We start from the raw sequence: 129,263 nt of genomic DNA, 5'->3' as shown, positions 1-129,263 counted from the left end.
AGATGTAAACGCCCTATTTCTCCTGTTGCTTGACAGAATTAGCCAAATCCTAACACTTACTGTGAAAAACCGTCATTCTCAAAAGCCACTAATATAAACGTGCCAGATAAAGTACATTTTCTCTCTGTGCTACACTAAAAAAACCTGACATTTGCATTGGCTGGACTGCAGGGCACTGATGGCTGACTGTTGCATTGGCAGGCTGGCACTGATAAGCTGGCATTCACTCAAGCACACTGATCTAATGCAGAAGGGAAAGCTTACGATACTTCACGACCGAGAGCATCAGTAGTTTGTGGTGAATCAGAGTCTAAAAGCTTCATTGGTGTCTCAGCTCTCGGGTTTCTGATGCTACTTAAGTGAAGTCATTTTCTTATGCGTGAAATAGGAGAAGTGAAAAAGGCGAAAGCGAAACAGACAACAAGCTCGAGATTACCATCACAGGAAATTACACATTTTCTCAGCACTCCTGCGAGACGTGCCACTTTGTTGTCACCTGTGCAGTGTTTTCGGCATAGTCATTTCAACTTGCGTCTAAGGCAGCATCACAACTCAAATGGAAGCTCGTAAATGTTGAGCGACATGTTTTTTTTTATTTTTAATTCATAACAGGGGTGTCATGGTGGCTCAGTGTTTAGCACTGTGACATCACAGCAAGAAGGTTGCTGGTTCGAGTCCTGGCTTGACCAGTTGGCATTTCTGTGTGGAGTTTGCAAGTCCTCCCCGTGTTTACTCCGGGTGCTCCTGTTTTCCCCACAGTCCAAACACATGGGCTACAGGTAATTTGAATAAACTAAATTGTTTGTAGTGTATGAGTGTGTTTGAATGTGAGAGTGTATGGGTGTTTCCCAGTGCTGGGTTGCAGCGAAAAGGGCATCTGCTGTGTAAAACATATGCTGGGTAAGTTGGTGGTTCATTCTGCTGTGGTGTCCCCTGATGAAAAAAGGGACTAAGCCGAAGAATAATGATGACGTTTGTTTGTGTGTTATTGATACATTGACATCAGATCAGGCACTGGCTTATCTGAGATATTATTTCCAAATTTTAAGAACTGCCAAAAATGAGGTCATTTTTATGCCCTGATATGGGAAAACTGGAATTTCATAGGGTGTCCTAAGTTTTTCATGACTTTTTCTAAAAGAAACCAGGTAAATACATTTACAGTATTCTAAAACTATATTATTTTTGATACTTTTTTGAAAAAAAAGGAAATCTAAAAAAAAATATTATGTGTAAACCCATTTTAAACTAAATTACTTTAAGGACTCCAAAAAAAAAAAAAAAAAAAGCACAAAGTAATTGTACTTTTGGTACAGAATACATAAACCTTTTAAATGATATGACTTGCATGAAAACAAAACTAAATACCAGTAAGATGAATCTGAAGATTGCTGAATGATTCCAAGATTATAAAATATTTTGTTTATATTTAATTCCCTTTTTGAAGTACAAAATCATTCAAATTAAATACATTATGAAAACTAATTAATAATAAAAATGTCATAAACTGAAAGAATACTTGCAGAAATAGAATATATATATATATATATATATATATATATATATATATATATATATATATATATATATATATATATATATATATATATATATAGATTATAAAAAAAAAATTCCCTTAGAGAACACCAAGGAAAATATGGTCTATGTATCTAATATATATTTAATCTAAAATATCTATATATGAAATATATAAAAAGATTTATCATTTTAAAACCCAGTGATGAAAAATGTAATAAATTAAAAATCCTAAATTAAATCATTTAAAAAAGTAAAATAAAAACATTTAAACAAACATTTAATTGAGAACACTAAGGAATAGCAAACTAAAATAATATTGTCACGGCCCCACGGAAGACAAAGGAGGATTAACTTTAAGGGTATTTATTCATACGATGCAACAACAGCAGAGAGGTGAAGCAGGTGAGTGGTGTAGTAGAGGGAGAGCGATCTCACACACAGGCCATATGGTAAGTTCAGTTCTTCGTTAAACACCAATGTAACAATAGTCACTTCCCTTACTCAGGTGTATTAGCATCAACAGAAGAAAGAGGACATCCACGGAAGAGCACAGGAGAAATCGGGAGAGTTGTTGAGGAGAACCATCCGACTATGATTCCAGCTGGTGAGTGAATGAATGAGGTGAGTATATATAGAGATCTGGTGATTGCAGGTGCAGGTGTGGGTGATTAGTAGTCTGGTGAGGGTTCTCGGGTGTGGTGTGTGGTGGATGGTGATTGTGCGGTGATTGAAAATTTCCTTGCTCTGTTAAACCTCATTTAAGAAATATAAAAAAATAAAAATAAATAAATAATAATAATAATAATTCTGACTTCAACTGTATATCCAAAAATGAAACTACAACATCCCTGTACACAACACGCATCACATGCATACAAAACTGCAATAAAACCCTTAAAAACTTAGTAAAGTCCAACACCAGAGACTCCACCTAATCCTTTCAGGCTCTCTGTGACTTCTCAGTGAATCTCAAAACGTTTAATTACAGCCAAGGAGAAGACGGATCACCAGATAACTAGATGGAGAGAAAAAAAAGAGAAAAGAAAACGAGATGGATAGAGATTGAAAGGGCGGCCCATGCAGCGGGGACATCTGCCAGCCGACTGACCTCTGCCATTTGTAATGATCAACGGCGAAAAACACACACGCAAACGAGAGGACGGACGTGGCCAAAATCAGGACTAAAAAAAAGACTTGGCAGAAAGTGAAAGAGAATGTGTGCGTGTGTGCCCGGCCTGCCAAGGTTGGCAGGGTCTTTGATTCGCTCTGACAGCCTTTGATGCCCTCCCAGTGCCCGCTGCACCTCTACACACACACAGTCACACACACACGCGATCAGACATAGCAGAACAAGGCTGACGTAACGCAGAGGAAAAGATGAGAGCGGTCCGCGAATGAGCCATGAAATGCGAAGGGGGAACGTTGTTGTCATCCTCCGTTAGTGGTCGTACTGAGAATCTTTTTTTTCCCTCCCTGGCACGTTTCCCACAGCGAGCTGCAGAACATGGGTCTGCTGAATGCGAAAACAGCCGCTGATAGTGGAGAACAGCAGCAGCGGGCTGTTAACGGCGGACAGGTACAGACGTGTCCTGCTCCCTCACAGACTCCTCGTACAGCTGAGCGCTTTTATTTTCAGCCCTGATGGTGTTCTTAGTATTAAAAATGCAAACTTTGATGCTGAGAGTGTGTGAATATTTGGCTTCGAAAGTAAAATAAGGATTCTATGGAGACTTTGGTCGCCCAGTTGGCCCACATTACAATGAAAATAGGCAAAGCTATATAAAAAACACAACTCAAATCTAATATGCACACAGACTTTTATTTTCAGCCAGGCAGCCCAAGGGCTTCCGGTGACCTGTCTTTCTATTACAAAATTCTCATGTTTAAGATCTGATTTCTTTAAAAATCAGCTCTCTTCACTGCCTGTTAGATATACGATACAAAGTGGGTTTCAGATCAGTCAAGCAGCACTGCATTAAATTTCCCCTTGCTATGTCTTTAAAATACGACAGTTTATTTTACCCCAGTATTTTCAATGGAGTTTCTGCGCTAGCCTGTTGCTACTGACGCCGCCAGTGGTTACAACGGTCTTTCACCCATACCTGCCAACACTCCCAATTTTCCCGGGAGTCTCCCGAATTCCAGACCAATCTCCCGCCACCCTCCCGTTTTGTTATTTCTCCCGGAAAACTCCCATAATTTCAACCATGCAATGAGTCTGTTACAGCGCTGTGGAGCAATTTGGCCCCTTATGTGGCCCACCGAAAGGGTGGGACATAGTGTAGCCCCTCCCCCCCACCCAAAAAAGCAGCCAATAGCGTTTTGTTTTATCATCGCTCTGCCAGTAAATGTGGTTGAGCCTAAACCTATCAAATGTAAAGTATCTTGAAGGGGGCGGGACAAGTCAGATACTAGAGAGCACTTGATTGGTCATGATTTGATGAGAAACTGATGTGACTTGAATAAAAACATTGATCCATTTAGGCGGAAGTGACAAACTTCAAGCTTTACATGTTTATATAGTTTTTTTATCCCTTAAATGCAAATTTTGTCACTGTTTTGGAGCTTATAGATATCCTAAAAATGACCAATACTGATACTAACATAAATAAGAATAAGATAGAATAAGAAGAATAAGAAGTAGAATAAGAAGAGTACATTTTGATCTCATGGAGACTTTAAAAAGTAATTCTATATTTTAGGACTATCGATCAGTTACAAATATTTAACACGTTAATCGCAATCATGGTCTCTGATTATTTTAGATTAAAATATACGATTTATCTGTAAATATGCAGTGCTGAAACAAAGAAATGTATGTCAATCTAGTGTAAGGTAACACATCCTTTAGATTTTTCATCTTGTTATTCTTAGTATTTATTTTGATAACTTACCTAAAGTGAATGAGTGCAGATTGTGTCAGTCAGTTGTGATCGCTGAACATTTCGGGGTTTCTCACCAGTCATAGTTGGGTAAACTTAGAGAGCAGTGAATGGGAGAGAACCACAAATATATATATATATATATATATATATATATATATATATATATATATATATATATATATATATATATATATATATATATATATAGCTCAAATCTAAAAGAATAATTTTACGATAGTGTTTACACGGCTTTCAAAAAAAAGTTTTAAAAAATTAAGAAAATTACTTCAGCCAATTAAGCCAAATTTACTGTCCCGTCCATAGATGCTGCATTAGAAACCACCCACATTAGCTTTTTTGAATTGATGCAAAGATTATATAATACAAATAGGGATGTAATGATTCACCTGACTCACGTTTCCATACAATTCACGATACTAATCCCACGATTCAGTCACAATCTTTTAACTAAACTATTAGAAACCAATTTAGGGTGTAGAATTCTTTCATTTTTCTCTTAAATGCTGCACTTTTTTTGCAGAATATAATATATATTTTCTGCCATGATTAAATTGCTATTTTAAAACAATTTCCAAAATAAAAGTAAAATAGAAATTAAAGAAGACTCATTAATATAAACAAACTAAAACTGGGATTGTGCTAGGATTTTACATTTTTAAAAAGAAATCTGCATATTTATATTTTCTGGCAAAAGCTGAGGTCTTTGCACATTTACAATGTCCACTGCTGATGAAAAAACTCTTTCACTTGGGACTGAGGTGACTGGTGTGGAGAGGAAAGCCTTTCCTAAACCAGAAGGCAGTATGTACAGATGTGGTCAATAGGCCCTCTGACCCTGGCCACTGGCATAAAAAAAACTATAAAATGACTAATTTAGGCTGGTAGCCGGGGGGGTGGGTGGGCGTTTGGGTGGTTTGAAAGACCCACCACTCACTAACAAAAGTCCAGAATTTGTCCCATACATGAGCTAATTTGTCCTATTTTGACTGCTATGTCATAATAAATTGTGAAAATAAGGAGTTTAATATTATGATAAACACAGAGCCCCCTCTGTTCAAAACATGTATCGCGATTCATTCAACATTTCTACCGGTTTGAATCGATTTTCAACCGGCTCACAGTTAATCTTTACATCCCTAAATACAAAGTATAGCTTTATAAATGTACATACATTAAAAAAAGATTCAAAACTTTCCAGGATTTAAGAAGCTGGTGATCGTTAAATGTGTTGTCACCATCTTGTGAAAAGAGTCCATTAGCTGCGCTGTTACACAGAGGTAGTTTTGGTCACTTACTGATGTCCAGTGGTCTCCAGTAAGTGCAATGAAAAGTGCTTTCTGAAAACAGACTCACTTTTTTTTTAGTTTGAAGTGTTGTACAGTTCTCTTGTATCTATACTTCGGCTAAACAATATTGATGTGTCTGCAGTCTGTGGATATCCATTTAGTGAAGGAATGAGTTTGCTTTGCAGCCGTGATTTTATTTGACGAGCACGTCTGCTTGACTCTGTCTCGCCACTGACATCTTTGCTAACATCTGCAAAAAATATGCTTGGCCAGGAGATGGTAGTTCAAACTTTTTAAGATCATCCCACAACATCTTAATTGGATTCAGGTCAGGACTTTGACTAGGCCACTCCACTTGTGCTTCAGTGGAAGGACAGTTCATTACTACAGTAAGTTTACACAATGTTGATTAAATTGATCCCTCATATATTATCATATTATCCATTACACAATGATATGGATGCAATAACGGCAAGAAGCTAGGGTCAAACCTCATCAAAATATTAATTTGTGTTAAAGAAATATTAACGAGATACACTTTTCATATTAAATTGCATGCGTTAACAGCCCTTATACATATACTACGACATAACTGAATAATCACAATGCAATGAAATCAAGCCGAAAATATTCCTGGCCACTAGGGGGCAGTTGGTCTGCCCGATAAACTACACTTCATACATTCAATGGTCACAGCTTTGCTTTTCAATTTCTGAATCAGCAAGTGTGAATAAATCAGTGGTAATGAATCAATGAATCAAAAAGTGTGTTTGAATTAATCGGTTGAACAATTGATTCAATGACTCATTCTCATGTGTTTAAACAAATTGGTTGAATGAAAAGGGAAGGAATCACTCAAAGACTCACTCATTCAGTTTCGGAAAGAATCAGTACATTTGAACAAATTGAGTAAATAATTAAATTACTTTGTTCATTTCTTAATCAATCTGTTTTAATATTTATTGAGTGAACCGTTTAATAGAAATGACTCACTTGTTCAGTTGTGAATAAATTAGTAGTAATGAATTATTTAATGACTCACTCATTAAGATTCTTTTTTATCAATTCCTGAATCAATAAATGTGTTTGAATGAATTGATTGAATGATTGATTCATTTCTTAATTTGTTTGAATATTTATATAGTGGACAGTTTAATGACTCACTCGTGAAGAGCACATAGAGAACAATGAATTGATTGAACGACTATTTTAATGACTCATTATAAAAATGCACTCATGAAGATTAAATCATTCAGTTTCAGAAATTCAGTATCAGTAAATTTGAACAAATTGAGTGAATAATTCAATTGCTTCACTCGTTTCTTAATGAATCTGTTTCAATGAAATTACTGAGTGAATAGTTCAATGACTCGCATATAAAGATTTGCTTGTTCAGTTGTAAAATAATCAGTGGTAATGATTTATTTAATGACTCACTCGTTAAGATTCTTTTTTCCAATTCCTGAATCAATAAGCATGTTTGAATGAATCATTTGAATGATTGATTTAATGACTCAAACAAATCGGTTAAATAAAAAAATAATGACTCACTCAGAAAGACTTGTTCAGTTTCAGAAAGAATCAATACATTTGAACAAATTGAATGAATAATTCAATTACTTCATTCGTTTCTTAATGAATCAGTTTCAAAAAAATGATTAAGTGAATAGTCCAGTGATTCACACATAAAGACTCGTTCAGTTGTAATGAATCAGTGGTAATGAATTATTTAATGACTCACTCATTTAGATTCTTTTTTTTTAAATTCCTGAATCAATGTGTGTTTGAATGAATCAGTTGAACAATTGATTTAATGACTCATTCTCATGTGTTTAAACAAATTGATTGAATGAAAAAAGCAATGAATCGCTTATAAAGACTCACTCATTCAGTTTCAGAAAGAATCAGTACAATTGAACAAATTGAGTGAATAATTCAATTACTTTGTTAATTTTTTAATCAATCTTTTTTATTCTTTGAGTTAGGGTTAGGGTTAGTTTAATGATTCACTCATAAAGACACACTTGTTCAGTTGTGAATAAATCAGTAGTAATGAATCATTCAATGACTCCCTAATTAAGATTCTTTTTTATTATTATTATTTTTTTTTTATTAAGTGTGTTTGAATGAATCGGTTAAACGATTGATTTAATGGCTCATTCTCATATGTTTAAACAAACAGGTTGAATGAAAAAGGGAATGAATCACTCGAGAAGACTCACTTGTCAAATTGAGTAAATAATTCAATTACTTCATTTGTTTCTTAATTAATCTGTTTTAATTAATTTATTGAGTGAACAGTACAATGACTCACTCAAAAAGATCCAATTATTCAGAAAGAATCAGTACATTTGAACAAACTGAGTGAATAATTCAATTACTTCATTCGTTTCTTAATGAATCTTTTTTAATACTTTAAGTGAAAAGTTTAATGACTCGCTCATAAAGGCTCACTTGTTCAGTTCTGAATGAATCAGTGCTTCTGAATGGTTGAATGAACAAATCATTCAATCACTCACTGGTCACACACCAGCATGATATAACCTTCAGAAAGGCTCATAAGTGACTAATAAACAGACTTACCAATCAGCCAATCAAATTTGAGCAAGAGAACAGCTCAAGTCTTCAAATTTTCATTCTGCCGTTCTTTCTTCCGTCTCATTGCTTCCTCTCATCTCTCTCTCTCTCCTCTCTCATCTGCAGACAGCGCTTTGGGCCGTGCTGGAGATGACTGAACGCTCTTAAGAATGACTCACAGATGGAGAACGCACAGGACGAAGACGAGAGCCTGCAAAACCAAAACCAGTGCACAGCATGTGAGGGCAAGAAGACTTCAACACACTCCCAAACAGACACACACACATTAAGAGCATACCAGTGCTGTGTGTGCGTTAAGAGGGTTGGGTTTCTAAATGACAGATCATTATCATGCTAATTAAAGCATTTTGTAGCTGTGACTCGCGCTGTATTTGTGTGCGTGTGTGTGTCTAATTAAGGCCGGTTCATCAGCACCCAGCTCATTTACACCGTACTAGAACGACACCCTGATTCAAGCGCACGGACAGTAATGAAGCTACTAATTATTATAGCACTTTGACATATTTAGCCTTAACTGAGCCAAGCTGAACAGCTGAAGCAGCTCAACTGAAGCACACCAACCCAACACAGCTTCAGCCGTTCAACACACACTAGCACAGCAGAGGCAAACAGAGTAAATTCAGCAGAGCTAAACTGACCCCACACATCTGAACTACACTGATAACCTGTAGTTTTGCCCAAAACAAAAGTCTTTTGAACAAAAATATTCACCCAGTTAGTCCTAAAATTTCCTGCAAGAAATATTTGCACTGATACATGCAAAATCAAATCAACGTGTTATAGAAATTTAGTTTATTGCACATTTAATTAATATACACAAATCAGTTTATCATAAAAAACAAATTAAACATTCAGACATTAATCTACGATATTTAAAATAATCAAATATTAAAAATATATAAAAAAATTATTTGCTGTGATAAATGAAACCATGAATTCTGCTGTGCCAAAATATCTTAAAGGAGAATGTCCGGCCATTTGTTAGTGACCTTAAGTCGAAAGCAAACTTGGGTTCTGCAGCAGGACAATGATCCAAAACACACCAGCAAGTCCACTTCTGAATAGCTGAGGAAAAACAAAATGAAGACTTTGGAGTGGCCTAGTCAAAGTCCTAACCTGAATCCAATTGAGATGTTGTGGCATGATCTTACAAAAGTGGTTCATGCTCGAAAACCTGAAATATGTGGCTGAATTACAACAACTCTGCTAAGATGAGTGGGCCAAATTTCCCCACAGCGTTGTAACAGACTCATTGCAAGGTATCAAAAACGCTTGATTGCAGTTGTTGCTGCTAAGGGTGGCACAACCAGTTATTCTGTATAGGGACAAACACTTTTTCACACAGGGCTAATGTAGTTCAAGATTTTTTCCTCAATTTAAAGGAGAATGTCCGGCCATTTGTTAGTGACCTTGAGTCGAAAGCAAACTTGGGTTCTGCAGCAGGACAATGATCCAAAGCAACCAGCAAGTCCACTTTTGAATGGCTGAAGAAAAACAAAATCAAGACTTTGGAGTGGCCTAGTCAAAATCCTAACCTGAATCCAATTGAGATGTTGTGTCATGATCTTACAAAAGTGATTCATGCTCGAAAACCTGAAAATATGTGGCTGAATTACAACAACTCTGCTAAGATGAGATGAGTGGGCCAAATTGCTCCACAGCGTTGTAACAGACTCATTGCAAGTTATCAAAAAAACGCTTGATCGCAGTTGTTGCTGCTAAGGGTGGCACAACCAGTTATTATGTTTAGAGACAACCACTATTTCACACAGGGCTAATGTACTTCAAGATTTTTTTCCTCCTTAATATAAAGGAGAATGTCCGGCCATCTGTTAGTGACCTCAAGCTGAAGCAAACCTGGGTTCTGCAGCAGGATAATGATCCAAAGCACACAAGCAAGTCCACTACTAAATGGCTGAAGAAAAACAAAATGAAGACTTTAGAGTGGCCTAGTCAAAGTCCTGACCTGAATCCAACTGAGATGTTGTGGCATGATCTTCTGTTCATGCTCAAAAACCTGAAATATGTTGCTGAATTACAACAACTCTGCTAGGATGAGTGGGAAATATTGCTCCACAGCTCTGTAACAGACTCATTGCAATTTGTCAGGGCTATGTAGTTTAAGGTTTTTCCCCTAAATAATCAAATTAAAATCATTTCAAAAGTGCATGACGTGTTTAGTTGTTATCTTTGACTAATATTTACATTGGTTTGATGATGAAACATTAAATTGTAACAAACATGCAACAAAACAAGAAATCAATAAGGGGCAAACACTTTTTGTGTCACTGTATATATATACACACACAATAATAATATAAACCAATTTAACTTTTATATATTTTGTGTAATTTTACAGCTTCCTAATCAATATAACACAGATAAAACATATTTAAAAACTTGAAACTAAACATACCAATATAAAAAAAAAAATCTCATACATAATTTCATACATGCTTGTCAACCAAAACATTATTTTTGTCACTTGAAATTAAGATGCCATTTTAGTCCTAGTGTAATGACGAAAAACTGATTCTGAATCTACAGAAGCAGCTGTTGTTCTGCTGCTGAGTATGAAACTGATCTGAGAACAGCACCTTCACCTCTGAGGATTTGTGCTCATGACCCCCGTTGACTCAGTAATGTTGGAGACTCGCGCTCTTCGTTCGGTTCAATGAAGCGCTTCCTTAAGCTAATGCTAGAGGCTGGCGCGAGAGAGGTTTAATTAGCGACTCAGTATTGATCAGCGCTGAGGTTACCTTTGCTGACAGAGCACCGTTTGAGCGGCTGCATGTGTGCGAGCGCCACGACCCACAGTGTAATTAAGAAATTCACAAACCACTGGGGTGCTGCTGGAAATTGGGATCCTATGGTGCGCAGTGTGTGTGTGCGCGTGTGTGTGTGAGAAAGAGCAATTATGACACCCATAATGATCTGTTGTCCTTATCAACCAAGACAAACCTACTGAAAAAGGCAGAAGATCATAAGAAAGAAAAAAGGATAGATGGAAGAAAGGGGAAAAATTAAGAAGAAAGAATGAAAAATGGAAGAACAAAAAAGAAAAAAAATGTAAGAGAATAAAACAAAAAATGTATGACAGAAAAATACCAGAAAGAAAAAAGAAAGAAAGAAAGAAAAAAGACAGAGGAAAGAATGAAAAATGGTAGAACAAAAAAGAAAAATGTAAGAAAAAAGAGAAATGGAAAAACAAAAAAAAAACTTATGAAAAAAAACAAGAAAGAAAGAAAGAAAGAAAGAAAGAAAGAAAGAAAGAAAGAAAGAAAGAAAGAAAGAAAGAAGAAATAAATAAAGAAAGAAAGAAAGAAAGAAAGAAAGAAAGAAAGAAAGAAAGAAAGAAAGAAAGAAGAAGAAATAAAGAGAAATGGAAGAATGAAAAAGAAAATAATAAGAAAAAATTTTATACAAATAGAATAAACAGTTTGAAAAAAGATAGAAGAACAAAGAAAGAAACAATGAAAGAAAGAAGACAGAAGAATGAAAGATGGTAGCACAAAAAAGAAAAAAAATGGAAGAAAAGGGGCAAGAACAAAACAAAATGTAAGAAAGAGAAAAAACAAGTAAGAAAGAGAGAAAGAAAGATGGTAGAACAAAAAGAAAAAATATAAGACAGAAGAAAAAAGAAAAATTTAAGAAAAAAATAAGAAAAAAGAAAAAAAATAATTGAAAAGAAAAATGGAAGAACAAAGAAAGAATATAAGAAATAAAGAAAAAAATAAATATAAGAATGAAAAAGAAAAAACACAAGAAGGGAGAAAGGAATTGGAAAAGATGGCAGAACAAAAAGAAAAACAACAAAAGAAAGAAGAAAGACAAAAGAAAGAATGAAAGATGTAGAACAAAAAAGGAAGTAAATTAAAGAAGAAAAAAATGGAAGAACTAAAAAAAAAACATATGACAAAAACAAGAAAGAAAGAATGAAAGAAAGAAAAGAAAGATAAAGAAAGAAAGAAAAACAATTAAAGTAAGAAAAAGACAGGAGAAAAAAGAGAAATGGAACAAAAAGAAAAGAAAGAAATAAGAAAAGGATTGAAAAAGACAGAAGAACAAAGAAAAACAACAAAAGAAAAAAGACAGAAGAATCAAAGAAGGATGTAGAACAAAAAAAATGGAAAAAAAATGGAAGAAAAAAGGCAAGAACGAAAAACAAAATGTAAGAAATAAAGAAAAAACAAAAGAAAGGAAGAAGGAAAGAAAGATGGTAGAACAAAAAAGAAAAAGAACAAAGAAGAAACAATGAAAGAAAGAAGGAACAAAGATAGAAGAATGAAAGAAAGGTGGTAGAACAAAAAAGAAAAAAAATTGAAGATAAAAACTAAATGTAAGAAAGAGAAAAAACAAGAAAAAAAGAAAGAAAGAAAGAAAGAAAAAAGAAAGAAAAAAATGAAAGAAAGAAAGAAAGAAAAAGAAAGAAAGAAGACCAAAAAAAGAAAAGAAAAGAAAAAAGAAGAAAAAAACATAAGTAATAAGAAAGGAATTGGAAAAGAAAGATGGAAGAACAAAGAAAAACAACGAAAGAAAATATGAAGACAGAAGAAAGAATGAAAAATGGAAAAAAAATAAAATAAAAAAAATGCAACAACAATGGAATAAAATTCCAACAGAAGACAACAGTGTATATGCTTGGTCAGAGAGATTTTGCATATATAATTTGAGCTCTAAAAGTGAAGTAAGGAAATCTCTCTCTTTAAACTCAATAGTGGAGGGGCTGAGACAGGAAACCATGGAAACCAGAGGTTTTTGATAAATAGCTGAAGTGTGTTTGCGTCCTGCGCTCTGTCATGTCCGCTATCTGTGAGTCTCACTGTGAGTCTCTGCAGGTTTATTTGTGCTTTCACCTCAACTCGTCATCAGCTGATAACCTATAGACAGATGCGCTGCAGTAATGAACACCATACAGTCATTAGCATTAGCTATCAAATGGTGACTCACATTTACTCATACAGCCTGAACAGGAATAAAGATATATGATAAAGATTTCAAAAAATAAGTATATTTTACAATATTGTGAATAATGTCGTCAAAACTGGACAACAAACAACTGACAGTCAATTTAAACTCAGTTTTAAAGGGCATCTATGATGCAAAAATCAACTTTTGGTAGTAGGTAACTGTGTGGTTTAGCGTGTCCATTGTCATACTGGAGTGATAGAAACACAAGTCTTTTTTGTATTTCCTGACATTAAAATAGGATCCAAATCCCAGTGACTTTGAGTTACACCGCACCATGATATAGGAGTGTGGTTTTCCCCACCCACCGAACTGATTAACAGGTGCGGATTAACCATAGACTGTAAAAGATATGGACATAGTATCTGTGACGTCACCCATAGTTTCTGACGATCGCAAATGAGGCTACAAGTAGGCGTGGCCAACCTTCGCCATTTTGTTCGCGCGACATCGCACCGACAGAGGGTGACCAAATAAGGGCAAAGAGGTGGAGCATCGGTGCGACTTGTTTGTGTTCTGACCACATGTGCTGGGATGTACACTATATCAATAAAGTGTTTAGACTTTTAAAAACACTGTTGTAATACATTGAGCCACTAAACATTGTTCTTACGAAGTTTTTCTACAGGAGATAATGTTAATTACTTCCAAACACTTCAGATATAGTCTGTGTTAGTAAATGCAAGACTATTTATGAAATTCAGACATTACACTGTATGAAAACGTTTCAGATGACTGTTCTAGAGCCTACAGCTAATCAATCTGTCAGATTCTGGAGTGCATTACTGGTCTAAAGAAAATTATAAATAATAAATTATCTTAAATAAAACAAATACATTTATAGAGAGGATATACAAGTATATAATTTCACTCACATGGGAAATGAAGGCCACGTGAATGGTTTATGAGCACAGTTAAGTGCACACAGCATGCCATATCATCTGATAATTGTAGAAAACAATTCCAAAAAGCAACTGACTGTGTAAAGCCACATAAAAACAAAACAAAAATACGATGTATATGCCAAGCTCAGCGGCTAATCAGCCGGAATTAGCTGAGGTGACATGACGGTGACCAGTGAGACCTAGCTGTCACTTAGGTGGCCACGCCCTTAATTATGCAGACTTATTAAAACTTAATAAAAATTAAACGGATGAGTTATAAAAAAATTCATCCCCTCGCAGTAGTCATGAAGGGTATTATTAGCTTTATGAACCAAAATCATTCTATGTACCAGGTTGTAAACACTTTTATCAGCTGTAAAATTTGCCAATTTACCATTGCAATCAGAGAACATCAGGAGTTCCTGATTAATTGCAGTTTCAGTTACTTCCATATTGGCTTCACGAGGGAGAGCAGGAGGTTGCTGCTTGGTATTAACATTACTCCGTAGTAAAGCAGATAAACATGTCCACTGAACAGGATTTGCAAAGAAACTGGGATTAAAAGATCTGTTCCACTTCTCTGTGATCAGCTGCACCTCAAGAATTAGTTTTACAAGTTTAAAACGTTTTTAAAGGGGTGTGTGTGTGTGTGTGTGTGTGTGTGTGTATATATATATTGCAAACTTTGTTATGGCCACCACAAATACATCAAATAAACTTACTTGGTGTTTTTGACTAATGAGCTGTACTTCTACTTTATCCATGTCTCTCTCTGTCACTGACTGCTGTTTATCTGACGCAAGTCAGTAGAAGCAGACACTCGTGGGAACGGTGGGCTCAATCTAGATACACCAAAGACTTATATTACATCTTGCAAGGGGTCAAATAGGAGCCCTTTAACATATAAAGTTGCATTATAAAATATAAGCCCCTTTCACACATATAGACCTTTCTGGAAAATTACGGGCAATTTACGGGAAAGGTCTGTATGTGTGAACAGGCCCTTTTTGAAAATACCGGTAAATTTGGTCCGGCTATTTTCCAGAAAGAGTTGTAGTAATGTTACCGATAATTTGCTGGAATGCTGCACTGTGTGAATGCAGAAGGAAAATTGCCGGAAAGAGAGCATTCACGATAAAACATGCTGACATGAGACATCTACTCCAGCCAATTAGAACATTCAGACGCATACGCACTGTTTTAGGAAAATCAAAGCCTTCTAGACACATTTAGCTGCTAGTTGTTAACATTACTATGTTCCTTCTTAATGCCAACTGTGTAAAAAATGATAGATAAAATGCTTATGATAAACCGCCATTTGTTTACCTTTAAGCTCTGCTTGACGCGTTTGCATGTGAAGTGCAGAAGTGCTCCGTTAAGTGCCAGCACACACACACATATTATGTTCATCTCGACATGCTAAAGTGTTCCTCCACATGTTTTCGTTGAAATTGTTCACAGAATTTGTAATGTTGTCAAACGTGTAAACATTTAGTCGCGGTTTGCGCATCTGCCTTTGGATGTGTCTGGGATAAGCTGCATGAATACTAAAGCTTTAAAAAAAAAAACGTGAAACCAAACCGGATTCCTATTACGTTTACAAATACAAGCGCAGTGGTTTTAAGCTAATGTGAGGCACTCTCAAATTTGATATTTAAAATCACACTGTGAAATACAACTCAAGAAAAAACATTGCAATTGTGAGAAAGAAGTGAGAAAACTATTGTAGTAACTAAAAATAAATCTGCAACTGAGTTGCAATTTTAGGAAACAGTCAAATCTTGCAAGTGTAGCAAACAGTTGAAAAATATAAAGACTCAATGAAACATTAAGTTGCAGTTAGTAGACAAAGTTGCAACTATGAAATAAGTCGCATTGTGAAATATGGTCACAATTACGAGAAATATCCAACAAAGTTATCGATGCAAGACATAAAATCTACATCAGAATTTATTCAACAAATGCATTTCCATCTCCCATTATTCACATTAACCCTTTTTCACACAAGCCTAAAGCCACCCTAAGCTAGCGTACAAAAGGATTTAGCAAATAAAGCATTTTGATTTAAAATTTGCATTTACATGACTCATTTCTCATGCGATAGTTCAAAATGTCCATTAATGTGGAGTGATTAAAATCAAGTTATTGTGAAACATTAAGTCAAAGCTACTAAATTGGAATTTCAACATATAAAAGACAAATTTTTAAATAAAGTCGCGATTACCAGAAGTAACATCACAGTCACACAGTTACTTTATGAAAAAAATGCAACTATAAAAATTGCTTGTTGTAATTTGCGAAGAAAACACAGTATTTAGCAGGAATGAACGTCACAATCACAAAAAGGTCACATGGTGTGAAAGTTATGAAGCTACAAAATGTAGTCGCATTGTAAAATTTACTCAATATTAAATGAAATAACATCATAATTGTTACATAAAGTTGTAGTAGTGAGGCATTTTCAAAATTGCACACCTCCCTACTATACAGTATGTTAAAAGCAATATGTGAGAGGAGTAGTATTTCTGAATTCATAGTATCCTAAAAACAGTAGGCGATAAGTATCCGGATGACCTACTACTTCCTGCGACAATCTGAAGTGTGCATCTAATGGACAATTTACAATCCCATAAGGCCATGGGAGATAATTAATACATTAGACTGAATTGACGCAACTGACGCATGTAGGTCATGTGATGAAGACAAAATGGAAGATGGAGTCCTTCTGAATTACATACATAATACTCACATTTATTCTATATAGGATGTACTTTTCTAATGGATGCTAAGTAAATTTAAATGTAGTTGCAGCTAGTCACATTTTGAAATATAAGGTCGAAATGACAAAAATCAAGCTGCGATTGTGAGACATCAAGCCATATTTTGTGAGATGCAGAGACAAAATGACAATAAATTGGTTTACATATCCTCAATAAGGGCAAATATTTTGGGGTAATATATAGTTGTCTTAAAATGTCTACATTGTGGTAAATTGCGATTCACATGCTTTTTTTTGGGGGGTGGGAGGGGGGAGGGGGGCTGTGTGTGTGGATGTTGCTACTGTTTTAGCAGCCGCAGCGGGACGTCAGGCTCTCAGTCTGTCTGTCTCATATAATTGTTGATCTTTAATTCGGTTAAACTCAGGACAAAGAAACTGCCGATCTATTCTGCTCTCTCGCTCTGTCATTATTCTCGTCCCCCTTTTTTTACGTTCTTTTTGCCGTCTAATTGGTGGACGGCGGCGCAGCTTAATGGAGGCAGACTCTGCTGAAAGCTTTTCACCGCTCGCCCAATTAATCTCCCTCTCTCTTTCCCTCAAACACACATTCAAAAGTTTTCTTTCTGTTCCTCCTAGCACAAAAAAGTCAGCTTTGGTGGATCACATGAAGCATCTCGCATAATAGCTGCAGTGAACATTTCGAAGTTGTAGATCACCCCGAAATAAAGAGATTTGAAAATATACAAAAATTATATTAATATATTCCATGGAGTTTTATGAGTTTGTTTTGTTATTAGTTTAGATGCTAATCCTATAGCTCTAAGTGTACACAAATACAGTTACTACTGTTGCTAAAAGAGCTTAACGTGCTGCAAAACGGTTTTTGGAAAAAGAAAACACGCAATTACAAAAAAACGCCTGCAAATTGAGAAGATATTCATCCTTTGACAGCCCACATGCTGCAAATCCTCGCAATGCATGCACATTAAAATAACGCGCTGCATTTTCTCACAATGCAAACCATTTACGAAAACGCAATGCATTTTCACACAACGCTTTGCAAAAAGATAGAAACATGTTTCAAGGAGACCCTAAAACCTGATGGACGCTGCTGTGCTGTGACTATTGCTCAGTGAAGTTGTTATTTTATTGCTTATTTTAACATCCTGATTCACATGTCTTTTGTATTTTATTAGCCTAAATAACCGTAATTTAAATAAACAGGTCTGTCATGTTTTTGGGTCCCCTTAACACATTTCCATCGTGTTCCGTGGTATTTGAAAGTGTTGCGAGAAAATGCATTGTGTTTTCGTAAATTGTTTGCATTGTGAGAAAATGTTTGGGAAAATGCAGTGCATTTCACTAATTTGTTTGTGTTGTGAGAAAATACAGCGCGTTTTATTAATTTGTTTGTGTTGTGAGAAAATACAGCGCGTTTTATTAATTTGTGTTGTAAGAAAATACAGCGCGTTTTATTAATTTGCTTGTGTTGTGAGAAAATACAGTGCGTTTTATTAATTTGTTTGTGTTGTGAGAAAATGCAGTGCGTTTTATTAATTTGTTTGCGTTGTGAGAAAATGCAGTGCGTTTTATTAATTTGCTTGTGTTGTGAGAAAATACAGTGCGTTTTATTAATTTGCTTGTGTTGTGAGAAAATACAGTGCGTTTTATTAATTTGTTTGTGTTGTGAGAAAATGCAGTGCGTTTTATTAATTTGTTTGCGTTGTGAGAAAATGCAGTGCGTTTTATTAATTTGCTTGTGTTGTGAGAAAATACAGTGCGTTTTATTAATTTGTTTGTGTTGTGAGAAAATGCAGTGCGTTTTATTAATTTGTTTGTGTTGTGAGAAAATGCAGCGCGTTTTATTAATTTGTTTGTGTTGTGAGAAAATGCAGCGCGTTTTATTAATTTGTTTGCGTTGTGAGAAAATGCAGTGCGTTTTATTAATTTGCTTGTGTTGTGAGAAAATACAGTGCGTTTTATTAATTTGTTTGTGTTGTGAGAAAATGCAGTGCGTTTTATTAATTTGTTTGCGTTGTGAGAAAATGCAGTGCGTTTTATTAATTTGCTTGTGTTGTGAGAAAATACAGTGCGTTTTATTAATTTGCTTGTGTTGTGAGAAAATACAGTGCGTTTTATTAATTTGTTTGTGTTGTGAGAAAATGCAGTGCGTTTTATTAATTTGTTTGCGTTGTGAGAAAATGCAGTGCGTTTTATTAATTTGCTTGTGTTGTGAGAAAATACAGTGCGTTTTATTAATTTGTTTGTGTTGTGAGAAAATGCAGTGCGTTTTATTAATTTGTTTGTGTTGTGAGAAAATGCAGCGCGTTTTATTAATTTGTTTGTGTTGTGAGAAAATGCAGTGCGTTTTATTAATTTGTTTGTGTTGTGAGAAAATGCAGCGCGTTTTATTAATTTGTTTGTGTTGTGAGAAAATGCAGCGCGTTTTATTAATTTGTTTGCGTTGTGAGGAAATTCTACGCATTTTATTTGTTTGCCTTGTGAGAATGCAGCGCACTTTATTAATTTGTTTGCATTGTGAGAAAATGGAGTGCATTTTTTTTATTTGTTTGCGTTGTGAGAAAATACAGCAAGCTTTATTATATTGTGTGTTGTGAGAAAATGCAGTGTATTTTCGTAAATTGTTTGCGTTGTGAGAATGCAGCGTGTTTTATTGATTTGTTTGCGTTGCGAAAATATGCAGGACATTTTCGTAAACTTGTTTGCGTTGTGGCAAAATGCAGCGCGTTTTATTAAATTGTTTGTGCTTTACGAAAATGCAGATCATTTTTTAAAAATCTGTTTGTGTTGTGAGGATTTGCAGCACATGTGCTGTCAAACAGATGAAGATCTTTTCTCAATTTGCTGATGTTTTTTTGTAATTGCATGCGTTTTCTTAAATTGCAGCACGTTAAGCTCTCGTAAAACAAAAAACTCAATACTAAAAGGTAAAAAAGGAAACAGTGATTAATTACCATGATGCAAAAAAGATGAAATAATTAAATAGGGTTTTAAACATTGTGGTGATAATTTTTTTTTACCTAACTTACTGCATCAAATTCTCTGATAAAAATTTCTAAAACACTTCAACACACTTTACCATAACACAGATGAATGTGATGTACGCAAAGTTTTTATCCACAAAGCAAGCATATATTTTCGAAACTAACTTAATGTGGAAATTTTTCTGTTGGAAAAAAGTTGGAACAAATATTTTAATTCCGTAATGAAAAGAAAAACTGTTACCATAATGCCCCCATATAGGGCTGCACAATATATTGTTTCAGCATCGATATCGCAATGTGCGAATCTGCAATAGTCACATCGCAGCATCTGCAACGTCAAATTGGGATTATGATAACCAGAAAACACAGTTCAGAACATGCAATGTTTAACTCTTTTATTTTCATGTGTTTTTTAGGGACTGTGACTACAATTTCAAGTGAATTTAAACCATTTAGGCATTATAAAGTAAAAAAAAAAATCAAATTTGCCGCTTTAACGAAGATTTATTGTTTGTTTTATACAATAGAATAAAGACTAGGCAGTGTTACTTTACATTTTATTATAGCTTTTCTGTTTCAATACTGTTAAAGGCACACTGAAAATCATGAAGCATTACTTAATTTTTATCGTTGTTCTGTTGTTTTCTTTTGTGCTTTATTTTATTTTGCACTTTTTTGTATATTTTATAGACTTAACTACAAATAATTCCAGTCAATGTAAAATCTGAAATTCTTTCCAATTAGAGACATCTTGTAAAATGATTTTCATATCGCAATGTACAATTAAAGTCAGAATTATTAGCCCCCTAAATTATAAACCCCCCTGTTTATTTTTTCCCCAATTTCTGTTTAAAGGAGAGCAGGTTTTTTCAACACATTTCTAAACATAATAGTTTTAATAACTCATTTCTAATAACGGATTTATTTTATTTTTGCCATGATGATAGTAAATAATATTTTACTAGATATATTCAAGACGCTTCTATATAGCTTAAAGTGATATTAAAGGCTTAACTAGGTTAATTAGGTGAACTAAGCAGGATTTAATTTAGTAATTAGGCAAGTTATTGTATAATGATGGTTTGTTCTGTAGAAGATCTCAAAAATATGTAGCTTAAAGAGGCTAATAATTTTGTCCTTAAAATGGATTTTAAACAATTAAAAACTGCTTTTATTCTAGTGGAAATAAAACAAATAAGCCTTTCTCCAGAAGAAAAAATATTATCAGACATACTGTGAAAATTTCCTTGCACTGTTAAACATAATTTGGGAAATACTTAGAAATAAAAAGAAAAAAAAATTCAAAGGGGGGCTAATAATTCTGATTTCAACTGTATATCGCCGAAAAACAAAATATCACTGTCAGTTTTTTCCATTATCGTGCAGCCCTACCCCCATATTTTAAAATATACGCTTTTTACACATCATGGTCTAATTTATTATACTGAACTTAATGTCGATATCTGTGATGAGAAAAATGTATGCTGGCAGTACCATGGTGTCGGCGCAATAGCCTAGTGGTTAGCATGCCGACATATAGTGCAGTAGCACGTCAGGGTGTCCCGAGTTCGAATCCTGGCTCAAGGACATTTCCCTACCCTACCCCCCCCCCCCCCTCTCTCTCTCTCTCTCTCTCCCTCTCTCCAACTTTGCTTCCTGTCTCAATACTGTCCTATCTAATGAAGGCAAAAAAGGACAAAAAGAAATCTTTAAAAAAATAATAATAATAAATAAAATGCTATCATGGTGTATCCAAAAACACTGCCCCAAACTATCAAAGTTCTCTGCAACATATAAAAAAGTGATTACTTAATTGCACAATGTAAAAAAAAATGTGTATTTTATTTCTGTACTGATGTTTCTGCTGGGGGAAAAATGTTACTGAAATACTAAAAACCATGCAAAAAAATTATACTTTCTGTTCTTGAAGTTTTTATACAGTACACCAAGAAGGCCAAATGCAAACTAGACCAGACAAACCCAGAAAAATCTGATTAGGCTGGTTTATGCTTAAGATGCTTAAATTATAATGAATTTAATAGAATTACATTAAAACTTGGACACCCATGACATTGTTAAGATAATGAAAGCGTTCAGGTTTTGTGATTTTTCAGCAGTAACTTTCGATCCAAATATCTTTCTTTTAAAATCAGGGTGAGATGCAAGGTGAACATGCTGACGGGTTTGTGAGATTGAATCTCTCGGTGTTTGTCTGTTGTTTTTCTTCTCCGTACACCCTCACAAACACACATACGCTGTATAACAGATAGCTGTGCGTTTTATAAACGGAGGCCTCCTGCAGTCTCAGCTCTGCACAGACGCTGACAAATAGATGCCTTTCTTGAAAAGCTGCACAGAAGTGTGTGCGTGTGTGTGTGTGTGTGTTTGCTGCAGTGAGGTGTGGAGAGCGAGCGAGAGAGGTGCTGGAGAGCTAGAGTGGGCTGTAATGGGTGTAATTTGAGTTAGAGAGAGGGAGTCAGAAAGAGAGAGAGAGAGAAAATAAAGAGCGTAACGATTAGGAGAGGTAGACAGGGTTAGCATGAGAATGAGAAATAGGAAAATGGTAAAACGCGAAAGCTTTTGAGAGCTTCGAGCAAGAACAGAATGAAGGTGGCAAAGAGATAGAAAGAAAATAAGATGTGAAAACTTGATGCTGGGATTTACGTATAACAAAAATTCAAAATGGCAAAATTGTATACATTTCTTGATGACGTCATCAAGTACTACTCGGATATTTGTCCAATTGAATACTATCTAGAATGAGAATATCCCCCTAAATGACTTCATTAATCTGCCTCTTTCGTTCCCTTGCACAAACATCCAAGTGAATTTTGGTCAAATCTCACAAACCCCTTTAAATTTGCCATATTTTTGTTGACAATTACAGTTAAGCCCTACTCACACTGGAGGATTTCAGCCACGATTTGGTCGTCTGAGACAAATTTGCGAAATCCTAAAAAAAAAATTCCTGAAATCCTATAGGTTAAAACCTGTAATCTTTGATCGTTGGTTTGACATGTTCACTGTCAACCGCTTAATGTCTGTTATGATCATATTTTTCCTCCGATAAAGTTCTGTCAATGTCAATGTAATGCATTTTTTTCTTGGTAGAGAACTTGACATACATTTAATCAGGCGCAAAATATATTAACATTGTGTTTAAAAACTTAACGTAAAGGATCATAAAGAGATAAAGTGAAAATGTTGCATTTAAATAAGTCATTTAAATAGCAATACAGAACAAATATCTTGATGACATCATCCTGCACTACTTGAATATTTGTCCAATCGAATGTTTTCTAGTATGAGAACATTAGAAAGCTTTTGTGTTTAAGTCCAACAAAAATCTTGATGACATCATCTTTCACTACTTGGATATTTGTCCAATCGAATGTTTTCTAGAATGAGAATATTTGAAAGCTTTTGCGTTTTTGGTCCAAGTACTTGACAAACAAAGCAACAGTTGTGGGCTACAGAACTGTAAATGTGCAGATTAGGACTGTCTCTTTCCAAATCGCCATCTACTGGCCTAATAAGTTTATATATGGGTACAATACAGAATTTTCACGGTTCGGTTTGGACATAATTATTGGTTTTAACTGAATCTTACCGTTAAGAAGCAAGACTTAATTGCGTCACACACTTGATGAGCTTCGACATGGCACGAACATGACAGTTGAAAGTATCGCACAACAGACGCGCACATTCGGATGCTATTTAAAATGAAACCATTCAGATGGCACTGTGTCTGCCTGAAAGAGGAGGTCTGGAGTACGGTTTGTGCAACTCTGGTACAGTTCACTTCTGAAATGAATCCAATCGTACCAAATAACGGAAGTGAACTGCCTACTGTAAAACAAACTTTAGTTTTCATAACGTTCATTCGTGCTTGTCTGTGTATCACCTACCTAGTCGACAAGTGGGACTGAACCAGTGCAAACAGTGATAATGTCTGCTTGTCCCCACCAAAAACGACTTCTGCAGACATCGTATGATGTTCTGAACGTTTTTAATAATTTTTTTTGTGGCCGATAGACGCAAGTGGCTCTCTGTATTTTGGTTTCGATAACAAAACCAAAAGATTCACTAAAAGCAGAACGACCATAATATTGATAGGTCTATATTTTGGCACTTTGCTTTCATGGCTGTCATCTAGCAACAGCTGTACACAAAACAGCAGCTTGATGATGCAAGCGTACCGAGGTTCAAAAGAAAAAAAAAGACCATGTGAACACAAACCAGCCGAGGGGGGACTATCAAACTTGGTTTCAGACCAGGCATTCGGACCAAGTGTGAAAGGACCCTTAGTTTGTGCGCCATAACTTTCATTCTCTTGGACCGCCCATTGCGTGAGTTCAGGTTCTGCGCTTCTGGACCATGCGTGCTCATGCCCCCTGACATACGACTGAAGTTACTTTCATTTTTACATAAAATCCTCTCTTACTTTAGTGCTCAGTGATGGGACATTTACTCAGCAAATGTTTCAGCAAATGAACATGCCTTCTAACATGCATGGGTCCATTAATAAAGTCCAGAGTAATATTCCATTTATTCATTTTCCTTCAGCTGAGTCTCTTTATTCAACAGGGGGTCGCCACCACGGTGTGAAATTATCGACATTTGTTTTACATAGAGGAAGCCCTTTCAGCTGCAACCCAGTCCTGGGAAACATCCATACATTCACACAAACTACGGCCAGATTAGTTTATTCAATTAACTTATAGCATACGTCTTTGGACTGTGGGGGAAACCAGAGCACCCAGAGGGAACCCACGCCAACACAGGGAGAACATGCAAACTCCACACAGGAATGCCAACTGACCCAGCCAGGACTCAAACCAGCAACCTTCTTGCTGTGAGGTGACAGTGCTAACCACTGAGCCATTGTGTAGGGAATTATTTTAATTTCAAAATCGAAAACCCAAAATATCCATGTGCGTGATGAACAATGGAGGTCAGGATCATTGTTACAACGTTGTACTCTGCATGTAAAGTTTTCTGTTTTCAAGTGTATCATTGTCATGTAAACATAACTAAAGCCTCAAACATTTGGCTGCCTTGCTGGTAAAATGTCTGTAATTGTTTTGTTCAGAAGGACACTGACAAGGTTTTGGAAAATCTGTGCTACTGAAACCCATTTAAACAGTTGGCTTCTGCAACAGACAGACAATGACTGCTTTGAAGTAAAACATGTAAGAAATTCACAAGTCCAACACGTCCTTGAGGACACGAGGCCTTGCTCGGCTTTTCTACGAGCGTACACGTGGATGCGATGCTTGCGAGGTCGTACGGCGTTAACCTGATAACATGTCTGGTCCGTCCCCACGGCAACGGAGGCATCAGCCCCTCCACCGCATCCCTCCGGCAACAGACGCCACTGTCCCTTTCCATCACCGGCATGCTGACCTTTACAGTGACCTGCCCCGGGACCGACGGAGAGAGACGAACTACACACCTGCTGCCTTCAAAGCCGCGGTGATGCAGGAGTGTGTGCGCCAGCTGCGTATGTGTGTACATGAAAAGAAACCCGATCTGAGATTCACATCAAACAGGACTGCCTGAGAGCTGACCAAACACACACACACACACACACACACACACACACACACACACACACACACTCACAGAGTAAATCTCCCAGACACTTTTGATTTCTCTCTTCTGTGCTACACACTCCATTTCTCTTTGTCTGCTCGGGGTTAACGCTTTTATAGATGGTTGTGGGCCGTTTGTTTGTCTTTTTTTATGTGTGTGTGTGAAGTATCTCAAACGAAACACCTAGAAAACTTTTAACACTGATGGATAAAAAAGAGGTTTGCCGTCTACTGTTTCAACTGTGTTTCCATAGGAAATGAGGCTAATAGGGATTAGAGGTGAAGAGAAGTGGAGAAAATTAAGTTTTAAAGGAGGTATGAGATGCAATCGAGGATTTGGCAAGCAAGATGGGAGATTTCAAATGAGGTCTGGGGGAATAATTCATGAGATGTTCTTCGTTAAACTGGATGCCCAGAGTGCAAGACTGTAGTACAAAAAGAGTGAAAAACCAAACCACAACATCTAGTCTCGCCGGCTTGACTTTTTAAACTTTGAAATAATATAAAAATTCCATCTATATCTATCTACATACATTTCTAATCAGCCAATCACATGGTAGCAACTCAATGCATTTAGGCATGTAGACATGGTCTAGACGAGCTGCTGCAGTTCAAACCGATCATCAGAATGGAGAAGAAAGGTGATTTAAGTGACTATGAACGTGGCATGGTTGGTGGTGCCAGACAGGCTGGTCTGAGTATTTCAGAAACTGCAGATCTACTGGGATTTTCACGCACAACCATCTCTAAGGTTTAATGGTCCGAAAAAGAAAAAATATCCAGTGAGCGGCAGTTCTGTGGGCTCAAAAATGCCTTGTTGATGTCAGAGGAGAATGGCCAGACTGGTTCAAGCTGACTGAAAGGCAACAGTAACTCAAATAACCACTCATTATAACCAAGGTATGCAGAAGAACATCTCTGAATGCACAAAACGTCCAAACTTGAAGCAGATGGGCTACAGCAGCAGAAGACCACACCGGGTGCCACTCCTGTCAGCTAAGAACAGGAAATTGAGGCAACAATTTGCACAGGCTCACCAAAATTGAACAATAGAAGATTGGAAAAACGTTGCCTGGTCTGAGTTTTGATTCCTGCTGCGATATTTGGATGGTAGTATTTGGTGTCAAGAACATGAAAACATAGATCCATCCTGCCTTGTATCAACGGTTCAGGCTGATGGTGGTGGCATAATGGTATGGGGGATATTTTCTTGGCACACATAGCACCAATTGAGCATCGTTGAGTATTGTTGCTGACCATGTCATCTCTTTATGACCACAGTGTACCCATCTTCTGATGGCTATTCCAGAAGGATAACGCGCTATGTCATAAAGCACAAATCATCTCAGACTGGTTTCTTGAACATGACAATGAGTTCACCGTACTCAAATGGCCTCCATAGTCACCACATCCAAATCCAATCGAGCACCTTTGGGATGTGATGGAACGGGAGATTCGCATCAAGGATGTGCAGCTGACAAATCAGTTTAGTTTAACTAACTTTTCTAAAGATTTTTTTTTTGGCAAGATGTTTCTACCTCCTAAAGCAAACTCTAAACAATCTTAATATTGGCCTGATTTTGTTCAAAGTGACTTTTTAAAAAACATTTATTACAGGAATAATGTTTTAAATAGGCTTTTATTAACATTTCTGACAGAGTATTTATATTAATTTTAGTCTCGGTTTTGAAGTGCTTTCATTAGTTTTATTTTAAAGTTGAAGTGTATTTCAGCATTTTAAATGTAAATCATTTGAGCAAGTTGCTGTAACAGTTAATTTGGGTTTGCGGTCTTGTGTCGAGATTCCTTCCTCTGTTTAGTTCCTGTTTCTATATCCTTTAGCTAACTTATGATGTTCACCGGTGTTTTGTTTGGTTCCTCTTTAAACTGTGAATGTAAGCAATATGCTTTTATTTGTGAAGCTGTTAGGTTAAGTCTTGCCATCTGTTTCCTTCAGTTCTGTTTTAACCTCCTGGTATATTAATTTTGGTTGCCAGTTTATTTATATGGTTACTCACTGGTTAATTTATGTTCACCTGTGTCTTGTTTGGTTTCTCATTTAACCATGTATTAAGCCTTAAGTTTGGTTTTTCCCTTTGTCCTGTATTGCCTTTAAATTTGTGAAGCAGTTACATTGATTTTACCTTTCTACTTCTATTAATTCCTTTCTGGGTTTGTTTCTATTGATAGACATACTGATTGTGCTCACCTGTGTCATGTTTGATTTCCCATTTAGAAATTATTAGTTCATTAATTTGTCTTTTAGTAGTGTAACGCTGTTATCCGCTTGTTAAGTGTGACGTCACGCAAAGCGGCTTCCGGGTCCAAGCACTCTGTTAAACTGTATGGGGAGGCTCAACAAAAGGGTAATAATAATAGTTTACAAAGCCATGTAATATTTTCGAAAATCACGATTGCAATTTTTTATAAATTGTTAAAATATTGGTGTCTGTGATGCAGCAAGTCCAGAGACGTGTTGTGCACACCATGATTTTATATAAAATTCACTTTAATGCTTGATATGACTAAAAAGTGGCCATAAAGGAATATTTTCTCAATTCAAATGAGTAGCGGCTTACTGTTACCGAAAACATTATTCCAAACTTCACGACTTAACAAGCTGATACTGATTCTTGCCTTTTGTATTACCATATTTGTCTTTGTTCTGAACTAAATCTGCTGCAACTGAGATCTTCTTCTACTTATTTTATTTGAGCCTATCGTCAATTGCAGAGTTTTACCCTCCTGTTGACTTACGGATCAAAAATTACCCAGGCATAATTTTAAAAGCAGAAAAGAAGCCTAGACAATGGTTAACTTGAAATTTGGTGACTTTTTCTATAATGACCCCAACATTAGAAAAATGAATTATTTCTATTTTCATAAAAGCTGTATACAGGGTATAACTGGTGTCATTTGGGTCAATTTTGACCCCACAGCTATAAAACCATTTTTACACCACAAAAATTACTAGCACACACATACTCTAATAAGAATATGTTGCTTAAACATTTATGAATACGGTCTTGCTAAAAACACTTATCCAGGTACTTTTATTGTTAGAAAAAATACCTTTTACTTTAGTGAAAAATGAATGGTGCCCTTTGATTAAACATTGATGAAATACAACACACTGATGAGGGAAAACCTTTACATTCACACAGTTTGTGATGAAAATGAGCTTGCTTCCTCATGTAAAATATCTGAGGATTGAAATTAAATTTAGCTGCTTTGTTCAAGAGGTTTAGTGAAGGCGGGTCATTTTTGACCCAATGGACGCAATGGTGTATACAGAATTTGATTTTGGAAAGATTTAGATTCGCGTCATGGGCAGGGCTTCATTCTGCCTGGTGACAATAGCTTCGTTGCTAAATGGCTAACATGGATTTTATTGAGAGAGTAGCTGTGCTTTATGTGCTTTAGGAAGTCTGAAAAACAGCGTCGATTCAATTGGTGCCGTGTCTGAGTCCACTAGATCCTTTCAGAGGTGCACCCAGCTCTGTGAGTTCATCAACTCCTCAAGAAACTATACCTAAATGATGGAAGCTTTCAGCGGTGCTTTCGACTGAGCCAAGCCCAGATTGATGAACTGTTGTCCCATGTCAGCAAAAAGATTTCCCCTCAAGACACCAACAACAGGCGCTACGATATAATCACGTCCCTACAAGAGAAGGCTCCTGACTGGTTAATGCAGCGTGAATGTCCCCTAAAGTTCAGTTCAGATTTTCCAACTCGAGGGTTCGTGTGTTAAACGCGAAAAACGCTCAATTCGCACTGCGTCATTCGCGCTGCTTCATCCACGCGAATTGCATTGTTCGTGCTGCCTCATTTGCGCAAATTGCATTGTTCATGCAGCCTTATTCGCACAAATCGTGTCATTCGCGATGCCTCATTTAAGTTATTCACGTCGTTTGCACTACCTCACTCATGCAAATCACGCCGCATGATGTCTATTCACGTCTTTACATTGACTTAACCTGTAAATCACTCACGCTTGACGCTTCATTCGCGTGTGGTGTGAACGCAGCATCAGATCCAAAACAGTTTTAGCAAATAAACAACGCTGGCATTTTTTGACTAGAATAACCTGCAAACATTTGATTTCAAACGTGGAAAAAGGGGTCTCCAAACAATATTGCAACTTTCACATGAAAACCCTCCAGTAGGGCTTGTAGAAGAGGTGTGGTTTAATCCAATCTGGCAGATTCCCACCTGATTTCAACCTGACCGAGGTCTCAAAATGCATCTCATCTGTCTGTCAGAGCTTTCTCCAGTGCCTAACTCGGCTAATACACCACTGCGCAGGGAGAGAGAGAGAGCTATTATTCCTGGCTGCCTCATTTCCAAGTCCAATTTCTAAGAACGGAGCGATTGAGTGACGCCAACCGAAAGGCCCTTCACCTTCTCTCCCTCCCTCCTTCTCTTCCTCCCTGCCGCAGGAAGTCGGGTGTGTAGAGAGCATCCTGCAGTCGATAGGGGTATCGATCCCACTCGGGTTTGGTAAAGTGATAGATAAAGAAACGAGTGGAGTGACAGAGCGAGGAGAATCATTTAACCCCGCGGGGGGAGTGAAGGAGGGATGGTAATGACAGCGTTTTCCGGGGGGCTTATCTTCGCCGAAAGAGAGAGCGAACGCAAACACCGCCGTCAAGCACAGAAAAGAGGGAAGAAAAGAGATAAGGAGAGAAAGAGAGAGAGAAGGAGAGAGAGAGAGAGAGAGAGAGAGAGAGAGAGACGTGCCTCATTTTCTAAGAAGTGATTTGAATAATGAGGAAGTGTAATTTTCTCTCTTTCTCGTCTGTGGTCGTGGGTCTCTAATTGCTCGGGCTGAATGTAGAGTGGGCTCGTAGTCTGTGATGTGGCTCTCCTGTTCTCACATAATCGCACACGTTTTCCCCTGTCGTGTTTTTTTTTGCCTGCTTCTTTAATGCCTTTTTCTCTCGCATAGGCCTCTCTGTAGCTTTTCTTTTCCGACATTTTCAGTCTCACATCGCAAATTTCAAAGCAAGGTGGGCGATTCGAATTTTTCCCGCCTCTCTGTATTGTTCTATCTTACTATTTTCATCCTTTAGCAACGTGCTTTTATGATCAAATGTGTATATGTATGATCAAAACTGTCTTACTGCCTTACTTAAAACCTGCAATACAGTGGTCCCTCGCTATAACGCAGTTTTCTTTTCATGGATTTGCAGTTTCGTGGATTTTTTTTACGTGCAATTTGACATGCTTTTTTTCTACAGCACATTGTGATCTGCGTCCTGATTCGCTGATTGTGTTCTGCATTCTGATTTGTGCATTGTGTTCTGTGCCCTGATTGGCTGTAGACCATTGTCAATCAATCTCCTCCATGCTGCGTCTCCTGTACAGTACAGAATGCACCAAATTTACATAAATCTTCGATCACTAGCGGTGTGACTCTAAAGTAGAGGTCTGCATTCCCATGTAGTTGCCGTGGGACCAGACCAGATTTCTTGCGCCGCGAGAATAAATTTTCGAATAAACACGGTAGAGGTCGGTAGCTCTGGTGTAATTTGAACGGGAGGTCTAACTATATAGCGCTCCCGAGAGATAGAGAAAGTGCGCGAGCGAGCAAGAGAGAGAGCACGCACATTCGCCGTGGTACTGTGTGTTGCTTGCTATAGGCTGTCTGGATTCTGTAGCCTCCAGCTGGGTGTATTTTGGGAGGCATATTTAATCGATAGATTTTACATTCTTCCTTGGCCCAATATGTACCTGTTATATGTATAGAAATAAAAGCTGATATATGAAAAACAATCGGTAGTTGGCAAATATTTTGAGTGGATATGTTTGTATATCTTACTTAAAAATAGTCAGTGCCTCATCAGCCACAAACCTCACCGCACATCACACGGCACGCATGTCCCATAACAAAGGGGCAAACAAAACTGACATTTAGCATACAATCCTTGCACAATCTACACTTTTATCTGTTATCTGTCTCTTGTTAGTATCCAATTTTAACTTGAGATTTTAGAAACCAGATCTAAATTTGGAAGGAATGGTCTGGTTGGATACAAAACGGGGCGGGTCAGGCAGCGGGTGAACAAAGGCTGAATATACAGCGGGAGTGGTCGGGTGCAGAATAAAACCAGGCGGGAGCGGGACTAAAAATTCAGTCCTGCGCAGATTTCTACTCTGAAGTGCTGTACTGTATGTTTGCAAGTTTTCTCTCCACAATGTCGATAAAACGTTCTGCACCATCAAAGGCACCTTCGGTAGCACCCAAAAGGCAGAGGAAGATGCTAAACATCACACAATAAGTTGAACTTCTGGACATGCTAAAAGAAGGTAGAAGTTACATGGCTGTAGGTCGCTATTATGGAATAAATAAATGAAGATCAAAAGGTTTTGATCTTTGGTTTCATTCTATAACACTGGACTTTTTTTTTTACGAATTTTTTCTTATTTCATCTGGATTTTAGAACAAAACAATGTTTTTACTTGATCTAAGAATTTTGTTGAGATATTTTGACTAGAAATAAGACAAAGTAACAAAAGCATTTTTACATTGCTATCATTCAATTTCTGTACCCGAATACAGTTAAATTCCCCAGAAAACAGTCAAATAGAGCTATTCAAGCTATCTTGTGAAACTGTATTCATATCGCAATATTTATTTCACAAAAATAAAATATCGCAATATACGATTTTTCCAATATCATGCAGCCCTAGATCCCACCCCCCACACCAGTAAACGCCAATCAGAGAAAAGATGTTAACATTTTGTGAGTGCCTATTTGAATACCTCACATAAACAAAGACTTTTCTTTGTACCACAGATTTTATAAAAAAAGAAGACAAAGGAACTTCATAAAGGGACTCTATTCCTCTGGGAACTATTGAATTGTCTGTTAATGAACAATCTGAATGAACCAATGCAGTTGGATTTCCTAATGGTCAATATGAGTAAGACAGGGTGGTTTAGGAGATTTAGGAGTGCGGTTTTTTATTTCACACTTCTAAAAGTGCTAAAAGGAAAAGTAACTTGATAATGAACCATGAATTGCTATTTTCAGCTTAGCTACTGAAAAATACAGTTAGTTACTCTCAAACAATTCTTCAGGATTACTGGTGAATATAGATTAATTGATACTTCATCCTTGACTATTTTTATAGCTAAATACAATGCAACAAAGTTTATATAAATATACAAGTTTTTTAAAGTTTAAAAATGCATAAAAACATGTATTCCATGTTTACTTGTTTAAAATGTATTCAAACGTGTAATATTTTTAGTCATTTCATAGGAGAATTTTAATCAATATGATTTCATACATTTTTTAATATATAATAATAAGACTATGCATTTCAAATTAGTCTAATCACACAATAACTCCCCCAAAAATGCTAACTGTTATCATTTGACCTTGTTACAATTAAATTCAAGACTTTTTCCATTCATTAGTAACAACTAAAAATCTTTTATGTAAAGCTTAAATTTGTATTATTGCAACTTTTTGGTTGATAAATTCAGCATGCATAGCCGCATCTTAATAACTTTATAATCCAGAAAAATTACATTAAATCCAACATACCTGTAACTTGCATTTTTCGACAAAATATTTCTTACTTTTGAATTTCTATGATCTTTCACAAGCTTACTGTGGTCAGCATAAAAACACAAAATAAAGTGAATGATCAATATGATGAAGAGAAAACAAGCTACTGTAGTTACTATGTAAAACACTATGGTAACTATTAGAAATTGTTTGTCTAATCACAACAAGTTTGACTGGCTAATGTAACAAAACGTTTGTTTTAGTGTTTGTGTAGTTAAAGCTGTTTGCCTTGCACTGTAGTATAATAGCTAAATGTTTTGGGCAAAAAGTACAAGTACAGTATTTAATGATAGCTAAAAGTGTTGGACAAAAACTACAAGAACAGTATAGTTTAATAGATAAAATTGTTGGACTAAAACTACAAGAACAGTATAGTTTAATAGATAAAATTGTTGGACTAAAACTACAAGAACAGTATAGTTTATTAGATACATGTACAATACCGTTTAATAGATTAAAGTGTTGGACTAAAACTACAAGTATGAAATTGTTTAATAGCTTAAAGTGTTAGACAAAAACTACAAGTACACTATTGTTTTATAGCTAAAACCCTGCAGGCACAGGATGTCAACATGATGTCATATTGACGTTGTACCCCAATTTACCCCAACGTCATGTGTACTTTGTTTAGAAATGAAAATCGGACGTCAGAACCCAACGTCAGGCCGACATCAATGTCGAACGTCCAACCTTAAATCAACCAAATATCGAATCAACCAAGTGTCAAATCATGTTACACCTTGATGTTGTGTGGACGTTAACACTATGACATCTATCAGATGTTGGATTTTGGTCACTTTCCAACACAACCTAAAATCAACTAAATTTCAATGTAATTTGACATCGTTATTGTGCATCAAAATAACATTGTCCTTGACCTAAATCTAACCTAATATTAACGTCTTATGATGTTGTGTGCCTGCTGGGAAGTGTACTTTTAGGACACTTCCAATAGTACAATTTAGTAGCTAAACGTGTTGGACAAAAACTACAACAGAATTGTATAACTGCTAAAAGTGTTGGACTAAAACTACAAGCACAGTATTATCTAATAGCTAAAAGCGATAAACAAAACTACACATACAGTATTGTTTAATAAACGTGTTGGACAAAAACTACAAGTTCAGTATTATATGTGAGTAAATTTATATTATATAATGTCAAAAATTACAAGTCCAGTTTTGGATTAAAACTGAATGATTAAATAAATCATCAATCGCTATCTTTATTGTACATAAACAGTTATTTAACATACCAGAGCAAATAAAAAACATACTTTACTAGTCATTAGTAATGTCTCTGCACTGATATTGGTGGGTAGCAAACTCAAGGTGGCGGTCTGGCAGATGTTCTTTATGTAAAGCCAAGATTTCACAATGTACATATTTCACTTGGAAGGTTAAATATGTTTATGAATGTCGCTCAGCTCTTGAATAACATAAACACAGAGACAGGTAATGTTTGTACTCAGCTTCACTTTGCGGCGAGCAGTGAGAAGAAAGCCAAAACGGTGAGCTCAAATTACTTAATGTGTGTGTGTGTGTGTGTGGATATATACACCTCTTTGAATGGAGAGGTGTGTGTGTCCAGGCCATGGAGTGCTACTCCTGAGTGGCAAATACAATAATTGTACGTTACGCCGGAGCAAAGCAATCAGACATGAATGAAGAAATTAATTGGCCGATCTCTGGAGTCTAAAATAGAGTCCCTCCCTCCCTGACACGCACACACATACACACTCTAATCAGCCGTGGCTGACAGTCCCTCCCTGCGAGCGCCAGCGGGCAGAGGATCAGAGAGGGGCATTATGGGAGATGAAAGAGGTGCAGCGGCCGGTGCAGAGGTTGCCGGGGTGTGTTACACACCATGAACTTTCTGAGCAAAAGCCGACAGAACTACCACACGCTTATATGTACAATTCTCATAGACACTATGCACTAGGTATGAATAAATATGGGTCTGTTGAGGTAACATTGCGTTGTCACACATGACAAAAATGAATATAATTACTGTATTTTAAAGCATGACAATACAAAAAGCATGGACTTATTGTTATAAAAACAGCTGTGCTATTAATTTTTATACATTTTTGCATACAACATATGGGACAGGATATTTTTACAGTACAGTTCATTCATTCATGTTCGGCTTCGTCCCTTTATAAATCTAGGGTCACCACAGCGGAATGAACCGCCAACTTATCCAGCATATGTTTAACGAAGCAGATGCCCTTTCAGCCGCAACCAATCACTGGGAAGCACCCACACATTCCCATATACACACGTACAATACGGACAATTTAGCTTACCCAATTCACCTATTGTGTATGTCTTTGGACTTATGCGGGAAACCGGAGCACCCAGAGGAAACGCACGCAAACACGGGGAGAACATGCAAACTCCACACAGAAACACCCACTGACCCAGGCAGGACTCGAACCAGTGACCTTCTTGCTGTGAGGCAATTGTGCCACCCACTGCGCCACCATGACACCCAAGTACAGTTCAGTAAAATGTTTTTAAAAAGCAAAAGAATTTCTAAAGTTAGTTAACTCTTAGATTTTCTACATAAACTACATAAATACAACACATTTATTTCTTCAAACATGATGTTTTACAAAAAAAAAAAAAAAAAACAGATTTTCATGCCTATTTCCTGCAGGACTACACATGTGCATTTATTACTACTGTATGTTTATTCAACTCGGTAGTTAATAATACAAAAAAACTGTATGAAAACTTTGGATAAAAGGTAATGATTGTGTACAAACAGTAGAACTTTGTGCTAATCATACAGAAACATTTCAAAGAACAAAAGCAAACTGGAATGAATTAAAGCTAAAAGAATTCATAAAACACTACAAGTACGTGAAAGGGGAGGCACATTGGCTGAGTGGATAGCTGTGCCAAAACACAGCAAAAGGGTCACTGGTTCGAGTCCCGGCTGACCCAGTTGGCAGTTTCAACAAAATCTCACAGCAATTCGTAACTTTTTGATTTAGTGGTTATTTCGTATGAATTCATTCAATCTCATTTAATTTAGTACAATTTGCTGATCCCTCAATGACGGTTAGGTTTAGGGGTGGGGTTGGGTGCCACGCCTCCTTTTTAAAATCGTACATTTTCATCTGACTAAACTCATACAAATTTGTACGAATTAGCCACTAAACTGACAAAACGTAAAATACTTACGTTTCCTTGTGACATCAGGCTGGCATTTCTGTGTGAAGTTTGCATGTTCTCCCCGTGTTGGCGTGGGTTCCCACCGGGTGCTCCAGTTTCCCACACAGTCCAAAGACATGCACGATAGGTGAATTGGATGATTTAAACAGCCCCTCCTATTTTTCGCGATTCAGTGATCGCTGAATCCAATGCAAAATCAACAAAAAGTCACAAATTTTTGCAGTCCTGCAAAATTCTTAATTAAATGCAAAATAATGGCAAGAAATGTAAATAATCTCATAAAACATCAAATTCCAAACCATTTAATCAAAATGTATCAATTTCAGTTTGCACTGAATTGTTTTACATGACTTATAGCGCACAAGATGTATTTGTCTCTCGAAAAATTATGTCTCACCTGCGCCCTCACAATCATTACATTACATGGAGGGGGTGGGGGGTTCCAGCTTGTACAGTAAGCACACGCAGATGAAGCATGAGTGATTTACATGTGATGTCATAGCAAAGATGAGATATAGACATCTGGTGGCGCGAATTGGGCGCTTCAGATTGCAAAAGAAAGTCTGAGCAAACGGAGCAATGGAACAGACAGGAGATGAGATTTGTTCAAGGGTGACGGCCATTATTTGTGCTTTAGATGTATGGCTGGTAGTATAATGAGCGTTAAATCGATAAATGATTTAGTTAAACTCTTTCCTTGCAGTTTACGAGAGAAAACGCTTCTCTGCCGTTGACGAGTTTTATGGCAATCCGTGTTTTAGGTGTATTACGGTAGGGGAAGCTCTAACACATGTCCTATGTGTGACATGATGTCATATGCTCCAGGGAGTGAAATCTCAGAGAAAGCAAGATCATGGATAAAATTAAGAGTAATACAGCCTTCCTTTGGCTTAATCTCTACTGTTTTAGATCTTGTCTTGACAAGAGACTAAAGAAAAGAAGCTTTATTTTTATGATTTGTGTCATTGTTTCAGATTGATTGCACACCTAACATAGTAGGCTACCCAATATGGTAAATACTTCTAATTTTTTTACGTTCATAGATAAATAAATTAGATTAATTAAATTAATACATAAATAAATAAAATCGCTAAATTGTCCACAAATTTCTAGGAATTCACCTAATAAAATCACACAAAAGAAAGTATGTGTGTGTGTGTGTGTGTGTGTGTGTGTGTGTAAATGCAAGAGTGTATGGGTGTTTCGGAGTACTGGGTTGCAGCTGGAAGGACATGAACTAAATTAATGCTTCCATGGAAATGTGCAAATAATAAATAAGAAAAAATTTCAATTTTATGTTTATGATACTAAACTCAGTTTAAATAAACAACAACATAGAAGGTAGTTTAGATAAAACTACAAGTCTGCATTTATTTGATGTATATATTTTCTATAAGTATCGTAAATATAATATTGGGTTTTAAGTTTATCGCGCATAAATGAACAACACTCCTGCCCTCTCAGACAGGTCATTTCCTATATGATGGCTGAAGCGTTTAAGCTCCTGTGTGGCAGTGCAATGACTCAAATTCAATTTACCTTCTAATTGCCCCAACTACCAGCCCAACCCCCCTTCCCCCTTCCATCTACGCCGCATTACGCTTGGCGTAACCAGACTGTTTAATGAACGCACCTTCTCCCCTGGGGCATGCGTGCGTATGTTTGTGCGTGTGCTTCTCAGAGGCGGTATTCAGAGGTGAGGGGGTCATACAAATGGTTTGTGTTTCTTGTGACGTGGGGCTTGTCTTTGACAGGCCACTCACTCGTGCATGCCAAATGTATGCACATGCTGACTGATAATCTCAGCTGTGTGATGTGGAAACCACACCTTGCAACTTTAAACGCAGATCTGAGGCCAGGTGTTCAGTGTGCGGCGTAAACACATTGGTGTACCGAGCTTTCATCGTAGACGGACACAGACGGCGGGAGGGGGAAAGCGCAGGAAGGAGGATGGACAGGGAGAAAGACGAGGAAAACACGAGAGGAAGAGAGAACAGAATCCGCGTGTCGGAAACAGAAACGCCCGCGGATCGCATTGTCTGGCGTGCTGAAATTACCGGCTCTGCCTCTCTCAAAAACATCCCAGCGGGAAACCGCTCTCAGCCTGGAAGAGAGAGAAAGACGCAGTGAAAAAGTGGAAGAAAAAGCACTTCCTTTACCCCAAAGAACATCTTTAAAAGAGCATTTGCGTGACTTCATTAGTTTGTCGCGCAACGAAGGGGAACGTTCTGCATTTGTTTACGGGATAAACAAGAGAGAGAGACCTTTCCAAAAGTTTAGCGTGCACGGACACGGAATCTCAATTAGCAAGAGCGTCTCTCACGTTCAACGAGCCGCCAGGCCCTCTGCACGAGCCGAATCGATCAATTAATTAGCCGGCGGTGTGCGGATACGCCGGAGGTCTTCAATCAAATGCGCACACACACACACACACACACACACAAACTGGGAAAGCAGCAAACCAGCAATCTCTCTCTCTCTCTGCTGTCCGTACAGCACAAGGGCCCCCTGGACGGCATATTATTCATCCAACAGACAAGAGCGAGCGCGCGAGAGAGAGAGAGTGTGCGCAATAAAAGCACGTCCTCGCAGGCGCACGCTGACTCAGGAGCTGCATATATCAAAATAAGAGGGAAAAAGCGGAATTATCCGGTGTGCTGCGGAGAACGTGGAAGGAATACAAATACCACACACGCACACACACACACGCTCAATCTTCGTTCTCCGCACACGCTGCTTTTCCGTCGGAAGCCTGTCTCTCTCTGTGGTGGTTTGAGCACAGAACGGTCTCCTCTTTAGAAACAGACTGTGGGCAATTTCCTGCACTGATTAGTCAGATTACATGCATTAGACGAGTGAAGTATTTAAATCGCAATAAAATAACAGGAAAAAGAGGCTTGAGACTCAGGGAGATCACCACACACTGTCTCTCGCTCGCTCCGCCGAGGTCTCGCCGCTCTCTGTGATGCGATACACACACACACACACACACACACACACACACACACACACACACACACACACACACACACACACACACACACACACACGAGCGGTGGAAAATTAATTCAGGCACTGAAGGGAAGCGCTGTCTGTGAATACTAATGCCAGCATGCTGAAAGACCCCGGCAGCGCTGCGCTCGCACACATAAAACTTGAGAGACGCTCTATGCGTTGAATTGTGTGTGTGTGTGTGTGTGTGTGTGTTAGGCAGGTAAAGGGTGTGTAAAAGTTTGTTTGTTTTAGAGAGGTGAAGTGTCTATTTGTGCTAGATTTATAGATAAATGTGTGTGTGTGTGTGAGGGAGTGGGGGGGTTATATTACTCAAATGTGTGTGCGTACTGTAGAAAGGTGTGCATGTGTGCGTCTGCTTAACTGCTCTTTAATATCCTCCGTCTCGTGCTCCCTAACGAGCCTCTAACGATCCGCGCGTCATTATGGCTCCGCTCTTCCGTTCCCGTTAATGTTTACTGGCCGCACACACACATAAGTGCGTGCGCTGCACGGCTCATCTGCATGCTAAAGGTCACGCGGCTGCTGCAGTAATTGGCCTCTGTCGCTCGGAGCGACGGCGACGGAACAAACGAATGTCAGATATTCAAGCCGCGCGCCAGAGTCGGCCATCTTACTGCTGTTTGTTTTCACCGCTGTCGGGTCGTTAGTTTGGCGTACAAGTAAACACAGCGGAGGAAGCATGGAGAGAGAGGATGGTGACGCAACTTGAACTTATAATAAAAATAATTCATATCTTAACTTCACAAAACAACTTTTGGCATCTGCACGGTGGTGGGTTGTAATGCTTGACGTTATTCCATGATAATTACATCGCATGCAGAGTTGCCTGTATACACTTCTACCAGAAATCAAATTTGAGAAATATTCAGATAATATTAAGCTAGTATAAGGTTATACACAAAGTATTGGTAATCATACCATAAAGTCATAGTAAGCAATATTAGATCTTATTTAAAAAAAAGCCTTTTAAAGGCAATGTCAATGATCATTAATCAGAAATTTATTGTGGCCGAGAAAGCTTAACATGCACCCAAAAAAAAAAAGCCATCAAATTAAGAAAAGATCTTCATCAGTTTGACAGCACAGGTGCTGCAAATTCTCGCAACTCGAGCACAACAAAAAAAAACAAAAAACACATGCTGCATTTTCTCACAACGCAAACAATTTCCGAAAATGCTTTGAATTTTCTCACACCACTTTCAAATAGCACGGAACACAATGGAAATGTTTCAAGGAGACCCAAAAATGTGACGAACACCACTGTGCCATGACTACTCCTCAGTAAAGTTGTAGATGATTATTAAAAGGTGAGTTTTTTGTTTGTTTATTTTAACATACTGATTCACGTCTCTTTTGTATTTTATTTTTCTAAATAACCATAAACTAAATAGCCGAGCCCATCATGTTTTACGGTGCCCTTGAAACATATTCAGTGTGTTGAGTGGTATTTGAAAGCATTATAAGAATTTTCAGGCGATTTCATGAATCGTTTGTCATGAGAAAATGCAGTGCATTTTATTAATTTGTTTGCATTGTGAGAAAATAAAGGCGTTTTTGTAATTTTTTTTGCGTTGTGAGAAAATCCAGCGCATTTTCATAAATTGTTTGTGTTGTGAGAAAATCCAGCGCTTTTTATTCATTTGTTTGCATTGTGAGAATATGGAGTACTTTTCATAAATTGTTTGCGTTGAGAGAAAATGCACTGCGTTTTCGTAAATTGTTCGGGTTGTGAGAATACAGCGCGTTTTCCTAAATTGTTTGTGTTGTGAGAAAATTCAGCACGTTTTATTAATTTGTTTGCATTGTGAGAAAATGCAGTGCGTTTTCCTAAATTGTTTGAGTTGTGAGAAAATGCAGCGTGTTTTACTGATTTGTTTGCATTGCGGGAGAATGCAGCATCTTTTTTGTATGCGCATGCCTTGTGAGGATTTGCAGCATGTGTGCTGTCAAACAGATGAAGATCTTTTCTCAATTTGCTGCCGATTTTTGTAATTGCATGTGTTTTCTTAAACTGCTGCACATTAAGCTCTTTCGGCCACTGTATAAATTACATCCCATCGCATGTCCAATACAAGGTCGGTGTATGAGCACAAGTGAACAAGCGGAGTTGTATATTCAGTAAGTAACACACATACTCTTATCTACAGAGAGGCCACATTTTTCCCAGTATATCTTAATTATTGAGATTCGGTTACCAGGTCTCCTACACATCTTCCATGAAGCATTCTAAAATGTCAAAAAGGCCTGCAGCAAGCCGAGTGGAGAATCTTGAACTCCCATTAAGAATATGCAGACTGTACTCTGATTTTAAATGCAACTCGATCTGTTTTTTAATCTAAAGTGAATTTTGTTTTCAGTTTAGGTACCATGTATGAAATCACAACCAGAAAAAAATATCCACAGTAATTATCTTCAGACTTAACATGAAATGTGAATGACATTTTTTTTAAATAACTAAAACAATAAAATACTAATACAGCGCTCAACAACATCTATACACCAGCCCTTGAAATACCACACAAATCCAGCAAAATGAAAACCAGCTCATATTCTTCAAAATCCTCCACATTTTACCCCTTGGACTGGAGGAATTGAGAAGATGATCCCACGATGATTGAGATCAGGAGACATTACTCATCCTTACTCATGAGCCGCATGAGTTAAAGCTTTCCGACAAGCAGCATGACCTCATATAGAAGGTAAAATTATAAACTTTGACAGCGTTTAATCAGGTCCAGCGAGAAGCTGTCTTTACCTGAGTCTGTGGTCAAATCCAGGCAGTGAATGACCTCGCGGAGTTCCTTGGAGCTTGACTTTCTGTCTGCTTTGTCGATACAGAGAAGGATCTTGATGGTGTCAGGGGTTGAGTTGATGGAAACACGCTCTCAGGCATCCACGCTCACAGAATGACATTGCCAAGGCCTTCTTGTGACCGATAGCTGCTGGGTTGTACATCACTGGACCTGCCTATATGGCACAAACTCTTCCTGCAGGATGATAAAATATGGTTTTTACGTTATTCATATAGCACAAATTTGACTTAAAATGGGTATGCAAACCAATTAGTGCAAAATATAACAAAACAAACAGTGAGGTACATTTCATTATGTTGAAACTGAGGTAACATATTTGTAAAGGCTGAGGAAAAATCCCAAGCAGAGTCTGAGGTCAAATCTGAGGTGTATTTTAAATACATGTGGTGAACTCTGTGATAAACGCAGTCAGGAGTAAAATATGAAGTAACCTCTGAGATAAACTGATTTAACAAGTATAGTTTGAAATACTGTTTTGAGTGGAATGTGGTGTGTGTGTTTGTGATTTAAAGACATGCGTGTCTCAATTCAGTGACTGCTGTAAGTAAGACGTTGCCTGGCTATACATCAGTGTCAGTCTTCTAAAGTTATTTGCATTCCTTGTTATGGAATGAATGGGCTGCATGGTGGCTAGGTGGTTAGCACAGCATCACAGCAAGAAGGTTGCTTGTTCTAGTCATGGTCGAGGATTTTCTGAGGAGATTTTGTTCATTTTCTGCGCAGTAAATGGGACAGTACAAAATTTACAATCGTATTTGCTCAAATAATAAAAGAAAAACCCAATGAAGACTTTCAAAAAAAACTGTGAGACTGATAATTGTAACCAGAAGAGAGAACAACTTCAAATTTACTGTCCTGCCTGTGAATTCTTTAGTAAACTCAGTCAGAATAAAATATGAGGTAACCTCTTGAGGTAAACGCGATGAAATTACGAAGAAGTAAACTGAAGTCTCTGTTAAACATCCCTGTGATGAACTCTAGGGTAAAATATGAATAAGCCTTGGAAATCTCAGTCAATGATTATTTATTTGCATGTATTTATTTAACTTTGACTACATCGACTTACTGATGACTATTTTATGTTTTGTCAGTTTAGTGCAGGGGTGCCCAAACTTTTTTTTATGAAAGGCCAAAAACCAAACTTGATTGAGGCTAGTGGGCCAAAGGTAAATCTAGTTGCCATGGGTAAATTCCTAATTTATTTAATAATATTTAAAAATTGCTACTTTATATTAACTAATACAGTATTTATTTATATGTTATAAAAACAAAACATTTTAATGATTTGATTTGCTCGCCATAGTCCTCAATCCATCATGTGACAGTATTTACATTTTTAAAAAATCAGATTCATTTACAACATTTAATTGAAACGTTTCATTTCAGTTTGCTTTTTTGTAGCTCAGCAATAAAACTAACAAATTACGTCACATTAGAAATGACAACTTCTGTGTTAAAGTCGTTCACCCCAACCCCTCCGTCATTCTAACTCTCTTCTTAGATGGAAAGGTGGGCCAAATCAAAGGTTACAATGGGCCAACGTTGGCCCGCGGGCTCTAGTTTGGGCATCTCTGGTTTAGTGGCCAATTCATAGACCCATCTCCCGCCACCCTCCCATTTTGTTATTTCCCCTGGAAAACTCCTGTAATTCCACCCCCTACCCACTCTCAGCTTTTTGTCTGTCTGTAACACCCCAGTTCACCAACTTTGTCAGTGTTACCAGATTGGGCAGTTTTGAATTTGATTGTGCTGATAAAAATTACATTGGTGAGTCAACAAACTTGGGCGGTTTTGAAACGTAAATCTTATAAGCAACTTATTTAAAAAAAACATAACTGTGTGCTCCTACTCCATTCATTTGGAGAAGTTGTATTAAAATCAGACTCCCTGTACAAATCTAACTCCCCTTCGCTTGCACGCACATCACGTAGCATATATCATGACACTATATAGAACTCACAGTTTATCATGACACTTTTATCCATCATTTTTTTCTGCAATTGACAGCAAGAACAAGGATAGAAGCATTGTCTGGTTCACCAGCAGCACCTAACTATGTTCAAAAGTATTTAAAACGCCAAAAGGAATCAATTTTTTTACCCAATTTCGAAAGTAAAACATACTCTTAATCGATAGTTTAATCTACACAACATTAAATGCACTGGTTGGGTGACAGGGTGCAGCATTTCGATATGATCCAGTTATGTTGTGGTTCTGTGACTGCTGGTGTTCCTTACTGTATGGTTAAAATTATGACAGTTGAAGTAACTAGGTTAATTATATAAAATATTAATCTACTTTTGTCCGTTTTGGGGCATTAGGGCTGGAAAAAGTCAGCTATATCTGGCAACACTGAGTATAGTATCCGATCGCTGGGGCCCTCGAAACCTAGTCCATATAGTACAGTTAATACAACCAGGTTGTTTGTTATTGTTCTAAGATGTCGTAGATAGGACCAACGTTTTCTCAAGCTGATGAACGCTAAATACACGGGCAGCCAATCAGAACACATCCTGCTTAAAAGGGCGCGAACGACTCTAACGACAATCAGCGACCGATGGTGTGGACGTGAACAGGCCTTGAGCGTCCGCTCGTTTGTTTCTTACGCTAAATTGAAAACGGTAAGTGGAAAATAACTTGTAATATTCTGACAACAATCTATTTTAGTTTATGTGTGCTATTTAAAAAGACACGGAGGAAGCGGGCCGCTGTTGCTCCGTCACTCGAGGGAATATGCTCATTTCCATCTGCAGGTGAGCTGTTCATAAACTCTTTCTTCGTCTCCTCCTCCTCTGAAAACCGTCCCACCTGTCTACGAGTTTCCTCTCCTCCGTCCGTGTCTCTTGTTCTCCTGTGTGTCGGCTTCTACGGTCTTTTTTTCCCTCCGTTGCTCTCGCCTGACAGTCTCTCTCTCTCTCTCTCCCCCTCTCTCTCTTTCCTCTTCTTCCGCGCTCTACTTCCCTCTCCGGCTTGCGGCAGTCTTTCATTCCGCTAACTGCCTCTCTCTCCCTCTCTCTTGACTGATACCAGGCCGACAGGGTGAGTGTGACGTACATTGGCAGCGTTGAGCGTGACGTGCGCTGGCAGAATTTGCAGCCTGCCTCCCCGCTTATCAGAGCTGTCAATCACGGGCTGGTGACAGCGCCTGGCAGGCAGCGCCACAGGGAGCCCGACACGCAAATACACACACAAACGCTTGTTCCCAGCTGATCAACGCTCGCGCTTTCCCTACAGACAGAGAGAGAGAGAGAGACATGCGGAGATATACGCACTGCAATGTACATGAAAAACTCTCAGTATTTGCATAACGAGATGCGCTTTTTAATAAACACACACTGTAGGTTGATGTACGAGGATTGTCTTGGGTGAAAAAAAGAGCACTTGGGGAAAAAAGTGGTAAGAAAAAGTCACGTAGCCTAGATTATAACATATAGATGGAGGGATGGAGGGATACAATAAATTGATTTAAAGTATAATTTTATAAATGATATTTAAATAATTATATGGAATTAACATATGTCAATTTCATTCATTCATTCATTTTCCTTAGGCTTAGTCACTATTTCTTTTAACCGCCAACTTATTCAGCATATATTTTACACAGCTGATGCCTTTCCAGCTGCAACCTAGCACTGGGAAACATTTGTCAATTTTTTTAGGAATATTGCAATATATCCGGATAAAAATAACTTGGGTAAAATGAAATGCTTTCACGTGGTAAACCTGTTTGGAAATAGACATTATTTTAGCAGTTTCTTAAATGTTACAATACTATTGACAGTTTTAGGATAAATAATCTTCTTGAAACCTGTCTGTTTATACTATAATACAGCTTAAACTTATGAAGAAATTTAATGATTTTATGATTTTGAAGTGTTTCAGTCAGGTTTCAGAGCTCATCACAGTACAGAAACTGCATTAGTGAAAATAACCAACGATTTACTCTTAGCTGCTGACCAAGGGTGCATCTCGCTATTAGTTTTACTCGATCTTAGTGCGGCATTTGACACCATTGACCACGGCATCCTCATAAATCGCTTAAAGTCTACAGGTGTCCAGGCTCTACAATGGTTTAAGTCATACTTATCTGACCGTTACCAGTTTGTGAATATTAATGGACAGCCTTCACAAGTCAGCCCAGTAAAGTACGGGGTGCCTCAAGGATCAGTTTTAGGCCCTTTGCTATTTACAATATACATGCTACCCCTGAGAGACATTATTAGAAGACATGGGATCAGCTTTCACTGCTATGCAAATGATACTCAATTATATATTTCAACTAAACCTGACGAGACGTCTAAACTGTCCAAGCTAACTGAGTGTATTAAAGATGTTAAAGACTGGATGACCAACAATTATCTTCTTTTAAACTCAGACAAAACAGAATTATTACTTATTGGGCCTAAATCCTGTACACAAGTTTTTTTGCCCTCTCCGCTGTCGCCACTGGCTTGCATGGTTCGGGATCTACAGAGCTGCGCATCGTTGGATTTGCTCTTCAGTGTTTGGACTCTCAGTAGTGATTTTTAAACCACACTGAACTGAGCTAAACTCAACTGAACTTAAACACTAAAGACTAAACTACACTGTTCCAATTTACTATGACCTTTTATGTGAAGCTGCTTTGACACAATCTACATTGTAAAAGCGCTATACAAATAAAGGTGAATTGAATTGAATTGTATTAACAGAAAAGTGGCTGATTTGTTAGAATTTTGAGATTTTATTCATATTAAAACTTATAAATTTTTTAAAGTATTCATGCCTCCAAACCTCACCATCATTGGGGTATGAGCAGATCGTATTAAGGCCCGATCCCAATTCTACCCCTTAGCCCTTCCCCTTACCCCCATTTTGCAAGTTCATGTCCCAATTCTCCTTAGCTTGAAGGCGTAGGGCTAAGGGGAAGGACTAAATACCCCTTGAAATGGAGATTTTTCAGGACGATGCTCGAAACCATCGGGTAGGAAAATTTCCCAGAATACATCTACAACGGCAAAATGGCTGCACACGGAAGGAGATGCACAAATTAGTATTTTTTTTCATTATTACGAATTTTTACATCAAACAAGCATATGTTTTAATACATTCATAACCGCGCTTCTGTTTTACCATCATGCTTTACATTTTTTTTTACATTTTATTTCACTATATAAAATCCCTAATAATAACTCCTGTATAGTAGTCCCACAACATTCTGTCACTTGATGACACTCGAATACCCTGTCAGAAAAGTCTAGTGGCTGGGAATGACCTTTTTACAGTGTCTGCTATAATGTTAATGTTGTTTTTGTGTGTTTACATTTTGTGTGTTTACACAGTACAGTTGCGATCTTATTGCCACATTATATGATTATAACATGATCTCGTTGCCATCTGTGATTTCCTGAAGATAAATACCAAAAAATAACACAACTGGAATAACTACAGCAGCCGTGATCATCAATCTCATATGAAGCATGAGATCTCGATGACATATGATGACCTGTGCAGGTGTTGTAGTGGTGTCCCATTTCTAGAGGTAAATTTTGAAGCCCTTCCCCTTCACACTCGATTTCAAAGGCCAAGGGGAAGGGGTAGGGGTACAAAAATAGAATTGGGATTGGGCCTAAAATGTTTGTATGAATGCAAGTTCATAAAATTTCATATGAATTTCAGTAAAATCTCAGTATTTCAAGTTACTACATCAAAAAGTCATTTTTAGTAAGTAACTGCGATGAGATTGTGTTCTATAATATGTTATTTTATTATTATTATTAAATAGTAAAAATGTTATAAGCTTTACAAATAAATTCTTCTGGAAATTATCATTTATCAAAAAAGTTTGAAATTTAAAAATAAAAACGATACGTAATGAGCTGCCACTACTTTTTGTGTTATGGTAAATTTTCTATAATGTATATTAATTCTTATACAATATATTGTAAACTACTGACAAATATCAACAAGTCACTTTGTTATGTTTTTCAACTTCAAAATTTGTCAAAGCTAAGGTCAAAGTTCCATACTGGAATTCAAAATATTAAGTAAAATAGAAAACATGCATAAATCACAACATACAGTTAATTAAATGGTCTATTTTTTTTGGACAAATTATTTTCTCACTGAAAACCTGTTTGGAAACTATTATTTTAGCAGTATCATTTTTGTTCATTTAAAGCAAACTTATCAAAATTACTATGTGTGGTGGTTGACAACAGGAGCAGTCATTTAAAAAAAAACAACTAGGAATATTCATTCTGTTGGGATGAGAATGTGCTCACCAGCCAGACCAAAACTGCCTCACAAAACCACACGAGTAGGAAAACACACAGACATAAACACGTTTTTGTGCCGCTGCGTGCATGTTCTGCCAGAGAAAACCTGGAGTAAACAAAGGTACTTGAGCAAACAAATTTCGAAAGTCTCGGCCTCTCCGCTTAAGCTGGAACACACATTTATTTGAAAAGGTCTCAGGCGAGTCTTTCTGCTCTGCTTTAGCTAAATGGGTTTCAACAGACAACATACTTTGTTTTGACAGTTCTTCTGTCAAACTTTGGAATTGTTTAAGAAAACCAAAGAGTGAAAGCCCAGACCTGCCGTATCCTGAAAGAAAACCTTGTGTGTGTATATATATGGAGTTGAAACCATGTGCTTGCTTCAGTGACAGTGATCAAAAAGTTTCCTTTCCTGTATAAAGCAAATGTTTTTTCTATTAAATAAGCCACTTGAGTAATTTTACCATTCTTTAAGGGTACTGTAAATCACACTGACAGCTGACAGCAATAACTGTATGACAGATCAACAAAATGAATGATTATTAATTGAATTATTATTAATTGAATTATTTAATACAAAATTTAGGATACAAAGTTAAACTGTGGATTAAACATTTTCTAAATCATGTTCATCTTCTAAAATGTTCTTCTGAAGAAGGTCACCTACATTTTGGATAGCCAGAGGGTGAGTAAATTAAAAGCATATTTTCATATTTTGTGAACTTATTAAATAATCCTCGTTAAATCAGATTTCATAGCCATAACTCTGGTTTTGTAAATACAGAGTTTGATCTCAACAAGTCGTGTCTTTCCATTTGTCCAGGAGACAACGGGAAGGTCATTTCTGCTTCAGAGAGCTGCATGACCAGACCACAACACTCCTTGAAGTTGGTTTGTATTAATCGATTGTCTAAAATGTCAATGTCTGCCAGCCTAAGATGACTCAAACAGCTACATCTCAGCCTTGATTTCTCTCACTGTAGTGTAAAATTGGCTAGTAGGCAGATGTCTTTTCATATAGGAGGCACTAATGCATGCCGTCTGCTTCCAGGTGGATTCTGGGAAAGTGGACCACGCAAAGGAGCTTTTTTCATCTCTGTGTTAAAAGGGGGACTACGGTAAGAAACCAAGATAAAGTAATTCTCAACAGCCCATCAAAATGCAACATTTGCAGGCAGGTTACTGCCGGTTACGTCATTGTTCGGCTTTAAAGTAGCTGGAAATGCAGTCTGGTACTGAGGCAATTTTTTAGCAGATCTGCTGCAAACTCCAGCGTGTTTTAATGTTACTTCAGTTCCATCGAGACCTAAAACAGACAAAAGTCAAGGTCAGAAACTGCCACGTTGTGTTTCTGAACTCTACAAAGACTTGTAAAACACGCCATCTCAGTCTTGACTTCCACCGCAAGACACCAAGACACATTTTTTCTCAAGCAAAATATTCCTGAAATCCCACTGAAAGCATGTGGAAAGTTCATCTGGAAAAGTCACACACTTCACACTTCTGCTGATTTCTTTTTATTTTGTCCCTCTGCAATTTTGCGCTGTCATTTTTTTCATTCCTCTCACCTACTATCGTCTTTCAGACCTCATCAATCCTTCCTTTCCTTTCTCTCTGCTGGAAGCCTCCGTTGGTGAAACACGCGGATTCCATGAACAGCTTGATGAACAGCCTCAAAGGTTTTTCCCCCAGCCGACGCTAGTGTTTCCCAGCCTTTTCAGGAAACACACAGCACACACACATAGTGGCGTTTCCTCTCCATGGCCCACAGTCGCCTACGCTCTGCCAGCAGACCTGCCGTGACCATGATGTCATTATTTCCCCCATAGCACGGCCGTATGCTTGCGAGCGTGTGGCTGTTTATCGGAAAATTCCTGTCTAGGGGCTTTTACGGAACGTCTAAGTTTACCACGGCCTTGACATGAGTGCATGTGCGTGTAATCAGCATAGAAATCTCTGCTTTTCTTATTCTGCCTTTTGTAGGCAAACAAACTTAGATTTTTAGTACATTTCTGAGGCAGAGGGTTTCACAAATAAATAGATCGTCTTTCGTTGTATCACCACACTACTGTATTCAATAGGGCTGCATGAAATTGAAAAAAAAACAAAAAAAAAACGGACATTGCTATATTTCATTTTTCTGCGATATGAATACGATTTCACCAGATGGCTTAAATAGCTTTATGGAAAAAATCATTCATTTCGATTGATTGGGGTGATTTTGTAAGGGTGTAAATCATGTATAAAAATACTAAACAAGCAAAATTACAATAGAGTAATGAAAAAAGTCAAATAAACAGTGTTTTCCAGAGAGTCAAACAGTATTTAGGTACAGAAACTGTAAAGTATTCATCGTATCGTACAAATGGGCTTTTTTGTGCCCAAACTCTCTTTTAAACTCTCTTTAAATGCCTTTAAAACAAGGTATGCTCATAATAACCGATTAACTGTTAACCCAAAGGGTGCGTTTTTAACCAATTAATGTATCGGTTAAACGATTAAAAAATATTATTATTATTATTTATTAATTTTATTTTTTTAAATGTTTGGCTGCATAAATGTGCAACACATATTTATCAACTCACGGGATGGTGACACGCTCCAACCACACGTGCCTACAGACCTATTTTACTAAATAAGCCAAATGAAAGGGTATTACTGGTCACAGTTTGACACAGATGAGTTGATGCCAAACCAGCACTGATGGTGATGCCTCACTCTTGGATCCGTGTCTTAAACACTTTTGTTTTTTTTTGCACAATTGTAGAAAGAAGCAGCAAAACATATCTTTGTGAAATGTGCTTTCCTTTGGAAACAAGACGGGAACAAGTTGGAGTGTCTTGGCGTACTCCGGCACCGCTCATAACCATAACAAATAGGCTAAATTTTGATAACTTAAGTGTGCAACCAACAAACCAACTTATTTCCATTTGGAAAATGACAGTTATTAATTGTTCTCATAAAATATCATTTTTTCAAAATAGCCTACATAGCCTAATCTACGAATCAAACAAATCCAAAGATTTACTTGATTTTTGCATAAGTCCGTATGTTGTTTAAATAAATAAATAAATAAATCAGGATTTTAAAATGCAATTTTTAATGTGTCAGACACAAAATAGACACATTAATTAATTTCTTTAATTAAATAATAATTTTATATTAATCCGACCAGATAAACGTTAATATTTAACGAGCAGTGGTTGTCAGTTGGCAAAATAACCGAAATGAGCATGCTTATTTAAAACACATGCAAGTAACAAATTTTCAATACTTTGCAATGACTCCACAAATCTAATGTATTCTTAGCTGTGCTGATCAACTATAATCCCAACTCAATATTGCATTTTAATAAAAAAAATTACGTTTAACTAGCAGTACTTGTAAAACCTACATTTATTAGTGCACTTCTGGAGCAAACTATTTTAAATTTACAACTTTAATAAAGTGTTAAATTGGAATTTTTTAGGCATTTCTTATTTAGTCCTTTAAAAAAAAACTACCTTGTTTATCCTCTTCAACAATCAGTCAATGACTTTTTCACAAGAACTAGGCTACAGCTTTACAAAAAGGTGTTAGTTTTTCAGTTCTAAGTTAGGAAACAGCTGCAACTTTATATTCATTTTAGAGGCTAACAGCAGAATTGCACAGTTGTTTATCATCTTTGCAAACCAAAAGAAACTCTACTTGCACAAGATCAAAAATATTTAACCTCTTAGGTGTTGGTAGAAATCAATGTGTCTGAGGTTTCCGCGAGAGTTCAGATTGCTATTCTGCGTGCTGGTATCGCCGTACTGCTGTATTCGTGTCATGCCGCGGCTGTTGAGGCCGTTCCAAGCTGCTCTGCCATCTATGTGTGTGTGTGTGTGTGTGCTGTCAGCTGGTGAGTAATAGCAGTCTCGGGTCTCTAAATCTCGACGGACCACTGCACTGTGGAACGGCGTAGCAGGCGGCCACCAGGGACGGGGTCTGTACACACACACACACGCTGAATATTAATATGTGTGTGTGCGTGCTCTGGAGAGTGTCAGCCCCCCCGTGGATTTGACTGGCAGGCAGGAGTGTTGCAAACGTTTAGCCCCGCTGGATCCATGTGTGTCGGACGGTGACTATGAGGACAGGGTCAATTAGAGGGTCAACGCGTCCCAAAGGGCAGCCACACCCACATATGCGTGCGCACACACATGCTCCATGACACATTTACACTCCTCTTGAGAGGGAGAAATTGACAAAATGGGTACATCCACCCTCCATCTCTCTCCTCCTCTCATTCAATCTCTTTCTATTCTTCCACGTCTGTGTGATTCGTGTGCAGATTTATAATGAATAATGCATTTTCTAATCAGCAATGGAAGGCTGTGTGTGTGTGTGCGCGCGTGTACTCATATAAAAGACGTATCGCACCTCTCGAGCGTTTGCAGGATGCTAGTGAATTGCTTCTGGATACAGGTTTTAGTTTGGATTATCATGTCAATCCAAACTTTGTCCTTAAAAGGGACATTGTTTACTCGCCCCCGTGTCATTCCAAACCCATAAGAAATGGATTCGTCCTTTGATCACGAAGATATTTTAAATAAAATATGAGATGTTTCTGTCGCTCTAATGAAATTCAGAGAGCAAAATCTCTGAGATCAAAAAACAAATGCATATGAATAAAGCCGTTTAAGTCTTCTCAAGAGACAAGATCACTTTATATGATGAGTATTTTTAATTTATGCATTTATTCAGGCATAAACAATGTTTACAACTTCCATGTGCTTGCATGGCATGAAACAACCAATGAGGTTCATTCTAGCGTTTTACATGGAACCCTTTTGCTTTTGCACGAACCAGTGGGTTTTCTCAAATCAAGCAGTTTTTTTGGTGCAAATGTCAGATTTTTTTTTCCCAAAATGTGCTTTGCTAGTGTTTATTTTGTTCTTAATTTTTTTCAGAATATTTAAATAATTAAACACACTAGAGGTCGCACCGACTAGTCGACTCACTAATTGACTAGTTGACTTTATTGCTCCGCTGTGATGATTTTTGATTGACGTCAACTAGTCGCGCTGTGCAGATCACATGTTTTTTGACCTGAACAACATGACAGCTTGACACACTAAGGTGGTTCACTGAATAAAACTGCCCTCGAATTATTTAAAGTAATTTTTGAATTGTTATATTTCTTATGTCAGCGTTAAAGATTCAAGTGAAGTTCGAGTGAACTTTAAATAGTCAAAAAGATGCCAGTTAGATCGCTCCATGCAAATATCTTATAGCATATGCTAGACAATCACGTTTACGCAACCCTGCACTGTAAACCTGGATTTTGTGCTTTTAAAACATTTTAAGCTATCATTACTAATTATTTATTGTTCTTTAAGAAATTGTGTCATTACTAAATCAAATTAGCTATTTGCACTAATCAGAAGAAAAAATTAGTTTACTTATCATGTTAAGCAGGGACAACTCCCTTCCTTATGTTTTTGTTAGAGAGGGGTGGGGCCTTGATTGGCTGAGGTGACGTGAGCAAAACGCTCAGTGAGTGCCTGGAGCTTTTAGGATGCTGGGTTACCGCGGATTTTTGAAAATCAACATGACACGGTAAGTGTGCAAAGAAGCTTTTATCAGTTTATATGTTTTTCTGACAAAACTGATAACTGAAAATCCACACTGATGCTGAACTCAAAATATTGTCTCTGCTATGAATATGTCAGTTAGCGCTATTTTCCCTGTCAGTTCACAGTTAGGTTATAATATTATATACATTTGCCTTTTCTGTCTAGCCACCGTTTATAACGTTAACGTTATCTACTGTTTCTCTGTATGTTCACTGTTTAAAACATGTTCCCTGTAAAACGTGATAATTATTACACGTCGTGTTGGTTCGTAATAGTAGCACGAGTCCATGCATGAGCACACGCTAGCGGCTAACGCTAAATATTATAAATCTTTAATAACGCTAAAAGTTTCACATGAAACTGATTTTTTTTGTGAAGGGCGAGTTTACATTGGTCCGGCACGTCATTTTACCGATCCCCCTCCTCAACCGCCCTTCTCCCCCGTCCGCTGTTCACTTTCGTTTTCTTCCGTGACTCCCCAACCCTCTTCACTGCCGTCCGCGGCACCCCTCCGCCATCCACTGCACCATTACCCCTCGCTCCCCAATTTCATGCGCGACACCTCTCCATCCTCGGGTAGCATGCCAGATCAGTTACCCCTATCTGTTCTGAGACCTCTCAAATCACAAATCAAGCACTGCTTAAACTGTATAGAAGTTGAGGTCACTAGCAAAATTGATTTACTTTCACAGTACAGTTACAGTTACAGTTGCAGCTTTTTCTAAACTTTTTCCCTAAAATTTCTTATTTGCCGTTTAAAGATGGACCTTACGTTACAAAAAAGTGGAGGAGTCTTAACCTGCAATAAGGTGGGTCCTGCTACGCTGGCCTGCACTTTTTACAGTAGATCAGGTATGTTTAAGAATGTAATAACATTTTTCTATTATTATTTTATCTCACTGTTAAGTGTTGCTTACAGTATTTTGTGTCACTTTATTATTTACTTTATTATTACTTCAACTTATTATTTACTTTATTATTATTGACCTATTTTTAATTTATTTGAAGTATTTAGTGATTTAGTTTAGAAATATTAATATTCTGTTTTTTTCTCTTGTTTTGCAGGTGTTCTTGTAATTCAGCAGTGGGAAAGAACCTCAAGCGGGAATTTGGTAACACTTTATAATAACTACACACTATAAATCATTTATTAAGCATTAGCAAATAGTGAATTCTTTATTTGTCAAGCATTAACTCTACGTTGATAAACATTAGTAAGCAGTTTATAACTTCTTGTTCTTGACTTACAACCACATTTATAATGTGCTTATTAAATGTACTTTTCATACTTTGTTAATTATTCATTTTTCATTGATGAATTAAGTATCACATTATTTACAAACCAGTTATTTAAGAGTAGTTGGCTGTTTTTTAAGATCAGTCAAAATGAGTTAGTAAATTATTAATAAATTATTGAAATCAACATTTGTATATCTTATTATTCAGGCATTTACAATTAGTTAATTTTGTATGTTTATAAATGCTTTATTAACTCAACTTCATCCAGTTTTGTGACCTAAACAAAAGTAAGGACTATTCATGCTTTATAAATTGCTTATAAATGACAATTAAAGGCTCAGTTAAATTCTAAACAGGAAAAACAACATAAATGACACTATTCATTCCTATTCATTTGAAGATACACATATAAACTGCATCAAATGAAAAATAATTCTTTGCAACCTAATCTAAAATAAAATTACTGTACAGTTTAAACATTGCATCTTATTATATTGTTAAATTATTATATTGTTGTTGTTTTATCCAATTTTATGTATTTTGACACTCTTGTCATTCAGCAATGTTTAAACTTTAAAAGTAATTTTATTTTTTAGATAAGATTGCAAAGATTATTGTTCATTTGATATTAAGCCTTTAACTGTCATTTATAAGGGATTTATAAAGCATAAATAGTCCTCAGTTTAGATTGGTCAGAAAACTGCATGAAGTTGAGTTAATGAAGCATTTATTAACATATATAGTAACCATTACTACGTGCCTGAATGATAAGATATATAAACATTGATTTCAATAGTTTATTAATAATTACTAACTCATTCTGAATGATTCTAAAAACCCTCAACTACTCTTAAATACAAATGGTTTGTAAATAATGCGATACTTCATTTAGTAATGAAAAATAAATTATTAACAAAGTATGAAAGTACATATAATAAGCACATTATAAATGTGTTTATAAGTCAAGAATACGCTATTTGTAGCTGCAGTAATAAACTGCTTACTAACGCTTATTAATGTAGAGTTAATGCTTCAGATAATGAATTCACTAGATGCTAATGCTTAATAAATGATTCATAGTGTGTAGTTATTATGAAGTGTTACCGAAATGTTTGATCAACACAGTCTGTTTAATTGAGATCTTTCAGTTAAAGAGGAGGAATGTTGGAGAGCTGTTGTCAGAGCTTTTACAGCAAACCAAGGTTGGTTCATGTCCATTATATATTTGCATTATTTTTTAACAGTTAAATTATTGAAAATTTCCCAAGTGTTACTATATTGTTTGTCTAATACAATGTTTGTCCAACATTATTTATTTATTAACAGACTCAAGAGCCTACAGATTTTGATTCTCCTGGAGGACAAGCCTGCAGACTTCTTTAAACCATGCTTTGTAAGTAACATATTGTCTCAATGGATTTATTAAAGGACCTTGAAAACATTCTTTCCATTAATGCATGGTCCTTACATTTTATTAAACGTTCACACTTGGTTTAAAACATTGAAACTTAAGAATAGCAAAACATCTTGTTAAACTCTCTAACATGTCATAATATATTCAACCCACAAGATTGTTTCTTCAGAACACAGTTTAAGTTATTTTTAATGATACCTGTGATTTTTGTGTCCCCGTTTTAAAAGTCAAACTTCAATTTAAAGATAAATTGGCTTTGTGACTATAAATTGAGGGAAAGATGAAGATTCACAAGTCTTATAGTTAAATTGGGAATGAGGGTCAATAAGTAAATGCTAAATTTAACATTGTAGAATGCATTAAACCTTTTGCAGTGTAACTGAAGCAAAAGTAAATTGGTCAAAACCAATTCACATATTATCTTTTGTCTCTGTCATTAAAAGTTATTTATTAAACATTATTGATAATTATGTAATGAGAAACATAACTGTTTCTATCTGTTGGTAGGACTCTGATGATCCAGTCATTCCACCACCTTGAAATCCTATTCTTATTGCAGACAAAGCCTCAGTTAAGATGATCATTGAGGGACAACTTGTGATGGACTGCATCAAAGACTTGTCAAAAGCTGTGCATTCTCTTTGGACTACTATACCCCAAGTCGACGAAGAACACTTTTCTCTTCATCCAACAAATTTCTCCTCATGTTGGGCTACAGTGACTTAAAGCCCAAGCTACAGACATTAAATAATTAAATTGCTTTTCGATTCACTGCAAAATTTGCACAATTGTTCTATTAGCAATGATTGCTAATGCCAGAAAGAAATGTGAATGAAACTTTAACAAAAATAAAAAAATTGAAAGGTTGTTTAATTCTTTGTGCTTAAAATTGTAAAATTTGAGTGGCATTATTTTTAATTATAATAGATTACATAAATATAACAATTATCATTGCATAAACGCATTTTTTTTACATTATTATATATGTTACGTTCAATTTAATAATCATTTTACAAAACATATCCTCTATAAAATTAGTAATGTGAACTAATGATTTTTAGTAAAGACTACTAATCCAAATTTGATTTGTCTTCTACACCCACTAAAGATTTTCTTTTAATACAGCTTAACCTGTTTAGTTGAATAAATGTAAAAACTAATCTTATTTCGTGCAACGGGTTTCCACGCAACAATCTAGTAAAGTCAACTAATTCGGGTTTACAGTGTGGAACAGTATTGTTCACTGCAAAGAGTAGACGCGGACATATTTTGTGAATGAACCGTGAAGTGTACAGCCACGGAGGTGTGACAAACTTCACACCCGGTGAACATGGTGAAGATGTGCAGCGAGGAGACGTCTGATACCCACGATGAGCAGTGACCACAAAAAACACCCGACTTGAGCAGTTTGAGTAGCTTTCTAGTGCGCATGATCATAGCGATAAAATATGCGTCTGAGCTAGTCTCTGACAGTGTAATAAGACTTAACGTTATTGCCGTTGTCGTTCGTGCATTATTTTGTTATGAATAACTTCATACGAATCGGTGTGCTGATGATATATGCATTATTTCTGCACTAAAATATCTGGTATTGTTACATTCTTAACCTGCAGTGTTTAATGTGTTGACTGCATTTGTTTAGCAGTAAATTTAGCCCGGGTGCTAATGTTGCGTGAATAACGAAATCAAAGTGTTGACTGCATTTGTTTTGCAGTAAAATCAATAATTTTGCATTGTTTTTGCGACGTGTTATGAGCTGTCAAACAGCATGTCAATATATTTTTTCCTGCAAATTGTGTTGTGAGCAAAACATTTGCCTCTTGTGTTTTATTGGTCACCAGCGACTAGTCGACTAGACTCGACTTTGATAACATAGAAATCGACTTCCAAAAATCAGTGTTCAACCCCTAAAATACACACACACACACACACACAAAATTTGTTGCAATTTAAAACTGAACTACAATTTTAACACTTTTTTGCATCAAATTTTGGATGAGATGTCAAGATGTTTATTAATTAACGTTTCATACATGGAAAAAAAGCCTAAATTCACTCTACTGATAATATAGAACAATTGTTTCTCTTCCATAGACCTGTATTTAACCACTAGATTAAAATGGATTTATTATTTTCTCAATTAAACATTTTGAAGTATTTGAGGACTTTCAGTGGAGGGATAAAAATATTTCAGATTTGATTAAATATATCCTTATTTGTGTTTCAAAGATGAACAAATGTTGTATTGGTTTGGAATGATGTGAGGTCAAAAACACTGATAGAAGTTATATTTTGGGATGAATTATACCTACAATAAGTTACATTTATTAGAGCATAATTGTGTTAATTGCATATTGTGTTTTGGGAAAAAAAGGTTTAAAGATGTAATGCTTTCCGCGACTTAGCGTTCCTAATCTCTGCTTTTGCGCTTATTGAAAAATGTTGTTATATTCTTTTTTTTTTTTACTTGGTGATTTATGGTTGATGGGCAGAGATTGCTTTCCCTATTCTCTCATCTGTCTCTTTACCTCTCTCTCTTCTTTCTCTCTCTCTGCCACGGCCCGGAGCAGGAGAAACGCACGCAATTGAAATTTATTGCCTACATTTTGCCTCCTGCCCTGCTTTGTCTTATCCTCCGATTCAATTCATTGTTCTCGCTAAACAGGGGGCTCTTTCCCCGAAGACCCACTTGCACTCTCCGTGTCAATGCTCAACAGATCGTGGGGTTTGATTTTGGCCACTTGTTTCTGCACACGGCAAACGCACACACACACATACACACACCCATCCCCAAAGCTTCTCCATCTCCGAGACCGTTCAAACACACCCCGTGACAGCTGTTGGTTCCATTGTTTCCATATGTGCAGCATGGAGGTGAACGCTTACAGCTTTTACAGCCACATGCAAAAGACAATGTAGGGAACTGTGATAGAGAATGTGAAATACATATGCCTACATGACAACAGAAAGAGAGAACATGACCAGCGACAAGAATACAGGCAGTACACAATACAGACACAGCAGAGAGAAGTTCAATGAAGACGTGACAGAGAATTGAAACACAAACACTACACCGAGACATAAATCTGACATATCAGATGACAAGAACACAGATATGACAAAAGTGAAAAAGAAGACAAGGGCCGAAGAATAAACACTACTAACTGAAACTAAATGAGTTGTTTTAGCCTGATCTCACAAGAAAAGTATTTTGCGTTTTGTCAGTTCAGCTGTATGAAATTGTGCGATTTTTAAAAAGGAGGCGTGGCACCCAACTCCACCCCTAAACCAAACTATCATTGGGTGATGACTAAGTTGTTTGAATTAGATCATACGAATGCATACGAATTAGCCACTAAATCAAAAAGTTACGAATTGCCGTGAGATTGCATTGGTTGTTTCGAATGAACTGAAACAGACCCAAAAATAATTAGAATACAAAAAAAGTGATGGCGCATTCACACCATTGCCGACTAAAGCGTTAAAAGACACAGCAATTAAAGCGTCATTTATATTCAATGTGTGCCAGCAGCAAGCAGGTTTCCCGCCCAATTGGGCGGTTTTGAATTTATTTTTGCAGGTAAAAAAATGACATAGGAGGGTAGTGAAAATTTGGGCGGTTTTGCAACGGCGTGCCCGCAAGCCCCGGTCTGCGCTTATAAACCAGTTTTGATCTCCCAAATAGATGCCATAGCCCCCGTTCTTCGCTTACAAATGCTTAGAACAGTGTAGAAACGCGTGAGATCTCCCTCTACGACATCTCAATCAGGTTATTATAGTCTACTGATTGTTGGGTGGCGCTTTATGGTTTTCAGCGGTTTGTCGACACTCTTTGGGCTGGAATCAGTCAGCTACATCTGGCAACACTGGCAGCAAGCTCTGGCAAAAGTGGCAGAGTGCATCTTGGGCAGTTTGGGCATCAAATAGAGTTGAAATCAGGTCAACTATATAGTGATGATCTGTAACGCAATTTGGCAACCAATGTGAATGCAAAAGTCCTTGAGAGGATTCCAGATAACCTTTAGTCCCAACCACATTAAGGATTGGACACATCAAGCTGATGGTCGGCTGTTGGGCAGCATCGGTTGTTGGTGTGTGTCTGTCAGAATAGTTTATTTTGTTCCACATGTTGCCTCTCGTCAGGCTCATGTCAGAGTTTGCCTGATTTAGTATGTAGAATTGGTGTTTGCTGTCGGTTAAAGAGAGTGCTCTGATTGGCTGTTCAGCTACAAATCTGAGAATAAAAGCTGAAGTGAAGTCGAGGCCACACAAGATAGTCTGTCATTTTGTCACATTTTTTAAATATTTACAAACAATATGAATTATCAGACATTAGAGTGAATCACTCTGTGGTGAGCGAGAAAAATGGTACATAAATGCCAGTTTATTTATGGTTTGTATGTGTGCAGCACTTGTTCCAGTTTCCCTTTGTGGAGTGACAACAGAGATACTGGCACCTGCAGAGATGGAAAGATACATACGCTCTTGGCTAATGTCCATTTGGCTAATGGCCCGTTTTTACTGAGTAGTACGTTATGGTTCGGTTTGGTAAGCTTTTATGGCCATTTACACGGTCAAAAGGGTACCTAGCACAACAAAAGGGTACCAAAAAGACAGAGCCAGACGCACAGCTGAATCCTATTGGTTTACAGAGATACGTCACTAGCTTGTGCAACAAGCCAGGAGAATGAAAATAAAGGAACTGCCATTTTTAAATACACAACCGAGACATTATACTGTAATAATATATACATATAATAACAAGCCATGGACCTGAGCTTAAACAAACCTTGTCGTCGTCTTGATGAACAGCCACAAAGGTACCAAACAACCACCATTGGTCACTTTTGGCAGTGGAAACGCAAGCCTGATGAAGGTGACCCATACCGTACCATACTGTACCCCTCAGTGGAAACGGGCCATTTAGCACAGCTTTTTTTTTTTTTTGGTTCAGACAAGACAAGCGTCATTAAAGAACAAGGGTCGCTTTAGAATCAGTGTGAACACACTGTAAGTGAAAACAAGACAGACGTGACCCATAAACTACAATACAAATAGAACAAAATCACATAAAACATAATAAAAAGAATAATTAGAAAACAGAACTGAAACGCTGACGCGACAGAGGGAAGTACATTACAGACAAAATAAACAGGCTTAGGAGAACAGGAACAGATAAGAAAAAGAGAACAGACAGGAAAGCGTAACTTTGATTTTAGTGGCGAATTTGTATGAATTTGTACCATCTCATTTGTACATTTTAGTATGGTTTACATATCCCACACTGGGGTAGGGTTAGGGGGCATGAATTTTTTTGTTTAATCATAAAAATTAAATTGTATAGATTTGTAAGAATTAGCAACTTTTCCACTAATATGTAAAATAGTACAAATTTCTCATGAGAACAGGCTGAAAAAATTACAATACAGACACTAAACACTAGACAAAAACCAAACATTAACAAAATATACTAAAACAGACTTAAAAATAGGCCTACTGCAAAAATAATTACATGCAGAAATGAAAGCTACGATTGTTGCCTAGAGTAAATCACAACTAATATTCATCTTATAAGAAACAGCTTATTTTATTGAAGCACGAGGAGACACTCGTGGACTCAATACTTCAACAGAGATTCTGCCAGATCAGAAAAGAAGAGTCAGAAGTAGAGGGAGGAAAAGTTAAGCACAGAGAAAAACGTCTGGCGAATCTCTGTGCGGCACAATCTCAAAGCGGCATCAACGATCCAGATAAGAAGCCAGCGGGATCGCTGCGCCCTGCGCTGTGCTAAAACAGCCCTTCTTAATCTCCCACCAGGCTGGTTCCCTCCTCCTCCCTCTCCCTCCTTCCCACCCTCCTCCACGGCTTCCCTCCTGCGCTCGCTCGCTCTCTCCATCTCTCCGCACAAAGCTTGTCACTCCTCTGTTCTCCTACTGCGCGGACACACGCCCGTTCTCGCGCTCTCCCGCCCTCTCGCTCCCGCGCTCATACGCACACACGCGCTTTCTTATCTCCGCGCTCGCTGATGAAATCTCTCCCCCCGCACCTCCCCCTTCAGAGTTTTTCCCTCGCCTTTCTTGAGATCCAGTCATCCGCTTAATGAGGCTAATTCATTACTTTGAAACACAATCATTTATCAGAAATGTATTACAGGGACGTCAGGGGTTCAAAATGAGAAATCCTCGGCTCCGTCTCTCACCGTCCTAATCCAATATGCCGCGTGTGAGTGTGTGTGGTTTACGAAAACCACTGTACACTCTTGACCCGCCTCGGACCCCTTCTGTCGGAGCTGGACGTCATGTTTTTAGCGGCCTCTCTCTCTCTCTCTCTCTCTCTCTCTCTCTCTCGAGCACAGAATTAATTTTCTCTTCCTTTCGCCGCTGGAAACCGGAGGCAGAGTTAATGCTACTCGGCTCTCAGGAAGTACACACACGCACACACCGACATACACACAGACTCGTTGTGCTGCTCTCAAAAAGCTCACGGTTTTGAAAAAGGAGAGCGGACTCGAAGTGATGGTGATTATTCATTAGGCAAAGTAAACGACACGCATCTCTCCTCTTCTTCGCACACACATTAGAGCGAAATCTGTCTTGTTATCTTTGCATGCGTGTATGTGTGTTTTCACTCTCACTCACATTTTCTCGGTCTTGCTCATTGCCAGCTCCTTGCAGTCAAGATATGAGTCAGCTCGTCTCTGTGTAGGAGCAAACCCACACCTGTACTGAGGGGAAAACCCTTCTACAGGCGTGCGGTCGAAAAGCTAACCGTTTAACACATCATTTTCATAAATACGGCGCTTTTAACCTCAGAGAAGCAGCAGTCAAAAATGTGCTGATATCATGAAGTAACTAGATAAAGTAGCAGAACGTAAAGCATTTAGTGTGGCATTTTCTCTTCTAGCACCAAGCTATTTTCCTAACTTTTGGAAGTCGTTTGGAAAGAGCTGTGTGTAGGTTGGCCTATAATGTGTCCACAGTTATATTGGAGTAATATAAACACAACAAGTCTCTTTAAAAATGTCCTGCTGTTAAAAAAGGATCCAAATCCCAGCCAATTTTAATTCATAACTGCTGGAATCATCACAGCTGCAAAGTGTCAGTGCAACCAGTTTACTGGAGAACCAGCTCATTTGCATTTAAAGGCACAGGCTACAGAAACAGCTACAACTTCCTCTGACCCCAAAATGGACATTTTCAGCAGGGTACAATAAATGATCTGATAGGTATCTTGAGCTGAAACTTTACAGACACATTCTGGAGACACCAAAGAATTATTTTACATCTTATACAAGGGGTAAAATAGGAGCCCTTTAATATTTAGGCTTTTCATCTTTTGTGTAAAATACACTTTATTAGGGACACCTTACTAGTACCGGGTTGAACCCCCTTTTGCCTTCAGAACTGCCTTAATCCTTCATGGCATAGATTCAACAAAGTACTGGAAATATTGTGGTCTTCTGCTGCTATATACCTTAAGGTTGGACATGTTGCTCGTTCAGAGATGCTCTTCTGCATACCTCGATTGGAACGAGTTATTTGAGTTACTGTTACTATCAGCTGGGACCAGTCTGGCCATTCTCCTCTGACCTCTGGCGTCAACAAGGCATTTGCGTCTACAGAACTGCCGCTCACTGGATATTTTCTTATATTCGGACCATTCTCTGTAAATCCTAGCAATGGTTGTGAGTGAAAATCCCAGTAGATCAGCAGTTTCTGAAATACTCAGACCGGCCCGTCTGGCACCAACAACCACATTCAGAGTCACTTAAATCACCTTTCTTCTACATTCTGATTCTCATTTTAAACTTCAGCAGATCATCTTGACCATATCTACAAGCCTATATGCATTAAGTTGCTGCCATATGATTGGCTGACTAGAAGTTTGCGTTGACAAGCAGTTGGACAGGTGTACCTAATAAAGTGGCCGGTGAGTGTAAGTTTTTTTTTTTTTTTTTTTTTAAATTCACTGAAACTCTAACTCGTTTACAGGATACACTCCTTCACTCTCAGGTCAAAAAAAACTAACTGAAATGTGTTTGTAAAATGGTGTCCAGTGCAAAATGTGGAGAGCTTATAGTCACAGAGGAAGTAAAGCCTGTAAAGCCTTTGGTTTTTAAATGTGATTTACTGATCCAAGTGATCCCACCCAAGATACAAACAGTTTTCCAAGTGTTCAAAAGCAAAAATGCTGATATAAAAACTTCTGGAATCATTTACACAAGACTTCCAAGATGTTTGACTAAGGTGCAGGCAGAAATCAATCAAACTAATCACTGTCATCGGAAAAAAAACCTCACCAAAATCATTGCAGCTGCTAAAAATGCACTTGTTACTTTAAATACACATGCACATTAGATTGTACAGTATGCCCTTCTGGCCAACAGTTTACTCACTTTTTAATGTGAAAGCTACTAAAAATGCACTTGCCACTTTCTACGCACTTCTAACATTGTATTATTATTTTTATTATTATTATTGCCTTTTTACTTTTTTAATCTCCTCTTGTTATTGTTGTTGTTTTAGACCAGGGGTCTCAAACTGCTGGCCCACGAGCCATTTACGGCCTGCCCTCCTCCTCCCTCCGGCCTGCAACTGACGTCAAACTATAAAAAGATTCGGCTGTCCAAAATATATTTTAATTTGTGGTTTTGACCTGCCACCTAGTCAACATTTAAAGCACTGCATTCAGATTAGTTTTACTTTCATTTTCTCTCAGTGTACGCTCAAGAGTAACACACATGCGTTTTAACTTTGTGGCGATTTAAAACGTTAAAATATGTGCGTAAGTGCTCTATTCTGCTCTATTTTTGTAAATATTCAAGCCTCATTTGATTATTATCAGTTTTACACCCCTTCTATTTTGGTGTACAAATGCTTCATGGCTTACATGTTATGTTGGTGGTGTAACAAATATGATATTTTGCTAATATTCGATTCAAATATGGTCTCATTTAATAAATTTTCCTCATATGCTTATTAAGACTTGCATAAAAACTATGTACATTAGTAAAATTGTACTGCTGATTGAATTGAACTTGTTGAAGTAAATGTGAATATGTACATACTTTTCCACTCTTTGTTGTAGTTTTACAAAAAAAGAAAGATATTAAGAACGATTGCCAGTAAAGTCACTTAAGTTACCCAAACTGCTTTCTGCTGTTCTTACGCTATTGGAACAGTACAATTGTTTGGGACAGAATAGTAATTATTATGCCTGTTATTTGTAGTATTTTCATAGCAATTTAAACTCTTCTTCAATATGTACAACAAGAAACAATAAGCTAGAGTTTTGACTGTATACTCTGTGGAAGAATGACTGAGTGTGTGTCTAATGCTCAGCCATACACACAACAACCACAGATGTATTTCAGCAGCTGATGTGTGATTATCACTGGTGACAGGTAATGCTTAAATATATAAACATGTCTGTTGTCCTAAGATGCATCAATTATGTCAGACTTCCACTTTTTTCTTGTGTTTGAATGTTTAAACGGCCCTCCTATGAATTGTCAATCACTGGCCGCCCACCAATTTGAGTATGACACCCCCGTTTTAGACTATTAGGAATGCACTGAACGGAAGGAAAAATGTAAAAATTCTGAATCTGTAATCGCTTACTAATTTTACAAGATATTTCTCCTCATTGATAATCACTGTATTTCCTTTAATGTTAAATTCTACCCTAAAACAATTTTTTTGCAAATGAGATATTTTAACTAAATGAATATGACAATTTTAATACTAACAATTATTGCTGTGTTCAGACTGCATGATTTTAGCCCCGATTTTGTCTCGCCAACAGGTTTTGAGAAATTGCCAACAAATATCTGAAATCACAGACAAGTCTGTGCTCGTTCATGTGAGTAACAATCACACAAGGGCTGGGCAATTCATTGAAAACTAATCGAAATCAACATTGAGAACCTAAAATCAATCAGATTTTTGCAGGTCAATTTTTCAATTCGTTTCCCCAGCATGTGTGGAGTCACGTCAACCCATTTTGTTAAGGCTAATTTATACTTATTATGATTTTTATTTATTATACTGATATTATGCTTATGCCAAGTGCACGTGCACGGTCCGGCGCAGCCTCCGCATAACCGCACACCTCCCAAAAAAATTTAACTACGTCACAACTGCATGTAGCGCAAGCTTTGTGATTGGTCGGTTAGGTATCGGTGACGAGGGTGCGTGGCGAGGAGAGCCGTGTTTTAGACAATGTTTTAATTTCAGTTGTTCAGCATTGATGTTCAATAAATAATCATAGATAATAGTGTGTGTTTCTTGTTTCCTTCAATTATTTTAAAATCAAGTAATGCTTCCTTCATTGAAACACCTCTCACTTGTAATGTGTGAGCATATTTACTGCACAAAACTTGTCAGTGAACTATATGGGCAAAAACATTAGAAAGAAAAAATAATTGTCATTATTCGAGTTCAAATGGTCATCAAGATTTTGATTTTAGGCCAAATCGCCCAGCCCTAAATCACACAGTGTGAACTATCAAAGACGCGATCGGAGATAATCGCCGATGAGTCGCCGACACCCTTGAGATGTTTGGCATGATAAATATCAGGAGCTATCAGTCATTCAAATCATGCCGTGTGAAATTTATTTAATAGAATATAACATCGAAGACTGCCTACAGCCAATGAGAGAGGCATCCACTAGTGTGGGTATCTGCAGGCCAGCGGGAGGTTGGAGGAGAATTTAAAAGGGCTTATTTTCGGTCTATTTGGACCCAAGAAATGGAGGAAAAACTAGTGTTAATTTGGCAGGTGAGCAAAATAAGTAGATTTTCTACCCCACTAAAGGTTTCTTTCTAATTGTGTTGTTAATAACAAAATATATACTATGTGACCTTGCGTTGTTTCCATGTCACATCTCACGTGTGTTTGGTTGTGAGACGTAGTTTGTGGACCAAAGACAAAGTTGTCTGCGATTGTCCTATTGTAAAGTCATGCAGTGTAAACCCTGTCACCGATCCCTTCTACAGTGTAAACACAGCACAGATGGAATGCTACCCCAGATATTGATGCAGTGTGAAAACATCGGTGATGTGACTACTTTAAAAATCGCGCAGAACTCAGAATTGGGGGCCGCCGTCGTGTTTTTCTAACTCCGTGTGTAATTAAGAGTTCATTAACTTAATTTTTTCTTTTAAAATATAAAATTTTATAAGCATTTTCTGAGTAAAAACAGTTTTCACAACAACTTTTAAGTGTTGTTAAATCTAAAACACAGCATAATTAGCAACAAACGGTAACTGTTAAGGCCATTCTATCTGCATATATTAAGCAGTCCCTAAAAAGCATTAAAGTTTCTGTTGATCAATTGAAGTCTTTGTATATAACCGAAAAGTAACATCTGCACACATATTGTGACCCACACACTCTGCGATTAGCCTGTGCTTGTGTGTGTGTGCGTTGCGTATGCATTTGTGGTCCGGTTGCTCGGGTGATGGTTCTCTTTTCATCAGGGCTGGATGGAGAGATTAATAATGGATGTATAATGGATCTATAAATAGACGCAGGGCTTCAGTCCCTCAGACCAAACAGAAGACAGCGCTGGGTGACACACACACACACACACACACACACACACACATACACTGCTCTGCCATTCACCTCGTCCTGGCCCTGGCTCTGTGTACACAGCCAATCTATTCATCTCTCTCCCTCCGCCGGCATTAATAAATGATCCTAGCCCCACACACACACAGGCTTTAAATATTCATTGGCCGGGCGGCGCTGTTGGTCTTGGGCAGCTCTGGGCGGCAGTAAACGCAGACTCAGGCTCTCACTGGCACATTAGTCATGCAAAAAGCTGTCACAGACGCACACACACACAGACTCTGCTAAATACTGCAGAGGTGTCTACTCGTCCGTCGCTTCTTCGACACCTGATGGCTGCTGTCTTTCCATCATTTGTTTGGAACTCGTATTTCAGTCTCATTTCTGTATTTCATCAGTTTCTCTTTAAATAGCGTCTCAATCTCATCTGTTTTACTGTAATGTTATCAGTATCCTACATCTTTATCCATCTCATGGTTTCTTTGTGTCATGATTTCAGTCATATTTTGATCTTTGTTTCATGTCTTCCCATCTGTCTCTGGCTCATTCATTTCTCATCTCATCTCTCCTCGGTCTATACTTTCTTATTTGCTTTTCTCCCCTCATTCCAGAACCAGCTTTGTTTCCATTACAGGTTTGGGAAAGTGCTTTAGTGGTATTTTCTTGAGGTTGATTAAAAACTACTGCAAAACTAAAGGTTCCATTAAGGCATGTGATAAAGATACAGATGAGAAAGACAATTAATCAGATAATAATAATGAGAAATCAATGATATAAAGATGGAGAACGTCATGAGATGGAGTAAAGGGTAAGCATGAGAATGATTTGACAATACTGAGAACAAGATTAAATGGAAGGAAAATGATCAATGTGAAAGAAAAAAATATTTCATAAAGAGAAAAAAAACAAGGAAGAAGAGAAATAGAGACAATACAGATGAGACAGAGGAGAAAGACATAAAACTGAACACAAAAGTAAAAAAAAAAGAGATGAAGAAGTGGTGAAAATTAGACGAGAGTCAATTTAAGGTGATTTTTTTCTTGTGATTATGTTGGCATTCATACCTGAATGATTTTCACTGGCGATGAGCAGACATCATAGAATCTATTGATCTGCAATTACTCTCTATAATAACTCCCTCCTGCCGACAGTTTTGTAGCCGCTGTTGCATTTATCATACAGATTTTTGCGTTTAGACATCAATTAAACAGCAGCTGTACGTTCGTCTTGCTTCAGCTTCTTCATTAAGGACAGAGTACCTACGGCGCGTAGGCCCTATTGGAATTGCTCCATTTTTTATTCTTACTCTTCTCTAGAATTAATCGAGACTTTGAGGGTCTAAACATGCTCAAAAACTTACCAAACTTTGCATATGCACCAGAAATTTACGTTTGTTATAGGTTTCAGAAGTGGGTGTGGCAAGATAACTCAACAGCACCACCTATGCACTTTTGACGGACTGGTCTCTGAGCTATGATTCATGCACAAGTACAAAACTGGCGCACACATCAAATATGCCAATACCTACAAAAAAAGTCTCTTTGAGCAAAGTCTCAAACCCAACAGGAAATCGGATATTTTTTAACTTCCTTTGCCGAAAAAAGTGCAGTTTTTGCCATTTCCAGGTGTTGTATTCTTACTAACTCTTCTTAAGGATTTAATCAGATCAACACCAAAATTGGATATTGTCATCTAAAGGCCTGCGCGATGTTAAATTCCTAGAGATCTAGAGTTTTCGTTGAAGGGCGTGTCCAAGGCAGCTTCACAAACTTTGATGTTTCGCCATAAAACAGGAAGTTGTTATAACTCAGGCATACATTGTCTGATCTGCCTCAAAATCCACACATTTGATAAGAGTCCTGACCTGAACACATTTACCTGCTAATATCCAGATACAGTTATACCGCCACCTGCTGGCAACCGGAAGTGACATGTTTTACAGTGTAACAAACTCCTCCCACAAAATTATCAGATCGCATCCAAGTTTTGTCGGTATAATGCAAAGGCCTTTGTGATGTGAAATTGTGAAGATCTAGATATTTTTCCAAAGGGCGTGTGACAAATTTCAGTGCTGTGCCATTGAGGAGGAAATACTTAGCCACACAATGTCTGATCTGCCTAAAAATTCACAGGTTTGATGAGATTCCTCTCCTGAAGACATCTACATGCCAATATTGTGTCAGTCATAGCACCACCTGCTGACAAGGAGGTTTGGCATAAATCTGTGATTTTTTTCAGATTTTTTTTATATTTATCAGCTTAAATTATTATTGTCTACTGTTCTCCTTCATCCTAAGGCCATCGGGTCGTGGTGAATCCCGATGCGAGGTCCCTTTTAAAATCGCTGCTTGCAGCTTTAATAAGGAATGAAAGTGAAAGTCTTCTCACCTAGACCGCTTTGTGTTCGAGCGCCACCAAGTCATGTTTACTGTTGCTCCAGTCACATGAATAAAAGTGCATTTCTCATTGGTGGATCAGTTTTTGATGCGGCTCGACAAAACTAAAAAACAAACCTGAGGCATTTCAATTTTTTTAAATGACAGTTTTATGCCTGGCATTTTGTGCATTGGTGTGCACGATCACATTGCTACCCTCTGTTAAGTCATGTTTAGTGTGCACAGGCCTATAAACTGAGAATAAAGAAAGCATGAATTAAAAGATGAGACTGAAATGAGAAAAAGACAGCAACCATGATCGAGATGAGGTCATATGATGGTTAAGGCAAAGATGAGAAGAAATATGAGGCAAAGAGCAGAGATGTGAGAGAGCACTGAGAAAGGAAATTAAAGACATGAGATAGTGGAAGAAAGAAAAGACAACGAGGAAAGAGTGGGAAACCTAATGGGGGATAAAGGCACAATAAATGAGACAAGGAGGAGAAAGACATGCACTCTTAGTAAAGCTTTAAATCCTTTCACAAACACTGCCTGACAAAAGTCTTCTCACCTATCCAAGTTTTAGGAACAACAAATAGTAACTTGACTTCTAGTTGATCATTTGGTAACAGAAGTGGCTTATATGAAAAGCAAAGGCCTCTAGATTATGCTTATTTTACCTAAATAAAATATAATCATGCATTGATTTTTAATTATTTAATTAGGACAGTACGGTCCGATTTTGCTTAGACAAAAGTCTCGTCACTTAACAGAAATAATGTCCAGTATAGAAAATAAAGTCATGGTGCAGTGGAAAAAGAATTAATATTGTGTGTGACTCTCATGAGCGGAGGTCTGCATCCATATATCTCAGCAATGACTCAAACTAATAAAGTCATCTAGAATGGCAAAGAAAGTGTTCTTAAAGGACTCTTTGAATTCATCTTCAATGCCTCCTCCGTCATCTTACACCAGAGATGCTCAATCATGTTAATATCTGGTGACTGGGCTGGCCAATCCTGGAGCAGCTTGACCTTCTTTGCTTTCAGGAACTTTGATGTGGAGGCTGAAGTATGAGAAGGAGCGCTAACCTGCTGAAGAATTTGCCCTCTTCTGTTGTTTGTAATGTAATGGGCAGCACAAATGTCTCAATACCTCAGGCTGTTGATGTTGCCATCCACTCTGCAGATCTCTCGCACACCTTACTGAATGTAAACCCAAACCATGCTTTTTTCCTTCACCAATCTTCACTGATTTGTTTGAGAATCTTGGGTCCATGTGGGTTCCAATTGGTCTTCTGCAGTATTTGTAATGATTGGGATGCAGTTCAACAGATGATTCATTGAAGAAATCTACCTTTTGCCACTTTCCCCAATGATTACCTAGAAGTCAAGTTATTATTTGTTGCTCTTACAACTGGGATCGACAACAAAACTTTTGTCAGGTAGTGTACATGGAACCTTTTCATTGCACAAAAGGTTCTTCATACCGGAGAAGTTCCTTAGGTTTTAAATTGTTCTTTAAAGTACTGTTCTTTGTGGAACCTAAAATGGTTCTTCTAAGCTAGCATCAGTGAAGTCTTTATTTCTAAGTGTGTGAGAGGGGAGACAAATGTACGAAAGATGTGGAAACTGGTGGAAAGAGAGGCAGTTAAGGCAAACAAAGTTTAGACAGATAAGAAAAAGAGATGAAACAGAAATTAGAAAGAGGCAGATGGGAAGGCCATGAATCAAGACGTGTCAAGAAAGAGATTAAAAACAGACGATAAAGCACAAGGATAAAGTGGTGAGACAAAGTTGAGAAAATGAGAAAGAAATGAGGTGATGAGAAAGAGAGAGAGATGTGATAGACATAAAGAAACAATACTGGTGAGGCAGAAGACAGAACTTGCGTGAAACAGCAATGGAAACAAAAGTGAAGAGTTGAGGGAGAATTTAAAGATGAGAGGAATGAGAAACAGACAGATGGGGAAAAACATGAAACAAATGTCATACTGAAAGAGATTAGAAATGAGAGTGGGGACAAAGATGAACAAGGGACAGGAGGAACAAAAAGACAACCCAGCAAGCATTTTTTAAAGATGCCTAATTGTCTAATAGACATCCAAACATAGTCGCCTTGGCTAAAACAAGGGTAAATTTGGTCTGTCAGTGAAAATCTAATAGACGTCTAAGAATAGGCCAAAACTAGTCTAGTCATCAAATAAACATAAATGAACATATAAAGTCTGTCTATACTGTGTATTTGTAGACTAGTCTAGTTTTGGGATATTCTTAGACGTCTATTAGATTTTCACTGACAGCTTAAATTCAGCCTTGTTTTAGCCTTACTGTCTATGTTTAGACGTCTATTAGATGTCTATTAAACACAAAATTGTACAGATAAAACAAAACCAAAACGATGTCACGGCAATTCATAACTTTCTGATTTAGTGGCTACATTGTATGTATTTGTATGATCTCATTCGTACAATTTAGTACAATTTTCATATGAATTAGCCACTAAACGGACAAAACATAAAATAAAAAAAAATTCTTTATGAGATCAGGTTGAACAAAAAGTTTCTATTACCTGCGCAACTGAAAATATGCCTAAAGGCTGATTTATACTTCTGTGTCAAGTGCGACGAATATGGTCCGGCGCAGCCTTCAAGCAGTCACATAACCCTCGCCATGGCTATTGCCGACGCTGACGCGTACCTCTAAAAAAAAATGCAACCACACTTTGCAACGATGCATAGCGCAAACTCTGTGATTGGTCGGTTTGGTACCGGTAACAAGCGCGGGCTGAGAGCTGCGAGCCAGATGGAGCGAGTGTCGAGTACTGTGAAGGAGCTCCAGATGGAAACTTTTGTTTTGTGTTTAACTTAATAATTAAAGTTGATGCACATCTGCTTTTTCCCACCTCTAAATGATCGAGTTTTAGCTACTTGTAGCATTCAGAAAAAACTAAATTCTTGTAAGAAACACAACCCAGGCTCATTCTGAAAACACACCTATATAAATTTCTGGGAGACCATCAAATATGTCTCAGGAGCTACGTTTTTTTTTTTGCAGTTTTTGTTTTTGCGAATCCACTAGATGCTGATGTGTACGATTTTTGAGATCTCAAATTTCTCTTGTCTGCCTGCTGTTCTCTCGTAAATCCACCAGAGCCCGCTGTTGACTGAATGGTTGACTGACTGAATGACTGACCCACTCTCCTCTTCCCTAAAACCAACCAATAGTATTTTAAAAAGCACAGATTGACCCACCCACCAACTTCCCTAAACACAACCAACAAATTTAAAAAGCAATTCAGAAAAAGCTCTCGTCTGATTTTTACCACGTTTTACCACATTATCAGCCAGTTATTTACTTGTTTATTTAATTTTTTTGGCTTCTGTTTTTGTCTTACCTGCTTTCTGGAACCGTTTTTCACCGGACTCGAACCCCGTCCTCGTGGTCATCTCCTCTCTGCGTCTGAAGTTCACCAACGTACATGACAAGCTAACTTGACAAACAGGTAGCAGCCGGAAAACCATCCATACGGAGGTAATCGGTCAGCTGGTAAGTGCTTCGCCTCATATGGTTCATTTAAAAATTAAATGCAGCCATACATACTACTGGCCACAAAATTCACGATCTCCAGAAATATATATAAGGCTACCGTTTTTAGAGTGAGCCCATGTTGAAGAAACAGCTAACGTTTTAGAAGTGTTTTTGCAGAGCAACACAAACAGCATGCAGAACTATAAATGCACGGCTACGCTGAAGGCAGACGCCATGGGTCACGCTGATCACTCGACGCTGAGGTATAAATCAGCCTTAAAGGAAACTAAAAGAAATACATTTTGCTAAAACTTTTAACTTTAACAATATTTACAGACGATTACAAAGGGGAATATTTTAAAACACTACAATCAAGACGTTTTAGTCACTGAATCGCCAGTTAATGGCCTTTATACCATTTTTCTCATCATTTCACATTATTTTTTGTCTTCTGTCTCTGTATTGCTCCTTTCTGGCATATCTTTATCCTTCTTTGTCCATCTTTCTGCTCTTTTTCATCTTTCTGCAGTCTCATTGTTTGTTAACACATTACTTCTGTCTTCGTATAAATCTTTTTTTTGCTAGATCATTTTAATAATCATGGAAAACAAACAGGATTAGAAAGAAGAACAGAATAAAAAGAGGACATGACAAGCACAAAAAAAATCTGAACACAGAAGGGTTAACAGAGAGAATGCTTGAAGCTCACAATGGACTGAAGTGGTAAGTGTGTGTGTTTGTGTGTGTGTGTGCGCTCCAGGAAACAGGATGTCCGTTTGTGCAAGCTGCAGCGTTAAAGGGATGTGAAACTCTACGACAGGCCTCTCTCCTCTGCATAGGTGCGTACGTGTCTACAAGAGCGAGCAGATACCCGCGTCATTCACTATTTAGGCATCACTTTCTAACACAGACCATGCACAGTTTGCGGTCTGAAAGAGTCAGAGGACGCAAGAGAAAACACGTGGGGAGGGAGACGCAGACATGGCGCTGCTGCCGGGGAATAATTTATGCACGACTCCGATCACACACAGATGTTCAGAAAGAGAGAGAGAGAGAGAGAGAGCGAAAGACTGCGCTGTTGGGAAAATCTGCAGCGAGCTGAGGAAGTGAGCCTAGAATAAAATTCCTGGTGCATGTGTTTGCGTGCATGTGCTCGCTCTCGCAGCAACCACGACCCTGCCCTGACCTCCACTTCTTGCATCAAAGAGGATTATGGGACAGCGAACAGTCTGCCAAGAGTCCGGCTGAAGGGCCATGCTGAAAAACGAAAATATAAAAGACGACTGGAAGACATGTGTATGAATAAAATCCATATTAGTGGTCAAATTCTTCCACGCTGCGTCAGAGACTGCCTACAAAAGAATAGGCATATGAGACACTTAGCTAGTGACAATAGCTTTAAACTTAGCGCGGTTGCCTCACAGCAATGAGAAAGTGCATCCGCAGCATAAAACATATGCTGGAAAAGTTGGTGGTTCATTCCACTGTGGTGATGCCTGATAAATGAAGCAACTAAGGCAAAGGAAACTGAATGAATGATAAATCTCTTCATATGACTGTATTTACGGTTGAGATTAATATAGCTTCGCCCATTTTTCACACGTGTTCAAAGGGATGACGTTCTGTCTCCAAAAGCCATAACTGACATAAATGCGAGACATCTGCATCCTGGCTGACCCCTCCATGAACACTCTGGTAGAAATGTGAAGCTCTTAAAAGCGTCTTACGGTACGGAATTATGAAATATTGATCATACAGGAACGAAACGATCCTGCTCAAATTGTTAAAGCTGTTAAATTACAGGGTGGAGCGGAGCATGGAGACAGCCGTGATGCCACGACACTAGAGCAATGCCAATTAAATCGATAAAGCCGTCTACGCTGCAAGTGCGCAAAGCTGTGTGAATGAAATGAAACGGAGTGTTGCAAGAGCTGCGAGCGGGAAATATGGCAATTGTGTTAACCCTTCCACTTCCGCTTTTTTGGCCATTTTCTTTGCTTAAATTGTTTTCCTTGACAGCAAATTTGGGTAGGACTTTATTTTGATGGTCCTTATTGCTCTCTATGGTCCCTATATTCTCATTTGAGTATTAGTAGACTGTCTGCTTAATATCTGTTGATACTGCTCCTTCAACAGACCCTTAACTGACTATAAGAAAATTTACAAGTACATGTCAACTTACACTAACCCTAACCTAGCTACTTATAATCCAATGAGAATTAATTAGCACGTAGATGCAGTGTAACTTTTAAATTTAACAAAATGCGTTAAAAGGGACCATCAAAATAAAGTGATACACAAATTTGGAGTTTTTTGTTTTAAAGATAACCATGGACAAATGTCAACCAGGTAGTTACAATTCCAGCTAATAGAGGGTTAATAAATGCAAGAAATGGACGGAAACAGAACTAGAATGCTTTTGTTGTAATCATCTGTCGATGCTACATCAGAACTAAGTGAAGCAACAAAGAGGAAATGTATGCAAGCATACAATGTGGCAAAAGCAGAACTCTTGCGTTATAATCACCAAAGCTATTTAGATATGTAAAAAATGTAGAATACTTTCATCAGTCTGAGCTTAAACTTTTGCGATTTTTGTCTGATTTTGAGAAGAATTCTGAAGTTTTGGGCCGGATTTCATTTTTGTCATGCTTGTTATACCGATGGTAATTAATCAGCCTCTCCCAATCAGCAATCAGGTGTTCTGACGTTTTGTTCAGGGAATCACACAGTTAAATAAGAGTTACAGACCGATTGCTTTGAACTCGCTGTACATGAGCAAAAACAGAAACAGACACAACTATTCTGGCTTATGTTTTACACCACATCCAAACAATGTAAAGCGCCATACTATAACTTGTGCATTATAATCAACAAAGCAGTAAAAAAATTAAAATTTACAAAACACACTTTCTAAACTGCAAGCAAGCAGTTAACAATATATCAAGTTGCTTTCACTACAAACAATGCAATAAACAAATATTAATATTAATAATAAATATACATATAAAGATAAATATTAATATTAACTAACATGGTGTTATTTTTATTCTGCGATATATATTGCAATATTAGTTAAATAACTATTGGAAAAGAATTGATCATTTTAGATTGATTGGGATGATTCTATAGGGGAGTGTATAAAATATAATAAACCATCTACAAGCATGAATAAATACAATAAACAAAACGGTACAAATAAAAACAGCGTGTTATTGTTTTCCCGAGGAGACAAACTGTATTCAGATATGCAGTATTTCAATAAACAAATGTAAAATAATACTGCAGTCTTCGTTTTACAGACAATTCAATAAAATTAATAATTTTAAATTTGTTGTTAAGTTACAAACAGTACATCTTATTATGCCTGAACGCTTTTAAAACCCTCACACACAGGCTTCAAAAAACACTTACGAAATGATCAATTATAAACCAGACTCAACATTGTGTATACTCGTGATGTGACTATTGCCTATGATAACAACATTGCGATATCGATGCTGAAACGATATATTGGGCAGCTCTAGTTTTGATCCAAAATGAAGCTATAATGCCACCATGAAAGACAAAGCTAGAAAGCTCAAACTAAAGCCCTAACTGGATTTATTTATAGTCAAACAAAACTGCGGCAACTGGAACTCTCCAGTCATCAACAAAGCAGTCTACGTCGCTAGCAAAGAAACTAGCACGACATCACCAAAAGACTGGTAAAAATCACAGCAAATGCCCAAATAGGCAGAAAGCAGAGTGCTCATGTTATAGCGAACAAAAGCAAAATCAACGTTTTATAAGGAGCATTCTAGTTTCGTCACGTCGCATATTTGCAGTGTAGACGTGTTAGATGTCAGAGCCAAAGCTGAGATCTGTTGTGTTTGTGTGTGTGTGTGTGTGTGTGTGTGTGTGTAGCTCGGTGGAGTGCGGAGATAAGCAGCAGCGTAGAGCGCCTCGGAGCCTTGGGAAATGTGTGTGCGTGTGTGTGTCTCAAAAGGATTAGCAGGGCTGGGGGCCGGCGCAGGGAGGGGGAACAAAACGCCTCGAGGACTGAAGGGCCCACATGAGACAGTCACACACTCACGCAGAGCGGCGGAGCCTCGCTGGCTGAGCGGAGCGCTGTGTCCTGCCTGCTTTTTCTCTCTTCTGTTCCTTCCCCTCTCCCTCTCCCTCTATCTCTGTTTTCACAACTCGCTGCCTGTGTGAAAAATCAGTCGCTCCGCTGAGCAGTGTTGGCTGTGTGTGTGCGCGCACTCTTCTGAGGTACTGTAGGTAGTTCAAGGGAAGCTTTAGCAAGTAAATGACTAAGACTAACGCCACTACAACCTACATAACCTAGATTTATTTCACCATCCATAACTGAGCTCAGAATACCTTTTAATTTTATTCATTCCTGATTAAAGTTGGGTATCATTTGAGTTTTTACTATTTTTTTTGAGGTAATCTCTTTTGGCCTCAAAGTGCACTTGACCTCAGACTGGGATCTTCCAGCAGGACAATGACCCAAAGCACACCGCCAAAATAACAATGGCAACACCGCCAAAATATCAATGGAGTGGCTTCACAACAACTCTGTGGATGTCCTTGAGTGGCCCAGCCAGAGCCCAAACCTGAATCCTATTGAAGATCTCTGGAGAGATCTGAAAATGGCTGTACACCATCACTTGCCATCCAACCTGATGGGATTGAGAGGTACTGCAAAGAGGAATGGGCAAAAATTCCCAAAGACAGGTGTGCCAAGCATCATATTCAAGAAGGCTGTAATTGCTGCCAAAGGTGCATCAACAAAGTATTGAGCAAAGGTTGTGAATTCTTATGCACATGCGATTTTTCAGTTTTTTTCACATTGTCATTATGGGGTATTGTGTGTAGAATTTTGAGAAAATAAATTAATCCATTTTGGAATAAGGCTGTAACAATAAATTGTAATAAAAAATGTGGAAAAAGTGAAGCGCTATGAATACTTTCCAGATGCACTGTAGATATCCTAAAAATTAACAATACGGATACTAACATCTAAAAAAAAAACAAAAACTTTATTTTAAATTTCATGGGTCCTTTAACTCTAAAATCTTGTGGACAAACTATGTACTGCAAAATGATTCTAAACATATACATGCTGCTTATACCATGGTTGGAAAAACCAGGCGTTCAGTAAACAGGTTTAAAGAGCCCCTATTATGGGTTTTTGAAAATGACCTTCCATGTAGTGTGTAACACAGCTCTAAGTGAAGTGAAATATCCAGCTAAAGCTTGAATCTGTAAGTGTATAAAAGAGTCGACTCGTAGTGCTTCAAATGAATTGTCTTGATAACGAGTCTTTAGCCATTTCGGCGTGACGTTGATACGAAACTTAAGCCTTGCCCAACTGTTTCGCACACAAACCCGGGAAAATTGAAACCTGTGGCCCCGCCCACAAACAGTAGCAAAGAAAAAGAGGAAGACAAACACTGTAGCAGATTCCAGTTGAATCAAGTCAAGTCAGTTATTTTCTCTACTCAAAGATAAAACATTTAGCCCTCATTTTTCAGACAAGTGCTTTAGTAATCTACACACAACGTGGGATTCGTAGGCCGTTTGTTAAAAGAAGGATCAGAAAAGACTATTGATGTGTGGGACTTTGTCAGAGCTTGACAGGAACTTTACAGTACACAGTTCATGGACAGTTTCTTCCTCCATTTCACAAGTGTAAGTAAGTGCGATTAAAATGGCTGCCTCCTTGTTTTCTCTAGCTTGCAAATTATGTATTTAATTGTGTTTTGTTACTTGTAACCGCTTGACTGTATCTGGTTAACTCTTTATATTCTCATATCGCGTCTAAAGCCACATTGAAAACGCAATGCATGCTGTTTTGTTTACGATTTAAATGCGTTTGTGAGCTCGAGATCCACTGCTGTTTGTCGTTGCTATGGCCACCCTCAACTGTTCCTACACATGTGCGGCGGTCAAGGTTCAAAATAGTTTAGCTTTGCCGCTGTGTGGATTAAAACTGAATGTGTGTCATGGTTAAGATAAAGAATAGAGCAATATGCTGGTGTTTAACTGCATTGCTTTAATGCACTCCTGCATTGGGCTCAACGGGGTGGGGTGGGGGGTTTGGTGTCTGAATAACACTGTTGAGAACCTGGTACTGTGTACTGTGGTGTTAGTAACTTCTATGAACCGTGTTTCAGGCGGCCACTGCGATCGGATCCTATATCAATGTTGGTGACCTAGAGGTTTCATAGACCATAGGTTGAAATTACTGGAGTTTTCCGGGATAAATAACAAAACGGGAGGGTGGCAGGAGATGGGTCTAAAATACGGGAGACTCCCGAGAAAACAAGGCAGGTATGCTCACACATATACTCTGCACTCTGACTACTTCAATATTGTTGATAAGCTGTGCTGGGCATTTCTCTCTGTCTCACGCTGAACGCTGTCGACCAGGCTGTCATCGGTCCAATCAGTGCAGATTAGCTTCGCGCTAAAGAGGGGTTTGAGAGGGGTTTGGGAACAAATGGATCGCTGAACTAATAACACGAGAGTCGCTAGGATAATAAGGTAAAATCAAATGCATATTATAAGACCATGAAAGTGTTTTTGACCTTCCATGCATATCAACCTGTTGTTGGAGACCCTTAAAACCAAAATATGAGCCTTTTTAATGTATAATAGTGGCTCTTCAACAATAATTACAATTGCGAATTACAGTTACTTACAGGCCACAGATTTCAAATGTAGCCTATTGATTTTATAATATAAAGAAGCACATTTACTATCCTCCATTTGCCATGCCTCTAATTGCAATTGACAGCTCAGGCGTTTGAGTGGCAGTGAAAAGAGACACCCAAATCTGCATTCGGATTCGCTCCATTACATGCTGGTCTTTTCGGCATTCAACCTTATTCCTGACAGATATGGGTAAGACAGACAGATTGATCTAGTTAGTCCTTCCCCAATCCGTAAAACCACACACACACACATATTCACATCACAGTTACACACCCGTCTGGTCTAGTTAGCCAACAAAAGAACAATAAATACAGCTGTAGCTTACAGTACAAACTGTGAGAGAGTGAAATTCTCTCACGCTGAATGGATGCGGTCTTTAGGGAGCGAAAGATCGTGGGTGAGAGAAACTAGACACAGATTAGAACCGGATAGAGGGAGAGAGAAGCGGGGGAGATCAGATGTGGGTGGAGGGAGCAATGCTACTTAGGGAAACACGCAAACACACACACACTCACTCTCAAATCCCAGTGTGTTTCCGAATGTTGTGTCAGTCAAAGCCAAAGAGCTCAACGGGGGGTCCGTGATTGGAGCCCCTGGCATTTACTACAGAGGAGCGAAAGCGCGAGAGAAAGAGATTTGGCTTTCTTTTAGACTGTTGTGATCAAGTCCAGAGGACACACTACCCAGCCGTCAGGGAAACGGATGAATATTTATATGCCTGTTTGGTATAAATTGACAGAGCTACACTGCCTGTTATCTCCCGTAGGAGGTTTATTTTATTCTATATACTGCAAACAAATGACGTGATAAAGTGCTAAAAGTAGCACATCCCAGTTTATTACATTCCTACTGTCTTTACTTCAGTAATGTGACATATTTCCAGCTGAAAGAGAACACTGAATAGAGGGCAGAGTTTTATTTTAGCGCTCAGTCAGAGAGGAGTGGTTGAGGATATTCTGCCCCAAACCAGCATGCTGACATCAGAGAATGGCATCCTGAGCGGAAAACAAAAAAAAATCTGTAGATTAACTTGGGCAATTGGACATAGAACAATTGTTCAACTCAGAAAGAGCACTGTAAGTCAACAAATGAAATCAATTTTCATTCAAATCGGACACTTTAAGGCAGATTTATACATCTGCGTTGAGTGATCGGCGTGAGCCATGGCGCTAGCCTTGGGTCTTCTGCATGGCGTTTGTGTTGCTCTGCAAAAACACTTCCGAAACGCTAGCTGGCAGTAGGTTTTCGTGTTTCTTTGTGTCGAGTTTCTTCATGGGTCTTTTCTTTTTCTGAATGCTACCTTAACGTACAAGTAGCTACAAGTAGTAGCTTTTTACTGAACGCTACAAGTAGCTCAAACTTGCTTATTCAAAGGTGGGAGCCAACGGACATGCAACAACATTAATCAAGAGGTAAATACAAAACAACAGTTTCCATCTGGAGCTCTTTCACGGGACTCGAAACTTGTAAACACTCGCTCCAACAGGTTCACGCGACTCTCAGTCCCATCCACACTCGTCATCGCTACAAAGCCGACCAATCACAGAGCTTGCTCTATGCATTGTTGCGATGTGTGGTTACATTTGTTGAGAGGTGCGTGTCACTGTTGGCGTCAGCCGCGGTGAGGACTATGCGATCGCACGAAGGCTGCGACTGACCATATGTGTGCACTTGACGCAGAAGGGGCAGATCCCAACGAACGCGCTTTTACATTCCAAAAATGCAAGGCGCACCACACTGCCATTTTGTTGACAAGAAAAAAAATAAATCAGCTGCGTATTGAGCGAGAGTGTTGCTGTTGATATTAATATAATTTTAAAATTGAATAACCTTGTGAAAATCAAGATTTGTGAGTAAATTCCGGATACTTCAAAACAGCGACCACTAGTCTATCCTTCATCTTCAAAAGTCTCTGTGGTTGTCTTGACAACACAAACACTGCAGGCACCTCAGCAAAAACCCCGTCTCTGCTTTTATTTGATTGGAGAATGAAAAAGACACTACTGACGTAACACTTTTTCCGCTCAGAGTTGATTTTTTTTAAAACTGGGAGCGCATGGCGTGCAAAAGCAAAAACGCAAGACACAGCAGAAGGTTAAAACACACAGCGTGCAGGGCACATAAGCAGCGTGCACAACGCTAGCAAGTAGAGCTCTGGGGTCAGGACGTTCTCCGAAGATAACATTATCCTACATTAATTTTATTTATGTGCTATTTTTTAAAAAGGTTTATAAAGGTTATACAGTGTGTTGATAATTGCAGAACTCCTCCATTTAAAAAAAAGAATAATAAAACCCCCATCTGCAAGTTCTGAATGAGATCAAGCCTCAGCCAGGTCAGAAAAAGTAACGCAAAAGTAATTTAAAAGTATTGTAACCCATTACTTACCAAAAAAGTAACTAAGTACTGTAACACAACTAGTTCCTCTACTTTTCTACTCAATATTGTAATGCATTAGTTTCAAAAGTAACTTTCCTCAACACTGCACACAACGTGTTTCCTAATGCTAATGCTTCATTAGTGTAGATTTACTTCACATTACAGCAGAGATGCATTTTACGCACAAAGCAAACTGTACATTGTAAATTGAGCACCCAGCCGCCAATGTCACATCATCACTTCCCAACAAGTACTCTTTACTAACAATGTGACATTGTCTTGGCATACCTGATCAAGTCTGTATGCCCATTTTTATATGTGAAAACACACAGTACCGTCGCAAGTTTAACTGGCGCTCTAGGCAAACAACGATCATGCCGCCCTCAGTGTTTATGCTGCCCTTTCACAGACATGGGGGGGAATGTAGTGTCTCCCATATTCTCCCATATTGGCTAAAAAACACAGATCATTTCAAAAACATGTTCGTGTAGATGCAAAACTTTACAAAATGCAAAGGAAGAACATCACATGTCTTGTAAACATATCCTTACTTTGGTGAAGATTTTATTACACCTAGGCAATTAGTTCTTGGGTGACATGGTGGCTCACGGGGCACGGGGGCCAGTTGGCATATCTGTGTGGAGGTTGCATGTTCTCCCTGTGTTGGTGTGGGTTTTCTCCAGGTGCTCCGGTTTCCCCCACAGTCCAAAGACATGCTCTATTGGTCAAATGAAAGAATTAATTTGGCCGTAGTGTGTGAATGTGAGAGTGTGTGGGTGTTTCCCAGTACTGAGTTGTGGCTGGAAGGGCATCAGCTGTGTAAAACGTATGCTGGTATAGTTGTCGGTTCATTCTGCTGTGGCAACCCCTGATAAATAAGGGACTAAGCCGAAGAATAATGAATAAACTAGTTCCCGATTAGTAAAACTGGACCATTCAAGCCTTGATGTATTGTAGACATTGAACGACATTCAGAAATCCAGCAATTAGCAATGCAACTGCTTTTTCCAAACACAACCCAGCAACCACCAATAGGACTAAAAAACAGTCCTGTCAGAGAGTTGAGTAAGAGCACCTACTAACAAGACAGCGACTTGGCGACCTACAGTGATTTAATTGCTGTCAGTGTGAACACACCTTGACTAGAGCCTTTTGTTTGTGGCATCGCTAGCTTGCAGTGTAAGACACGCTGTCAGTGTGCGAGCGAAAAGCGTACCCAGCTGTGGGCGCTGCTGCTGTTGGTGGGGTGGCGTCGACGTGTCGACACCAGCACGTCAAAAATAGCAACGCTCAGCTATCAGTCTCCGCACGCAGACCCTCGAATACCAGAGCTGCAGTGGGGAATATCAGAACCACTGCCAACACTCCAGAGGAATGCCTTTGAGACGCTGAGACAGAATCGCTCCTTCTATCTATCTTTATCAGGCTCAATCTCTCCGCAGCTGCGCTGAGACAGGGGCCCTCTAACTCATGAAGTCCCTGTCAGTCATCCCTCTCCGTCTCCCATTTCTCCGACAGAGCTCTGTCTGTAGCAGGTGCTAGTTCGCGAGCCAGCGGGTGGATTTCCCCCCCGGTTGGCGGCAAAGGTCAGAGAAAGGTGACAAAGACGAATGGAAGAGAGCGAACGTGTGCATGCGAGAGAGATCGGATGGCAAAGCATGCACGGAAGTGTGTGTGTGTGTTAAAGAGGATTAAAGGGCAAATGTGTGGCAGATTCAAAAGCACAAGTGTGCAGGGCAGAGGTTTGATTTGAGCATGTTTGTTTGTGTGTCTGTGATTCATCTGTGACTCAGATTATCTCATTTTTAAACCGTAGGAGGTAAGAAAGATTTTGGGTATAAAAGGGGTTTAAGTCAAATGCGGATTCCCAAAAAGAAATGTATTTGAAAATGGTATGAAATACTTCTGCAAGTTGCATTATTACGCCAGTAGGTGGTCTTGATCAGCGATTTTATAAACATTTTATTCGAACAATAATTTGAGTCATTAACGTATCAAGTGAGTCACTGAATTATTCACTCAAATGACTTGTTTAACAAGTGAATCAGTTGCCCGTAGATTTTTTTTCTTCAGCAAGACATCTGAATTTGCATACTAGTAGTTGGCGGGAAATGTATTTTTATGAAAGAACCAATTAAACATTCATTAAATTAATTCATTCACACGTAATGATTTAATCAAGAACGAATCAAGTGAGTGTCTTTAAGCAAATCATTGAATTATTCACTCAAATGATTTCAACACGTCCCATTTTAGACTGTCTTTATGAATTTAATTATTTACTCAAACAATTAATTTTTTTTAGAGTTTTTTTCATTAAGCAACACAGGGGTGGTGTCCAAAATTACACACTCACGAAGTCGGCAATAAATAACTGCCTTTATCTGCGACAAAATGAATAATTTATCAAACTGATTCATTCAAACCTACTAATTTAATCAGGAATTCAGTTCACTCAAATGATTTGTTCAACAAGTTGCACTGCAGACTGCCTTCATGAAATTAAAGCCCTGAATCATTTGCTTAAACAATTCATTTTGGAGGACTTTTTTCTGTCATACAGGGCCAGTGATTGAAACTGCATTCCCTACTACAGTGGTCCCCAACCCCTGGGATCAATTGGTACTGGGCCGCACAAGATATCATTATTTATTTCAGTTTTATTTATTATCCGAGTCTAAACGATCTTTTATTTTGTTAAATGACGTTTAATTATTTTGAAAGCGAGTATTCTCTCACTTACATCTCGGTCTCTTCAGGGCCAAAACTTAACTCACAAGCAGCAAAATTAGTAAGAAACAGACGTCTCTGGAAAGTTTCTTTGCGAAGGAGAAAAGGGCCAGTAAAGGACGCACCAACTGCCAAGGAAATGGATCCGCAACCTTGTCTGTGCAAGAGGAACTGCTGTAGATCACATAAGATGGAGAGCGCTTACATACCGCGTCTTTTCCGCATGGAAGTTTGTCCAATTTCCAATGGAGGCACATGGCTTGCATGTACTGTGTGCACATATCTCCTGCCAGAATGCCGCGAACACACCGTGAGTCCTCTCAGACAAACACTGCATAAAATTTCTCCATAAATAAAACTTGTATCAGAGTTGCAGCAATGTTTTGTCAGCTTGTCAACCTCATTGCCATCTGCTTAGAAATCAACGTACACTGTCTCCTCCACCCCCTACCTCTGGGTTGCAGAAAAATTGTCAAGCACTGACCGGTCCACAGTGATATAAAGGTTGGGAACCACTGCCCTGCTATATAGTAGATGAAAAAACACGTGTCAATTTTCAAATTTATTTTATTCTTGAAACAATATTCAGAAAATAACTGGATGATCTGCTACTTCTGATAAGATTTTGAAGTATGCATCTCCTGAACACTACATGAGGCCACTGGAGAGGATTTACCAAAGGTAGTGAACTGTCTGTTAAGTCACATAACATTTAATTATTACAATACAAAACATACTTTTAAAACACAAAATAATTACTTGTTTTAGAAAAACACCTCGAGATTTTGGACGCAGCCTACAGTTGTGTGGATTTGGTGTTGCTTGGAAATATTTTTGTCAGAATTTTAGCGTGCTGGTGGGGAGGTTTTGTTTGGGATGAGTTAGGACGATTCTAAGGGCCCAGAGATACTATTAGGGGCCCACCAGAAACCACCCCCCTCTCTTCACTTTCATCCACAACACTCCCAAAATGTTGTCATTGGCCGTACCGGCCAGCGGCGCCCCTGTCAGGTGCGTTCAAGTCATTTTGTCAGGACTACATGGTGTGATACCTACTTTTTGATAACTTACAAAAGACATTCAGTAGGATTTATTAACTCTGCTTACAGAAAATGAAAAGCAACGAATTTGTAAAATTGTGTTTTGTTACGACAAGCCTAAAGTGTTGACTTTGCGTTCATTAATTCCACCCACTGATTTATATATAATAAAATATATGATGCTACAAGTATCTTGCAGTGGCAAAGTGACAAGCGACCGTCCATTTCTACGAAGAGCGAGCGACTTCTGGTGACCTCACGCGAGCGACAGTGACTGTTGGCAAACAGGTGTGCACGTTGAGCGACATGTAAAAATTGAGAATACAGTCGGCGCCAGAGGTGTAGTGGTTAGTGCGTCGACACATGCACTCCAGTGCTCCTGGCGACCAGAGTTCGATTCCGCCCCGTGGTCGGTCTTATGCCGATCCTTCCCCTCTCTCTGCTCCCCATGCTTTCCTGTCAATAGTCTCTACTGTCCTCTTAAATAAAAGGTGAAAACCCCGAAGAAAGTAATTATTAAAAAAAAAATTGAGAATCCTTTCTTGAGCGACAGCCAACAGGAGCACCAGTAGAGCTCACGTGATTCTCTCAGCTTGCTCAGAGGCCCGTTGTATTCTCAGTACCGTAGACCTACACAGACCTGCGTTTGCAGCAGGTCACCACCCAGAGCAACAGGCAGCTACAAAGTTGCTGCTAGTATGAATGAGTCATTACAGATTAGTGCCCAAACTTGGTCAGTTGTCCTGCATAGTTTAGCTCCAACTTGCCTCAGCTCACCTGCCTGGAAGTTTCTAGTACACCTAGATAGAGCTTGATTAGCTGGTTAATGTGTGTTTAATTGGGGTTAAAGCTAAAAATCTGCAGGACACCGGCCCTCCAGGACCGAGTTTGGGTATCCTTGGATTAGTGATTCTGGCATGTTTCTCACTGACATGTTCCAAACCTCAGAACCTCAAAGTTAAAGAAAATGTTGGGTTTCCCATTTATTATAATGGCTTTGTAGTAGCATTTGTGTGGATTCAACTCAAACACAATTTATCCAACATGACTTGAACAGACCAAGACTTCACTTTCAGGTTTAAGATACCGGCAGAATAATTGTTGGAAAACAAAAACCTTCCTGACCAAAGTGAATGATAGTAAAATCTGAACATTTACAGCTGAGAACATCTGCTTTTGAAGGTAACTCAATCCCCTTACTTCCACCAATGCAACAACACACCTGTGCACCTGCATGTATACGTATGTGGCCTTAACCTCTTGACAATGAGCAACACCAGCACCTCTTTCCAGCCCTTCTAAACACTTACAGCCCTGCCGAAGCAGTGCAAGCGCTAAACTACTGCTCCATCTTTCCGTATCTCTCTCTCCCCTTCTCTCCCGTGGGTTCATTCATTTTTCATTAGCTGCGCTAACGCAGGCAAAACACTGTCTGTCTCTGGCTGCTCCGGCACACACACACACACACTTTCCCCTCCCTCTCAATCTCACTCGCTTGCTTTGTCTCTCTGGCTTGCTTCCTTGCAATCTGTAGCCTGTGCGCACACACATACACACATACGCACTCAGACACGCTCCTTTTCCCTCTCGCAATCTCAGCCTCACACACGTCTCCCCGGTGCTCGTTTTCTCTGCCTCCCTCCTGCTCGCAATCTTTTTCACACACAAACTCACACACACACACACACTCTCCCTCCCTTTCCGTGCTCGTTGACACTCGGCTCTCTCTCCAATGCCATGCCGAGGGGAAACGCTTTCTTCTCCTCTAATTGAAGCTGTTCCGTTGCCATGACGCCGCCCAGAGAGAGAGACACGCGGAGGACTGCTGATTGTTCAGCGGCAGCACTGTTTTTCTCTCGCACACACATAGACATGCACGCAGCGCAGGGCTGCTTTTTCCGCACTATGATTGCGAGTGTGTTTGTGTGTATATGTCGGGGGAAAGAGTCATGGTGTTAAAATATTACCCCTGGCCATGACGGGCTTTAATGCCACAGGAAAAAAAAAAACAGCACTGGCTGGTTAGCCACATGACGTGAGCAGGCTGCTTGAGTTTCTAGAGGCTTGACATCGGGAATATGGTTGCGCCTGCTTATGGGACCAAATCAAGAAATATGCACTTATATTTTTAAATTATGAACTTTATATGGTTATTTTGTCATCCATCATTGAAGTCCCCTCCATAAGCATAAATAAACAGTCGAACAGTACAACAACTTTGATTTTGTTTTTCCCCCAGTTTAATGGGAATACCATCCGGGTATTTAAAGTGCACCATTTCTTTTTGGAATTTGGACACTACTTGCTATCATTTTTATAAATGGAATAGAATAGTAAGGGTTACACTTTAAGATATTTAGGCTTTTCACCTATTTGTCACATTCTAAATGTTTCTGAATGTTGAGTTCATGTTTTTGGAGTTCTGAATTCTTTCTATTTCTATAAATCACTGAATTTTGTTTGCCAATGTTCACAAATTTGGCAATGCAATAACACATTTCCAATCCTGGATCTTTTAGGGCCGGGGCACACCAAGCCGACGCCATACAACTCGCAACAACAACACACTGCCTCGTGTTGGATCACGTCTGGACCAAAGAGCTGCGTGCAAACATACCAAACTGACTAAAGGTGACTGATGCAAGAGCTATATTTTGTCCTTGCACAAGAGTACGTCTTTTCACTCCGCGGGAAACAGTAGTCGGTTTTCTCGTTCCACAAAGAGAAACCGAACGTCCCACATGCACAGACAAAGTGTAAACAAAGTAGGCATGGGCACCGGTATAAGATTCTGACCGTATGATAACCTTGGATAAAAATATCAGTGTTTTACAGTATTGTGATTACTGCTGTAAAATATATTCTTTTTAAATGTCTGGGTAAAATACTAAAACTCTTTTCCCTGTTGAACCCAATATATTTTATTTTGAGAAACATTTATAATATTTTGGAGCAGTAAACACGTCAGGCTAAATAAATGAAATTAATCATTGTCTTCTGCTGTCTTTATTACTTTCAAAAACACGGATTTCTTTACATTTTAAAATGACATCTTTGGATATCTTTTCTGCTGGAGATACTGTTGTGCAAAAAAATTAAAAAAATAAAAGAAATCTTATACACACTTCAGGAATGGTATAGCAGAAAATGTTGGCGGTTTTAAACCATGGTTTCCACAGTATACCTTGAAAACAGTTATCATCCCATGCCTAAAACAAAGCAGTTTCAACAACTGTCAATCTCCACTGAGGGAATCGCTCCTGCAAATATGTCTGATAATCTAATTATCCATATCATGCAAATATTTGAGAAATGTAATGAAATTACAGCCATCCTCTTTGTAATCCTTCTTGGCTTGAATTGTTTACTTGCTACGTCACACTCACACTCTGATTTGTTGCTGAATAACTAGCAGAGCGTTCTTTTCAGTTGCTGGCCAATGCCATTTTGACATGCTGAATTGGGCCACCGAGCTCCAACTCGAGAGCTGATGTATGGAACACACCAAATCAACTAACCAGAACGACAAACCAATAAAGTCCAAAGGCTGAAACCAATAAAGTCCAAAGGTTGACCATTGGCTTGGTGTGTCCTGGCCTCTAGACTTCTGAAATATATTCTTTCAGATTTCTTATAGTTTTCTACTTCAGCACATCTTAAATTAAAAAAAACTACATTTTGTTTAAAAAAAACTTGCTTTGTTCTACAGTTTTTAGAGTTGTCTAGTTCTTCAATTTGATATTAGATTATTATTGTTTTTCCAGATCCTTGGCCTTAATACATGTACTTATGAGAATTTTTCTTCCAATCTGAATCTAAAAATCTCAAAAGTCTTTTATACAATTTTTCAACTAAAATCTGTACTTTGGCTGTTCATTTTGCAGGCCAATGGAATTTTTGGGATATAAAACCTCTCTTCAAAGTAAAGGATTTTGCAAACATCTGAATTTTCATCCATGTAAATATAAAAACATGTTTTTGTGAAAACAGTGGTGTCATGGACATGTGTATTAAGTACACAATTACATGACCACAAAACACAGGCAACTGCAAGACCGTGTTTATGGTGGTCATCATTGGCCTAGCACTCATAATATACCGTTTTTTTAGTCCCTTTCATGGATCCATCTAAACGAGGTACATTCTGAACCTATCTGCCTTTTTTCAGTTCTCTTCTATCAGCAAAGTTACGATTTCAAAACATTTTAGTTTTTAAGATTTTTTGGCCTCCTCCACGTTCTACACCATTTTGCATGAACTCATCTCAATCACGACAAGATCCACAGAACAGATTTACTATGACTGGATAACCCGAATTTATGGAAAGTTCGGTATGCATTTATGATGAACTCTTAGCCCTAAATATCCTCTACCTTGTAAATAACTGACACACAGCGGATTTGCTACAAAATAACGACCAGTTCATTGTACATCACTCCTGCCTTCTCTCAACCCGTCTATCTGTCTGCCTTCTGTCTTGTCGTCTTGCTGCCGAGCGCTCGACTGCATTTCTAATCTGATCTGTTTGGCAGCGGCGGACGGTTTGGCTTTCACTCTGCTAACTCTTGAGGTCGAGTTCGGCCACACAGCACACACACACATACACACGGCAGTCTGTTTGTAATGAATGCTGCTCGCGGAGCGTAAATTTGTCTCTCCCTGCTCGCCGATCATTCTTTATTTCTGCCGTCTCCAGAGGGAGGCTGTAATCAGGACCGCGTGTGTTTAAAAACCAGCGCAAGGAACAACAAAACAGACATTCACATTTCAAATGGCATTGGAGTGGGCATACGGGCGCACCTTCATCGACGCTCTCTCTCTCATACACGCAGATATTCAGGCGAGAACCAGAGGAAGCACTATTGATCTGTTGTTTTCCACGAGTCATAGGGTTTTGTGATTGGGCCATTTAGTGGTTGAGCAGCCGCCAGTGTGTCTGACCAGACACTCATGGAGAAACATCACCTCCCCTGCAACGTGACGGACGCCTGTGCATCTACGCCGCTCGTCTGCTTAATGGAGGAGAGAGAGAGAGAGAGAGAGAGATCAGACTCAGGTCATCATTTGGATGCGTGTGCTCGACTTCCAGCGTAACACTGCCAGACCTGTCCAGGGTGAAACGAATTAGAAAATGACTGTTATTTTGGAAATGACACATCACATACGCTCCGAGGTTAAATGGGAAGTGCGTCATTTCTGCGCCAGTAGAAGCTCAGAAAACTGCTAAAATTGCTTTCAGTCAACCATTTTCTTAAACATTTCTACCATCCCATCTCAGTATTCAGAATAACACTAATGGGTCCAAGATCATGGGATCTACTCCCAGAGGGAAAAGTGGGAAATTATTTAAAATGTATACACTGATGCCAAATCTTAGTTAATAGACATGGACAATAAGTAAATAACGGTGAGGTACAAGTCAGTACGGATCACCTTTATTAGACTTGCGCTTCCACTGCCAAAAGGGTACCAATGGAAAGTTTCTATCTACGTCATTCTCGCTCGAGGAAATGTCAACAGTAAAGCTATACGGGTCGTTCACATATCATATGAGAAGCACTTCTCACAAAACAGAGACTTTATACACATAAATACTTGTGTATAAATGTTCATTACTAACCTTTCTATGAACATGATTTGATTATAACTGCAGATCAGTGATAATAGCCTACTGTAACGTCTGCAATTATATAAAATAACTAAATAAATGCAACATGTTTGGACACATACAGACCCTTACAATCTCCGATATGTTACCAATTACAGAAAAACTACACACAGCATAGATTTAGTCCTTATTTGGGCTCAAAAACAACACGAAATATAGCCCACAGTCAGAGCAAACCTCTCATCTGTGTCTTTAATCTTCACCAGCACATGTAACCTCTTGTTAGAAAGTAATTCTGTCATTACGAATTCACAATAGTCCAAAAGGTGATGATAATAGTTAAACATGGCAGTTTGTTCATGTATTAGGTTGCTGAAAGAATCATTTGCTCACTCTTGCGTTTCTGAAAGGATCAGATGTCAGAAGCACTTCAGTAATCATGCGCACGTTATTATCATCAGCTCAAATTCGTCATTTCACATATAGACGCGCACGCAAGCTCTTAAGATAGCGAAAGCGCTCGCACTTTAGACAGCCTTGTATACAAACCCAGGTCACAGGGTAGATTCTGCTCTTTTTCTTGGGTTTGTGGCTGTTCATCAAGACGACAACAGGGTCTGTTTGAGGTCGATTACGGCTCGTTATTATATGTATATATTATTACGGTGTAACGTCTCTGCATTTAAAAATGGCACTTCCTTTGTTTTCATTCTCCTGGCTTGTGCATGAGCTAGTAACCCATCTCTGTAAACCAATGGCGTTCAGCTGCCCGTCTTGCTCCGCTTTTTGTTTTTGTTGTGCTAGATACTCTTTTGAAGTGGGTACCCAAAAAGTGGTATGGTACAGTTTGCTTTTTGTTATCTTTTGATGGTGAAAACGACCATAAAATCGCACCGAACCATACCGTACCATACCACAGGGCCATAATAAACAAAACCATGATGCTAACAAGACCAAGGTCATAGGTTCGATTCTTAGAGATAAAGTGAGAAACAATCAAATGTACACCTCGAATGAAATTATGTGGAAATGTCGATGTGCTCAAAAAAATAAAAAACAGCAAACAACAGAGAAAAGATTGGAAATGTATACCACACATACATTATTTGGTTAATGTGGACATATTGTCCAAAATGGCAAACATACAATGAAATACAAGAAGCATGGTACAGAGTTAAGGCCATTGGTTCTATTCCCTGGAGCTTGAATAGCTTTAATGCAACAGTAGTTGCTTTGGCTTATATATAAGTATAGCCTATATGCTCAAAATTGCAAACAGCAGAGCATGGCTCTAATAACACCAAGGTCATCATGGGTCCGTTTCCACAGAGAAAATCGTGGAAATGATAAGATGAATACATTGAATGCAGCATTAGATGCTTTGAAAATACACAAATGTAGCCCGTGTCCTCAAACTTACTAACGCAAGTTAATAAGAACTGTAGCACTGAACGATAAAGCGTAGCACTAACAACCTCAAAGGTCATGGGTTTGATTCCCAAGCAAAAAGTGTGTAATTATAAAATCTAAACCTTGAATGTAAAATTTGTTTCTTTGAATAACGTGTAAAGACAGTCCATGTACTCAAACGAAAGACATAAGACAAAAAAAGATAAGTAAATGGTAGATCATAGGACTAACACCACCAAGGTCATGGGTTCGAATCCCTGAGAAAAGTGAGAAATAATAAAAACGTACACTTGAGAAAACCTTGGAAATTAAAAGATGAATACCGTGAACGCAGCATTTGTTGTATCAGAAACTACACAAGTGTAGTCCGTGTCTTTAAAATTACTGACATAAGTTAATAGAATAAAGTAGTGCTAAATTAAATAGAGCATAGCACTAATGCCACAAAGGTCATGGGTTTGAGTCACAGACAAAACGGTGTAATTATAAAACAGAAGCCATGAATGTTTGAATAAGGTAGTCCATGTATTCAAATGGTAAACTTAAGACTACTAAATATTCCCTAAGAAAAAGTAGGTAATGATAAAATGTATAGCATTAATGAAATGCTAACAAATGTGGATAAAGCAGCCTATGCAGCTCAAAATACAGCTTTTAAAAACAAAGACAGCAGAAGAAAAAATGTATGAGGAACTGAAAGAAATCTAAGAGCGGCAAGAGCCATAATGAGACGTGTAGGGGAGGGGAGAGCAGCTCACTCTGCTGTCCTTGTCAGGACCAGACGGGTTTTCTCGACGGAGTCAAGGCCAAGAGCGTGTCAGGGCAGCGCTGTAAGGGTCTTTCAAATGCCGCTGCGCTGAGAGAGGAAAAAAAAAAAACGAGATACAAAAAGACTTGAAATAGCAGATAAGGCAAGTCAGTGTGCCTCGAAAGACCAAGTAGCACATGCTTGTGTGGACACACCATTCCTTCAAAAAGATTTATGAAGTGTCGCAATTTGCCTACTATCCCTCCTAAATAGTATTGGGAAAAAGAATTAGTTTGTATTTATATTGGTCTTGTGCTTCACGCAGGAGGGCTTGACAAACCACCTATAGAAACACTATATTAAAAAACAAACTCTTGCTCTCTCTGAGCACAAACAAGTTACTTTGTATAACTAAACTTCATTTGTGTATTGCCTCTTCTTGTTGAATTGCTGAATGCTGCCTCAATTGAAAGTCGCTTTCGACAAAAGCATCAGCTAGATTACTTAATGAAATAGTAATGTAATTAACAAATAATAGTATGTTAAAATGAGTATTTCAAAAGCAGGTATGCAACAATTAACCATTTTTACTATTAATTCGTCACGGTTAATTAATCGTAAAGGCTTTTCAACACTGCGTTTCTGCACGGAACAGAACTGCTGCAACTAAACAAACTTATGCCAACTGTGCGCTAGTTTAAATTTCCAAGCTTGTACGTCAAGGCTATTACGCACATACACTGCATTAACTATATGGCTGAGGCTATTACCTAAGGGTTGTTATCGCATCTTTTGTGCATGAAAGTTTGTTATTTCTTTTCTTGCATGCACACTGAAAAAAGTGTTGCATGCAAAACTGTTGCAAACAATTTATTTGTGTCGAATTTAAACAAACAAATTAAATTTAACAACGTTCAACTTAATTTGTTTGTTTAAATTCAGCCCAAATAAATTGTTTACAACCACTTAACGTAAAAAAAATTGAGTAAATCCAAGGAATCATCTTTGAAACATTTTTTTCAGTGCAGTCTGGGAGTGACGTGCATGATGCACTCACGCTTTCCAGGCGCACCAAGTTGAAAGAATGGCACGAGCGCACCGCAAGTCACGTAACAAGAACTGACTGATCAGCTTTATACTTTCTATGGAATATACACATTACTCCAACGAAAAAAAAAAATACAAAATGGAAATACCAAACAATTTCATAATATAGTTGATCAAAAAAGTGTGTTTCAGACAGATGTTCAGCAGCCTGTAACTACATTTGTTCTCTTTAAATAGGGAAATACTTCGCTAATGTGTAGCTTAGATTTACATTAGACAAATACTATTTATTTGTTGGTCTGTGATTTACTTTGAGTGTAAAATTACTTCTATTTAAGTGCCAAAGACTTTTTTTTTTTTTTTTACATATTAAGTCTAAAGAGAACTGGACTATTGTTTGGTTACTGAGCAATAATAAATAACACTTTAAAATATAAGGCGTTTTCGTGTGATTTTCAAAACTAGTAGTGTTTTGAGTTAATGAATGCATAATAATGGTGATAACCTTGAAACCGTGATTATTCCTCGGACTATAATCAAACAACCAAAATCTATAATCGTTGCATCCCTATACCAAAGTCACCTAGATGGTCTACTATTTCTGGTAGAAACTCGATCCATGCATACCCCAACCGCTGACATTGCCCACATTACATTGTACTTTAGACGTGAATCCAATTAGAACTACAAATGCAGGTTAAAAAGTTTAAGGAAACTTCAAAAATGGCGGATGAACAAGACCGACAGTTAAGTGGAGAAGCTTAGGTAAGATTAATATCTAACCTTCTAGGAAATATCTAAATTACATGTTCAGTGTTATGGGTGGCGCGGTGGCGCAGTGGGTAGTGCTGTCACCTTACAGCAAGAAGGTCGCTGGTTCGAGCCTCGGCTGGGTCAGTTGGCATTTGTGTGTGGAGTTTGCATGTTCTCCCAGTGTTCGCGTGGGTTTCCTTTGGGTGCTCCGGTTTCCCCCACAAGTTCAAAAACATGCGCTAGGTGAATTGGATAAGCTTAATAGTCCGTAGTGTATGTGTGTGAATGAGAGTGCATGGGTGTTTCCCAGTACTGGGTTGCAGCTGGAAATGCATCCGCTGCATAAAACATATGCTGGATAAGTTGGCGGTTCATTCCGCTGTGGTGACCCCTGATTAATAAAGGGACTAAGCCGAAAAGAAAACGAATGAATGAATGAATGTTCAGTGTTATATTTCATCCTCAACGATGTGAACTCTTAGAGTGACGTGTTTGGTCATTAACTTCTGAATGCATAATTACGCAAACACCTGAGATTTCTCTGCACGAAAGACCCGCGAATGACAGATTAACCCGCTGCCACTTCTCCAACATAGAAGGAAATTATATAGAAATGAAATGTGTATGACGTGTCGAGATGACTGACGGGATGTAACCAAGCAACATAACAGTTCATGAGGAAGCAAACCTTGCATAATTTTTGGTTACACACTCAAAAATATGTATATAATCTTTACATAAATAGTACATATTTTTAGGACAAAGTATAAGTAGGTGAATTGGGATGCAGCATCAGTCCTGTAGCAACTTTAATATAAAATTCAATTAATATATTGGGTTCTCTTATTTTACATTTTAGCAACAACCAAATAGAGAAAACGTGATTCAGAAATGTTTGATTGTCGTCTCTTAGGGAAGTCTTCTTTTTGCTTTACGAGACTGTTGAGACACAAGAGCACATCTCCGTCTGAGTGTGTGTGTGTGTGTGTGTGTGTGTGTGTGTGTGTGTCTTGAACTGTGGCTGCCTCTGGCTGTCGTCCGATCTCTTCGTTCTCTTTTTGACCAAAGGCTGACTCACCACAGCCTCTCTCTCTCTCTCTCTCGTTTTTTTCCCTTTATGCTCTTGACTCACACTCGTGTCCCTCTTACCCAGTTAATGTTTGAACTTCTGTGCGTCAGATGCTGTTGTCGTTTCCCCTTGTGAACATTAACACTAAACGCTACCCAAAAGAGTAGTTTTGTCTTGGCAGATATGACTTTCATCATTCAGTCTCTTGATGTGCTCAGTTACGTTTTGTTCTGCATCAAAGATGGTGCAAAAAAAATCAGCTATAATTACTAAACGCAAATGACATAATTGTTGTGTGTATTGCTATGAATGGACAGCGTGACTCAAAGCAATCTCCCAAAACCAAATTTACTGAGAAATGTGTTCATATTGAAATCTCAGACTTCTGATTGTAGTTTGTCGATCATAAAGATATTTGGAAGAATGTTGTAAATACTGACATCCAAAGTAGAAAAAAAAATGGTTTTCAACATTCTTCAAAATATCTTCTTTTGTGTTCAACAGAACAAAACACTCAGACTGGTTTGGGAAATGATGCCTTTATTTTTGGGTGAACGACCCCTTTAATCTTGTTGATGTCAAGGAGAAACGGATATTAAAGAGATCGCATTTTCCTTCCTATGGGAGAACGTTTAAAACTGTTAGCGTGTGTTTGTGGGATTGCGTCTCAAGCAGGGAACAGAAATCCTCGCAAGGGCTTCCCTTGTGGGAAAATCACGTGTGTGTTTTGGGTTTATTTTACAGATTGCTGGAGACGGGATGTTTGTGCAAGCAACCAGAGTTGTTTAGACGTTCATTCTCCTTCGGGAAGTTGCATTTCTTGCGTTCTCCAATCATACTTAGTGTCTGGGCGGACAGGGGGATTCAATTGAGAGGAAAAAACTAAGGGTCGAAAGGAAAAACTAGCGTTTTTTTCATCTTATGTTTGCTTGAACTAATGTTTGCATTTCGCACTCTTACATTGACCGTGTTTATTCAACTGTGTTTGCACACCGTGATGCTGAAATGCATCCGTTAGGTGTTACTGGGGGAAGACAGCTACCCATCAATTACAGCAAAGCACATTTGTGAGCTACACAACGTCAGAAATGATCTACTGTATTGTCACTGCACATATATTATTTCTGACAATAATGATAAATATACATTTACAGTATATTCAATTATTACAATAAACTTGTTAATATTTAATCTTAGAATAAAATGTTCAAGAATATTATTACATTATACACTGCATTCAGAAATGCAATAAAATTAATCCACACTGTATAGTTTTCATTGTATTTTCAATTGTAATTTAACAATTAATCTTTGTTGAAGTGGCAAACTTTAGAATATCTTGTGCCCAAATGGTTTAAGTTCCCTTGAAATCTTCCAGTCGCATGGCCCTCAATATTCATTCAAATGAAAATATTATAACTAGCACTTCTTGTGTGTATTGCCTCTTCTTGTTGAATTGCTGAATGCCTCTTCAATTGTAAGGCGCTTTGGACAAAAGCGTTTGCTAAATGACTAAATCTAAATGAGTTGTAATGTAGAATCTTTCACACTAATATATATATATATATATATATATATATATATATATAGTGTTTAAATAAATAAATAAACAAACTTTAGAAGAGACAAAAACTTACAGCATCTTTAAAGCATAAAAATACTATGTTTGCAAATATTATTTATATTGCAAAAAAAAAAACAATGCTGAAGTCAGACATTCTGCTTTGACAATGTCCCTTACATGCTGAAATGCTGTCTTTGTTTTGGTTCTTTTAGTCCACCCAATGCTAATTTAGCCAATTATATTTCAGCACCCCGGTTTGCCTTGTTGGAAAAATCATGCATTTAATTCATTCAGTCAGAAAAGCTCTCAAAATATGCATCCGTGACCGACATGCGACCTCCAGTGGACAGCAGCAGACTCTTAAATGAGACGCAGATTCAGAGTTCCACATGAGGTTATTAATAAGCAAATAAAATAAATATTACAACGGTAAACATTAGGGGAGCAGGTTACATCGTGTCCTAACAACATGCTACGTGATGAGATTTGCAGTGATAACCAATTAGGCTGTTTTCACCAGATAAAACATGACAGAAATTTACATTCAGCTATTCAGAAGCACAGAATATGCACCCACGTAATGATAAGGTTTATAATATAATTAATACATATTTCATCTCTTTAATATATTTAAATGTAGATGATTAAATGTCAAATGATTTATTTTATTTTCAAGATCTGGAGTGAATTATCTGCTGCTGCTTTCAGTAGTATGGCAATAAATGTAATGTAAAATGCCATTCAAACTCACACTGTTAGCATTTAACACTGAATAAAGCACATGAGGTGTACCTGAGGTGATCAATGTCAGCTTTTTGTTAGAAACCGAAGCCATTTCCAATAAATCAACTCGAGGAGTTGCTTAGAACAAAAACTTTTAATTTGTAAAATATTCCTTCTATCGCGTGCCGTAGCTTTTATTTAGAACATGGTTTAAATCAGTCTTTAGGCTAAATCGTCACTCGCTCCTGTTGGTCCTCAACAGCCGCGTTTCCACTATCGTGCCTAAACTGTGTGAGAGACGGGGTGAAAGAGCGCTCACTTGACAGCTCTGTTGATGCTGCGAGCAGCTAGGTTTCATTCATTCATCTAATTTCTTTCGGCTTAGTCCCTTTATTAATCTGGGGTCACCACAGTGGAATGAACCGCCAACTTATCCAGCATCTGTATTACGCAGCGGATGCCCTTCCAGCTGCAACGGCTGGGTTTCTTTTTTTATTTCTTTAATTATTTTGGAAATAATACAAAATATGAATACAACAGAAAGACATAAAACTTTAACATAAGACAAAGCAAAATTACGTGTCCATTTTTGTAGGCTCAACACAATAGTGTCATATCTAGATACAATAGCCCAAGCTATATTGAAATCATTTAAAGAATTACAAATATCGGATATAATAAAATCGCAATAAATAAATTAACCAATATAAAAAACAAAAGCTATAACAAATTAGGTATATACAATACAAATAAATTAAACAGTTTTCAGCCATTTTAAACTTTCATTTTACAAAGGTCTATCTGAAATAAATATTTTGAGATATTTTCTTAAAACAATAAACAACAAAGGAGTTTTGAAATATTATTTATAAAGTATTTGGATCCCATGATATTAATCAAATCGGGCAAACAGAGCATTTTTTGGGTGAGTGAAACCATCAGAAACCACCTTCTTTTCTGTCATCAGTCCTGCGCAGCGCCGCTTTACGGATTGGGAAAAACTGCAAATAAAAATGTGTTCTATGATCTCGAAAAATGTTTATGTTTTATGGTGTGGTAAAATGACGCAACATGATTTCAGCCTTACTGCTCAAACTCTCCTGCTCGGAGCCTGGTCCGATAAAAGTCCAGGCTCGCACTGGCCCGACAGTTGAAATGCGGCTATTCTGGCAACCTGCGCTTGCGTTTGTTTTGATCAAGGAATGCAATACCTAGTTTAACCACTGGGTGTCAAACTTACATACGGCACCTTTAAACTGAAAGAAATTTTAAATATAACTAGCATTTGTGTGTATTGACGCTTTTTGTTCAATAGCTAAATGCCTCCAATTGTAACTTGCCTTGGAAAAAGCGTCTGCTAAATGACAATGTAAATAACTTAATGTAACAAATATATAAAAAGAACTTAACTGAAACATTACGAGAAAGAAAGAAAGAAAGAAAGAAAGAAAGAAAGGTTTCTCACATTCAGACCGTTGTGTTGGTGTGATTGCATGGGGTTACGCGCTGAGGCGTTTGGTGAAGCGGCAGTTAAAGGCGACCGCCGACAGAACAGGCAGCCAAACACACACACACACACACACACACACACACACACACACACACACACACACACACACACATCCTCTCCAGCGCGAACACACCCAAACGCCCACACTCTCTGCATGTTGCTGCCGTCTGCGGGATTAACACTTTAAACGCCGAAAAAGCTGCGCTGCAAAACAACACGCGGTCGCAGTTTGGGCAGATATGAAGCGATGCCTCCGGGGCCTTAAATCAAATGAGACGCGGCGAGAGTCGTTTCGCGAGCTGTACTCGACATTAAACCGTTCCAGCCCTGCAGTCTGGCACACAGAGAGCTGGGATAAAGAGCTGCTAGCCAGACATGCTGTCTCTCTCTCTCTCCACTGCAGTTTGAGGCCAGGCGTGCAGTGTCAACACACAAGAGGTGTGTGTGGGCTGCTCACCGCAGACGCACAAAACAAACACAACCAGAAAAACTGCCGCTCCAGAACACACAGATCGACGGACGAGTGTTTGAACGTGACGCTGCTCTGAGCGGATGACGAAAACGTGATTTTTAGACACGAGTAGAGAAACAGGTGACTCTTAGACCGTGTGGAAATATGCATGCAAGTTTGAGGTCAGGTCATTTTTATTAAAAGTGACAGAGACATTTGTTCTTTAACGCTTCTTGAATTTTCCATCAAGAACCGTTAAGGGCAAAAGTTTTGCAGTTTTCATTAAAATACTAATAATAAACAAGTGTTTATTCAGCAAAAAATAAATAAATAAATTATATATATATATATATATATATATATATATATATATATATATATATATATATATATATATTATATATATATATATATATATATATATATCAGAATGATTTCTGAACAATCTTGTGACTCTGAATACAGGAATATGCTGAAAATTTTGCTTTGCATCACAGAATTAAACTACATTATTTGAAAACAAAATGGCTACTGTAAATTGTAAACAAATAAAAATTGTTATTACTATAATTTTGATCAATAAATGCAAAAGACCTATTTAAAAACTTACCAAACCCAACTTCTCTGTATAAATACATACATATAATAACTATTAAATAATATATATAATAGCGAATGCGTTTTTGTGAATAAAAATGTAAATAGATCAACAGAGTTTACTACTAAAGATGTCAAGTGCAAAAATAAGCAGAAAATAGACGTTTTTATGTCGATCCATCCTGATTTCACAAAAAATTATAAATGTTTTACGCATTGAAAAAAAGGCAGTTTTGTATAATTTCACTTTTAATAAAATTTGATTTCTTTAAAAAAAAAAGTTAGATTTTTCCAACAAGTGCCTATTAAAACCCCACACCTAAACCTACCAAATCACAGAGAGCTAGGGATGCAACGATTATAGATTTTGGTTGGACGATTATAGTCTGAGGAATAATCAGTTTATCATGATTATTATGCATTCATTAACTCAAAACACTACTAGTTTTAAAAATCACATGAAAACGTCTTTTATTTTAGCGTTATTTATTGCTGCTCAGTAACCAAATAATACATCACACAATAATAATAAAAACAAGCAACAGTCGATTTTTCTTTAGACTTAAAAATGAGTGAAAAACGTTTGTGGCATTTAAACCAAGTAATAATTTTACACTGAAAATAAATGACAGCACAACGAATTAAATAAATAAATTAAAATAAAAATTAATTAATAAATACATATGTCAAATATAATTCTAAGCATCATATTAGCTAAGTATTTCTCTTTTCAAGAGAACAAATGTAGTCAAAGGCTGCTGAATCTCTCTCTGAAACGCACTTTTGATCAAATGGATTACAAAATTGTGTGGTAGTTTTCATTTTGTATTTTTTTCTGTTTGGAGTGGAAATGCGTACATTCCATACAAAGTATAGAAGCTGATCGGTCCAGTTCTTGGCACATTACTTGCGGCCTACTTTATCTAGGTGTGCATCGATCCTAATATGCGCACAAGCTTCGTGTCTCCATTAGAAATAACGAAATTGTGTGCGCAAAAGACGCAATAAGCAAACGGCTCTTAGTTCTAGCCTCAGCCATAGTTAAAATCAGCCTTTAATCCAGTGTGGGTGGGTATTAGCCTCAGTGTACAAGCTTAGAACCTCAAACTAGTGCATAGTTGACACTACTTTGTTTGGTTGGAGCAGTTTTGTTCGTGCAGAAACACAGTGTTGAGAAGCCTTTACGATTAATTAACTGTGACGAATTAAAGCGCAGTTAATTGTGAAATCAGTCAATCATTGTATCCCTACAGAGGGCATGACCAAATTGTATTAAAATTAGATCTTTTGATTTCATATAAATTAGCCACTAAATTAAATGCGTTATAAACTGCTATTAAATCCCTTCGGTTGATGCCATTAAATTCAATGTGCTTGACAATTTAGAGTTCGAAAACGCATTTGATCAGACCTCTATAATAGTGTAAACGGTCATGTGATCGAGAAGATTTCAACCATGTGAATGTGAATTTACAAAATAAAAATGCCAATATTCTGATGCTAACACAAACCCACAGTATTTAAAAGTAATTTTAGGTCTAAAAATCAGAAAGGAAAGCTGTTGTCTTCTTTTACGTTCATATGTAAATCATGGGAGCTGTTTTACAGTAGGGTTTTTTAGTGCCAGATAGCTGTAGAAACTCCCCGAGCTAAATTTTCCTCGTGTCATAAGGAACTCTGAGGCATTTAGCAAAAAGCACAGGTGGAGGATGGAGTACAAAGTAATGGAAGCTGTGTTTTTGTTGTGGTTTATGTGAAAATGGAGACTGGCATGTAACGAAGACATGAGATATTTAATTAAAGTGGCAAAAAGGGGGACTTGGGACCCAAATCATGGGTCTGAAATGAACACAATGGTGAAGAGAAAATAATTATGTAACCGCTGGTAATTTTTGGGTTATGCATGTCTTGTAACACTAAAATATTGTGCCAGTGTTTCCAAGCCGATCCACAACATTATTTAAATGCACAGTCATAGAAATGAGCCATCCAATTAAACGGTTACAGATTGCTATGAAATCACATTGATGTTTCATAAGGCTTTAATTCACCCAATCAATGTACACTTGCATTACTGGTATTATAAAGCTGTTCTTTCACTGCGTGGTACTGTACAGTTCAGTACCGCTCAGCATGCTTAGTTTCGGTTTTGCTTGGCTCAGTTTGCATTTTCCCTGCAGTTTAGCACCACTTAAAGTCCAACTGAAATCAAATGTTTACAATGTTTTATTTTTAAGTGCACATTGTTATTCTTTCATTGAACTATAATCCTTGCCACTGAAATAAAAAAAGTTTGTTTTGGTAATCTTCAATCAAAGTCTGGCCATTTGCTTCTGTGTTTGGGGTGGTGTTCCTTCTCTGTTGACATTAGTTCTCAAGTGACACATCCCTCTCACCATTAGTTTGCTATGAGGGAATGACGCACAAGAAAGCCCCTCCTTCTAATCAATATCCTGTTTCAGTTGGAAGTACATTGACATACTGAAATAAAAGTCTCAGCAACAAATCAGTTCATATCGACTTTAAAGTTGATTATCGCTATAGTTGCGCTACCTCTTCTACAATGATTTTCGGAAAATCTTTTTCATTCTCTCACTGGATTTGCTCTTTGGCTATCAATAAGAGAAATGTCTAGACATCTTCTACTGATCACGATGCTACCATTTCCAACATAGACTTATTCTGAAAATGTAGCCCTATATAGAGTTCTGGAGATTGCGAATTATATAGCCAGAAGTACGTATGGTTGCATTTCGTCTTTAAAGAGAACGCTACAGGACGCTATGACGCCGTTCTTTTTGACCGCTTAACTCCGTATGGATGGCTTTTCTGTTGTTACAAGTTTGTCTAGTAGCTTGACATGTATGTTGGCAATCTTGAGACACATAGAGGAGTTGACCACAACGATGGGGTTCGAGTCTGGTAAAGAATGGTTCCAGAAAATGGGTAAGACAAAAACAGAAGCAAAACAATATCTAATAAACAAGTAAATAAGAGGGTGAGAATGTGATAAAATCTGAAAACGTGATAAAAATCCTTTATTTTCCTGGATTGCATTACTGTTAGTTGGGTTTAGGGAAGTGGTTAAGCAAGTCAATCGGTGCTTTTGAAAACACTATTGGTTGGGCTTAAGGAAGGAGGAGCGTGGGTCAGTCGATCAGTAAGTCAGTCGAAAGCGGCCTCTGGTGGATTTACGCGAGAACAGCAGGCACTTCGAGGCACTTTGCAAATTCAAGATCTCAAAAAGCGTATACAGTGGCTTCTGGTGGATTCGCGAAAACAAAAACTGCAAAAACGAAGTAGCTGCTGGGATGTATTTGGCATGCTCCAGAAATGTATATAGCGGTACATTTTCAGAATGAGCAGGGTTGACCATTTCAAATGTCCTTTTCTGGTGGTGGTAAAAACGGTTTACTCATGCGAACCGACAGAGCAGTGTCTGCATTGGACTATTTAAAAATAGCAGGTTTTAATTCTAGCGTCATAAATCCAAAGATGCTTATAGTGGCGATTCTTTCCGACCAATCAGTGATCAGCAGTGTGCATGTCACATTTTGGTAATGCTCCAGCTTACTTGGAACCTCACCCGAGGTGGGATTTTAAAAAGTACCAAGTACTACATATAGAATGCAGTGGAAAAGCTCCCAAATTGAGCTGTACAAATAAGAACAGGGCTATACCATGCAGCAGAAAAGAGCAAAACACTAAATAGAAACTAGAAAGTTAGTTCACCTAAAAGGATAAGTTCCTAGTTCCTGCATTGAAAATACACTAGCAGGTGCTTCGGCCAATAGTTACAGTAAAAAATAACAAATAATTCTTATGTGAAGGCTCCTGCTATTAGATCCAAAGATCAGACAAAATCCTATACATTCACTCACCCACAGAAACTTCTAATAAAATGAGAGTGATAAATAAAAGCCAAATCAAACTCAGGTGTGTGGCAGCAGAGTGCACGCTAACTTGATATTTTTAAGGGCAATACAAGTCATTTAATTAGCATTTCCCCCCACGCCGTCTCATCTTTACTCACATCTCTTATAAACATATGCACCAGAGTTCTGCAAAAAATGTGGTGAAATGTGGTTAATAACAGCTGCCCCTAATACTCATTGTGACTCTCGCACTGATGATGTAATTGCACCACAGTTACACGCAAAAGCACAATGTGCAGAAACGGGAACAATCAAACCAACTGTGAAAACCACCTCTCGCAAATCCATCTACATGCAACGTGGTGCAACCGTTTAGTGCATTTGGGGGGTGTAAATTGTTTCGGAGGGATTACTGGCAGCGAGGATGTGGAATCAGATTATGTGGAATGAGCACGGAGAGCGAGAGACAGGTTCGGAGGGGGCAGCGGTATAATGCGCGTCTCTGTCTGTAATCCTCATCATTTGTTCCTCTGTTACTAGATTCCCCGTCGACTCTTCCCTCTGACGGCCCGAGTGTGTGAATGTGTGTGCGCGCTGGTTGATCTCACCATGAAACGCTGCTATTGTTTCGCTAACAGACTGACAAGAATCACGAGGCACGGAAGATCGCAGCCGAGAACGAGAAACAACGAGGCTCATTCACAAGTGGCCGCGGCAGCATGTGTCCTACAAACTGACCAGGATTGTCCGCCACAAAAATGCACCGAAGCAACAAAGTTATGATTTCTTTCTGCAGTTACGCATCCCAAATAGGGATACATTTCTGCCCTCAATAACCGTGAAAAGTGTCATGCTTGTGTGTCATGTGTTTGTGTTGCTTCGTTTAAATGTAAATACCACTTGACTGCTGTACCATTCAAGAGATCATGTGATCTCCACTGCATATTTGCTTAAATGGAAATACTGAAATTGAAACTTTGATGTATCGTCAATAGTTGACAGCTACCCTAACGACACAATTATTTGAAAACTAACGAAAAACACTTATAATTGCACTGTTCAGCAGTGGCATTATATTCATTAAAGATTAAAAATGAAAAATGAAGACGTTTAATGGAAGTAAAGGCGTACTTATACTAGGCACAGTTGCCAAGAACCGTGCCGAAGCGCGATTGTCCCCCTCCCCTCTCGGCCTACACTCACACTGCATTTTGCCTTCCAAGCTGGAGCAAGCCTACGTCATTGATGATGCGACTGTTCATTTTAACAGGAAGAGAATCGCTCAGCACACTGGACACTGCTTTAGTTATATTGTTTTGTATTATTTTTAGAATTTGGGATACGGTGACATGCTGTCAGAAACTTTTGTTGAACAGATCGGCAACTTTTGACGCTCATAAATTATGATGAAAGTTCTCGTGCTGCATGTATTAGGAGGTTTGCTGAAGGTGGCAGCTGTCGTGTAGCGAAGGGTTTGCGTCTTTAATAAACTACAAAAAAGATTAATAAATCCAAATGAAACAGTCCCTTAAAAGTGACGTTGCATCTTCAGTTTTGGGCTCAGGTGCACTCACACTACAAGCATACCACGAAAAAGCCCCACTGAACTGCACTCTGGCACACGTCTTCCATCTGGGCCAGGGCCGGCCAACTGAACCTCACCTGGGCCCGATCTGGAGCACTTACACACTTGTCAAACAAATCAGGAAACACGACTTGGCAAGGCTCGAATAGCATAGTGTGAGTGCACCCTAAGACTCTGAGAGGACTTGTCTTGAAATTGTTACATTTTGATGATAAAACAATTATAAGTAATTACAGACTACTGCACAACATGACATTACAGCAGGAGGGCCCAGACTCTGTCCTGAAGGGCCAGTATCCTGGTTCCAACCCCAATCAGACACACCTTGGCTATCTAAATCAAGCTTCACTAGGCTTTCTAGAAACATCCGTGCAGGTGTGTTGAGGCAAGCTGGAGTTAAAATCTCAAGGACACAGGCCCTCTAGGCACCCTTGCATTACAGTTAGCAGAAGAAGTACAACTAGCATTACAGAGACTAACAAAGCATCCAAGCATTACCGGTTATAGCTTTTTTAGGTTCTATTTTTTTCCTCAGTAACAGACCTGAAAGTGGATTGCCGAACTTGATGACGCAATTTAAGGTTCCCCAACTTGAGATAAGATACGATTTTGTAAAAAACTGATTTGTAAAAAAAAAAATTAGATAAATGTTTACTTACTCCCAGCGCCGTTTATATCAAAGTTGATATTTAGCTGCACCATGTTGGTGTTTTGTAACATCTAATTTTTTATGAGGTGGGTCGTTAGCACAACGCTAGGACATAGCTTACCCAATTCACCTATAGCGCATGTCTTTGGACTTGTGGGGGAAACTGGAGCACCCAGAGGAAATCTATGCAAACACAGGAGAACAAGCAAACTGCACAGAGAAATGTCAAACTGACCCAGCGACTTTCTTGCTGTTAAGTGTCAGTGCTAACCACTGTGTCACCCCTTAGTTAATAGTTTAGAAAACAATATTTACATTCCAACGTTTTTTTTTTTTGCCATTGCACATTGCTATTTGTTGTGTGCAAGTTAATTCACTGAAAAAAAGTTTGTTTTGGTAATCTTCAATCTAATCTGACCATTTTCATCAGCAATTGAAGTGGCTGCCTTACTATGTTGACATCAGTTTGACGCTTCAGCCACAATATTCTTAACCACGCCCCTTTTACTAATAATTTGCACTGAGGAAATGATGCTCTAAAGAAAGCCCCATCTCTACACAGTATTCGGTTTCAGGACAGTGGTATCTTATTTTTTTTTGTAAATTTGGCAGGCTGAATGCATTCTGTAATGTACAGGATACAGTACGGAGGAGATTGATTGACAATGGTCTACAGCCAATCAGGACACAGAACACAATGCGCTGTTAAAAAAAAAAAGGTTGTCAAAAAAATCTGTGAAAACTGCGAAAAGTGAAGTGCGTTATAGCGAAGTACCACTGTACATCAACACACTGAAATAAAAGTCTCAGCAATTTCTTTACGTTAAAAGAAACTTTCTCTAACTTGCTTGCTAGTCCAAGTAATTGCACAGTTAACACAAAACATATTCAAATTGTGGACAAAACCAGTACCTGTCGCTGGAAAATAGTTACGTTTCTGCAAGCGGTTACATGGCCCCATTTCTTCTCTGACTGCAGACGCACAGCGAATGCACTATTAATGGTGCGAGGCAGGAAATTATCAGGAGCCGCGGCCTGTCTGTGGTTCTCAAAGAGGGTGGGTAGAACGACAGCGAGGAGACCGAGAGAGAGAGCGACAGGAAAGTGTGACCTTTCTTCCAAATGTCAGCAGTGTGAGCAACGATTAATGGCTGTTTATGTGCTGGGGACACATGCCAAGATTGTGTGTGTGTGTGCAAGTCACAGCCGTGCTGAAAAGTGAGGTCTTATTCTGTGCCTTGATTTCTGAAAACAGCTCATCTGTGCGTGTGTGCAGAAAAGAACGAATGAGAATTACTCTGTGTGTGTGTGTGTGTGTGTGTGTGTGTGTGTGTGTGTGTGTGTGTGTGTGTGTGTGTGTGTGTGTGTGTGTGTATGTGTGTGTGATAAACAGGCTAGATTGTGCCTGCTGGCAATGTATCAGCCCCCCCCCCCCCCCCCCCCCCCCCACACACACACACAAACGTTAACAGACCTACAAAGATCTCCATCTCAATGTTTTTCTGTTTCTCTTTGACATGCATCACGGTTTCCTCTCTTTTCTGTTAGACGCACGTCTCTGCAGTTCTCTGTAAATGAGCATGTGTGACTCATTTCACATTTACACATCTAAAAGAACAGATGTGTGTGTGCGTGTGTGTGCATGTGTGTGCGTGTGTGTGCGTGTGTGTGTGTGTGTGTGTGTGTGTGCATGTGCATTCACGTGAAAAGAAAGAATGGGCAGAAATACTCATTACTTGAATATTGGGCCTTCATCGTCAATAGAGCTGACTGATCTAATTACCTATGGCATTACAGGCAGTTGGAGATGTATTAATGACCGCTACAAATACTTTGATTCAATTTTAAGTGTCTGATAGAGCAGAAGTGATTTAATTATTTATTTGATAAATTACTAAAGAAAATGATCTTAAATAATAAAAACTACTACTTAATCTACTCAAATTTACATATGTGCAAAACGATTAGCTCTCATATAAAAACTTTATTCTTTTTAAAATATTTTGTGATGTCTGATGGAACAAAGACATTTTCACAGTATTTCCAATATTTTTTGTTTTTCTAAAGAAAGATATTTGTTTTACTTTGGCTGGAATCAAAATAGTTTTAAACAATTTTAAAGTCAACATTATTAGGCCCTAATTAACCGATTTAAGCCTTGAAATTACAGTTTAAACTCACTAGTATCTTGCAAAATAACTAGAAAAATATTTTATTAGACTGTCATCATGGAAAAGACAAAAGAAGTGAGTTGTTGGAAATTTGTTATTGAAAAAATTATACTTTAAAAACTTGAAAAAAATGCTGTCCCTGTAAAAAACACTTTGAAAATGACAATTTTACAGGACATCTAATAATTTTTACAATTTTCATTGTAGTAATACAGATTTATTTAATGATTTAAATACAATAGAAGTGATTAACTATAATTGTACTCTCAGTGATCTCTTTTCAGTGAGCGGATGTTGAATGAATCTCAAGTGTATGTGTGTGTGGTTAGGTTGCTGGCTCAAGCATTTCTGAACTGAAGCTCTCAGTGTAATGACCGTGAGTGTAGAGCCGTCATGTGTAAATGTCATGTGTAAATTAAGAGTGCAATGCAGTGTGTGTGTGTGTGTGTGTGTGTGTGTGTGTGTGTGTGATGAGACCACATACTTAAATTCATGACTAACCTCACCTTGAAATCGAATGCGAGTATGTTTTGTGATGTGCAAATCCCCCCCCACCACCACTGAATGTACTGACATGCATGTATTAACATGTGTCCATAGTAATGTATATCCACTGGGATTAAAAGATCTGTTTCAACTCTCTGTGATTAGCTGCAGCTCAAAAATGAGTTTTATGTTTAAAACAGTGCATGTTTGTAATAAAGATAGTAAAAACATTGCAAAGTTAAACGTGTGTGTGTGTCTTTACTGCAAACTTTGTAACAGCATTTGGGTGTGACACATCGTGTCAGAAATGCTTGTTTAATCTCCACAACAAATAAACATACTTGGTATTTAGGGCTTTTGAGCTAGATTTCTGATTAATCCGTGTGTATCTCTGTCACTGACTGCTGTCACTGACATGCATATAGGAACGGGGGGCGGGGAGAACATGCTCATTTGCATTTAAAAGCACAGGCAACAGAAACAGCTACACTGTCCTCTGGAGCCAAAAATAGACACATTCTGCTTTGTATAATAAATAAATGACCTGATAATTATTTTGAGCTGAATTTCACAGCCACATTCTGGAGATCTTCTAAAAGGGGTGAAATAGGAGCCCTTTAATGCATGTCAGACTTTTTTTATTTTTATAATCACCAATAAGATTTTTAGCTAAATTAAATTAATACCCTACTACAGCAGATATTCACATACTTAAAATTAATCAAAATGTTTCCAACCAGCTGTCCAAAGAACAATATTCTCCTGCCACAATAGTGCAATAAGCACACAGCACTTGCATCAACAAACTCTGGTGAAGTATATCAGCTGTAACTGACACAAACTCCAGAAGAAGATTTCTGAACTTGTGCTTCTGAAGACACAGGCTAGTGTGCTACAGGTTTAAGAGCTTGTGGTCACATTCATAATGCAACATTCATGGACCACGGTTTCATAAATTACTATAAAAGTTAAAAATGCGGTCAGCAACATTAACGAAATTCCACAGAAAAATAGAAAATCAGGTGACAAAATTGTAAGTTAACTAAACCGGCACTGGTATTTTTTTTATTTATTTATTTATTTATTTTTTAATCGGGGGTTGGGGAGGGTTTTTCAGATTTCATAATGCAACGTATTCTTAGTGTTGCCACTAGGGGCAGTATAGTAGGCACTGGCATAGTTGGTGAAATTTAGTTATGATTTGCACCAATTATAGCACAGACAAGTGTGAAAAATATTCAAGCGATCGCGGTCAAAATAATATACGAATCTCTGTAAAATTAAACTGCAGTCACACTAGCAACAATTTATACAAAATGAAATTGAACAAAACCTTCACTGAGGGTTTTCTTCTGACTTGAAACTTAATTTGCTTCTTGTCAGTTTATAACACAATGCAAGTCGTGTTCTCAGTGTTGCCATTGGGACGCTATAGTAAATATTCCTTTGTAAAAGTTAGTCTAGATGTTTCTAACCAGCTTTTCAAATAACACGATTATTTATTGGCCCCATCACTACTGCCTCGTTAGCGTGATAAGCACTGAGTAGTCACGTCAGTTTACTTGGGAAATGTCAGCTGTAATGGACTTAATCAAAAGATTTCTAAAATACAACCATAATGCAACATACACTAGGGCAGTGGTCGTCAACCACCGAGCCGCAGACTTTTATTTGGAAAAATGACCATATTCTCTCGCTTGCATCTCGCTCACTTGAGCACCCAAATTTAACCCACAAGCAGCAAAATGAGTAAAAAACTGACTTGAAAAGATTCTTTGCTCAGGGGAAAAGGACCAGTGAACAACCTGCAAACTGCCAAGGAATAGATACGCAACCCATTTGTCACCAAATCAGGTGAATCCATCATGGTGTGTGCAAGAAGATCAACTGCTGGAGATTGCAAATGACAGCTGCCTTTTTAGGAGCCGTTCGCATATTGCTTTTCGAGAGTTCGTGCAAGTTTGTTATTTCCAATGAAGGTGTGCGGCTTGTCCGTGCCACCGGCATGACACGCTTGTGCCTTTCAGACACACCCAGTTGAATGAATGCCGCGAGAGCACCCCAAGTCACATGACAAGAACTGACCAATCAGCTTGATACTTTGTATACACATTTTGGTAGACTAATTACCTCAGACAAACACAGAACACCCAAACACTGCATTGCTTTGCTTTGTAATTTTCTACATAAATAAAACTTGTATCAGAGTGACAGCAATGTTTTGTCAGCTTGTCATTCTAGCCTAGCAACCTACATAACTAGCAACCAACCCACCCGGTAAAATTGTCAAGCGTTGACCAGTCTGCATTGACAAAAAGGTTGGGGACCACTGCAGAAATTTCTGTTATGGTGTCCTAGTGCAAAGTTAAAATGGGGGTAAATTCCACAGGTAATGCAACAAAATCATTTGAGCTGGCACAAAATGTCCAAAACCTGAATTGCGAAGTTTTTCTCTTTTATGTCTTTAAATGAAACTCTTAAACTGTATCCAAAGCTGCCCATAAACACTTAAATAGTAAAGTAGCAACAAATTCATGTAACCTACTTTAAAGAAAATGACCAAAAAAGGAATTGGTAAGGTTATCCTTTTCATCATTTACATAATATGAAACTTCTAATCTTCTAATCTTTGTGCCATGATTCACGATACAATGCATTCTCCGTGTAGCCACTAGGGGCACTATAGTAGACATTTGCATTAGGCAATTAGGCCATAAATATATGAAAGTATCGCCTCCTTGACTATTGCCATAGTAGCACAATAAGTACCAAGTTCTTGCATCAACGTACTCTGGTGAAGTATGTCAGCTGTAACTGACACAAAGTCGAACAGAAAAATTCTGAAATAATAATAATTCCTTACATTTATATTGTGCTTTTCTGGACACTCAAAGCGCTTTACATATTGGGGGGAATCTCCTCATTCACCACCAGTGTGCAGCATCCACCTGGATGACATGGCAGCAGTCATATTGCGCCAGACCGCACACCAGCTGATTGGTGGAGAGGAGATAGAGTGATGAAGCCAACTATGATATGGTAATAGTTAGAGGCTAGTGGGCAAATTTGGCTTGGATGCCGGGGTTAAACCCATACTTTCTTTCGAAGGATATCCACAGAGAGTCAGAACCTCGGTTCAATGTCTCATCCGAAAGACGGCACTCACTGAGCAACTGAGCAGTATAGTGTCCCCTTCACTTTAGTGGGGCGTTAGGACCTACACAGACCGCAGGTTGAGCACCCCCTGCTGGCTTCACTAACACCAACACCACTTCCGACAGCAACCTAGCTTTCCCATGTGGTCTCCCATCCAGGTACTCACTAGGCACAGCCCTGCTTAGCTTTAGTGGGTGACCATGTGGGAGTTGCAGAATGCTAGCTGCCGGCTAGCAGCTAAATAGCAGCTAAATAGCACACGTACTGGAACAAGCTAGTGTGCTACAGGTTTAGCATTCATAATGCAACATTGACTAGATCACTCTAGCTAATATCTTGCTAAGGTATTTTAACTTTCTGCTAAAGTACCTGGGTAATGCAACAAATTCATGTGACCTACCTGAAAATGACCCTTTTTGTCCTTGTGTAACATTAGATCTTACAATCTTTGTGCCACAATACAATGCATTCTCTGTGTTACCACTAGGGGTACTTGCATAAGGCAAGAAAAAGTTAGTCAAAATTCTTTTAACCAACTGTCCAAATAACATATCTGCCATGATATATGAAGGTATCCCCACCTTCACTACTGCCACAGTAGCGCAATAAGCAGTAAGCACTCGCGTCAACGTACTCGGGTGAAGTATGTCAGCTGTAACTGACACGAACTCGAGCAGAAGATTTCTGAACTAACGCATATGACGGGACGGGCTAGTGTGCTACAGGTTTAAGAGCTTGCTGTCACACACATACACACACACACTCAGGCAGTCTCTAAGTGGCTGCCAGTCAGACAGCAGCTGTGAGGGCCGCCTGGTTGTCAAGGTGTCTGCTGCCTCTGTGGCAACCACTACATCACATAAAAAAACAGCCGCACATATGTGTGTGTGTGTGTGTGCACAGCAGCGCAGGGGAACAAGGCAAGGTGAAGCGCCCGTGGCTTGCTCGTCTTTCCTGGTCTAACCTCGCTCTCTCTCTAGGTTTTATATTAGACATTAGGGTCTGAATAGATAATGGGAGTTGACAGCCCACCTCCACTGTCTGTTTGGCTGAACTCCCATCCGCAGCCCTTTAACCTTCTCCTTTCCTGCTTCCTCCTGGTCCAGGCGCTTTGACGTCCTTGAGATTATCCCTCCATCTTTCTCCGCACTCTCATTTGTCCTGCGCTGCTCCGTTGTTGTCACGTTTGTGACGTATGACCTTGCGAGTGCGTTTCCAGCACCTGCCTGCGGCGTGGTCTCGCTGCTTCATCTATTCTCGGTGAAGGAGAGCAGGCCGTGAACGGAGCAGGTGCAATTTGAGTCTGTCTCGGCCAGATGACACATCAGGAGCAATTTCCTCTCAACGTCGAGACCTCTACGAAGAGAGCAGGAATTAAGAATGTATGAGCGACTGCAGCCTGTGATGATCGTTATTTGAATTCTTTAAATGTTCAGAGATCATTAAAGTATTTTACACTTTTACAGAGCTAGCATTTTTTATTGTTTAGCCATGTTTATTATTTAAAAAAAAAAAAAAAAAATTATCACATATTTACTCTAGGGTGGCATGGTGGCTCAGAGGTGTCAGCTCACAGCAAGAAGGTCGCTGGTTCGAGCCTCGGGTGGTCCACTTGGCATTTCTGAGTAGAGTTTGCATGTTCTCCCAGTGTTAGCGTGGGTTTTCTCCGGGTGCTCCGGTTTGCTCCAAAGACATGCGCTATAGAATCAGAATCAGTTTTATTTCCAAGGGTGCTTCACACACACACAAGGCATTTGTTTTGGCTACAGAAGCTTCCAGTGTACATAAAGTGACAAGTGACAACACAAAATAAATATGAAAAAAAAGACGATAAACATTAAACAGAGATGCAGTTAGTAAAAAAAATTTGGATGTTGAGTTGTATGTACAGATTTGTCATAAATATACAGGTTATAAGGTGCTGTGTACAAATGCATATGGAGAAAGTATTGCGCACGTTTATTGCACAGTAGGGGAATATTTAACTGTTCATGAGGTAGATGGCCTGAGGAAAGAAACTTTTCCTGTGTCTGGCTGTTTCTGTGCTCTGTGTTTTGTAGCGCCGGCCAGACGGTAACAGTTCAAACAGGTAGTGTGCTGGGTGCGAGGTGTCCAGAGTGATTTTGCTAGCCATTTTACTCACTCTGGAAGAGTACAGTTCCTAGTGTAGGAAGGGTAGTGCCAGTGATTCATTCAGCAGTCCAGACTATTCGCTGTAGTCTAGGTGAATTAACTAAATTGTACATAGTGTACAAGTGTGTGCATGTGTGAATGTGAGTGTATTGGTTAGGGTTGTGCCGATAGACGATAGAGTATCGTGTATAAACGATATGCAAAGATATCACCGAGCATTGCCGGCCCGTAAAGTTAAGGGTGAACTAGGGGAAATTAAAAAAAATTTAAATCTCAAGTAAAAAACAAAACAAAAAAATCTAGGAGTTATTTTTGATTCTGAGCTTTGTCTAGAAAAACAAATTAGCTCAATCATTTAGAACAGTTTCTATCAGCTGAGGATCATCACCAGACTTAAATCCATACTTTTCTTTTTAAGATCTGGAAAAAGACATATACATGCTTATATCACATCTCGCCAAGACTATTGTAATTTCTTTTATATTGGTCTCCCTCAATCTACATTGGCATGATTGCAGATGGTTTAAAACGCAGCAGCTAGACTTTTAACAGGCACCAAAAACATGCTCATATTTCACCAGTTTTAGCATCTCTTCATTGGCTTCCTGTTAATTTTAGAATTCAGTTCAAGATTTTACTTGTTTTTAAAGCACTGAATAGGCAAGCACCTTCTTATATTTCTGAATTTATTAACATACATTCAACTCCATGGTCCCTTAGGTCGACAAATAAAGTTTTATTACAAATTCCTCGGTCACGACAGAGCCTTCTCTCTCTGTTTTTAAGTCCAGACTTAAGGCACATTTTTATTCTATTGCCTTCCCTTGCTTTTAATCTTTATTGTGCATTGTTGTTTTCATACTATTATTTCTTATATTGTTATTTTACTGTTTTAGAATGTGTGTTTTGGTTTTGTTCAGCATTGTGTTCAGTGCCAAACTGAAGTTAAATGTGTTTTATAAATAAACTTTACTTGCTAATATCTGCAAAAATGACCAGAACTCATAAGGTTTCAAACACATTTGAAAACCCTTTACATTTGAAAAAGAGATGTTTAGCAGAATGTTCGGGCAGCTAAAAATGCCAAACATTCTAAAGCTGGTTTACACAAGTTAACCCAAGTCTAATGTTGCTTTCTGTGAACACGCCAAAATTTATTTTCATTCACAACTCCCGCAGATTTTGCTTGCGCTCCCAAACATTCATAACATCAGTGATGTCCTTAAATGAGGCGTTTGCAAATCCGTTGTGATGACACCTGAGAGGCGTCCCGATAAAAATCCTCAAGCCAGAGGCGTTTCGAAAACTTACACAGTTGTTGGAAGGACTAATTGTGTTGAAATAGGTGGAGGTCAGAGGTCAGCGACCTTTAGAGGCACGTCTGACGCAGGCCGTTGTGTTTCAAAGCAACGGACCATAATGAGTTCTTCCTCCCTGTCAATCAACAGTGTAACACTAGTACACGGCACGCATCATTACACACACACACACACACACACACACACACACACACACACACACACACACACAGAGATGCAGACGGGCTGCTTGTGTGTTTCAGCGTGAGCGTGCAGAGGACGTTTTTCACGCAGTTATAAGGAGCGTCTCTCGTGTGCGGAATAATCGAATCGCGCTGTCATACGGAAAGAATTATTCCCCTCGTATCGCCGTGCGGGCAGTAATTGGATACAATTTAACATTTGCAGCTGCTTGCCTGTCTGTTCCCCTTCACACACACACACACACACACACACACACACACACACAGACAGACATTAAAAAACACACACACTGTCGTGCGTGGAGCATCGCGCAGGGAGAAGGAGAGGAATAATTTCTCAGCTCTCAGGAAGCACGCTCACCGTGACAAACGGATTAACGTGAGCGCTCTGTGTCGGTGTGTGTGTGTGTGTGTGTTGGGTAGACAGAGAGCTATATAAATTATTATTTCTATAAATGTTGAAAAATGTCGCCAGAAATGTAGCTAAATGTGAAGAGCTCATTTTGGGGACGTTCTTGAACAAAAAAAAATAAACAGTATTTACTAAAATATTTTTTAATCATTTATTTGTATTAATATATTAAAACTTAACTTGTGTATATTATGTATTATTATTATTATTATAGGTAGGCATCGATAAATCTTTTAATCTAGATTAATCTCACTGTAATCTTGGAATTAATCTAGATTAAAATGGCTCATTTGAATTCTGCCGAAGGTATTCAGAATATGTGTGCTACCCAAATAATGTCTAAAAGTAAGTCTCTGAGAACGGGTTTCTCAAGCCAGGTGGAGCATTAGACCAGGGGCTCATTTCCGGTATCCAAAATGCATCATAAACTGCTTGCGAAACTGTTCTACTCTGATAAATGGTGATGAAAATAAATTATGTTCAATAAGATGAACTTGTGTTTACTAACTGTTTACGAACAGTTAAAGATGAATTTTGAACTGTAGGCCAACATAAGCTCCAAACAGCGATTTTTTTATCACCTTAATCCAACTAAAGTCATAACTGAACTAAACAGAAATGAAATTAAGATGTGGAGTATGCATATATTAGTGGCATTATTGAAGTAAACACCGCAATCAAACTATTACCGTCATGTAGGACTTTTCGCAATATTTTCAGACAAGATCCACACACGCGGCTGTCAGTAAAGGATCTTGCACACACACACACCGAAATGCTGAAGTTTTTTTCTTTCCATTTGGCGTGTGTTATTAAATTCCATAACACTCTCATCAGTCCTTACTCCTTATTTGCGTCTAATACCCCAGTTTGTCACAGGGGCATGAATGAAATGTTCATGAGGAATGTAAAACTGTGGAACTGCAGTTAAAAAGTCCAAAATTACAGGAAACTCTTACATGAAAGCACTTCACGTCAACACCTTAACCATATTATTTCATATTATTTTATTGTCTTTTAAGGCAAATAACTAGATTACAGATGTCCATGTAAGCGTAGTCAGTAGCGTCTTCGAAGTAAAAGATCCAGAAGGGCACCCTGCTGATTTGATTCAGAAGGGCACTTTTTTTGTCAGACGGCTCGCCGGTTTGACTTTTATTCACCGTCATTCATTTTCAAAAGCACCCAGTCCATTTTATTTGTATATGTTTTACTCAAATGCATAAACTCTACAGGTGCCTGATAGTTATATGTGGAGCTATCATTAATCAGATTGAACTGCACCAATGTTAGCATGTCATGTTTGATGTGGTAATTTCACAGAACGAATACACACAGGTTCGAAGACTCGTTCTCACCACCTACAGTGCAATTCGGCCAGGTATACATCCGTGCTAAAATATCAAGGTGAAAGTCATCATAGCTTGCGTAAAACAGACCCAGCTCCCAACCCAACTTTGAGAATAGATTGACATCGATATTTGTTTTATAGTCCGATAAGAGTCTCGCGTTAACGCAGCATGTTAACGCCGATAATAACCCACCACTACTTAATATATTTACCATTTATTCTGTATATTTTATGGGTTGAATGACTTCAGATTTTTGGAAGTCGACTTTTAGGTTATCTAAGTCGAGTCAACTGGTAGCTGGACATCGTCAATAAAACACAAGATGCAAATGTTTTGCGCACGCCACAATTTGCAATTTATTTGCAGGTAATATAGTCACATGCTCTTTGACCACTCATAACACGTCGCAAAAACAATGCAACATTACCAATGACTGATTTTAGTCCAAAACAAATGCACTGCCAAGACTTTCATTTCGTTATTCACGCAACATTAGCACACAGGCTAATTTTGCTGCTGAATAAATTCAGTCAACACATTGATCACTGCACATTCTAGAAAGAATGTAACAATAACAGATATTTTAGTGCATACGTCATCAGAAAAGATTCATGTGAAATTATTCATAACAACATAACACACGAAAGACAAAAGGCTTTAATGTTAAGCCTTGTTACACTGTCAGAGATTTGCTCAGATGCATACTTTATTACTATGATAGTGCGCACTAGAAAGCTACTCTGGTCAGGCACTGGCTCATCTTGGTCATCAGATGTTTCCTCATTGCACATATTCACCGGGGATGATATTTAAACACGCTATAAAGTTTGACACTCTTCCGCGGCTGTGCAATTCACAGTTTCTGCGTGCCTCATGGTTCATTCGCAGAGGGCAACAGCCAATCACAATACTTTTCCAGGGTTTCCGTTAACATGATTGGCCAGTATCTGCTCTAGGGTATTTGCATGGAGCGATCTAACTGGCATCTGTTTGATGATTTAAAGTTCACGTGAATCTTTGACACTGACATGAGAAAAATACATTTTTTTTTAAAATGACTTTAAATAATCCTTCCTGTGTAAAGCTGCCATGTAGTTCAGGTCAAACTATGTGATCTGCGCAGTGTAACTAGTCAACGTCAAATCAAAAAGCTTCACGGCAGACCATTAAAGTTGACTAGACGGTGCAACCTCTAGTATATATATATATAGACATTCTGTGCATATATATATATATATATATATATATATATATATATATATATATATATATATATATATATATATATATATATATATATATATATATATATATATATATATATATATATATATATAAAAAATAATAATAATCTACTAGACCAGGCATGAATAACACCATAGAAAGATACCACGTTCATCTTCCTCAAACACAATGACCAAAGCAGTGATTGTCATGCACATATTGTCAGCGAAGCGGGATTTTGTTATCAGTAGTAAATCTCTTCCGAAGACCAGAGGGCACTCTCGTGTGAAAACTCCAATAACATTGCATAATAAACAGATTTAACTGCTTTCACCGATTCACGACTACCAAATCATTTCACCAAAGGACTTTTCAAAAGTTATGAAGTTTGTTTGGGAGCACAAACATTATTGTATTAAGTATTTTCACGAGCAGCATTTGTTTACTATACAAAATTGTAGATTACTGATAAGCAATGCTAACTAGGCTTGGGCGGTAATATGGTATATTGCGGGAACTAAAAATAGCAACGGTGTCAGTTTCAATACCGTTATACCGTCATAAAAAACAATGCACTTAAATAGGAGACAAGTATTGAATAATAAATATTATTTATTTAATGCCTAAAAATGCGTATGCATGATTGTCATCACGGGACAGTGTGGAGGAGAGAGAGAGGTGAGGTAAGATGGCGAGTCACGCGCATATTTCCGGTTTCGACCGGAGAAGGAAGATGTGGTAAATGCGAACTAGAGGTCTGCATTCCCGCTGCTGTACCACGGGAGCCGCGGGACCTGACCAGATTTCTTGCAGTGGGGGAATAAATTTCTTAATAAAGCGCGGAAGCGGTCAGTAACTCTGGTGTAATTTGAACAGGAGCACGGTCTAACAATACTGCTCCCGAGCAAGCGAGCACGCGAGCATCCATGTGGATGCTGTTTTTATTTTTATATATATATATATATATATATATATATATATATATATATATATATATATATATATATATATATATATATATATATATGTATGTGTGTGTGTGTGTGTGAATGAGAAAGAGCGTGATGCTGTGTGTCACTTGGTGCTCTCTATGTGTGTGTGAATTAGATACAGAGAGAGAGCATGATGCTGTGCATCGCTTGGTGCTGTCTGTGTGTGTGTGCGTGAATGAGAGAGCGCCCCGCGCAGATCTCTAATACGAACAAGACAAACAGGTGACCGCGAACCTAAAGGTCGCATATACGGTATTCAGTTTCTGAATGGTTTAGGCACAAGCCAACAGTTTGGTGACGCTGTCTGCGCCTTGCATCATATATTTTTTTTATTATGCACGGTAATACCGGATACCGAGGTAAAATAGGGAGGAGGTTTGACGGTATCAAAATTTGGATACCGCCCAAGCCTAATGCATACAGCTCCCATCACCACAGAACCATTATCTCAATGTCATCATCCAATAAATTTGATTTAATCCAGTTTATTAGTTATAACTGAAAATTGAAAATGAAAATTGCCTTTGAATAATCACAAAGCCTATCCTAAATACAAAACAACAGGTCTGTACAGAAAAACAAAAATCACTACAATTAATAAAAAAATGTCCAGACATTAGCATGAAGTAAATTTAATTCAGGATTTTTAGGAGAGGTTTTCACCTTTAATGTTATAGGACTGTGATTATAGCTAGTAAAATGTGAGGAGGGATGTGAGGAGAATTGAACTCTGGTCACCGTAAACACCATGTGTCGACTCGGTTACCACTAGGCTATTGGTGCCAACTAAATAAATAAGAAATCTTTCTAAAACATTGTAACTTTTTCCTATTTTAAGAACTCACCACTTTTATGCTACTCGATTTGTCTAAATCTCAAGTACAGATACAAGACTGTGTGTGTTTTTGTTTGTTTGTGTGTGTGTGTAGCATGCTCACCTCAGGTTTGAAAACATTTGGTCGCCAAAGGCAGCGGCGAGTTAAAGCGCGGCAGAGAGAGAAGAGAGAGCGAGGGAAATTGAAAGCAGCAGCTGGCGGTGGGAGTGAGATCAGCCCGGGCAGGAAGCATTAAATCTGAGTCTTTAGGGGCTCTGCAGTCTGTGTGCCGCTCGCGTATATGCGTGTGAGTGGGACGATAAAGGAGCCTCGTAAACCGGCGCTTTAACGACACGCTGCGCTCGTTAAACCCGACAGCAGCCAGAGCGACGATCTGCAATCAGCTCACGTGCACGCTCCACAATCAAAACAGAGCGCGTTCCCGAAACTCCGCGTTTATTTTTAGTTTGGAACAGTACGGTAGTTGAGCTAGTCTGCTAATGCCATGTGAATGCATTGTTTTTCAACGGGTACTATAGGGTTTACCATGTTTTAGACTGTGGCCATGGTTTCCCTAACAAACAGTGATCTAGAACATGACATTCACCGTACTCCCAACTTCATGGAATTGATATTGTACCATTGTAAAAGAATAGTACAATTAGACGTTCACGCACATTTCAAAAGTTTTCATGAAAGTAGTCAAAGAATGTGTGCTACTTTAGCCAATCACATGGCAGCAATTCAACGCATTTAGGCATGTAGCCATGGTCAAGATGATCTGCTGCAGTTCAAACCGAGCATGGGGAGGAAAGGTGATGTAAGTGATTTTGAAAGTGGCATAGTTGTTGGTGCCAGACGGGCTGGTCTGAGTATTTCAGAAATGATCTACTAGGATTTTCACGCACGACCATCTCTAGGGCTTACAGAAAATGGTTAGAAAAAGAGAAAATCTTCAGTGAGCGGCAGTTCTGTGTGCGCAAATGCCTTGTTGATGCCAGAGGTCAGAGGAGAATGGCCAGACTGGTTCGAGTTGATAGAAAGGCAGCAGTAACTCAAATTACCACTCGTTACAACCGAGGTATGCAGAAGAGCATCTCAGAATGCACAACACGTCCAGCCTTGAGGTGAATGGGCTACAGCATTTGGAGACCACACCAGGTGCCACTCATGTCAGCTAAGAACAGGAAACAGAGGCTACAATTCACACAGGCTCACCAAAATTGAACAATAGAAGATTGGAAAAATGTTGCCTGGACTGATGGGTCTCGATTTCTGCTGCAACATTTGGATGGTCGGGTCAGAATTTGGCGTCAACAAAATGAAAGCACGGATCCATCCTGCCTTGTATCAACGGTTCAGGCTGGTGGAAGTGGTATAATGGTGTGGGGGATTTTTTCTTGGCACATTTTGTGCCCATTAGTACCAAGTGAGCATCATGTCAACGCCACAGCCTACTTGAGTATTGTTGCTGAACATGTACTTCCCTTTATTACCACAGTGTACCTATCTTCTGATGAATACTTCCAGTATAACGCGCCATTTCATAAAGCGTGAATCATCTCAGACTGGTTTCTTGAACATGACAATGAGTTCACTGTACTCAAATGGCCTCCACAGTCACCAGAACTCAATCCAATAGAGAACCTTTGGGTGTGGTCGAACAGGAGATTCACATCATGGATGTGCAGCTGACAAATCTGCAGTAACTGATTGATGCCATCTTGTCAATAAGGACCAAAACCTCTGAGGACTATTTCCAGTACCTTGTTAAATTTATGCCACAAGGGATTAAGACAGTTCTGAAGGCAAAAAGGGGATCCAACTTGGTACTGTACCTAATAAAGTGGCCGGCGAGTGTATATTATATGGGCCTAATTAATATTATTCTAATAAATTGAGTATAATTAAGAAAAAAACTAATTATGAATTAGAATATAATTACAGAATTATAGCTGTTGAATTATAATATATATAATAATAATAAATTTATCCACAAAATGACAACAGCTTTTGAGCTCCAGTCAAGCGGACTCTCATTGTTTATAGGGTTGGCCGAGAAAGGAGCAGATTTTGAGGCGCAGGCGATGTATGCCTGCTTGTGTGTGTGTGTGTGTGTGTGTGTGCGTGTCATGCAATAACACAGAGAGGCCTCTAATGCCGTCACATGGGAGTTTCCAGAGGGACCGGCCCCTCGCGAAATTCGTGTCAGTGCTCGAATTTACTGCCAAGCACGCGGTCCACCCCACCTCCTCCTCTTCATCCCCCTTGAGCACTTTTCTTCTTTTCTTTGCTCTCGCCGCTCAAGTAGCCTGTAACGCAAACATGCTGTGGGCAAGAGGCGTCAGGGAGCTTCAAATGGTTGGGAAAAAGCTCTGGTACCAGTTTTGTGCACACAGTGTCAAGGCAATTAACAATTAATGGGCCTAGTTATGAACCAGGTGTCGTTGGATACACAACACTGGCTTCGCTGTGAAATATTGTGGTGACAGGTTATAATGACACGCCATTAACAAACACTTCTACAATCTGAGCCCATCAGTACTTGATATACATTCAAAATTTAAACGTTTATGCAGCAAAGTTAGGACATTTTAAATTAGTCAATATTGCATTTCAGCTGTATGAAACTTTTAATTTATTTATTTTACTGTGCTGCCTTCATTGCTTTTCTTTTTACGCAAAAAAAGAAGTTCTAGACATGTCAGTGCTAATAGTTTTATGGCTAGCACATCTTAAGTTCAATTACAAGCTCGCAGACCTGTCCTAATCCCCCAACTTACTTACCCCAACATACTTAGCCCAACTTCGCTTCCTGTCCGCATAAAATCCTTTAATAATAAAAAGTAAAAACTGCAAAAAAAAAAAAATTAATTGTTGGAGTAATTGTGCGTTTTACCATTTGAAGATTCTTTATCAGTCCACTGCACTGTATCTTGAACGATTACAAATATAGTCGGAACACATGCACACCGCATGTACCTGGCAGCAACCCACCTCGACTGAAGGGGGCGATAGAGTTCCTCACATGCCTACACTCTTTAGAGCTGCATTTTACAAAAGAAGAAAGATCAAAGTAGATCATACGACAGACCTTAACGTTACAGTCTGTTTCCCAAAAGCATCGTAACTTTAGTAGCACTTCAAAATCATTGTAGATCTACGAGTGCTCTGGGGTCACTGTTAAGGCCCTATGTGTATCGTAAGAAGAGAGTTATGAGGTCACTTGTAGGACAATTGGCAAAATAAACCTTTAACTTCATTCAAGTGTAGTGTGATTAGAAATAAAGGCTTTGACTGTACTTTATTATCTTATTACTCTTTTGGAAAATTATATATGGAATTAAACATCTTATTTGAGTAAACAAAAATTATTAAAAGTAGTAATGTAAGATACATGTTTTAAAGAGAACAGAGATACTAAAAAAAAAACCTGTCAGCGACTTGCTGATATGAACAAAAATCTTCCACGTATTGGGCAAGTTATTTATTTAATTTATTTTATCTTTAGCCATTTTGCCTCAGCCTGACAGGTACATTATATTTGGTGTTAAACGTTCCGGGTCGTTGCAACGTGTAGTTACATTTTTTGAAAGGTGCGGTATGCCACAACGAGGGCTATGCGACCACGCGAAAGCTGCGCCGGACCATACGTGTGTGCTTCATGCAGAAGTCTAAATCAGCCTTAAGAGTAAATATATATTGCTATCAGGAAAACACAGTTGAAACAAGACATTTGAAACAAACTACTCCTGCAAATATGCCATAAATAAGGCAGTGCTTGCTTAGCTTTATGAATATCAATCATTCATGACTGCGAACAAATTACAATCAAATCACAATCATTTACATAAAATCTGACCACAAACCACAACTTTCACATGAAATGTATAATATTTTTAGCTACACTGTCTCAAAATCAAAAGCAAGAGAACATCTACGCTGCTTTCAAGGTCCCAATCCTACACTTAAAGTGAACTTTGCAAACTTACGGACTTAAAGACAAAAACATCAGGGTCATTGGATACAGATGTACCTTCCTGTCTTACACACAGCCTTAATAATCATGTAGACCTGGGGCTGCTCGATTATGAGAAATAAATAAATTAATTAAAAAAAAATTGAAAAAAATAAAAATAATAATAATAAATTTACAAATAAATCACAATATCACGATTATTTTGGTCATAATTGTAATCACGATTATTCAAAACGATTATCAGTTGAAATCATAATTATTCGCCCTCCTGTAAAATTTTTTTTAATATATAATTTTTCACAGTATTTCCTATAATATTTTTTCTTCTGGAGAAAGTGTTATTTGTTTCATTTCAGCTAGAATAAAAGCAGCTTTTTTATATTTTGAAACCTATTTTAATAGCTCAATATTATTAGCCCCCTTCAGCAATATATATTTTTGATTTTCTGCAGAAGAAACTACTGTTATACAATGACTTGCCTAATTACCCTAATTAAGCCTTTGAATGTCAGTTTAAGCTGAATGCTAGTATCTTGAAAATATCTAGCAAAACAAATAAGTAAAATAAATAAAAGAAATCAGTTATTAGAAATGAGTTATTAAATCTGTTATGTTTAAAAATGGGTTGAAAATAAATCTTTCCATTAAACAGAAATTTGGGGAAAGAGTCGCTAATAAATCAGGAGGGCTAATAATTCTGCCTTTAACTGTATATATGCAGTTACTTTCCTCCCTGTAAATAAAGAAGGGGAAATAAATACAATAGAATAAAAATATGAAACAAACTGTGCTTTAAAGCATCTTCACTGTAAGAAAAAAAAAACTTCATATACAAAAGTCCTTCAGTCAAAAGCAGTGAGGGATTTTCTCCTTCTGTTGTTTGATTAATGATATAAACAGGCGGCAGCAGGAATATTGCGCTGTCACTAAGAATATCGCGGCTCTGATATGGTTTCTCTTTCACATGTCTTTTGATTCTCAACTTGTTTGTTTATTACACAAATGAGGGTTAATCTGAATAATCACTAAACACCGCGCTCTGACACAAATGTGCATGTAATTGTGCATTAAAGCGCTCGCATTAAGATGGCGGTAGATGTGTGTGCTCTGCTCGTTTCCGAGGCTAAGCGCCCACACACACAACAGCATGCGCTCTTTCGCGATTTTAAAAACATGAATGATTCGAACGTACATCAATGAATGACGCGCATCCCGTGCTGCAAAAGTTACATTACAGCACATCCTTTCAGTTATTTTCATGTGGAACTGAGTATTGCAGAGCAACAAATGTGTACAACTGGAAAGGGGGCGGTATATGATGCAATAATCGTCATCTCTATTTATGCGTTTTCATAATCGTTAGAAGCTAAAATCGAAATTGAAACTGGATATTCGACTAATTGCGCAGCCCTATGTAGACCTACTTCCTTTGGAAAAGTTCCCTAGAGTTTGAATATGATGCAAGCTTACACTACATTATGAACTCTATTGGGCGCATTTCCGAATGCAAATGTCTGTTCGCGCGCTTATATACAATATAAGTAAATACTTTATGCATTAAATAAGTATCGATTCGTTCAAAACAAGCAGACCATTGTTTAACACTACTCATTGGCTATGTATCTGCAGTTTGCTTAATTGCAACAATCTGATTGCACGCTTCTATTACACTATGAACGGTGTCAGGCGCATTACAGAATACAACAATGATCAAGCTAGGCACTAAACATTGGCTGCGCATCTGCAGAGCTCTAACTCACAATGCACGGTCTGAATACTTCCTGCTTGGTAACCATCCCTCGTCAAAAACCTGGACTCCGCATTGAGAGATCCACACAGCAGGGAGAAACCATGTGCTGTTGACTCTGCAGCCGCAAAACGGCGTGTTTGCACGATGGGGTAGGGGAGGAGTGATGAATGTGTGTGTGCACGGGGCCCCGGTCAGGCTGTGCTACTCGGGCAAGACCAAGAAAAATAGTCTCCTGGGAGCGCAGAGAGAGAGAGACGCAGGAAAGCAGAAAAATGGTTTATGAATTGAGGGAATCTTTCTAACAGCTGGACCTTTAACATCGGCCACGTGTTTTGAAGCTCTGGATGCCCCGCAAACGCCCCAGGTTCTGTGTTTTTGAAGCTTCAAACGATAATACATCGGGTCCGCCTGTAATCCGACGTAAAGCACTGGAGGTAGAGGAAACATCCCTCCAGAAATGGCCCTCGAAGGCTGATGGTGCAGATAAAGAGCATAGAACAAAGGATCTGAACCCAAAAAGAGAGTTTAAAATGTAAGGAAAAGTGTTATTTCAAATGTCATTCAAGTTTTAAATCCCTCCTTAGAGTAAGTGAACACCCCGCAGTGAGCTAAACACGATGAGGCTTTCTGGAACCCGGAGCCCCTGACAGGTCAAAGTGTCAGCCTGCGTTCAGCATTTAAACAAAGAGAGCTTTTATTCATCTTTTCTCATGGATAGCAGCCCTGGGGCTGTTGGGATAGAGCTGGGATTAGGGTTATGGACACGATA

At 38.3% G+C, this 129,263-nt stretch overlaps 2 long non-coding RNA genes across 6 annotated transcripts; one reads left to right on the top strand and one right to left on the bottom strand.

Annotated features, from left to right (window-relative positions):
- Window positions 1-8,172: 8,172 nt before the first annotated feature.
- LOC130216071 (uncharacterized) lies at window positions 8,173-109,546 on the bottom strand. 2 transcript variants are annotated; one of them, XR_008835763.1, is made up of 3 exons: window positions 109,436-109,546; window positions 42,032-42,263; window positions 8,173-8,519 (listed from the first exon to the last, which is right to left on the bottom strand). It is a non-coding gene; the product is annotated as an uncharacterized LOC130216071 (long non-coding RNA). The 2 variants fall into 2 exon arrangements; XR_008835762.1 differs by lacking the exon at window positions 109,436-109,546 and adding an exon at window positions 44,898-45,052.
- Window positions 53,779-57,466, top strand: LOC130216070 (uncharacterized). 4 transcript variants are annotated; one of them, XR_008835760.1, is made up of 6 exons: window positions 53,779-53,929; window positions 54,708-54,798; window positions 55,012-55,058; window positions 56,334-56,387; window positions 56,512-56,578; window positions 57,107-57,466. It is a non-coding gene; the product is annotated as an uncharacterized LOC130216070 (long non-coding RNA). The 4 variants fall into 4 exon arrangements; XR_008835761.1 differs by having other exon boundaries at window positions 53,780-53,929; window positions 54,708-54,755; window positions 56,325-56,387; XR_008835759.1 differs by having other exon boundaries at window positions 53,780-53,929; window positions 56,325-56,387.
- Window positions 109,547-129,263: the final 19,717 nt, after the last annotated feature.

This window comes from Danio aesculapii, chromosome 22 (assembly GCF_903798145.1).
Source record: "Danio aesculapii chromosome 22, fDanAes4.1, whole genome shotgun sequence".
In the NCBI taxonomy this organism is placed as follows: Eukaryota; Metazoa; Chordata; class Actinopteri; order Cypriniformes; family Danionidae; genus Danio; species Danio aesculapii.
The sequence above is the reverse complement of the archived record's forward strand: the minus strand, read 5'-3'. Positions and strand labels throughout refer to the sequence as shown.